The 116448-nt window shown below is 42.8% G+C and overlaps 1 protein-coding gene across 1 annotated transcript; it reads right to left on the bottom strand.

Moving 5' to 3' along the window:
* Positions 1-30154: 30154 nt before the first annotated feature.
* On the bottom strand, positions 30155-108396 carry PLAC1 (placenta enriched 1). The gene is made up of 3 exons (XM_065916863.1): positions 108334-108396; positions 99797-99821; positions 30155-30764 (listed from the first exon to the last, which is right to left on the bottom strand). Exon 3 carries the CDS (start codon positions 30704-30706, stop codon positions 30155-30157), a length of 552 nt encoding a protein of 183 aa, XP_065772935.1. The 5' UTR covers positions 30707-30764; positions 99797-99821; positions 108334-108396.
* Between the last annotated feature and the right edge of the window lie 8052 nt (positions 108397-116448).

Genomic DNA, 116448 nt, shown 5'->3' with positions numbered 1-116448 from the left:
AGAGTCATGGGGCAGAGCACATCCCCACCATTATTGGGGGAGGTGGGGACCCCCTGGGCACCTGCAGGATGTCCCAGCAGGGCCAATGCCTTGTGGTTAATTCTGACCTGTCCAGAGTCTGATCTCTTACTGGAGGTCTAGAGACACTGTCCCACGATGTGCTGTGCCAGAGGGACTCCCCTGCTGCTGGGACCCTGGGAATAAAACCGGGAAGACTCTTAACTGTGGGTGACTCTGCTGCTGGACCCTTGAAGAATGTGGCTAGCTGCCAGAATTAATGTCTGTATGAGTTTGATTATTCATAAAAGCATATAACTCATATAAGTAGACTCATACAATATTTGCCCCTTTGTGTCTGGCTTATTTCACTTAGCATAATGGCTTCAAGATTCATCCATGCTGTAGCCTGTGTTAGAATTTCCTTTTTTTTAAAGGCTGAATGGTGGTTTAGTCCCTAAGTCATGTCCGACTCTTTGTGACCCCATGGACTGTAGCCCACCAGGCTCCTCTGTCCATGAGATTTTCCAGGCATGAATACATGAGTGGGTTGCCATTTCCTTCTCCAGGGTATCTTTCTGACCCAGGGATCGAACCTGCATCTCCTGCATTGCAGGCAGATTCTTTGCCAACTGAGCTACCAGAGAAGCCCAAGTAATATTCCATTAAAGGCTGAATAATATTATATTATATGGAATATATATTTCATATATACGGACTATATATTTATTATATATATTATATAATATTAATTATATAATTAAATTAATATATAATAATAAAGTTAATATAATATTAATTTAATGTATATTAAATATATGTAATATATATTATATATATGGAATATATATTCTATTATATATCACATTTTATCTATGCATCTGTAGATGGATATTTGTATATGTACACATTTTGGCTATTGTGAATAATGCTTCTATGAACACAGACTGGTGTACACATATCTATTTGAGTCTCTGCTTTCTTCTGTGTATCTATGCAGAGGTGGATTGCTGGATAACATGGTAATTCTATGTTTAATTTTGAGAAACTGCCAGGTGGTTGTTCACAGCAGCTGTACCATTTTATAAGAAATGCACAAGTGTTCCAATTTCTCCATATCCTTGCCAACACTTATTATTTTGTTTTCTTTCCATAGTAGCCATCCTAATGTGTGTGACATACATTTATTTTTTAAGTATAATTTGATTTCACTATGGTAAACGCATGAAATTAAAAGACATTAGATCCTTGGAAGAAAAGCTATGACAAACCAAGACAACATATTAAAAAGCAGAGACATCACTTTATTGACAAAGGTCCATATAGTCAAAGCTATTGTTTTTACAGTAGTCATGTATGGATGTGAGAGTTGGACTGCAAAGAAGGGTGAGCACTGAAGAATTGATGCCTTCGAATTGTGGTACTAGAGAAGACTCTTGAGAGTCCCTTGGACAACAAGGAGATCAAACTACTCAATCTTAAAGGGAATCAACCCTGAATATTCATTGGAAGGACTGATGCTGAAACTGAAGCTCCAATATTTTGGCTACCTGATCCAAAGAGCCGACTCATTGGAAAAGACCCTGATGCTGGGAAAGATTGAAAGCAAAAGGAGAAGGGGGCAGCAGAGGATGAGATGGTCAGATAACATCACTGACTCAATGGACTTGAGTTTGAGCAAACTCTGGGAGATAGTGAAGGACACGGAAACCTGGCGTGCAGCAGTCCAGGGGGGTCACAAAAAACTGGACATGACTTAACGACTGAACAGCAACAACAACAATAGCAACATGGTAAACACAAAACCATTTCTGCTTGCCATAAAAAAAGAAGCTAAAAACAATCACAGTACTAAATTAAAAAAAAAATCCCCTTTACTGTCTAACCATTCTGTGCTCTCAGGTTACTGAACCAGGAATGCAGCAGTGTGGGGTTCCCTCTTCCTCTCACCCCTGGGTCCTTCCCCATCCTCACATCTGGTCCTAGAGCTGAACAGTGCACCAGACTTATGCTACAAGAATTGATAAATCAATATTGCCAAGCGGGAGTACCCTGCTTATGGGTTGCTAGAGAACAAACCAGCCCAAAACTTAGTCTCTTAAGACAATGAAAATCATTGATTTTGCTCAGGAATCTGCAGTTTGGCAGAGATGACTTGTGATATCCAGGGACTCGGCTAGGGTGACCTAAACTGCTGGAACAATTAGGGGCAGCCTGGGCATCTCTTTGTCTCCTTATTGGAGTCTCGGGGCCTCTGCATGGCATCTCTTCACATGGTTTCTCCAGAGCAACCGGAGCATGCTCTTTAGAGCAACTGGACTCATACGTGGAAGCACAAGGCTCCAAGAGGCCCAGGTGGAAGCTGCAAGGCCACTTCTGCCACCCGGGGCAGCAAGGCACTGAGGGCAGCCCAGATTTGAGGGGAGAGGACGTACACCTCACATCCCAGTGAGAGCCATGTGTCAAAGAATTTGTGGCCCTCTTTAATCCATCCAAGGGAGAAATGTTTGTCTCACAGCACCTCTACACGGAAGTCAGTGAGTATGAAGCAGTGGAAAAATGATGCTGTAACCCTGGGGAGACAGAGGTAGAGAGGGAGATGGGAGGGTGATGGGGTGAGGCTGCTTTTTTCTTTTTTGGTTGCCCCTGGGAGGCAGATTCTCACAAGCTAAGAGCTGAAAAGAATAATCAAGCAGCAGTTTGCCCCATCTGCTGGATTTCTGGTGTGTTCATGTTTGCCTTTGAACTCTTTCTGCTTCTGGACTGAGTTCCAGTGCCTTTTCAGTCTTTGTGGGGTGTAACAGCACTATTTTATATACCCATGGCATGAAATAAATGGAGGCAATACCAGGATGTTGTGACAGGCTGGACTGTGGCTTTAATGCTTCATGTGCTTGAGCAAGTGTGGGAACCAGATGCAGCCTAGCAGGCAAGTCTCTCCAGAGCTCTATAAGGAGCATGTTCAGTTCCAAGTAACCAGAGCACAGAATTGCAATATAAGGCTGCTTTGATTTTATAAGTATTTTGTCTTATATCAGGAGCCCTTTCAACTTGGCTGTGAAAACAGCTCCTTTGATGCCCTCCAGACAAGTAGGTAATAATGTATTTTATCACAAGATACTTTTGAAAGTGGGATGCTGCTGCTGCTGATTATGGCAATAACATAGGCTGAAACCAGGGCTGTCCCAGGAAAAGGATTTCAGATCATTACCCCTCAGTCATCTCCACAATCAGTCTCATCAACTAACTGGGGTGGAGCACCCTCTCTGCAGTGTCAGGCACAGGGCTAGGCTCTGTGGGGAGAAGTAGCATAGGGGAGCCTGGCTCTGACCTTCAGACAGCTTCCTACTGAATTGTAGGAGGATCACCTGAAGAAAAAAAAAGCCACCTCTGCTATGAGCAAGTGCCCGGATATGAGAGTGGCAGGAGCCCAAAGGAGGTTCTACCTGGGTGGGGCAGTCAAAGGAGTCTTCTAGAGAATGAAGCACTTGGGATGGGTCTTAGGTGGGTGGCTTGGGGCAGGGAGAGTCAGCCTAGATGGCAGCTCCTGTGGGCCTTCCCTTCAGCTACTACGTTCTGGTCAGTGGCATCTGCACTTCACATGCAGACAGCTGTCAATGTACTGCACATGGACAAAGGGCAGGAAAATGGAACAGCCCAGGGAAGCCAGAGCCACACAACCAGAGGAAGTGGGGGTGGTGGGAGGGCCAGAAGAACTGGGCCTGGAACACTTCCTGGATGCATTTTATTTTCCTTTGAAGTTGACTTTCATTGCAGGAACCATGACATTCTCTTCATGCGAGTATCTCAAAAATGGAGCAAATTGGAGCCCCAGCCATTCCAGTCTTTTCATAGTCACCGCTTCCAGCCAGGCCTGCTGTGAAAGATCACATGAGTCCCCTGCTCAAGAAATTTCAGCCTCCTTTGTTTATAGTATAGACTCTCTCTCTCTGGTCCTTATCCTTAGCATGTACATTCTTCTGCAATCTGTTGCAAGTGATAGAAGCACAACTCAATCTAGAATGTAGATTCCATGAGAACATTGTTTACTGCTCTATGTTCAGGCCCTAGGTTGGTGCCTGGCACCTAGAAGGTGCTCAGGAAGGACTTTTCTAACAAATCAAATGAAACCAGCTTAAACAAAAAAGGAACAGACCAAAAGTGCTCCCAACCTGGGCTCGGACTAAAGTTAGGTCATTTGCCTCCCTCCCCTTCCCCCACTGCTCCTCCCCTTCCTGCCGTGTCTCTAAGTGTTTCTAGGTGCATGATGCTCATTCTGTCCTGCTGAAGATGGACTTCCTCCCAGTGATGGACATGGAAGAGCAAGGTGGGTGAGGGCATAGCCACATACAGCCCCAAGCTTAGAAACTGCAAGAAAGACTCCCCATTTCAGGATTAACCCACCCTTACCCCCACCAATCAGAGAAGTATTCTCATTGATGAGGCTGGGGTCACATGAGATTTTTAGAGTGTAATTGATGTGTATGTAAAGGGACATGGGGTACTATGGGACTGGCCTGACCTGGGTCCTGTGCCTGACATGGGGCTCTAGCAGTTTCCTGGGGTGAGCAGCAGTCACCTTAAAGGGCAGAGCAGGGCAGCTGTTAGCAGAAGTCAAGGATCCTGGAACTGGCAGGAAAAACAAGCAGAAAGTCAAATGTCTAGCGACAAATGCATAAATCCTCCCTCAGGATAAGACTGGGATGGCAGATGTGGGGCAGCCCACGGGGGCCTGCAACTAACTTGAAATGATTTTGAGATCTCAGTTTTATCTTCCTGAATCTGTGCTTAACAGAAAAACAGTGCTTTAAATGACCCACTGTTGAATCAAGTCTTTCTCTTGGAAGTTGTGTCATCTGTATTCTGTGGCTTTTTGCACCCCCTGGGACAATGTCTTTATCCCCTCTAGGGTCTGCATAGCCCACGTTGAGAATCTGGACTTGACCTTAGCGATTTCCTCCAGACCTGCCTCCTGACTGCCCTAGTGCTGCAGCACGCCCACCCTGCCTGTGCCTGCGCCGGGTCATTGTCCCCACCTAGAGTGTCCTCACGTGCCTCTCTGCCTCTTCTGGCTCCATCTTCCTTTGCAGATGTTCATCAAGCCCCACATCCTATCTAGCATCTTCCTGAGTCGCTCTCTGTCCTTTAGACGCAATAAATTACAGTGGAAAGAGCCTGGAAGATCAAGGTTCAAGTTCTAACGTCACTACCAATTCTTTGCAAGTTGCAACCTCTCTGCAAGTTATTTCCTCTCTCTCAGCAACTCAGTTTCCTCTTCTGTAAAATGAGGGATTGCACTGACCCTGCTAGCAAAGGGCAGCTCCCAGCTCCTGTGCCGGCCCCCTGTCCCCCACCGCCCTGCCCCTCTTGGCACATTCCCAACTAGGAGTACTCTCTTTAGTGGTCAAATTCTAGGACATTTTATTGGTTCAGAAAATCAGGAGTTGGGGTTTTTTCCTCTGGTAATGAAGAGTTTATGGTCAGGGCTTATGTTAAGAGTTTTCTCTCTCTCTCCTTCTCCCCCTCCCCACCTCTCTCTCTCTCTCTCTCTCTCTCAGCTGTAAAGGAAAGCTTCCACTGAGGAAGAGAGCCCTCCCACACCCTTCTCCCATTCCATGCTCTGGATCTAGGCGAAAAGGAAGATGCTGGATAATTCAGCTGAGCAAAGCAGATTCTCCATATGGTCTGCCCTGTCTCAGAAGGTCAGAGCCACAGCTCTGTACCCAGTGGCAGACAGAGGACAAGATTGGTGTGTTCAAGGGCACTCTGGCTTAGTATCACATTCACCCGCTTCTCTTCTGTCCTCTCCTCCCTGCAAAAGTAAGTAGCACAGAGCTAGGTATCCTGAAAATGTGCTCAGATTGCTAGAACGCGGCAGAGAAAAGTGCATATGAAAGATTAAAGAGAAGCACGACCATTTACGCAAAAGGACATGTTTGGTTATTTGACAGTTGTCCTTAAGCAGAAAAAGGGCATGGCACCAGGAAATTGGAAGGCTGTTCTCAAAGTCTTATTTCGAAAGTAATGTCTAATAATATGGACTTGCTACAGGGTGTGAATGATTCTTTGAGGGGAAACAATTTCCCCAGAGTGCTTCTTAAAGGATGGGGGTGGAGCCTAGTCCTCTTCTGATAAAGTGTCTCTGTTCAGATCAGTGCAACTGAGGAGCGTTCGACTCTTGGTGGCTGTCTTGTCAGGCTGTGAGCCTGATGTATCTCCAAATGCCTCTGTCTGTCTGTTTCTCTTTTTTAAATTCTAGCTGTAGTCCTCATGCTTGACCTTGGGTAGGTTATTTTGATTCCTATTTTTTTAATTATTTATTTTTTACAATGTTATGTTAGTTTCTACTGTACAACAATGTGAATCGGCTATAAGTATATATATCTCCTTCCCTCTAGAGCCTCACTCCCACCACCCCCCATCCTACCCCTGTAGGTCTCTGTCTCTCCTAAAAGGACAGGGAAAGCTTAAATTTCAGGTGGCACATGTGTTTTTCACCACCAGGGTCGCTATGAAGTGCAGCAGAATTATGGGGGGATGCAGGGGGTTTATCTGCATCTGCAAAAAGTTAGCTAAGTGGAATTAGACTTTCTGTAAGGTGTTTTCCTGACTCAGGCCTGTCCCAAGCTGGCCAATGTGTCTTGAGGCCCTGGGCAACAATCCAAGTCCCGCCAGCCTCAATTGCTCATGGGGAAAAGCAGCCTGTTTCAACTTTCTATGCTTCTTAAAGTGTTACTCTGATTAGACAGGAAGATAGCAGTCTGGTTAGCACTATTACTATTATTACTCTGTCATGGTTATATTTTAAAATTATACTTTCTCTTTCCTTTGCCAAGAGTAAATGATAACATACATTTGCACCACATAGCCAACCAAAGCTGTGTAGGTTTTGCTCAGACAGGTTTGAAAATGTATTCTAGGTCCATTGCTGCCCAAATAGGAAGTCTTCCCCCATCCCCGGGTCAAAGGACCACGCTTTTTTTTTTTTAAATAAGTACAAACTCTTTAAAAACATAAAATAAGTTTTATTATCGCTATAAAAGTAATGAATCTTGTTGTTTATACAAGTATTACTTGGAAAATACATAAAACTAGAAAGAGAAAGACAGATATCATCTATAATACTAAAACCCAGAAATAACTACTATTAAATTTGGGTATATTTCTTCCTAGCCTTTTTTCTAAATACTGATACAAAACTATGGATGCAAAATGTTCCCAATATACTTATATTAAATATTCAGGAACATATTGCAAAAATAATTTTGCATCTTACTTTTATCACTTTATGATATCACAACCCACAGATAAACATGAGATAATTTTTGGTTTCTTCCTGCCAGTCTTTATCTGTATATTGATACAAAACCATGCATGCAAAATGCTCCCAATATATTTATACTGCATATTAGGAACACATCGCAAAAATAGTTTAGCATCTTTCTTTGATGGACTTTTGGTATCCGTCCTCCTAGCCTTCTTTCCATATAATAATATGACTATTGATACAAAACTATGAATGCAAAATGTTCCCAATACATTTAGATTACATATTAGGAACACATCGCAAAAATAGTTTAGCATCTTTCTTTGAACACTTTTTATACCACAGTTCATAGATAACCACTTTTAAAGTTTTGATACATTTCCTCCCAGCCTTTAATCTGTATATTGAAACAAAACTACATACAGAATGCCCCCTGTATGCTCAGATTGCATAGATGGGAAAGGTGCAAAAATTTGCTCATTTCTTTTATTGCTAAATACTTCAGCAGGAGCATATTCTCTTGCCACATATTAGAGGCACCATCTTTTATTTACCCAATCCTTTTTCATTGGTCATCAAGATGTTTCTAATTTCAATTCTTAAAAATACTGAAATGAGGGACTTCCCTGGCAGTCGAGTGGTTAAGACTCCATGCTTCCAATGCAGGGGGTGCAGGTTCCATCCCTTGTCAGGGAACTAAGATCTCACATGCAGCATGGCGTGGACAAAGAAAAAAAAAAGTACTGAAATGAGCATCTTTTATGTATTCTTCTTCTGTGAGCTTTTGTTCATGGAGTTTTTATGCCTTTTCTTGACAACTTATATCAACAACATATTAAGGATGATCCTGTGTCTGTAGTGCTTACGGTTCGTGTTTTCTCAGTTGTTTGCTTGAGCATAAATTCTTTAACATTCTAGCATGAATATAAAATCTTATGCCTTAAATGAATGGCAATTCATTACAAGGAACTTAAAACAACAACTAAAGACACGAAGGCTAACTCCCCCCACCTCCCATTAAACTGTAAAGTACAGCTTGTCCCATTCCTTCCACCTCAGCAACCTCTTTCTTCCTCGCTCAAAACCCACTTTTTGATCTTTTCGTCAACGGGTCTTGTAATACTTACCAGTTGTATTGCTGTGAAGATGAGCGGCTCCCAGACCTTTCAGTTATCAATCTGTCACAAGTGCACAGTGGTATCTCGTGACATGATGATCCCCGAGATGTCTGAGGTCTGTGCATCCTTGACTCAAAACTGCTGTATCGTCTGTGACCCCTAAAGACTTTTTAGAGAATTATGTTTGACAATGTAACGAAAAACACAGCATAACAAAAAACACATGGAAAAGCAGAGAAAGAACTTCGGCTGGAATCCCACCATCTTAAGCAACAAGTATGTTTGTTTTGATGTTCTTTCCAGTTTCTGCTCCTACATAGACCCCCCTTGTCAATTGTGGTGTCCACATGATTCTATGTCTGTGATTTCTAAAACTTGATATCATAAGTGTTTCCCAGGTTTCAACGCAGTCTTTAAAATTATTATTTGAAATGGCTCAAAGAGGTTCCACTGAGTGAGTGACTACATTAAGTTAACTCTTATGGTTGGACATTCCATCTCTTTAAGATTAATTTGGTTGAATCTTTAGAAAGTATCCAATAAAGGTCAGAGACTTTAAATGATTTTCAATCACACTTTTTTTTTGGTTTGTGTGTACTTATGTGTATACACCTGGGTTATTTATTGTCACTATTTAGCCATCCAGGGGCCAATCGTGGGCCTCAAGCAGGAATTGTCCAGGGCAGAGGGAAAAGCTCATCAGACAACTGATCAGTTTCACCTCTAATTTTTCTAAACAAACAAATTCAACTCCATTTCCTGCTCTAGTCACTACTGTATAGTTGGTTCTGATTAACAGGTAATGAAACAAGACATACAACATGAGCTCAGAAGGAAGAGGCCCCAGACTAGCCTCAGACCCCCATAAAAGCCTCAACCCCCATAAGCCCCAGACTTTTTGGCAGCAATTGCTTTTCTTGACGTTTTATCCTATCTATTTCTTGGGGCTGTTGCAAGTAGAAAATACGAAAACTTTTAAAAAAGCATGTAAAAGCACATTTTTTTTTAAAAAAACAGGAAAAATGTTAGAATTATTATGTTTCTGATTATTGCAGTTTTTGTGGCCAGGACTTTAAAATGTCTGGCCTTGGGGCAACAGTCTGGTTTGGAGGGCAGGTCAGGGTGGGTTAGGGGACAGGTGAGGGAGCTGCTTTGGGAGAGGCATGCTTCAAAGACTTCGGACCTCATGGACACTGCTCTGTTCTCAGCTCCTTGACTAACAGCAGTGGCCAAACCAGGGCCACTGACCCCCACTGGCTGCTCAGACTCTAGAGCTCACTGGCCTAAGTGGAGCACTCCAAGGCTGAGCAGCTGCCTGGAAATGGAGGTCTTTTCAGGGCTCCTCCCCAATGGTTTAATTTACTATCCCTACAGGGGTCTATGTCTTTTGAAACTTGCCAAAGAGATCACTTTTGGAGCAGGGGAGGGCGGTAAAGGCTGTAGGTAGGTGAGATATTATGAAAGAGCTAGCAGATTTTTGTTCATTTACTGAGCAGTAACTAACGGGAAGGATGACTGGGGTGTAGAATAGCAGGGCAATACACATTTGCTATAATTGGTGCCTAGATCGATTTTCTTTTAGGAGTAATGTAATCATTTTAAACACAAATGCATATCAAGTTTTAGGGTTATGAGGATAAGTTACACTGTAGGCCGATGGGAAAACAGGTCTCTAAAAATTTACTCCAACTTGGAGATAGCCCCCAACTCTAGTCTTCAATTCCTATTTATAAACTTTTATTGATTTTCAAAAAAATGCTTTTTGGACCTATTTTTATTTTCATCTTGTGCAGTTTCTCAGGAAAGCTGCCTAGAAGTTAGCTCACACCTGTGTAGGATGACTTTTTCTCCAAGTGTTGCCCTGAGCCTGTTCCAGGATTGGGTGAACAAACCCAGTCCCTTGCTGCCCCATCTGCCTTGATGATTTGATTGGTATTGTGTTTTTAAAACAATCAGCAAAATAATTTGCACTGCAGAGTCCTTAATAGGTCTTTTTAATTGGACAGTTATTCATATTAATAAAAATCAAAAGCAGCATACAATCATTTAATGTCCCAGCACTGGAGTATATCCAACTGTTTTCCTCTTTGGGGTTCCACTTTAGTTACTGTCTGTATGCATGCATAAATTTTTACATAGTTGCAACCACTGCTTTTTTTTTTTTTTGTAGCTGTGGTTATTGGCATCTAGTTTTCCAAGTAACATTGACACACATCTGTTCAAATCAATTGACGTTCCCATCATGACTGACTCATTTGGCGGGGAAAACAAGTTTACATGCCAATTGGAACAAAGAAGCATGGGTATCAGGGAGCAGCAGGGAGAAAGAAATGGTGGGAGAGGGTTATTTTGACTTACAGATCATAAAACATTTTCCAATAACATTTTTAAAGGATGTATAATATTACACTGAGTGATTGATTATATTTTATCCCATGTTGTGGGACATTTGGGTGGTTTTCAATACCTAGTGAGTTTAGAATGCATATAAATTACAGGATTTGAGAGATGACTGTATTTTCTTGAAACAGAAGTCTTCTGTGTCCAGATCCGGGCCAAGAGTGTTGATGCAGTGTTCCTTTGTTGGGAAAAAAGTCATTACTGCTAACTGGAAATGCTGGATGCCTTCAAAAAATATCCTTGTGATTAAAATAGTTTAAGTTATGTTCAATTCTAGCTTATAAATGTAACCTATATATCTTGTCCCACAACTTACAGAAATGTGGAATTTTAAATTTAGAGCCTGACTAAACTTTTCCTAGTTTATGGGCCACATCTGTCTAATAAACTTAATACAAGGCTGTGTGCACGCAGCTTCCTAACAAATAACATGTGCTGGGAAAAGATGAGAGAACAATGGAAAGGTGCCTCCTTGAAGGTGGTAACATTGAATCAATTGATCTGCTGACTATAAGTGGATTCCTTTCACACTCCCACACATTATGATGCATATTTAGCAACGTAGAAAAACAATTTGAATGAATACCTTAGAGAGTTAAACAGAATTTATAGTCTGGAACGAATTGCCATCTTCTTAATTGACACGAAAATGTTTGGCTAAAATATTGCTTTATTCACATTTTTGTCCTTGGAGGAAAATCTAGGCACACTGCAACTTCGACCGTGCGAATAATGGTGTAAGATGACTGCTTTAAGTCAGAAAAGGGGACTACGCAGTCCGAAGGCTGTGTGGACGCCCTCTAGCTCGATGCCTCGTGGGGGCCTGGGGCCAAGGGCCACAGCGCATCTGGAAGGCAATGCCCCCAATCCGGATCGTGGCTCCCACCCTCCGCCACGTGCAGTCCCCAACCGGCGGGGTCTCTCACCTGGGTCTCGCTGGAGGGAGCCGGAGGGCGCGGGCATGGTCCTCCCGTGGGATGGGCGCTGGCTGCTGCCAGGCCTTCTTCTGGCTCGAGGGGACCCGTCCTGAGCAGGGAGAGAGGGAGAAGATGAGAGGCGCGGGGGCAGTCTCGAGGTGTCTTTCCCACCCTAAGCGCAAAGCCAGGAGGGTGCGGGAACCTGTTCGCCGTTCAGGCCTCGGGATTGCGGGCCTGCGGGGCCCTGGGCCGGCCGCGAGCCAACTCTTAGGGTTCGTGGTCCGGGATCGAGGCCGGGGCGGGGCAGCGGCGGCCGTGGGGAGCCGGGCTGGCCCTAAGCAGCCGGCTGGCGGCGCCCCCGGAGCCCGAGGGTCCGCGGCGGCCGGAAGGGCCCCGACCCGCCCGCGCCGGCCTCAGCGCAAGGGAGTCTGGGAGAGCGCGCGTGGGGGCGGCGGGAGCCTGAGCCCCGGCTGGGGCTGCCTGGAACCCCGGGCTCCCCAAACCCGACCTCCTCCTGCTCCTCCTCCGGGGTCCCACTCCCGCCCCCGGGAAGACAGTTCCAGGCAGCCCGTACAGACCAGAGGGGTTTTCACGTCTTTGGTTTCTTTTAGGATGACAGAGAGCGTGGCAAAGATTCCACACCTCTCTCTGTCTTTGCCAAGAGTCCTTGACCTGCCCATGCGCTGGATCAAACCAAAAACCTAAAGTGATTTTCACAGGCAAAGTGTGACCTCAGCCAGAGAATGAGTCCTCTCTTTTCTAGGCCGGCTCTCAAGTTGCTAGCCTAGACTGGGGGGTGGGGGGCGCAGAGTGAGGGGTGGAGAAGGCTTTCGAGGTCCACTGGCAACAGTGCCCAGAGTTCGGCAGGCACGGAGGGCCCCAGAGTCGACAGCTCACGGGCTGCCATTTTCTCAGGAGCTGTCCAGCCAGTGCCCTGCCGGCGGGCCAATCCCTTGTGGGCGGGCCCCCGGGCGACCGCGGTGGCCTTGGGGCAGCGCCTCTAGAGTGGAATTCTGGTACCCGATTTTGGGAGATAGGGCAAGAAGCAGCTTGAAACGCTGAGCCTCATTCCACAGCCACCCCCTCGGGTAACCTTGCTCCCTGCAGGCCTCAGATCACTCAGGTCAGCGCCTGTCCACGCGGCAGCCTGGGATTCACCGGCGGGCCAGGCCCTGCGCCTCGCCAGATCTCGACAGAAGCTCCCCCCAACAGAGACAGGGAGAAGAGTGGGGAAGGTGTCGAGAAGGGGCCAGAAACATTCTCTTTCCTGGACTCCAGTGTCCCTTCCACATGCAGGACGTGAGTCATTTACCAGGAGCCGCACTGCGGCCTGGCGACTGCTTGCAATGGGTCACCCTAAGGCTTCCCCTTATTTCTTTTCCAACTACTCCCCTCCTCGCCGCCCCACACCATTTAGTTGCTGAGACTTGAAGGTAGTCTTTCTTCGTTTTTTGTCCTGTGAGTGGTACTCTAGGTGATCAGGAGGGTTCTCCGCCTCCCCCCCACACTCGTTTAAATTTTACCCGGACAGGGAAAGGAGTGCTAAAAGGCAGTTTCTTTCACATCTATTCAAAGGCGGGCAAAGGTTGGAGCGAGGACAAACGCGCCTCACCCGGGTCTAGCTGCCGGAGCAGACAAGGCGGGCACTGGACTAGGACTTACCTGGTGGGTGCGCCCGTGCGGGAGTCCCAGCCTTGCCCGGGCAGCAGAAACAATACTCCAGATCACCGATCACCCACTGCAGTACTGTTCCCGCTGCTAGGGCACGGCTGAGTGTTTGCACAGCAACCCCTTTCTCGGCGCGCGTGGCCCCGACCACCCTCCGCCCCCAGGCCCCGGGCGAGCAGCAGCGCTCTCCTCGGATTCTGGCGGAGCCTCGTGGGAGGTGAAAAGGCCGACGGAAGAGGAAGAGAGATGCAAGCCTCCGCTCACCTACCTGGTCCAGAGCTGGCCTGGGGAGCCGGTGCTCCGCGGGAACGCATGCACCTCTAGCAGAACCCCACCTTCCTACTTCCTCTCAAGGGGGTATAGCAGCGCCTCACGTTTTGAACCATTTAAAGCACTTCAAAACATGAATTGCTGCTGCATCCCCTCGGAGTTAACGAAGGAGGATCGCTCTGGGGTACCTGCAGGTGGAGAAAGACAAGGTGACTGGAAGGAACCCCCCCCCACCCCCGTCCCGCCCGACGACGAGGAATAAAGCAAAACGTCAGTCCAAATCGACATACTTTTTAGAAATTTGATTTCCAGGATCAGCAGGTGGAGTGAAGAATGTTACTCGATTTCTTCTTTTTTTTTCCCTCAGAGGATGAATCTTGGAAAAGTGTAGTGGTGAAAGGCAGAGGGCTGAGAGAGAGAGGAATTAGGGTGGGAAAGAATCTTCTGAAGGAAAGAATAGTAAGAAAAGAAATTGAGGCAGTTTGGTAACATCTGGATCACTCTTGCCTGCTTCAAAGTCTTCCTGAAACTTCTTCCTGGTGTATGTTATAAATAAGCCCCAATAAAAAAACAATAACTTTTCGTTTATTGACTTAAAGAAGATCACCAAAATGTCTCTCGTGGCTTCAGCTGATTTTAACATATATGATGGCTGGGAAATACAGATCCATCCCTAGAAGCATGAGATGTCCTCTTGAACTCACCAGTGCTTCCTTATTGCAGCAAACACCCTGCCTTGACTTCTCTTTAAAGGTATTAAAGAATGAGAGATAACTGTTTTGAGATGAAATATCTGGATGTTTACATATGAAACTAACTCAAACTTATTCATAAATAATTTGTACCTTTTAATATCAGCTATCAAAACACAAGTCAAAAAGTTTAAATACTTGATGTCAGATCAATCCTTCTTGTCTCAAGCAGTTCCCCAGAAATGCTTTCCCGTTCTGAAATGGCCGCACTGTGCATACTCCTTAATGATTAACTCATTACATACCGCTTTTTCCTTTTTAAAATGGACACACATTAGCAATAAGTTACACGCATCCTTTCCCACAGTGTTTAAACGGAATAGTCAAGCAGAAGGAAATAAATCTGTAACTCTCAATCACAAACCTGTAAGTTAAAACAACACAACTAGTACAAAATGCTAATGGTTTTGAAAGTTAAAATACGTTTTGATACAAGTAATAGACACGACAAGTATTCACGTCTGTTAAGTGTTTTGGTTCATTTAAAATTTACATCGGTTTTTTAAAACAAGTATAATGGATGCTGTGTCCTGTTTATTAGATGATAAAATGTTCAGAGTATTCAGTGAGACTAATTACAAAATTCATAACACCAGGCTGAGATCCAGTGTTACCAAATGCACTACTTATGGTAAACTAATTTATTAATAACTCGTTCCCTAAATTGGGGCATACATTTAAGTGTCTGTAAATTCCATCTTGTTTTGGCTATGCTATTTACAAACAACTCTCACTTTTGGGATTAATGGAGATAAACGTCCTTGGTTGCCCTTAAAAAGAAAGAAAAAAAAAACATGTTTAGCAAATGTACAGTTTTACTTTAAAACTCCACAACCTTCTCCCAATTAAATATTTATGCCCCACACAAATATGAGAACCCTCACATCAAAGTCATCCCTCATTTAACATTTCCTTAGTCGACTACTTAGAAAAACAAAAGTTCATTCGAAATAGTAATGGTGTCAAAGGCGAAGGTCCCTTCCAGATTGCTCTGCCAACTCACTGGAATCGAATTCATTTGTACCTGTCATTTAACCCATTTTTTCTCTCCCAGTGACAGTACAACGACTTACATTCCTAAAAAGCCACTTCGCTCCCCTAGTTTATGGATTTCCCCTTAGATTAAAGTTTACTTACGAAAAGAGATTACAGAGGCATCTTGTCACTTCAGAAGAGAGTCAGTCGCTGATACAATAGACAAAGAATCGATACTTTTCGAGTTGCCCATAGCCCCACCCACCCCTTCTGAACTGAACAGTTGGGCCAAATCATTTAAGAGCCAAAGAATGCGCCTCTTCCACTGTTCATATTTTACAACGTTTTGTCTTAACTTTGCAGATGCCTTCTTCCCCCCCACCACAAACACGATGTACCTTCCCTTGGCTCATTCATGCCGACTTTCCCAACGTCATGTTTCCTACAGGGAAAACTAAACAACCTTGAAAGTTTTAGTTGGGAAAAGACAGTGCAAAACTAATCACACATTTATTTCCAAGACATATTTTACGGCTTACAAATAAGAGCCACGAAAAATTCATGTACAGTCCGTCAAAACCAGTGGATCCCGACTCTAGCGAGGCTGACAAGCGGTCACAGCCCCTTACTCGATTTTCTCTCCCCACCCCTCCCTCCATCTTAGCTTTTTCCAGCCCGTTTCCTAAGAATTCTCCCAGCCCACTCATGTGTCTGTTTCGCCCGCACCCCGCCCCCCCCCCCAACATGCTTTACAATCCCAAAGCAGCACATAACTTTTTCAGCGTGGTAACTCGCTTTTTTTCCAGTCTGGCGTAACCAACGTGATTAAAGGGAGAAATACCAGCCAACAAGTCCCTTTTAAAAAAATCGCATGTCACCTCTCGATCCACTCGAAAATGGCGCCGAAATCGAAGAATTTCTTAAATTTCATTGTCAGCTTTTTGCAAAGGTTTCTGGGATTTTCCTGCGAAGCTGCTTCGCCGCGTCTGAGAGCTAGCGAACGAGCAAGCAAGCAAAAGAGAGAGGGAGGAATGGAGGGGGTGCGGAGGGGTGAGACAGACAGACAGCGAGAGAGCGGGGCCCGGGAGGGGAGCGGGGTCGGGGCTTGAGGTCGGCGAGGGCGCGGGGGGCGAGGGACCGGGTCCCGAGCCATAGGGACCGGAGCTGGGCGCGGAGAGGCGGGAGCCCGGGGCCGGGGTTCAGGGTGGCGGCGCGGGAGGGCGCGCTCCTGCGTTGACTGCAGCCGAAGCTCGGAGAGCGGCGTGGCGGAGGCGGAGCGGAGTGGAGCGCGGGACCGGAGCCGCGCGCACCCTGGGAGGCAAGCTGGGCGGCCGGCGGAGAGCCTCCAGCAGCGGCTCTAGAAAAAGCCGGCTCCGGGGGCGTGGCCACGCGGCGCCCACGCCCCCCCCTTCGGCGCGCTGCTCCTGGCCCGGGGGCGGAAAGGGGGAGGGGAGGAGGGGAGGAGAGGAGGGGGGGAGGGCTGGGGGGGCGGTGTGTGTGTGTGTGTGTGTGTGTGTGTGTCGGCGCTCCACGCCACAACCTTGGCCCGCAGCCGGGATGGGGCCGAGAAGGGCACGGGGCATCCAGTAGAGCCGGTACAGTCGAAGAGCCGGGGTTCAGGGAGAAAAAAGAATGGGACACGGCGAAGCCTCCGGCACAGGGTAGCGCGGAGCGCACCCAGATGTGTAGGACGGACGCCACCCCGCGCCCACTGGTCCCCTCGCGGTGCCCCCTGAGCTGCCCGTAGGGAGCGAGGTGACTGAGCAACGCCCCTGGCGCTGTGCCGGCTGGGGGTGCCTGACTTGTTGGGAGAGGAAATAGGGCGGGGGTGCTCCGGACCGCGTAAGCGTAGCGCTTTCCCCAAGCGTTTGAGGCCAGCCTAGTGGGGACTCCCCTGCCCACGCCACCCCTCCAAGCCCTCGGGGAGAGCGGCCCCGGGGCGGGCCCCGTACTTGCAGACCGTGCGCTGGGGGCACAGAGCCCGGAGGATGGAACAACTGTCTGCACTCGTCCCGGTCCAAGAAGGGGAAACAGTTTTAAGATTGACCCGGGGCAACAGGAGGGAAATGAGCCCTTATTGTAAATGCTAACGGCTGTTAGGGACGGGGAGTTGATTTTCTTAGGTGAGAATAGTGAGAATAGTATTGAAAGTAAGTAGGAGGATGCCCTTAGAAGATGAAGGCTGGAGTGGAGAGGTGAAATGTCACCGTGTCTGCAGTTTTCAGATGATACAGCCTACACGCGCGCACATTGTGCCAGACAGAGGAAGCGAGTGTTATAGTGTGTTAAGTTGTTACATCCAGGTGGGGGATAAGTGGACGTTTGTTGTACTGTTCTTTCAACTTTCCTGTCTACTTGCAAAATGTCATAATAAAAAATTTGTGAGAACTCGCTCTCCTCGTTAAAAAAAAACAACAAAGAAAACAACGCCTCAATGCTGTCTAGGAAAAGGAGCGCGACTCCTTTCTCCCTCCCTGTCCCGGGTGGGACAAATCTGTCAGCACGCAGGGCTCTGACCAGCGAGTTCTGGACGGGAAGGGCAATGGGTAGCGCTGGCCGGCAGCGGCCACCGCCCCGGACACGGGACGCAGGCCCGGAGGCACCCGGGGGCCTCGGGGCAGGTGGGCGGCCGGGGCACAGCGCGGCGGAGGAGCTGCCGAGCGCGCCGGTCTGGGCAGGGGGCTCCGCGGGCGACTCAGCCAGCCCGGGTGCGACTCCGACTCGCTCGGCTCAGCTCTGCCCAGCCGCCCGCGCGGCGGACGGACTAGAAAACGGATGGGCCGCGGAGAGCTGGAGCCGCGCGCCTGACGCCGCCGCCGCGGCCCGGGTCCCGCACGTTCACCGAGGGTGGCCAGGGCTGTAGCGGCCTGCGCCCTGAGCTCGGGGTGGTGAGGAATCGCGCGCTGCACTGGAAAAAAAAAATCAGGTGCTGAAAGAAAAAGAGCAACACATACAACACACACACACACACACACACACACACACACACACGAAATCAGTATACAAAAATAAAACCACGGATTCTGCCTTACTCGGCGCTTAAGTTTCTTGAGCTACTTAACTCTCGCATGCATTTTCCTGAGGTTTCTGGAGCGCCGATGTCAACTCTTTGCAAGGGCGATCTCGCAGACCCGAGGCGCTGCAAGTGCTGCGCGGCCTGTCCCTTGCCTCTGCGGCTGTTTTCTTTATTTTTTTAGAGGTGGGGGGCGGGAGGGAGAGTAGACTCTTCCAGGGTTTGCAAAACTATTTTCAAAAATTAACCAAAAAGATTTTACAGGCCAAGATTTGACTTTCAGGAAAGGTTTTAAGACTGCAGTGACGTGTAAGGGTTCGGTGGGTGCTAAGAAGTTATTTCTAAATGCTAATTTCCCTCTGAAAGTTTACAGAATGCTTCGTGGACAGGGCTGAAAGTTTGTCGGGCTGTCAGACGTGACTGAACAAGCTTCTAAATCCTCAGATAGATCATTTATAAAGCTCCAGTGTCCTTGGGGTGAAAGACTTTTTCTGGACTTTTAAGGCTCGGCTTCGTGGGTAATTTGCTTGGGTTGATCTAACTGCGCGCAAGCGTGCATTCCCCTCCTTGGATTAGCAGAAGGGCAGACGATTCCAGCACTATAAGATAAAAGTGGAGTTTGTGGCACGTCCTCCAAAGGGAGGAAAAAAAGCAAGTTTCCTTTATTAAACTCTTCTTGCTACATCAGCAAATTAGAAAGCCAGTTGAATATTGATGAATGCTTTGAGGGTGAGTAATATGGCTACAGGCCGCAGAAAGTGAGGGCGGGCAAGCTAAGTATTTACTCAAGTGAACAATCTTCGAGTATTTTTCAAATATGATGTCTTAAGGATTTCCTTAGGTTTTCTTAGGACCTCTGAAACAAACCCTGATTCTGCAAATGGCTTCTCATTTTAGTAGGCCCTTCCCAACCTCACAAAACAGAAGTTGCTCTAAGAGTCGCTTAGAAACTCAGCCTGGCATTAAAACCCAGCCGCAGCCCACCAACCCCCGGTGTCAAGGAGGTAACTTCTCGCTGGGCAACCTGGGACCCCCAAATGAAGTGGACACAATTCATTATTTGTTTTTTTTTTTTTTTTTTTTTGGGTCGTTTCTGAAATTCAGCTTCAAAGCAGGTATTTTCAGGAAAATAGCTCATATTTTTTTTCCTCCCTGAAACGTTCAGAAATTACCTTGATAAGAAATAATTCTAGTCAGCCGTGGGAGGAGAGTTTTAAAAAATCTCTGAAGGCTCTGAAGGTGCAGCTGAGGAAAATAAATTAGCCCTAGACTGGAGAAATTCAGCAAGGAAGTAACCCATAACAAGGTATTTAGAAGAATTTTTGGAAAGTGTTTTCTGAAAAGCAATTGCAAATAAATCTTTGGAATTAGATACTAGGAAAAGGAGTTGAAATGAAAATCTTTTTTACAGTGTAAACAAAATGTCTAGAACTTAGCATTTTCATTTTAACTAGAAGTGTCTTTTGTGATTATGTTTTTCACGAAGGCCTTGAGTTAGGGAAACAATATTTTCCTTATGTTGTAAATATCCAGAAGTCTTCAGAGAGATAAAATCAGGATAGAGTTACAGATTTAACAGAAAGAAAACAACTGGAATTGTGTTATGAAGCTTCTACTGTGTTATTTGTAAAAGCTTTTTTTTTTTCAGGGTTCAAGAAAAGGCTAGTAGTGAGCAGAAATAATAGACTCATGCCTGCCCTACTGTCAGATTTAACAAAAAAGATAGTGCACCTTAGTAATTTTTATTTTATTTTGAGAAATTGGTTATGATAAAAAAATAGCTCTTTGCAAAACTTAGAACTTTGGGGGTGGGTGGGTGGGAAATGTCAAATCTTAACTTCTCCCAACCCCATGATCTCACCAGGAAAAAGTAGAATAAATTAGTAAATTTTTCCTTTCTGCCAAGGAGGAGCTTAGTAAGTCCTTGATGGCTGTTGCTTTTGATTTCGAAGTCTCTTTTCAAAGATGCGAAATCACTGCCTTCAATGCTGCTGGGATTTCTTCTTTAAACAGGGCATGTTTTTCTTGTTGGGTGTGCACTATTATTGTCTTAATTATTCCTGGATTTTGGCCCATGAAATCAAAGACTCTCTCAGATGACAGAAATGATCGGATCTTTGCACAAAGGAAGGCCACAGTGGAGGGGTGGAGGGTGACTTTAGTCTCTACACTGTGCTGGCCTTACAGGGTCCTCATCCTGTAAGCCAGCTGGACTCTCCTTTGCACCAGGGTGAGCTCACAGCACAGTATAATGACAGGGGCATGGAGATGAAAGCCCACCTCCTGGACAAGATTTGGTCACTTACTTTCACCATAAACATTATGATCAATTTCTAATCTTACACTTCTAGCACTTTCCTTGAGCCATATTACCTAATTATACAGAAGAAATAAAAACAAAAACTCAGTATAGAGCAATGTCAACACGTCAAATGCAATCGGATTCAGGGAAGCTGAAGTGCATTTGGACAGTTGGTTACTCCTTTTATATCAAAAAAATTTCTTTTAAAGCTCCAAATTGGCCAGCACCAAGGAGGTGCTGTCAAAAGCACAGAGCTCCCCAAGTCGGAACAACTTCACTTTTAGGATCTTGCTACTCCTGGGGGAAAATAATATCTCGCTGGGCAGAGATAGGAGGAGGGGACAGGGAAGTGAACAGTGCTAAGGGATGCTATCTTTGTTTGAAACCAAGATGTGTTTTCCAAACCATGAAATATTTGTTGAAATAGGAAAGGAAGGAAAGTCAGTGTGTATAACTGAAGCATTAATATTAAAGCTATTAATGCCAAAATATCCAGAACTTCTTCTTGTGTCCATAACATAGCTGTTTACATTAAAAAAAAATTTAAAAGACTTAATATGTAGAGTTTCTAGGACTGGTGGGAAATGTCCTTTCTTTTACCTCCTATCTCTTAAAATAATTCTTGCGTTTAAAATCAGGTGGGATTTCACAGTAGCTAATGATCAGGGTGAGCTGCATCCATTGGCAGGAAATGGAGCTGGAGATCTGGGTCCAGTTTTCCATTTTAGCATGTGCCCTAAACCCAGGGCTTCAGCAGCTTCCTTAGCTCAGCGTCCCCAAGGAATGCTTAGGCCTCAGGCAAGGAAAGAGGAGGGAGGCATAGAATAAGGGCAAGGACAAAAAAGAGAAAGGAGGAAGGTGAAAGAAGAAAAAGAAAATCAAGTCCTTCCCCTCATTCCTTCTCTGTCTTCTAATGCAAACCCTTAACTTGCCACCCCTAGGTCACCAAGGTAACCTTCTCAGCCTCCCTGTTCATCTCCCAGCTTAGTTTGGCCCCTCTCACCCTAGTTCCTTAAGTTCAACTCTAAAAACACAATTCTGATCATATTGATCCTTGGCACTAAAAAATCGCATAACGAAAGTGTAGTCCTTGAATGTGCCCTTCAAGGCCATCTCTAGCCTGGCTTTGATCTGCCCCTCTAGTTGTACCCCTCCACCCTCCAGCCACAGCTTCGTTTTTATCCTTCCATACAGGAGATTTTTACTCTTCTCATTTCCTCATCCCTCAAGGCTCAGCCCAAATGCCATCTCCTCCCTGAAGCCTTCTCAGATGATCTCAGGTTGGAGTTAACTGCCTCTGGCCTGTCCCGTCACAGCACATTAATAAAGCTAGTCATTCTAAGTCTCTTCCTAGCAGATAGGAAGCCCCTAGAAGGTAAGGACAAGCCCATCTATGGATCTCTTCTCAGCACTTTGCACAATTACTTGTGTCAGTTGGTGTCCAATGCAGATTTTCAAATAAATGCTACCTGAGAAGGGAAAAGAGATGGAGGGAGTGAGGGGAATGTCGTGTTGTGTCGGGGGTGAAGCTTGTGGCCAATATCCTCAACAGTTGACTTAGGTGCCCTTTGGTACCCTTGGCGCCAAGGGTTGTCTAACCCAAAGCCAACATGGTTGCTTAACAAGTTGGTCTGATATTGACATTTGAAACTCATCGCCTTTAGTTATATGGAATTAGTTTATTTTAAATTAGCTACTCAGGACTAGAAACCCTCTCCTGAAAAACTACCTCCATCATTTGATTTATTTTTATTTTTTATTTTTTTGTCTGTGAGGCACAGTGTATGGGATCTTAGTTCCCTGACTAGGGATCAAACCCGTGTCCCCTGCATTGGAAACGCGGAGTCTTAACCCCTGGCCCACCAGGGTAGTCCCCTACCATCATTTCATACTTTTAAGTTTCAAGCTGATTTTTGAAGGGAAATTGCAATTTGAACAGAATGGGGAAAACAGTATGTTCAGGGACCTGTAGATAGAGAAGAGTTAAAAGGAGAGAGACTCAGCAAGACAGAGGCTATCTTTTGGGGAATTAGTTGGAGGTTGACCTGGACAAATAATGTCTGCCCCTCCAGGACAAATAGATTAGAGGGGTGTGGAAGTAGGCAGAGGAGTCTTGATTTAATTATGGGACCGTGAGGAGTCTTTGAAGGGCCTTGAGGAGTGTGATGTAATGAAAACTGTTTGCAACAGATTCACTGGGCTTACCTGGTAACTCTACAAACTAAAACTGTGATAAACCTAGGACGATCGGAACCATTGGAATATCCTCATCTTCATGCACACAGGAGTGAGTTTTCTTACTGGAGAAGAGAGCAGATGGAAAAATACTGCTTCATATATGCCTACTGTGTATCAGGTGATGTGCTAGACTTTCTTCCCCAGCAGCTTTTCTCTTTCTTCCTCTCCCTACCCCCCTTTCTTCCCTTTTTTCTATTTCTCAGACAACTGCATAGGCACGCACCAAAATATACCCCCCTGCCCCTGACTAGGACTTGACTGGCCTTTAAGGATAATCAATTTCCTGTGACGTTAGTCATAAAAATATGTTTTAAAATACCAGTAAATATCAGGCAAAAAAAATTCACCAAAAAAATACAGAAATTAAAAAAAAAAAGAATACAGAAATTTAACCTCATGTGCTGATTTGATGGAACAGAGGAATGGAAACACACCTTCTGGACTGAGGCTAATCGTTTTGGAGTGATGGCAGAGCTTCAAACTGAAGAATGTTTTTTTTCATGGGCAGCTAAAAAATTGCCATTAAATATTTTCAAGAAGTTAAAACAACACTGAAAGCAACTTGGGCAACTTAAATATTCATTGTAGTTGCTGTAACCAAATATCCCAACATATTTGAGCTTAGGTGCTTCAATATAATCAGAAAAGTGTGATTTCTCTATAGCTTGGTAGAGCAAAAATTAAGCAGATGAAATATGAAATGAACACGAGAATTAATTTGTAGCTTGGATCATAAAAGCCAGATTTTTGAAGAGATAATTTTATTTTGATGGCAGACTGCAAATTATTATAGGGAGTTAGTGTAGGAATGACATTGAGGCTTGCTTTTGGGTCAATTTGTTCCCAACTTGACCCTCTGTTGGTAGTGGGGAGGGCTGAGGTTTCTCTAACTCCAAAGAAACCAGTCTCACTATGGCTTTAGGACTTGGCTTTAGGACTTATTTCTCCTCTCCTCACACTGACTTTCTTTCAGTATGTTGTCATGTAAATGCAGTTTAGAAAACAGAATAAATATTCTATGGGCATTACTTGAAAAATAAACTTTTAAAGATGTGTATGTATTTAAGTTGTAGAGTTACAACTCAAAAGAATTCTTGCTAGAAAGAAATACGTATTTGGCTAAAAGTCAAAAATTTTGAAGTAACTTTAAAAGGTGAATAATTTACATTAGCCTGGTGTTTATATAATAGGGTGTGTGTGACAAAGTTAAAATAACATTGAAAATAACTTGAGTCATTTAAATATTCCTCCTGGTAACTGTAGAATATAAGTGCTTTTGAAGGGGGGAGTGGTAAGTTTTTAGACAGCTGGCAGGGATTTTTTTGTGTGTTCCTTTACATTTGAAAACTGGTATTAGCATTTAATTCTCTGACTCAGAGCAATTCCCCCTTGCTTGTCAGAGAACATCTACAAATGAAGGCTGACAGAGCTAGGCAGGGAAGGGCAAGCCTGTCATTTCACTTCCGGGAACTTGTTTACGCAGCCTCCTGCAATCCCCCACCTGCTCAGACCCTGTTAGCCCCTCTCAGTTCCTGCTGTTTAATAATTCTGGGAGCTACTCTGATTTCATTGCATTACCCTTCAGATAAGTTACAGGAACTTCATCATTGGCCAAGCCAGATGGTTGTGGATTGGATAGGAACAAAGCAAAAAAAAAAAAAAAAAAAAAGAAAGAAAGAAAGTAGTAATGGGAAGAGTGATGGTGGGAAGCATTGTGTTAGTGTATATATATATATATATATATATATAAATCAATGAGCAAAGTCCCCTGCCACTCAATTTTGAAGCTGACTAATGCCATATATATATATATGGTGTGTGTGTGTGTGTGTGTGTGTGTGTGGCTCAGTCGCTCATTGTGTCCCACGTTTTGCGACCCCATGGACTGTAGCTTTCCAGGTTCCACTGTCCGTGGACTTTTCCAGGCAAGAATACTGGAGTGGGTTGACATTTCCTTCTCAAGGGATATATAAAAAATATGTGCATACACATATATATGACTCAGATTCCCCCATCTCCCCACTCCCACTGAGTTGCATTAGGACATCGTTGGTCTGATCTGAACTAGCATTATCATTTATGTTATTTGATTTACCTTTTACACTTTTCCCCTTTCGCTTTAAATGTCTTCAGCAATGTCGTCTTAGAAAAATAAATAGAAGCTTCCTCTGGAATACTTTTCACCAGTCAGAAGGGCTTGTAATTTGCAGCGGGTAGGACTTATTTTCCCCAGAGAAGGAAAATAGAACTGACAGAGGCAAGGGTACAGCAGTGACTTATCATGTATTTTTCCACCCAGGCTGTGTCCTGCCATTGATTGTAAATTGATTGTATATACACAGATAAATTGAAGAATGTCTCATTTGTGGAGTTAAGGTCATCACTAGGATGGTCCCCAGTGATCCTGCCTCCTGGTGCTCCCACCTTTGTATAATCCCCTCCCCTCATGTAGGGGCTGGACCTCCAGAGTCACTTCCCTAACAAATAGAACATGGCAGAAGTGGCGAGATGTCACTTCTGAGACTGGGTTACAAAAAGCCTGTGGCTTCCAACTTGGACTCTGTCCCTCCTCTCCTTCCCTCCCCCTTCTCCCACTTCCTATCTTTGTTGTCATTATCATCTTCAGTACCATGAGAACACTCAGGCAGCCTATGGAGAGGCTCACAGAGAGGAAGTGAGATCTCCTGCCATCAGCCCCTTGAGTGAGCTTGGAAGTGGAATCTCCAACCCCAGTTGCATCTTGAAATGACAATTTGATGGCATCTCTTCAGAGATCTTGAGTCAGAGGCACTTGGCTACATTGTGCCCAGGTTCTTGATCCACATAAACCATGAGAGGATAACTAGTTGTTGTTCCGGGGTAATTTTTTTTGTTTTTTGGCTGCACCAAATGGCCTGTGGGATCTTAGTTCCCCGACCAGGGATTGAGCCCCCTGGGTCACCAGGAAAGTCCTGTTTTGGGGTAATTTGTTATTCAGCAAGGGCTTCCCAAGTGGCGCTAGTGGTAAAGAACCCATCTACCAATGCAGGAGACATAGGAGACACGACTTTGATCCCTGGGTCAGGAAGATCCCCTGGAGGAGGAAATGGCAACTCACTCCAGTATTCTTGTCTGAAGAATCCCATGGGCAGAGGAGTCTGGTGGTCTTCAGTCTGTAGAGTCGAAAAGAGTCGGACACGACTGAAGCAACTTGGCATGCACGCACGTTGTTCAGCAATAGGTAACTAATACAGAAAGTTTTATAATTGTATAATCAGTGTATAAGTTTGTAAGCTGAAATCTGATCATGATTTGATCAGATTTGTTTTCTGAAAAAGTTGTAGAAAGTCACAAGACTGAAAGCCCTCTCCTTATGTCTCTCTCTGTCTCTGTCTCTCTCCCTGTCCTCTCTTTCTCTCTTTTATGGGAATAAACAACTATAATTACACTTTAAGCAATATATCATAAAGATCAACCATAGGGATTGCAATGCTAATTCGATTTAAAGAAAACAGAGAGAAAGAATTAAAAGATGTTACTTCATAAATTAGCCTTTCTTTAAACATTTGATCTTTGATGATGTATTTCTTTTTTTTTGGACAGTGTATTTCTTATAAACATGGTGTGTGCGCGCCTCTGTGTGTGTGTGTGTGAACATGCTGTGTTTAGTTTAATGCTTGGTCAGTCTTTCATTCTTGATGGAGGAATGGAGGGATGGGAGTATTGATATGCAGCTCCAAAATGGCCTATTAGTTAAAATTAGGGATAAAAGACTCTTTGCCCTTGACATTTATATATACTTTATACTGTTTTTTAAAAGTCTGGTTTGCTGTTTTATAATTAGTATTATAACACCCTGTTTTCAGGGTATAGGGATTAAAATTTAAGTGTTACTTTGACTCTCCTTCTATCAGTGAAATATTTTAAAATATTTGACAAGCAATTATCATAACACATGGTTTCAAACATTTTTGGCTTCCCCAGAGAGTGAACAGAATGTGAAAATGCTCATTTCTTTTGAGGGCAATAAAGCATTTCTTATTATTATTATAAATATGATTAAAACTATGTGGTAGATTTTTATAAAATCATGTCACTTTAAAAGTGAAATGGACATTACCACAATAAAGGAAGAAAATACCCTTTTAGAGTGGCATGTCAAAAGGTAAATAAATTAGCCAACTCAAAATGTGGTTTTTTCTTAAAGCATTTTTGTCTTCCCATCTTTTGAATGGTTTCTATGCTTATGAACTTCCAGGCCCTTTCTCGGTAACAGTCACCAAACAGCTTTGAGCACCTACTGAATACCTTCACCAAGTACTACATAAGAGAAAAGCAACACAAACAAGCAAATAAATAGGACAGGGTCTCCCATGCTCAAGAAGCCCATGATCAAGCAGAAAAGATCAAACATGGAACTGAAATGGTTGAAGTTTGCTTTTACTGAGTAATGACATGTGTGAGTCAACAAGTGCAGATTACTCTTGAATTCTGAAAAAAATTACACCTAATTATACAGAGATTTTTACCCAGGTAAAATATGATTCTTGATACAATATTGCTTTGCATCTTTGTTCTTGCTATTTCCTTTGCCTAGAATACCTTTGCCCTCCATCTTCACCTGATGAAATCCTCTCTCTCACTTAAGGCCTAGTTCAAATGCCCCCGATTCCATGAGGCCTAGGCTTATTCCATCTTGACTTATCTGTTGCACTGGAAAAACTAACTCACCCAGGTCTCTGGTCTAGAATCCCATGAGTCACACTTCTTTCATCTCTTGATCACTTCTCTTTGGTATCCTTTGTTGTCTCTATCTCTTTTTTGCAACTGTGCCTTGAAGATTGAATGTTAGGGAGTTTTCATTCTCTGATCCTAATCGCCTAGATTCATGTCATCTTCCCAAGGCTTTATCTCCCAGTAATTACCTCTTATACCCTTTTCTTGAGCTCTAGTTCAAGGAAGCTCAATTTCTTGAACTAATTCCTGAACATGTTCCCTTGGATATCACTATCACATCCAACTCAACTTGTCCAACCTGGACTCATCTTCACCCCTATCCTCTACCCTCATTCCAGTTTTCTTACTTAAAGCCAGAACTGACCATGTCTTCTGAGCTTCCAGGGCTCTAAGTGATGACATCTTCTTTGATTCAGTCTCTTCTTTTTCACCTATATCCTGTTAGACCTTAGCTCCAATCTCATGGCCTCCATGAAGCCTGTCTTTTCTGCTCCAGGGTCTGGAGTCTGTCACACTCCAAATTTGCCTGCCCAGCTCAATTTCTCTCTTGATCAGGAATGGGGCTTCTATAGACATTTAACTGTTTCATAGGCTAAAATGAATGAAGTCTTATTGTTCTTCACTTGAAATCATTCTCATTTTCATCTCTTCCTACACTTCTACATCTTCTCCTGTTTGTTCTTCTCATGTCCTGTCACCTAACTTACAGCCCTAACCCACTACGTGTCTTCCCATTAACAGTGCACTTAATTGCCCTGTGCCAGTTCTTAGGCTCATAAAGGATGCCCCTTGTCCTACTTTCTGCTTAGCCAACTCCTCCTTATCTTCTAAGAGTGAGATCACTGCCGGTCTCAACCAGGAAATCTTCCTGGATCTTTCAACCCAACTGGAAGCTTCTCCTCTCTGGGAGGGAGTGTTAAGTGTAGGGGAGGAAAATGCATTTCGGAGCTAGTCCAACCTGGGTTTGAATCCCAGTGATATTACATATTAACTGTCTAGCCTCAATTTCTCTGAGACTCAGGTTCCTCATCTAGAAAACAGAGAAAATAATTTTTATCTTGCAGAGCAGTTGGGAGGATTAGATAAGGTCATGTGTATAATGTATCAGGCATATGGTAACAACTGTTATTAGCGAGTAGGTCTTGAGTGTCCTCCAAGGCTGATACGTTGCACAGCCCCAGGGGGTGTCTCCACGAATATTGCCCCTTGAGGTTGTCAAGTGCACAACTTGCACATGTAGTCCAGGTGTACTATATCTAGTACTGACAGTTTGCTATGTTATTTATAGGTGTTTTAGTGTTTAATAATCCATAAGCTTCTGAAGAAAGGTTGGGGAAGGGCAGTCCTCTTTCTCTTGTACACAGCCTTGTTTATTGCTACTTTTCTACCCCATTTCTCACCGCTGTCAACTGCCCTCCACTCCAATTGCATTGGATTAAACTAATTGTAGTTTCTCTGATGGCCACATCCCTGATCCTCAGGCCTCTGAACAGGCCCATTCTCTGGGCTAGAATAGTTTCTAGCTCCTTAGGCTTGTTTACTTGTCTTCTCCTGATTTGACTGTGTTAGTCTTGTTCACCAATGCATGCTCATCATCTAACATAATACCCAGAACATAGGATGAGGGTGCTGTTCGTTGAATGAACACTTTGTTTTCAGGGATTGTTGCCTAGTTTTTCTCAAGAAGGGGCAGGAGATTTTTAAGTGAACAGCTGTGTTTCTTCAATGGCCATGATTGCAATATACTGGGTATTTGTCCCCCCTCCCTAATTTGTATGTTGAAATCCTAACCCCCAATGTAATAGTACTAGGAGGTGGGGCCCTTGGAAGGTAATTAGGTCATGAGAATTGAGTCTTCATGAATGGGATTAGTGCACTTATAAAAGAGACCCAGAGAACTCACTGTTGAATAAACTGATGTACCTTCCCTTTGCAAGTCTTTGAGAACAGTAATGGATAGCCAGGCTTGGCTGAAAAATTTCTGATCACATAAGTTGGGCAACTTTTCAGAGTACTATTGGTCTGTGACTGAGTATAAGATCTACCCCTTGGCCTCAGGAATTTACCTTCTAGTTGGTGGGATGTGAGTTGAGTGATTCCTAGAACCACTGGTAGTTTATAAATCACTAGTGTGAATTCTGCCTTTCATGGACAAAAAGTGATACAGAAAAGTGATAGATCAAACTAAGAAGGTATGTGGCTAAGTGCTAAGTTGGGTGGTGTAGAGTTTCAGGGACATTCGTAGACAGATGGAGGGATTCATTGGGGGCCCTTAAAGGAGAGAGAAGTCATCTTAGAGAAAGGACCAGGCACTCATATTTGTAAAGCACTTAGATGAGTGTCTGGTGCATAGTAAAAGCTTTGTATGTGTTTATGAAATAAAAATGCCCAACTGATATTTCTATGCCAGCAGGATTTTATTTTTTCCCTAAGAATACACAAAAAACTTAAAAAGCTCATTCATGAAATCACCATGAGTTGTTCTTTCTCAAAAGCACACATGGGAGGGTCATAAGAGCTTCTATTTGTCTGCTTGGTGACGTGGGCCTCGGCTCTGCCCTCTTTCATTGTAGACACAACGCAGACAATAGCAGTTGGGCCTTTGGCTGGACTGTGACAAGGTGAACACTTCATAGCATGTCTCACCATTTCGGGTCGTGATCCCTCCATTGGGGGCCAAGTTCCTGGAACAGGCCATTGTGAGCCATGGGGAACATATTGGGGCAGTGCATGACACTGGAATCACATACTTAGATGAGGTACGCTTGGAAGTGTAGTATATCTCGGTGCTGTAGAGAACCGTGTCCTGGGAGATAGCCTTGGCCCTGATACCACATTCTGTCACACGGTAGGTGAATTGGTAGGCATATGGCTGAACATGGTTGGCAGGGCAACCCAGGCCCAAGTGTAGCTCATGGAAGTGCACATATACGTCGTTGTTCAACATGAAGGGGTGTACCGTGACCATGAACCAGTCTGTGGAGCACAGTACAGTCATTGGATTTTGTCCGGAACAGGCTGAAAACACAGAGGTGAGGATGATCAGCCCTCTTATCAGCTCGAAAACTTTCATTCTGGTAGCTTATCAGGTAACGACTCTCAGGAAACAGGAAGCTATCCCGTGAGGAGTTCTAGAGCACACAAAAACACAAAAGGTAAATCATTTTATTTCTTATGGTAAGTTCAAACATGACCATTTAGCTTCTCTTTGTACAGTTATAAAGGCTTGACCATCAGTGGGCTGAAATCATGGATGATGTATTTCTAAAGTGTATTCCACTGCCCATCCTAGGCATTTAGACTGTTCTCTCTCAGCATTTAAGTTCAAAAGCAGAGTGTAGTATCTGCCTCTCTAAAAATGCCCTAATATAAAATTATTTAAACCTTTTTCACATACACCCAAGAAAAATTGTTTAAATAATATAATAAATCATGGCTTTGTGAAAAAAAATAAATAAAATAAACAAAAGGCCAGGGACTTCCTTGGTGGTCCAGTGGTTAAGATTCCTTGCATCCACTGCAGGGGACATGGGTTCGATTCCTGGTCCAGGAACTAAGATTCTGTATGCCATGCAGTGCAGCCAAAAAAAAAAAAAAGAGGCCATTCTTAAAGCATTGGAAAAAAAATTGAAGAGAGTAGAACTTAAATGTTCTCACTGAAAAGAAAAAAAGCTAAACATGTGAGGTGAGGGATGTGTTTAATTAACTCAATAGGGGAAATTCTTTCACAATGTAAATGTATGTCAGATCAACATGTTGTACACTTTAAATCTCTTCCAATTTTATTTGTCTATTATACCTCAATAAAACTTAAAAAAAATAAGAAACAAAGGAAAATATCGTTGTGAGAGGGAACTGAATTTTTATTTCATTGTTGGAACTCATGGGTTTCTAGATAACTATAATAATTTCTTTAAATGACTTTACCATGTTGTTTTGGTATAAAACACAACTCCCTCACATATACAATGAAAGTCTACACTGATTAGGAGTAGCATTCCTTTGTGTGCAACCCCAACAAAAAAGAAAACAAAACTGTTTTCATGCCAAACATTAAATAAGGTGACAGAAAATAACAGTTTAATTCAAGCTGACAGCACTTTCCTCCTGAAGGCCCCAATGTCCTCCCCTATACCATACTAATGAACTCTTCTCTATTGCCGTCTTTTGGTTAGCAACAAATTTAATGAAATGAAAACCCAGCAAGAAATTGTGGTTTATTTCCAACAAACAAGTGGCTCACTTAAAGTGATCAAATGAATGCTTTAAAAGTGCCAGTAGTAGCATCATAGGCCATTAAAACCAACAGATTCCCTAATATATTCCTCAGGGCACCTTGTAAAATAGTGAAATTGCAGAAATAAAAACATAATGGTTTTATTTTGACATTTCCCCATCCATATTACACATGAAAACTACACAAAAGTCCCATTTTGAAGAAAGCAAGTCATGGGTTTTCACTTTACACATTGATTGTCAAGGCATCTCTTAAGGTGTTCTTTGTGGCCATGGCTTGCACCTCATGGAGTCATATGCTTTGCTTGACATTCTTTTATTTTCACTGGTCTTTTAAATTTATTTTCTTTTTCAATAGGAAGCTTTCTAGCCATTTCCCAGTCCTATTGCTTTTACCTCCTAAAGAGTGACAGGCAGAGTAATAAAAAGGAGTCATGCTAAGAACAAGTGTCTAAAGCCCTGCTTTAGAAGGGGTACACATGAAGAAAGAAGGAAGGAACAGGAATATCATCACATATTGTTCAACTCAGCTTTCATTTTAAAAGTGAAAATAGAATAAATTAAATAGAAAAGTGCCTAAAATTTCAAAGGAAATGTCTATGCAGGGTTTTACTTTTGTTCCTTGATGAGTTAAGTAATCCTTGAGTAAATGAACTCATTTGATCTCTTGAGTGTCTACTATGTGCCCAGCACTGTGCTAAATAAAAAGCATCCTAAGACAGTTCTTTCTTCCCCTCTTTCTCAGTTGCAAAAATGCAGCTCTTTATCTTCCTTTGATACTGATGAATTTGCTGTTTTCTTTAATGGCAGAGGAGCCCACTAGCCAGCTGCTGTGGCCTGGATGAAAAATTTTGTTTTCATGTCAGCACTTGATCTGGTTGGTGCCGCTGTCTTTCCCTCCCTTGTTACTGACTCCTTATTCTCTTGAGGATATTGAGGTGTAAAGAGAAGCCTGAGAGATTTCCCTGGCTCCTTCCTTTCCTCTTTGTTCTGAAATGTCTCTCTTAAGACTATTTTTTGGTTTGTTTTTCACAAAGCAAAAAAAGAAAGAAAAAAAGAAAAAACCAACTAAAAACAACAGCAGCAACAAACCGAACACTCAACCTTCTTACCCCTCCAACAAACCAACCAAACAAAATAAAGTGATGATGACCACAGCAACAACAAAACCAAGTCAATTCTGATGCCAGCTGCTCCTGGATAATGACTCAACAGCTAAATAAACAAGCTACTTGCTCCAGAATGATGTGTATTTGCTGAGGTTGCTTCTGGAAGCTGAGGTCATCACTCCATCACTGCTGCACTATTGTCTGGGTCTCAGGAAGATCACCTTGTCCTGAGCTCGCTTTAGGAGTGTCCTTCTCTCTTTCTCTCTCCCCCTCTTTCCTCCTTCCTTCACGTCGTCTCACAGTCTGGACCTATTTGCCCTGAGCAAAAACCTCCCTTTTAAGCACTTCCTGGAATAGGTCAGGGAAACAATCCTTCCACTCTAGTTTTGTTGCTCAAACCCCAAAACTGAGACCAAGTTTAAGGCTGTGTTCTCATCCAGGGAGTTAACCATCCACTTCTTCTCCTTCCCTTGAACATCTTTTCTATCTTCCCTTCTCCTCCTTCTAAAGCCCTTCTAAAGCCCTCCTTCTAAAAAGCCCAGATTGTCTGAGAAACATTACAGTTGCCCCCAAACCAATCATTTTAGACTACCTCACTCTCACCCCCAATATTAACTTTTTGAATTACGTTCACTGAATCAGTCTTGAAGGAAGGGGTTTAGTAAACATCACTGAGTTTGGGAGTTTATTTAGCATAGGACAGAATTTGTTTCCTCTGATTTTCTTGTAATCACAAGATTGCCACAAGATTGGAGCAATAAATGTGTGTGACAACATAGCTTGGGCTCAGATAAAACTGAAAAATGAAGTTAGTGGGACCTATGTTTAAGACTGCATCTCTAGGGACTTCCCTGGTGGTCCAGAGGTTAAGACTCTGTGCCTCCAATGCAGCGGGTGCTGGACCGATCCCTAGTTGGGGAACTAAGATCCCATAAGCTGTGTGTGACCAAAGGAAAAAAAATGGCTGCATCCCTAAGGTGAGAGAGAGGAGTTGGGACATCACGAGAGAGCAGAAGACACTTGCTAATGAACTTGCTAAGGCTTAGCTTAATGCCGCTCTTGGGGAGTTGCTCTGTTTTGCTGAGCACAGGTCATCAGAAGTGGGCAGCCTCCCTTCCCTAATGCCTGCAATTCCCAGGGAGTTAGAGGGTGTGTGTGTGGGAGTGTGGGTGTGAGTTAAAGGATGGTTATAACTCATTCACAACACAGTGTGAATTCATCAAGTCAGCAGCCCTTTCTAACATCCAGCTGAGATGTGCTGGTAGAATGGGATCTTGGACTTGACTGGGGAGGGAGAGGGTGGGCTTTGATTACAGGGTGAGGGGGAGCAGAGGAAAAAGAGGGTTGAAGGGCTAACGATGGGAAGGGGGTGAGAGAAGAGAGGGCTGTGCGGGATGCCAAATGAGAGCTATTTTTAGCCATAGTTGGGTCTGTGCACAGCATCGCAGGAGCTGAGGGAGTTGAGATTTGGGGAAGAAATAACTGCAGAGAGGGGAACGCTCACCCTGGCTTCTTAGAGGAGGTTGGACTGTTAGAAAAACTGCAAATTATCCCTGTGACATCCCAGAATCTATGAGTTTCAATGCATTTGTATAACCAAACAGGGCTCAGCTATTGGTACCTACAGTCCTGAACTGAACTATAGAGAGGCCAGCAAATCCAGAGCTGCTAATGACACGTGGATGCAAAATGTTTGCTTTCCTTGCAGCTATAGAGTACAGTAGCTTTCTGTTTTTCTAAATGTGGTTTATGCATACACAGTTTCCATCAGTCCTTTCAAAAGAGTTTTCCTCCTTTCCCCTTTTAAAAAAATTCCCTAATAAGCCTAAATCTTAATACATCTTTTACATTAAAAAAAAAAAAATGAAGCGTTTCATTCTGGGAATATGAACTCTATTTCTTAATGTCTTACAAGAAAGAGATTGAATACTGGTCTAAACACAGAGCATTTTTAATCTCAGGGAAAAAAAGATACTTTTTAAGAGAGACAAAAGCTGAAGTCCAACTTAGTCTTGTGATGTTGGTGAGCGAATGGAGATGTATAACACAAATCTCCTTGAAAGCAGACAGGACTTTTGCCTCCCCATCGCCTCTGATGTCGTTAAAGACACATATGAACTCTTTGCATGGGGAATGGGGAGGGGAATTAGCTAAACATTTCCACATCTGGTTTGAGAACAGTTTGGAAAAAGAATTCACTCCATAGGCTCCTGGAAGCTTTTGGGGTCGACAGTTATTTATTTTTAAAATTCAGTATACTCATGACAGCAGAGTTATCACTTGTATATTGTTTTCCCAGAATCTTGTTGTCAAAACAAAAGGAAACAGAGGGGAAAAGGAAACTCCAAGGCAGTATGCAATTATCTCAGGGAAATATAACTGTCAGGGCATTGATTTGCAGCAAAGTTTGTTCACGCTCTTGCAGCTGATTTGAAGAAAAATGAATCTGAGTTGGAATAAAAATCCTTCTAAAAAATAAAAACAGAAGAATCCTAACACTCTGTGGACCCTTTAGTTTAGAAATTCAAATAGTCACATGTTGACTTTGCCCAGCCAACTATCTCAAAGCTTGGGAGCCTTTTAAAATTGAGGCCTAGTTTTAAAAAATTACTTGGTTTGCTGCTCGCAAAGAAAGTGAGCATTGTGATTATATTAATGATGCTGAAGGTACATTAAGGTGAGTTAGAAAATTAAATTATTGCTTTGGTAGAATTAACATTCATTCTAAAGAAATCTGGGCCCAGTTTCGTTTTCTAGCCTCACGAAGCAAGCTGTTAAAGTAACCACACATTATTCATTGTTTGGTGAGGAAGAAGAATTATGAACTGCTAATGCTTAACAATGTCCATTCTCTCAACCGAGGAAAACACCTTGACTCAACCCTAGGAAAGATTTCATTCAAATTAAACTAATCATTAAAAGTGTTTTTTTCTCTGATTCTAAAGGTGGAAACAGTGGAGGGAAAAAACTGTAGAAAAATTGGGAGATATAGAAAAAAAAGAAAGCATTCTTTGATCTCAAAATAATCATTGTTAAATTTTTAGTTTCTATACTTTTAGTTTTGGGGGGAGCAGAAAAGTCTATATAAATATATATGATCCAAAGTTGTTTCTGGAAAAAAAAAAGGGCAAGGCTTTTTGAAAGCTGTTTTTAATTTTTGACATTGAATTTGAAGGCAATCAAAGCATTATTTTTGTTTGGGCCATCTGGTTTTGTTCTTATAATCTGTTAAGCTATCAAGCATAGTTTAAATGTCATGGTTCATCTCATGCACAAATAAAGGTTGCGAAATAAGTAAGAATCCAAGCTCCTTGTAAGAGAGAGAAGTTTTCGCTGGGTCATAAATTTGGTTACTAAAAGGTGAGGAGTCTGATGTGAAATCAAGTCATAATAAACCTATGAAACAAGGGTAAACCATACCCTGACTGAACATAAGCATTTCCAATAAATATAGAAAGCTGCATTTTGGTGGAAATGGCAAATATCAGGTTATGGGAACTCGCTCCCTTTCGTGAAGAGATGCTGATTTAGTTCAGTTTTTAAAGTTGAACGAAGGGATGTATTTCACAATTTCCATAAAATGTAAGGAAAATCCCAAATGTGTGCCCCTAATCCAGTTTATGTGTTAATTTAATAATTTCTTTGAGTTTGATTTTTCAGAAAATGACACCCTTTGCCACAAAGCCCCAGAGTCCCTTCTCATTTCAAAAGACAAGGTAAGTTTGTGTTTGGGCAGAGGTTGCAAGTCCGCAGCAGCATAGCCGCCTTTTTAACCCATTAGTCATCTCTGGAAGGCTGCCCAAACCAGAGAAAGGCTCCTTCGCCCAAGATGACTTCCGGGAGTTACCATCAGAAGGCCGGGGACTGAATCAGACGCTCCTTCAAGGGCTTCACCACCTCTTTGATACACCTGTGTCAATAAACAAGGGCTCTAGATGGCTTTCAAAAATGGTCAGGCACATTCCTCTCTCCCTTTCAAAATTGGGATTTTTGGGTACAGGTTTTCTTAAAGTGAGGTGCACGTCTACGGCCTCAGCTGAAGGATGGCTTAAGTCCAAATCAAACCACAGTTGACTACAGACTGTTTGGCTGAATTTTACCTGACTTGACTAATATGTGGCTCTCCCAAACCCAAAGCTACCTTGTGCGTGCCCCCACCCAGAATGTGGCCACTTGGTCCACGTGTGTACACCCTGACTGAGGCCATTCACCATCCCTTGGCTCCCGAGAGGGAGAAAGGGTTTAGAAATGGTTTCTTTGGTAGGAAGGCTGTTGCCCATTGTTAGGGAGCCTATAGCTTGGGAGGCTTGCCTGCATATTGGAATAGGTAAAGAGGCATTGCCCTGAGGCCAGGACATTGTAGGAAAAACAAATCCTTCTCTCCCTCTCTCTTTCTCTCACACACATATACAGGCACACACAGATGGACAAATGGACGAATACACAGACACATACATTAAGAAGAAAGGAAAACCCAAATCTATTTCCTGCTGTTGCCATGATCCTTACTATTTTTTCCCACCCCTTAATCCTTGGGCTGTAAATTCCTTAGGGAGCTGAGTCTTGATCTACTATAGTGTCTGGTACATGGTAAATACTCAGTACATAGTTATTGGATAAAAGAATGAAGGAACCACCAGAAATTACCATCTTCCCCTGTGCCTCCTTATCCAACCCCTAAAGGCCTGAACCTTGTTACTGGCTAAATCTCTCCTCCACTCATTCCCCAAACTCCTCCTTGAAGTCCTGGGGCAACAGTGAAAATTTTCTTGGTAGAAAGTGTGGGGCCCACATCAAGAGTCCTGCCCACTTACCCACCTGCCTATCTACTGAGCTTACTGATGCCAAGGGCTGTATGTCGGTCCAGGCCAACTGTACCCACTGCCCTCTCGATTAGCTCCTAGCTAGCCACTCCAAACGGAGCCAGCACTCCATGCACTAACTCCCCAACCCAGGTCACTGTCCTCCTTCCTGCTATTAAGCAACCAAGCAACAAGTATCAGCATGCCTAGATGTAATGGGAGATTCACAGGCTACCCCCACTCTGATGGTATCAGATAAGTGAATGAAGTCAACCTCTACACAGAAGATAGGTGCAACTTTATCTGGTCTGGCTTTACATGAGAGGAGAGAAGAAATTCTTAAGACCATCCAGACCAAGTCAGGCAACTGAGAGACACAGTATCATCAGAACCGAAAGTCTCAGTTCCACAAGGTACTGAAGAGTGCTGGGTGCCTAGAAGGGGCTTCCTGGAACCACTGGGTTGACTGAAGCCAGTGGACACAGATCTCCTAAGTCGCCCATGGATGGATTCCCTTAGCTACAAGGAGGAACCAAAACATGGCCTGGATGTCTGTTCCTCCTTATAGCTCATCTACATGTCCACCGTCAGTTCTGAGCACAGAGGTGGAAATCAAAAAGCACCAGAGGTTTCTGAAAAATCAGAGGCAAGATGGATTAAGTCTCCCCCAGTGCAAGCTGACCCTTGGCTCACTCTGGGCCAGACACGCTCAATCCACTCCACCAACTCTAGACTGAGAGAGATCCAGGCCAACACCAGGTTTTGTTTCAGTGCCCCCAGCCTGAGTGCTCCCCTAGAATGCTTTGAAGTTGACCCCATCTCCACATGTGCTATTGTATTTCACTGGTAGATATCACTCTCCACCTCTGCCATCTGTAACTTTTATATAACAAAAATTTGACTTTTGGTATGATAGGTCCTTATCCCAGAAATGTTGAAAAACTTAAGGCAGAGTGTTGGCTTGGTACTTTCTCTATGCAATTAGTCTTTCATTAAAATAGATACATGATATGTTGAACCTATGTTCATCATCTGTCTATTATAATGTATATATATTTAAAAGTAAATATATAACATATAAATAATGTTAGGCTAACCTGTTACATTATTATATCTGATAATATATACATATGTGGTATATAATACTATTAAAATATATATTAACAACAAAAAGAGGAGGGTCTCTACTCCTGAAAATCTATCTTCCCCTTAACTAAGAACAAAGGCCTCTTTTCTGAAAGATTTCTCAAGGGCCAAGCTGTTGAACTTACATTATTTACCTATAAATGTATATGTGTGTATATATATACACATATACATGTGGAATTATATCCCCTCATATTCATTTGTTGAAGTCCTCACCCCCAGTACCCCAGAATGTAACCTTATTTGGAAATAGGGTCTTTATAGAGATAATGAAATTAAAATGAGATCATTAGGGTGGGCTCTAATCCAATATGACTGATGCTCTTACTAAAAGGGGAAATTTGGACACAGAGGGAAGATGATGTGAAGTCACAGGGAGAAGACAGCCACATGACTGGATGCATTTACAAGCCAAAGAAGGCCCAGGATTTTCATCAAACATCAGAAACTAGAAGAGGCAATGAAGGATCCTCTCCTAGAGCCATCAGAGAGAGAGCATGGCCCTGATGACATTTTGATCTTGGACTTCTAGCTTCCAGAACTGTGAGAGAATATATTTTTGTTGTTTTAAGCCTCCCAGTTTGGGCTACTTTGTACAGCAGCCTTAGGAAACTAATAAATATATTTTTCCAACAAATTGAACAGACACACATGCCTCCTTCCTGAGATAAGAGTTTGAAAGGATGAACGTTCTGACTCTTTGTCTTGTTACAACGTTGAATTCCCCCTTGGGATTAGGAAGATGATAACTAACCAGGATTGGAGACAGGAAGTTGTAAAGAAAGGAGCCTGTCTAAAGGTACTGTCTAAAGCTGCTGGTGGTACTGGATGCTGCAAGAGAGTGGAAGGAGGGAGGGAGAGAGATTTTAGTGTAACATCAGGAAGGCTTTTTCTAACTTTAAAAGTTGTCCAAAAATGCACAGAGAAGTCTGTTGTAGAACTAACTTCCTTGGTTCTCTGCAGGCCTTCTGGTAGAGTCTGGGTGGTCACTTGTCAGGATGGCTGGAGAGGGAATTCCTGTCCTATGTGGGAGGTTAGATTACAGTGTCTTGAAGGCTCTATCACCAAATGCCACATGTGTGTTCCCATGTGTGTGTTCGTAATATATGATCATAATTCATAATGTGTTCATAATCATGTACTATAATGTGGTCATAATTAGTGCATATATTATGAATACAAGCAGGAGAGAATATACACACACACACACACACACACACACACACACACAGAGTATGCAGTTATTTACATACATCTTCCTGATATATACAGGACTACACAATACAGCCTCACAGGGACCTGAGTCTCCAGCCAGGTTTTTGTTGTGACTGGCCCTTGCTGATATTGGTGGCAGTGACAAGGATAAGGTGCCAGGGGAGAAGGGAGGGTGAGTCACAATGTAGCCATCAGAATGGGGCTTACTGTCTAGCTCTAAATGATGGGGGGCTGACTTGACCTTTTCAAGCAGCACAACTTCTGAAAGTCTCACACTGGGGTTCTCTTTACAAACTTCCTGCACTGAATGGAACGGTTAGGGCTCTGCTCCTTGGAACTAGCGTCATAGCTACAGGGCAAGTGCTCAAAAGTCTAAATATTCTCTATTCAACCTAGAAAGGAGTGGGGGGAACAACAACCCCCCCCCCGACTCTTTTTGTGCTTCTTTGCAATGTTCTAAGCAATTACAGAATCCTAGGATTTTTGGAAGTTTGTTTCAATATATATGAGTCACATATGGCAATAAATCTCTGCTTTTTTCTTTAGTTTGGCTATCTTTCCTGTGTATAGAGACACCCCTCCCGTAGAGTGTGTTCTCTCGTTATCTCCGTTGATCCTTGCAGCAATCCTGTAAGGTCCTCAAAAGCAAACATCACATGTTAAAACTGTGGAAATAGGGGCCCAGAAGGGTGGAGACTCTAGGCCTTGCGCCTTCCCAGGAGCCTGCCTGGTTTCTCTTCGCCTTTACGCCAGATACAAAATTGGAAGATACTATAGTGAGCAAATCATTGTGGCAAGGAAGGGAAAGTCCTGCAGTGACTTGACCTATGGACCACTGCTTCAAGATACGTGGCGAACTCTGCGTCAGTGCTGGCGGCTGGGTTGTTTAGGAGAGGGAGAAGAATTGACCCTCAAACTCAGCCAAGGGAGCAGAGCAAACAAAAGGAACAGAGGGCCTCTGGGAGCAACTTCCCACAGCTGTGAAAAGCTGAGAGAAGCTCTAAGAGGGCAAATGGCAGTGAGGGACAGAGACCGAACTTTCCAGGATAGCCCCAGGTTTGAAAATGACAAGAGGAAGAACAGAGTATTCACAGGCTGAAGATGGCAGACATGTTAGACAGAGGTTGAACGTGTCATTTGTGTTTCCACTGTCACTTTAAAAAGTTTTCTTTGTATTCCTAAGTTATGGGAACAAGGAAACTGGGTCCACCCAAGGCTGTTCATCTGGTGGAGAAACTGAAATTCCTCTGAAGAAGGAAGGAAGGAAACAAACATTTACTGAGACACCATGTTAAGAGGCTTTACTTGCCGTATCTCACTGAATCCTCACAGCAACCCCGTGTGGGAGGTACTCTTAGTAATGGCCCCATTTTACAGAAGAAGAAGTTGAGGCTCAGATACATTAGGGAACTCACTAAAGAAACAAAGCTAGTAAGTGGCAAAAACAGGATTGGAAGCATCTGCCATAAGCATGGAGCTTCCAGAGTTTTCTCTCTAGTATTTGCCAGTGCTAGGAAAATAATACAGGGCAGGTGTCTGACAAAGAGGACATTACAAAAAGAGGCATAGATTATTTATGGGGTGATGACAGATGGGAAGGTGAGGAAATTAATAGCTTTTCAAACAGAGGGAATTGAGAAAAAAAAGCAATAAATGAGAGACAGAAATTCAGAAGTGCTCAGAGAAGATAATTTGAGGTCACTGATCACTCCTTGTAGTTTTGACTTCTTAAGACCAAGCTGTCATTCCTGATTTCAATGGAACACATTTATTCCATGAGCTGCATGGTGACCCAGAGTATAATGCACCTTAGGACATGCTGTATATTCAGGCCTTCCCCATCTATTTTTGACAAGGGAAATGGGCATAACTTCTGTACAAAGCCACCAAATATGGCAACTGCAACTCTGAAGAATGGCCTGCAAGCTCAAGCCTCAAGATCCCTATGACTGGATAAAAGGTACCGCACTTTCTCAAACTCTTGCATTTGTTACAGAAGTGGGGAATCACATGGTCCTGCTTCCACCCTGAGGACAGAGATTGTGTCTCTTTCTGATTTCATCATGTCTTTAAAAGGAATGCTGGGGTATGTTTACCAGGCCTGGATGTTTGTGAAGCTATGTGCAGGGCTTGGATGGGAGGGGGAAGGGAAGAGACTGCTGAAAGGGACTTCACATTGGCTCCATGTTCTAAATAACTTGCTGGGCAGCCCCAGTGCCCTCATAAAAGTTGAGCTTCCAGAAACATTTTAGTACTCACTTTAAAAAAAGCCCACGTGGTGAGCGTTAAGAAAGTAGTGGGGCTGGGATGTTCTTGGTTCCTGGTCAAAGGCACTAGCTTGAGATGTTGGAGAAAGGAACTGAGCTGGTTTCCCCTAATACTACCATCTGGCATTCTCTCAGACTCCTCATGAAGAATCTTACATTGTTTGAGCCATGCACTAACTCACAATAAGAACTGAACAACTGTGGCCCCCAGCTGTTAGAAATCAAGACAGCGCTATTAAAACTAGCAGGGCCGACCCAGCAGTAAAGCCTGGCCATTTTGCATGGAAGGCGACCCTCTCCTAAACCCGGGGATTAGTGTGTTCACGTTGGGACAGTCACTGAAGCAGGTGCTCATTCTCTTGGTGGTTCAGAGTTATTTTTCTGACTGCCTAGAGGTAGAGGCTGAAATAGAGTAAGTCCTCAAAGGGCACGACCCCATCCAGGGGATTGGGAGATAAGGGAGATATTCCTTGTTCTTTGCTCCCTTGGAAAATGGAAAGACAAACTCTTGGCACAAAATGGTAGCTGCCCTGGTGTTTGTGCTACAAAACCAGGGGGAAGGAGCAGATGAAAGAAATAGGAAAGATTGTCCTTCTCAAGGTATATGGTCATTTAGGACACATCACTAGTAATGTATGTTCAAATTCTGAATCTCAAATTAAGCAACACTTTTGAAAGAGCCACCTTATCATTGTTTATAAAATAAACTGATTTTCAGGAAGGGGGATTTCCCCCTTCATTTGAGAGATTTTGCTGCTGAGGGATCATCAAACTAGGAGGCATTTTTTAAAAAATCAAGTTTTAAGTAGTATTTGTTATTTCTAAATATAAGAATTTATGGTTTTACTTTGTCTTCTGAAGATTCCATGAGCTTATCTATAAAGGTGACTAAAAATTTGGTGCTAGTAATGTCCTGGTTATGATTCCTCCTATATGGATACATGCTTGGGATGTCTAGGCTGCTTGGGCATTGGGAATAATAATAAGTGGTCTTGGGGAGGAGATTATAGAGGAGACAGTGACGTAGCTCACTTACAGGACAGAAATGGGTGAGATTTATATGGACAGGGAAAGGGTGAGAAGAAAGTCTGAGGAAAGACTCTTCAAAATAATATCATAGAGGGCTCAAGGCAAGATGATACTCTAGCAGCTAAGTGGCTTTGTTGTGTCAGAGAAACCTGGTATAAAACTGTGCTCAGTTTTTACATGCTGAGTAACCCTGGGCTTACTAAGTGTTGCTTTCCTCATTTGTAAAATAAGGATAGTAACAACAACAACAACACTTCCTAGGGTTGTTGTGAGGAGTAAATGAAACCAATGAGTGTAAAAGTGCTTAGTATAGTTCCTGACATGTAAGTGCTCAATAAATGGGAGCTATTATTAAAAACCATTCCTTTTTTTTTTTTTTTGGCTGTAGCACAAGGTTTGTAGGATTTTAGTCTCCAACTAGGGATTCAACCCAGGCCCACAGCAGTGAAAGTGCTGAGTCTTAGCCACTGGACCTCCAGGGAGTCCCCTAAAACCATGATTCTTGAATACAAAAACTAAAGTAAACTAGGCAGATAAACAGGGCTCATAGAACCTTTTAGAAGCTCCTAAACTACTTCCCTGGTGGCTCAGATGGTAAAGAATCTGCCTGTAAAGCAGGAGACCTGGGTTCAGTCTCTGGGTCAGGAAGTTCCACTGGCAACCCACTCCAGTATTCTTGCCTGGAGAATTCCATGGATAGAGGAGTCTGGAAAGCTACAGTCCATGGGGTCTCAAAGAGTCAGACACGACTGAGCGACTAATACTATACTTTCAAATTATTTTAATGCTGACATCTAAACCACATTCTGAGTTTTTTAAATGCCTGGGCATTGGAAATAGACCTAAGCTTGAACTGGGGCTATGTTTCTTCCTAGCTGGGTGACCTTGGGCAAGTCACTTCCCCCTCCTGGCCTTAGTTTCCTCATAAAGAAATAGGCCCAGGTATAAAAACTACCTCTTGGGTTGGAGGGTTGAATGAGGTAGGAGAGATGGCACAACCAGAGCCTGGCACAGAGCAAGTGCCTGATAAACGAGACCTATAGCCAGGGTTTGGGCAGACAGCCTGGCTGTGGGTTTCCTTTCACCCCCACTTCCCTCCATCCCCTTGTGAGTCCCAGCTGGACTCTCATCAATCTGCCACTCTCCCTAGGGGGTTGCTGGAAATTCCTGGCAAGGATGTCTCCAACAGGGATGAATTTTGGATATTCCTCCATCCACCCCTGTTACCACTTGAATTATGGGGAGAGAGAGAAGGAGAGAAGACCTATTGAGAGGGAGAGGAGAAAACAAGCGTCTTCTGTACACTCCTGCCCTGGCGAGCCCAGGCTTATGCCTGAAATAGGTGTTCGGTAAATACTTGAGGAATGTATGTACAAATGAATGAAAAAAAAGAGGCGGTGGGCAGGCATCCGGGAAGGCAGAGACAGAAATGAGATTTGTGGCAACCTTTTCCTGATGATGCACCCGCAACATCTCTCAATCGCAGGGGCCTGCCCAGTCAGGGGACCAAGGCCAACCCTAATCTTCTCCTTCCTCAGGCACAGGTTACCAGCAAATACCCATCAAACCCCCTCCAAGACACCAGACAGAAGTGTGGTGGTGGATTGAAGCTCTCCACTTTGGGTTCAGAGCACCCGAATCTCTCAGCTGTGTAAGAAAACAGCTTAATTTCCTTGTTCATACAGGGATGTGCAGATAGAATCTCATCCAGCATTGTGAGATCCCTTCTTGTCCTGAGGATGAGCAGTTGGGGAGCCAGATGACCTATCCGCCAGCCACTTCCATGTCTCATACACAAGCAGCCTGACTACCAGGTTTTGCTGTGAACAATGTGCAAGTGAGTGAGGACACCTGTACACACAGGTGGACCATTCGAGCATCATATGTGCGTGACGACCATGCAAGGCACTGAGGTGGAGGATTATGCTTTTTACCGGTGATGTCCTAAAACCTTCTGTGCCATGGTTTCTCAGTGCCTTTCATAAGCTCAACTTCTGTTCTGACATTTGTTTCAAATAAAGTTTCCTTCCATAAAAATACCACTTAAGGACACACATGCAGGAATGTGCATTTGGCCTTTCCTGGGTGTGAAATATTTTATTTGATGTGCTGATTTTCAAACTACATTGCTGGAAAATTAATATACACTTAATTGCCTGGGTGGCAACCTCTCACTACAGAAGCAACAGTGATTTGATCCTGAATCCTTGATTCTCGACCTCTTGTTGCCTGGGACTCCCAGCCTCAATGTCACACCCAGTCTCCTGTTGCCCACAAATTCTGCTAATGACACATAGAAACAGGCTCAACATCTTGAAAAGAGAAAAAACCCACCACCACCAACAAGGATCTGTAAAAAGAGTGTGAGGATTGCATCCTACGTGATTGAAAATTTTAAAAATATTTTAAAGAGAACCATTAAGCCAGGCCTTTCTAAGCCAGGAAACTTTTGATTGGTTCCACATTCACATCATCTCTGGCTTGATTTGGTTTTTGGGGTTTGACTCAGCAAGCTTTTGTATTATCTCATTCCACATATGCTGAGGGTGAGGGGTATCTCTAAGTTGCCCTTTTATAGTTAAAAAAAATATATATATATATATACATATATATATATATTAGTGAAAATCAGAGCTGACTTCCACTGTGGGCAATTCCAGCTAATGGATCAGCATATGAGCCCTAGGCAGTATGTGGAGAGGACCCCGAGGTAGGGGTAATTTTGGCCTGGTGGCAGCTGGCTGGGCAGCTGGGAGTGAGCAGCTGCAGGAGGGGACTGCTTCCACAGAGGGTAGAATTTAAAGTTGGACTTCTGTGCAGAACTGTTCAAGTTGACCTGACCCTGGGTCGAATTCCATCCCTTGGTGTACGTTACCAGCTTATGCTTTGACGTGAGATGAACAGCGGTGGGGAAGTGAGCCAGGGCCATAACAAGGACCCTTGCCTACTTCTGGAGTCACAGCATTACTGGGGAGATTTCAGGTCCCAAAGGTGGCAATTCTTATGTGATCTCCTTCCTCTCAATGCGATGTTTGGGTGGAGCTTTGCCAACAGGGTTCTCATTTAAAGTTTAGAATGTCCTTTCATAACTGTTGGAAAGGAGGTTTGCATATACAGAGAGTATCTAGGATTTGCCCACTTCTGTTTAAAAAAACAAAGACCCTTTTTGACTGTAAATTCTGTGCTCTGTAAATAAGTTTTGGGTCCAAGAAGACCAGAGACACACATTTTCATAGCCCGCTGCCCACCCTGCTTCTGGAGCCCACAGCCACCGGAGGGGGAGGCATCTGCCTGGGAGGGGGCCACAAATGGATCCAAATAGACATATTTAGTTAGTCAACAAGCTCATCATCTTCTGAATTTTTAAAATTCACCGTGAGCAAATATAAGTGCAGGCTCCCTTTGAAAAAATGTACAGCATTTCCCTCAGAGCAACTCAGTAACTGCAGGAAGGTGAGAACCACATTCCATTCAGGTGTGCAGGACTGAACACCTGTGGGTTTGGGAACAAAGTCTCAGCTGCTCAACCTGAGGGGCCACGGCTAGAAAGGCAGAGTGCCTGGGCAAAGAGACACTGGCTGTCAGACCCCTTCTTTCCAGTAGAATCCAAGGTCATCTGGCCATTGGTTCCATATCACTTCTCCTTCCTCCTCCTCCACACCTCTAACATTGACTGTGTGCTCACAATATGCCCAACACCCCACTAAGGGCCCTCTGAGCCTTCCTAAATTTCCTTTCTCTCTCACTTGATTCGTGTGCTACTTACAATGGCCCCTGTCTGGCACATCAGCTTATTTATGAGACCCGCTAGGTTTCAAGGTAGCAGGTGGGGGTAGGGAAGGGGATAGGTATTAATATCAATGTGGTTGTCCTTTCTGTCCCCCTGCTTAACCTCCAAACTAGAAAAAGGAGCAAGTTTCACGCAGAATAAATCAAATGTCAACACATTTCTTGGTTTTCTGAACTGGTAACATTTCCCCCTGCTTAAGAAATATGGTCAGGCCTAGAAATAAGCCTAATGTATAAAGTTCTGATACTTGTATTCTCAGAGAATGCTGAATAAGGTCCGTATACAAAAAAATATGCTCCTAGGAAAGTGTTGTAAAATGCCCTTGAGTAGATTTTCATGGATTATGATTTGATTAGCCATTGCCAGTTCAAGCTATTTTGCTGAAAACCACTCTCATTGGAAAACTTGGTAATATTTGTATCTTGCCTGATTTTTTCTATAGGCATCTGCCTTGTTCTGTGTGTACTGGAATGAGATCCTCTTGGCAGGGGACACTGAGGTGATTTCAGGAAACTGTGTGTGTTTGGTGATTGCCAGTTGCTGATGGGTAAAGGACCACTCCTGAATCCAAACAAAAGCCTGGGCCAGGTGTGGGGAGGGGCATTATGAGAAAACAGTCAACTTGAGTACAACAGGCAAGGGGAGAATCCTCAAGGATATAGAAAGTTCAAGCTGGAGGAAGGGAGTAGAAACTCGGGATGAAATCAATCAAGAGCAGTAGAAAGCAGAAGGGCACCTTGGGAAATAGTTGACTTAGTCAGGGGCCCAGGGAACCAAGTTAATTCCAGCCCTGCAGGCATGGGAATGAGGGAGGGTTGAGCAACCGCTCTGGTGTCAGGTGGCCATGAGGAGAGCAGTGTTCATTGTAACTTGGGAATTGCATGTGAAATTCAGCCAGCAAGGACCTTGTTTCCTCTAAGGGACTGGGGGTTGGAGGGAGCCTGGGTGGCCTGGGGCTGGATCATGGTATATTGAGAAGAAAAGGCAAGTTTATGAGTTAAAGGCTAAACAGGTTGGACCTGTCCTTGAAATGTACTGACGTGGAACATCTGCACCCCCCTTCCAATTCCTCCCACTGGAAAAATCTGGCTTCCTTGCTGACTGGTGGGGAGGGGGGCTCCTATGTGAGTAACAGGGAATGGAAACTTGGAGAAGCATGGGAAACAGTATTTGGGCTCTATGCTCAAAGTCTAAAGGAGACTCTTCTCAAATCTTTTGTGCTCACTCGATTTAACTCAGTTATTCCCATGGGGGAAATAAATAAAGGTAATGGAAACCATAATTTTTGATCCCTAACAGTCCTTATGTAGCTTGGGCAGGCACTCTAACCTAGCACTGGTTCCTGTTGGGTGATTTGGAGAGATCCTTGGTGGGTGGAAAGAAGCCCCCTAGAGGTGGACACATTTTCATACATAGCATCCGCAGGGCCTGGATTCCATGAAAAGAATGTACAACGGCTCCCCAAACTCAACAGGTAGGAAGCCTGTGCTTTATTATCATTAGCCCATGGACTGGAATAGTGCTTTTTACTCTAGAGTATCTCCATATCTATTCAGTCTATTCAGTGTGACTTCCCAGGTAGCACTAGTGATAAAGAACACACCTGCCAATGCAGGAGACGTAAGAGACATGGGTTAGATCCCTGGGTCAGAAAGATCCCCTGGAGAAGGAAATGGCAACCCGCTCCAGTATTCTTGCTTGGAGAATTCCTGGACAGAGGAGCCTGGCAGGCTACATGGGGTCTATGAGGTCACAAAGTCAGACACGACTGAAGCGACTTAACACAGCATACAATGTGACATGGGGGATACATAGTGTTTTTCCTATTTTCATAATAGAGAAAATAAATAAAAATCAAAGTTTATTTTTCTTAAAATGGTTTTCAGTAACTATGTTTAATTCAATGAAAATCTTGCTACCCTCTCCCTCTTCATTCATCTAACAAATACGTACCGAGCACCTTTTAGTAACACTAGTGTGTTAGATGCTTGCATGCATGCATGATAAGTCACTTCATTTGGGTCCAACTTTTTGCGACTCTATGGACAACAGCCAGCAAGGCCTCTCTGTCCATGGGATTCTGCAAGCAAGAATACTGGAGTAGTTTGCCATGCTCTTCTCCAGGGGATCTTCCTGACCCAGGGATCGAACTCGCATCTCTTATGTCTCCTGCATTTGGAGGCAGGTTCTTTACCACTAGCATCACCTGGGAAGCCCTGTTAGATGCTTGGGAATATACAAAAATGAACTAAGACAAGGTTCCAACATTCATTCCAGTTACAGTCCCAAATAGGAGACATGTGATAAACTCACATGTCATTATCTAACACTTAATAGTTAGCTTCAAAAACTTGTAACTAAAATTATGATAAATGACACCAAGGTCAGATTCAAGCGCTGTGAGAGTGTGTAACACAAGGATCTAACCTAGTCTTGGGGTCTGGCTTAAGGCCTCCCTGAAGAAGGGCCATATCCACACCAGTTCTCAGACTCTGAACTGGGGCTGCAGATGGGGAGATAGAGAGCACATGTCAACAGAATGACCAAGACCAAAGCTACAGAGTTGCAGCACAGGTCAGCACAAGCCACCCTCTGCAACTCTTATCAGGTTTCTCTTCCTGTCTTCCCTGCTACTCTTTCCCCTAAGCTACCACCAGCCATTACTTTCTCCCCTCATCTGAATTCAGCTTAGGTGGGTCTCTATCTTTCATCTTAGAAAATGAGGCAACAGAGATAAGAATCCAATATCGGATTAGTTGGATATCGATATCCAACTAATAAAAATAAATGAAAAAAAAAAAAAAGAATCCGATAGCATGAAAAGCCCAACATCTAGCTTATGTATATGCGTGCATGAGTGTGTGTCATGTACATGTGAAAAGATAGTGATAATATTTAAGAAACACTGCTTTAGGGATCTCCCTGGCTGCCCGGTGATTAAGAATCTGCTTTCGAATGCAGGGGACATGGGTTCTACCCCTGATTCTGAAAGATTCCACATACTGTGGGGCAACTAAACCTGTACACCACAACTACTGAGCCTGTGATCTAGAAAACTGGAGCTGCAGCTACTGAAGCCTGCATGCCCTAAAGCCCATGCTCTGCAACAAGAGAAGCCATCACAATGAGAAGCCCGTGCACTGCAACTAGAGAGTAGTCCCTGCTCACCAAAACTAGAGAAAGCTCATTGATGTATAGCAGAAACCATCACAATATTGTAAAATAATCATCCTCCAATTAAAATAAATTAATTGAAAAAAAGAAAGCACATTCACAGCAACAAAGACCCAGTGCAGCCATAAATAAAGAAATAAAATATATTACTTTAGAAACTACTATCCTCATACACTGACACAAAATTGAAATCATCAGGGTGCTTCTTTTTATCAAGTTATCTTTTGAATCTTAGGGAACTGAATCTAGAATGTTTGCAATTGGGGTGGTGGGGTACGGGGACTACAGAGTGAGGGGTGGAGATCTTGATGCAAACAGTTTTGCCACTCAGGATAATACCCTTGAGGTCCATCCAAGTTGTTGTCCATTCCTTTTCATCACACCCAGAGTTTGCCTAACTGTTCATCTCTCAAAGGACATTTTGGTTGTTTTCAGTTTGGGGACATTACAGGGAAAACTATAAGCTGTGAACATTAATGTACAAGACTTTGTAGGGGGCATTAGTTTTCACTTCTCTGGGATAAATATCCAGGAGTGTGATTTCTGGGTCCTATGATAATTGCATGCTTAGTTTCATGGGAAACTGCCAAACTATTTTCCAGCGTGGCTGCAGCATTTCACTTTCCCACCCACAATATCAGAGAGTTCTGGTTTTTCCACATTCTCGCCAGCATTTGGAATTGTCACTGCTTTTTATTCAATTGTTCTAATAGGTGTGTAGTATTAATAACATCTCATTGTCTAAGTTTGCATTTCCCTAATGGTTAATGATGGTGAACATCTTGTGTATTTATCATCTGTATTTCCTCTTTGGTGAAATGTGTCTTTATGTCCTTTACCCATTTTCTGGTTGAATTGTCTGTTTTCTTCACTGTTGAGTTTTTAAAAAGTTCTTCATATAGTCTAGATATGAGTCATTTGTCAGATGCATGGTTTACACATATTTTCTCCCATTTTATAGATTGTCTTTTCATCCTCTTTAACAGGACCTTTCATGGAGCAAAAGTTTTAAATTTTGATCAGGTTCAATTTATTGGTTTTTTGTTTTTTGTATGGTGCTTTTGATGTCAAGTCTATGCACTTTTTCACTAGTCTTAGGTCCTGAAGATTTGCTGTTTGTTTTTAAAAATTTTAGTTTTACATGTAAGTCTGTGATACTTTTTGACTGAATTTTTGTATGTTATGAGACTTAGGATGAGGTTTTTGATGAATAATTTTATGTGTCAACTTGGCTAGGCCATGGTGCCCAGATATTTGGTAAAACAGCTGAATGTTTCTGTGAAGGTATTTTTTATTTTTAGAAAAGATTAACATTCAATTCAGTAGACTATAAGGCAGATTACCCTCCAAAATATAGGTGGGCTTGATCCAATCAGTCAAAGGCCTTAAGAAAAAGATGGACCTCCCCCAAGGAAGAGGCAGCTTTTTAGAAGACTACCTTCAGATTAGAGCTGCAATATCAACTTTTCCCTGGGTCTCCAGCCTGCTGGTCTGACTTGCAGATTTGGACTTGCCAGTATCCACAATTGCATGAGCCAATTTCTTAAAATAAACATCTCTCTCTTTCTTTCTGTATATATTTAAAGTACAAATAGAATTCAAAGAAGGAAAGGTGGATAGTCCTTTCAATAAATGGTGCTGGAGAAATTGGATGTATGTATATACACATACATACATACATACATGTATATATATACACACATTCTCACATTTTTTCTATACACACAGAGTCTCTACACGAACACACACAGTTTATTGGCTATGTTTTGCTAAAGAACTCTAATACAAGGTTCTTTTATTTTGCCCATAGGTATCCAATTTCTCCAGCACCATTTATTGAAAATGCCATCTTTCCTTCATTGAATTGCATTTATAGTTAAAAAAATCAGTTGAGCATAATTATGTGGGTGTATTCTGGATTTTATTCAGATCTGTTAGTCTATATATCCTCCTGCCAATACCACAGGCTTAAAAAATATTTATTTGGTTGTTCTGGGCCTTAGTTGTGGCATATGGGAGCTAGTTCCCTGACCAGGAATCGAACCCAGGCCCCCTGCATTGGGAGCTCAGAGTCTTAGCCACTGGACCACCAGGGAAGTCCCCACCATAGTCTTGATTACTATAGATACATAGTAGGGCAACTGATTCTTTCCTTTTCGTTTCTTTTTTCATAATTGTTTTAGCTATTCTAGTTCCTTTGACTTTTTGTATAAATTTTTAGACAAAATTCTATAAAAGTCTTGCTGAGATTTTTATTAGGAACTACCAATTTGTATATTAAGAGCTACCAACTTGATTAGGAACTACCAACTGAAGAACTATGGCTGAATTTTCAGGACATTGTACAGGAGGCAGTGATCAAGACCATCCCCAAGAAAACGAAATGCAAAAGGGCAAAATGGCTGTCTGAGAAGGCCTTACAAATAGCTGAGAAAAGAAGAGAAGTGAAAAGCAAAGGAAAAAGGGGAAGATATACCCATTTGAATGTAGAGTTCCAATGAATAGCAAAGAGAGATAAGAAAGCCTTTCTCAGTGATTAGTGCAAAGAAATAGAGGAAAACAATAGAATGGGAAAGACTAGAGATCTCTTCAAGAAAATTAGAGACACCAAGGGAATGTTTCATGCAAAGATGGGCACAATAAAGGACAGAAACTGTATGGACCTAACAGAAGCAGAAGATATTAAGAAGAGGTGGCAAGAATACACAGAAGAACTATACAAAAAAGATCTTAATGACGCAGATAATCATGATGGTGTGATCACTCCCCTAGAACCAGACATCCTGGAATGCAAAGTCAAGTGGGACTTAGGAAGCATCACTATGAACAAAGCTAGTGGAGGTGATAGAATTCCAGTTGAGCTATTTCAAATCCTAAAAGATGATGCTGTGAAAGTGCTGCACTCAATATGGCAGCAAATTTGGAAAACTCAGCAATGGTCACAGGGCTGGAAAAGGTCAGTTTTCATTCCAATCCCAAAGAAAGGCAGCCAAAGACTGTTCAAAGTATCACACAACTGCACTCATCTCACACACTAACAAAGTAATGCTCAAAATTCTCCAAGCCAGTCTTCAACAGTGCGTGAACCGTGAACTTCCAGATGTTCAAGCTGGAAGAGGAAGAGGAACCAGAGATCAAATTGCCAATGTCTGTTGGATCATCTTAAAAGCAAGAGAGTTCCAGAAAAACATGTATTTCTGCTTTGCTGACTATGCCAAAGCCTTTGACTGTGTGGATCACAACAAACTGGAAAATTCTTCAAGAGATGGGACTACCAGACCACCTTACCTACCTGCCATGAAATCTGTATACAGGTCAAGAAGCAACAGTTAAAACCACACATGGAACAATGGACTGGTTCAAAATTGGGAAAGGAGAATGTCAAGGTCGTATATTGTCATCCTGCTTATTTAACTTATATGCAGAGTACATCATGCGAAATGTTGGACTGAATGAAGCACAAGCTAGAATCAAGACTGCTGGGAGAAATATCAATAACCTTAGACATGCAGATGACACCACCCTTATGGCAGAAAACAAAGAAGAACTAAAGAGCCTCTTGATGAAAGTGAAAGAGGAGAGTGAAAAAACTGGCTTAAAACTCAACATTCAAAAAACTAAGACCACGGCATCAGGTCTCATCACTTCATGGCAAATAGATGGGGAAACAATGGAAACAGTGAGAGACTATTTTGGGGGGCTCCAAAATCACTGCAGATGGTGACTGCAGCCATGAAATTAAAAGACGCTTGCTCCTTGGAAGAAAAGCTATGACAAACCTAGACAGCATATTAAAAAGCAGAGACATTACTTTGCCGACAAAGTTCCATCTAGTCAAAGCTCTGGTTATTCCAGTAGTCATGTATGGATGTGAGGGTTGCACTATAAAGATAGCTGAGTGCTGAAGAATCGATACTTTTGAACTGTGGTGTTGGAGAAAACTCTTGAGAGTCCCTTAGACTGCAAGAAGATCCAACCAGTCCATCCTAAAGGAAGTCAGTCCTGAATATTCATTGGAAGGACTGATGCTGAATCTGAAACTCCAATCCTTTGGTCATCTGATGTGAAGAACTGACTCATTTGAAAAGACCTTGATGCTGGGAAAGATTGAAGGCAGGAGAAGAAGGGGATGACAGAGGATGAGATGGTTGGATGGCATCACTGACTCGATGGACATGAGTTTGGGTAAACTCCAGGAGTTGGTGATGGATAGGGAGGCCTGGTGTGCTGCGGTTCATGGGGTCACAAAGAGTTGGACATGACTGAGTAACTAAACTGAACTGAACTGAACCAACTTGTATATCATTTTGATGAGAACTGACATCTTTATTATGTTGAGTCTTCATATCCAGGATCATGGCATGTCTTTCCATTTATTTAGATCTTCTTTAATTTCTTTTTTCTTTTTGGCCATGCCATGAGCAGCTTGTGGGATCTTAGTTCCCCTGCCAGTGATTGAACCTAGGCCCCTGGCTGTGAAAGCATGGCATCCTAACCACTGAACTGCAAGGGAATTCCCCTCTTCTTTGTTTTCTTTCATTAGCATTTTGTAGTTTTCAGCATACAATCTTACGCATATTTGTTAGGTATATGTCGAAGTTTTTTTTTGAGCAATTTTAAATGGTATTATATTTTTTATTTTGGTGCCCATGTTTCATTATCAGTATATAGAAACATAATAGATTTTTAATGTCTTTTCCATAACCTTGTTGAACTCACTTATTAGTTTTAAGAGTTTAAAAAATAGATTCCTGGACTTCCCTGGTGGTCCAGTGGTTAAGAATCTGCCTGCCAATGCAGGGGACACAGGTTCAATCCCTGGTCCAGGAAGATCCCACATGTCTTGGGACAACTAAGTCCATACCTTACAACTACTGAGCCCATATGGCACAACTACTAAGTCTGAACGCCCTAGAGCCCGTACTCCACAACAAGAGAAGCCATCACAATGAGAAGCCTATGTACCACAACTAGAGTAGCCTCTGCTCACCACAATTAGAGTAAGCCTGTGCACAGCAGTGAACATCCAATGAAGCCAAAAAATAAACAAGATTCCTAAAATATGACACAATTGAACTTATCTATAAAACAGACTCACAGATATAGAGAACAGGCTTGTGGTTGCCAAGGGGGAGTTAGGTGGGGGAGGAAAGGATTGGGAGTTTAGGATTAGATGCAAACTATTATATAGAAAATGAATAAACTATAAGGTCTTACTGTATAGCACAGGAAACTATATTCAATATCCTGTGATAAATGGAAAAGAATATATATATATATATCGGACTCACTTTTTTGTATAGCAGAAATTAACACTGTAAATCAACTATACTTGAATAAAATGAATTAAAAAATAGATTCCTTTAGATTATCTATGTAGATTATCATGCCACCTGCAAATAGAAAGTTTCATTTCTTCCTTTCAAATCTGTATGTCTTTTCTTTTCTGTCATTATTGTACTAACTAGAATTTCTAGCACTATGACAAAAAAGAATAGTAGAAATGGATCTGATCTTAGGGTGAAAGCATTCAGTTTTCCACCCTTAAATATAATATTAATTGTAGGGCTTTTTTTTTTGTGGTAGGTTCCCTTTAGCAAGTTAAGGAAGTTTCCTTCTATTCCTTGCTTGCTGAGAGATTTTGTCATGATTGGATGTTGAATTCTGTCAAATGTCTTTTCTGCATCAGTTGATATGCTCATGTGATTTTTCTTCTGTTGGCCTGTTAATATGATGGTTTACATTCATTGGTTTTTAATGTTGAACCAGACTTGGATACTTATCACTGTCCCACAAGATGGTGGAGTAGAAGGACGTGTGCTCATCTTCTCCTGTGAGAACTCCAAAATTGCAACTAACTACTGAACAGCCATTGACATGAGAATGATCCCAGCAGAAAAAGATACCACACATCCAAGGGCAAATGAGAAGCGCCAACAAAATGGTGAAAGGAAGAGTGAAAGTTGCTCAGTCATAGCCAACTCTCTGCAACCCCACGAACTATACAGTCCATGGAATTCTCCAGGCCAGAATACTGGAGTGGATAGCCTTTCTCTTTTCCAGGGGATCTTCCCAACCCAGGTATCGAACCCAGGTCTTCTGCATTGCAGACAATCAGATTCTTTACCATCGGAGCCACAAGGGAGCCACAAGGGAAGCCCAAGAATACTGGAGTGGGTAGCCTATCCCTTATCAAGCAGATCTTCCCAAGCCAGGAATCAAACCGGGGTCTCCCATATTGCAGGCAGATTCTTTGCCAACTGAGCTATCAGGGAAGCCAATGATAGGAGGGGCAAAATTCTGCTTAGAATCAAACCCTTTACCCACCAGAGATGCTCAGAGGGCTCAAACAAAACCTTGTGCACACCAGGACCCAGGGAAAGGAGCAGTGACCCCCACAAGAGACTGAGTCAGACCTGCCTTTGAGTGTTTAAGTGTCTCCTGCAGGGGCACGGGTCATCAGTGGCCTGCCACAGAGACAGCGGCTCTGGCTGCAGCAGACCTGGGAGGCACAGCATGTGAGCCCCACCATAGAGCCACTGAGCAGACAACCCACAAACAGGAGAACAATTATGCCAAAGAAGTTCTTGCACTGTTGTGAAAGTTCTAGGGCCCACAACAGATTTCCCAACCTGGGGATCCAGCAAAGGGACTGAGAGCCCCCAGGGAATTAGACCTTGAAAGTCAGTGGAATTTGATTACAGAACTTCCACAGGACTGTGTAAACAGACTCTTGGAGGGCACAAACAAAACCTTGCGCACAACAGGACCCAGGAGAAAGGAGCAGTGACCCCATAAAAGATTGAGCCAGACTTACTGTGAGTATCCAGGAGTACAGCCATGAAATTAAAAGATGCTTGCTCCTTGGAAGAAAAGCTATGACCAACCTAGACAGCATATTAAAAAGCAGAGACATTACTTTGCCAACAAAGGTCCATCTAGTCAAAGCTATGGTTTTTCCAGTAGTCATGTATGGATGTGAGAGTTGGACCATAAAGAAAGCTGAGCGCTGAAGAAGTGATACTTTTGAGCTGTGGTGTTGGAGAAGACTCTTGAGAGTCCCTTGGACTGCAAGATCAAACGAGTCAATCCTGAAGGAAATCAGTCCTTAATATTCATTGGAAGGACTGATGCTGAAGCTCCAATACTTTGGCCACCGATGCGAGGAACTGACTTATTGGAAAGGACCCTGATGCTGGGAAAGATTGAAGGCAGGAGGAGAAGGGGTCCACAGAGGATGAGATGGTTGGATGGCACCACCAACTCGATGAACATGGGTTTGGGCAAGCTCTGGGTGTCCATGTGCTGCAGCCCATGGGGTCACAAAGAGTCAGACACGACTGAGTGACTGAACTGAACTGAACTGAACTGAATACTTGTAATAGACCCTACTTGGTCATGGCATATAATTCCTTTATATTGCTGAATTCTACTTGCTAATATTTTGCTAAAGGTTTTTGCATCTATATTCATGAGGGATATTGGTCTGTAGTTTTCTTGTACTGTCTCTAGGTGGTTTTGGTATCAAGGTAATGCTAACTTCATAAAATTAATAGGGAAATGTTCCCACTATTTCTATTTTCTGGAAGAGATAATGTAGAATTGCTGATACTTTAAATATTTGGTAAAATTATCTGGTGAAATCATCTGGAACTAGAGAGTTCTTTGTTGGGAGTTTTAAAATTATGCAGCTAATTTCCTTAATAGTTACAGGGCTATGAACTCTATATTGGGTGACTTGTGGTAGTTTGCGTTTTTCAAGGAATTGGTCCATTGCATTTAAGTTTTTAAATACAAGTGTGTAGAGTTGTTCATGGTATTACCTTATTGTACCCCACCCTTATCTGCAGGATCTGTAGTGATATCTCCTGTTTTGCTCCTGATATTGGTAATTTGCTTCTTCTCTTTTACCTTTGTCTCTCTTACTAGAGATTGTCAAGTCTATTGATCTTTACAAAGGAACAGCTTTTGTTTCATTTATTTTCTTTATTGGTTTCCTTTATTCAATTTCATTGATTTCTGCTCCTTATGATTTCCTTCCTTCTGCTTGCTTTGTGCTTATTTTGCTCTTCTTTGATAGATGCATACTTTCTTTTTATTAATGCTTGCATGATATATCTCTTTACATCCTTTTGCTTTCAGCTTCTCTATATCATTACATTTGAAGTAAGTTTCTAGTAGAATGCATATAATTGGGTCATATATTTCTTATCCACTCCACCAATCTTTGTCTTCTAATTGATATACTTAGGCCATTTATACTTATTGCAATTTTTTTATAAATTAGAATCTAAATCTGCCATTTTATATTTTGTTTTCTGCCTTTTATTCCTCAGATTTCTTTTTCTGCCTTCCTGTGGGTTACTTGAATATTTTTTGGACTATCGTTTTGGTTTATCTGTCATAGTTTTGAGTGTATATCTTTGTATAGATTTTTAGTGGTTCCTTTAGGTATTATATATATACATATATATATATATATATATATATATATATATATATATATATATATATATATCTTATCACACTCTAGTGATGGTGTCATTTTACCATTTCTGGTGAAGTGGAAACCTTACCTCCCTTTATGTTCATTTACTTTCCTCATCAACTCAAGAGGGGAAGGAAAGTCTACTGGATTTCTTCATGTTTTTGCTTATTGTGTTCTTTCTTCCTTATATTCCAAGAGTCCTTCTTTTATTATTTTCTTTCTGTTTGGAGAAGTTCTTCTAGCTATTCTTTTAGGGTAGGTGTGATGGTGACAAATTCTCTTAAGTTTTCTTCATCTGAGAATGTCTCCATTTCCCTTTCATTCCTGATGGACATTTTTGAGAGATGTAGGATTCTGGGTTAGCAGTCCTTTTCTTTTAGTGCTTGAAAAATGTGCCAATTCCTTATTAGAACATTGTCTCCTTGTACTCTTTTCTTTTGGTCTTCAAGACTTTCTTTGTTTTTAGTTTTCAGAAGTTTGACTATGATGGGTCTTAGTGTGGATATCTTTGCATCTATCCTACTTAGGGTTCTTTCAGCTCTTTGAATATGTAGGTTTATATTTTTTCCCAAACTTGGAAACTTTGAGATTTTATTTTTTCAAATGGTCTTCAGCCCCTTTATCTTTCTTCCCTCTTCCTGAGACTCCAGTGATATGAATGTTATATCTTTTGTTATAGTCCCATAAGTTCCTGAGGCTCTTTTCATTTTTTTCCCGTTCTCACTGTGTAATTTCTATTGTTATACCTTCAAGTTCATTAATTCTTTCATTTGTCTGCTCTATTCTGTTGAGCTCATCCACTGAGTTTTTCATTTCTAAATTTTTCATTTAGTTCTTATTTGTATCTTCGTATTTGTTTGCTGAGATGTTATATTTCTTTGCTGAGACTTTCTAGTCTTTTCATTTGTTTCAAGCGTGTTTATAATTGTTCATTGAAGCATTTTTATGGTAGCTGCTTCAAAATCTTTGTCAGATAACTGTAACATCTCTTATCTTGATTTGGGCATCTGTTGATTCTTTTTTTCATTCAATTTGAGATCTTCCTTGGTCTTGTATAATGAATGATTTTCAGTTGAATACTGTTCATTTTGGGTATCATGTAATGAGGCTCTTATTTAAGCCTTTTGTTTTTCCTGTTTGAAGAAGTTTCCCCTTCTCTGGCAGGGAAAAGAGAGTTGCCACCTTGTTACTGCCACATTGGGATAGAAGTTCAGGCTCTCCACTCATCATTCATTGGCATGGCTGTGTGTGGAAGTCATAGTTTTTCCTGTGGTGTTTGGCTACAGTTGAGTAGTACTTGTCTAAAAGTTGCCTACTTTGCTAGGCTGCCCCTTTCTTGGTCCTTTGGCTAAAGAGAGCAGGCCTTTCTTGTTTGTTTGCTCCCACTTGGTTTTTTCTTAACTGCTGGTGTCTCCAGCATCCAGTCTGGAATCAATGAGGCAAAAAGAAAATACAGGGAACTCACCATCACATCATTCATTGGTTACTGAGGTCCTTAGCCACTCTGTCTTCTTCTTTCCACCTTTCTTGGTTCTCTTATATTTGTTTTATATATAACACCCAGGGTTTTTAGCTGTATTTAGTGACAAAAATAGGGACAAGTACATCTATTCCAGCTTCTTTTCTTGGAGGCAGAAATCCCCATTTGATGCTTTGAACCCCACACCTCTGATTAGCTAAACCTCTTCACTTATCCCTGAAGGTGTGGTGTTAAAAAGTCAGTTTGATATGCGTCCTTCATTGAGTGAGTGGATCATGCTCGTGTAGCCTGTGAGATATTGAGGCAGATCCATAGATTAAGGCATCCCCAGAGTTCTCCAGCTGCTAAGCTGGTGACAGATTCCTTAAATCTGTTCTGCTCTTGAATAAACAAGTCTTCAGTATGTGCCCAGAGCTGCAACGGGTGTTTAAGAGGTTACGGAGAAAGCTGTAGCCTTCACTCTCAGGATGTTTAATGTCTAGTTGAGGAGAAAAGACAAATGAATTATCCATCTCAGGACTTGGCATATAGTAGACACTCAATACTTGCTTGATGCTAGGATGAGTGCTGCTGAACAAATGTTAACTGTCCCTGAATGACAGGTGCTAAAATAATTGTGTGATGCAGACTAGAATTGTTGTCTGAGCCAGAAGACAGGCAGTGGTGTGGTTTGGGAGTAGTCAAGAAGGAGGTAGAGGTTGGGTTGTTTTGTAGGTTGGGTTGGATATAGAAGCATTTTTTTACTGAGGCATAATTGACATATAACATTATATTAGTTTCAGGTATACTGCATAGTGGTTCAATATTTGCATACATTGTGGAGTGATCATCGCAATAAGTCTAGTTAACATCTGTCACCATACAAAGTTACAAATGTTTCTTTCTTGTGATGAGAATTTTTAAGATCTACTTTTTAGCAACTTGCAAATATAATAATAAGGCTTTATTAATTATAGTGCCCATGCTGTACATCACATTCTCATGATTTATTTATTTTGTAAATGGAAGTTTGTGCCTTTTTGAAGGTATTTTTTGAAGGAAAAATGGACAGGACTTGTGACTGTTTATGTGGGGGGTGGGGCATGAAAGAGAGTAAAAAGCCAGACTTTGGTTCAGATCCTGGGTCACTGGGAGCCAAGCAGAAGACTATATGTTTGATTTTAGACCTGATTAGCTTAAGTTGTTAGCAAAAGATCCAAGCACAACTGCACAGTATTTGGATTATCTGGAACTGAGGGACAAGACTATATTAGAAAAACTCATCTTTCTACCTGAGAGTCTCCAGAAGATGTAGGCCCTAGCTCCAGCTTTGCAGACAAAAAAACCTATGTAATCCAAGGCAATTTACAACGCCTCCCTGGGCTTAGATTTCCTCATCTGTAAAGTGGAGAGCATTACTAGGTGGTTTTAATGAGATAACATTTGATCAGCAACCAGCACAGTATCTGGGATTTGGAAAGAACTCTGTACTTGTTGGAATATTTTCCTTCTAGCTGTAAAGTTCTAGGATTCTGAGATTTCTTTGAAATGTGGAGAGTACTTACTGTATCTGCCTTCTACAACTGAGTTTTCACTTAGTAGCTTTTTTCCCAGCAGAGCCCACCAGTTTCTATTATGTAAAGGTCAGAATGTGAGGGAGGGAAGGTTGTACATGTAGTGTCTCAATCTTCTCAGACTTGCTAAATTTTGAGCATTTGCAGTTTTCATGCTTGAATCAAAAAACCCTCCATTTTGGCTGACTCCAGCCCTCCACTCTGGGGAGTACAATGGGCAGGTAGCCATTAGTACACAGGAAGGGAGGGCTTTGTGATATCTTAAAGCTATTGGATTTTATTTATTTCCAGTTTGCTCAACATTTGTTCCACAGATCTGGACAGTTTTAAAATGGGTGGGGATGGGAAGAGAGAAGATGAAACCTAACTAGGCTGAGAGAAAAGGATGAACAGTTTTGCCTTTCCATATCAAACTGAGGCTGTTAATAAAACTCAAAAAGACTTGTAGGCATAATTTTGTTTTTATGAAAACATGACTTTCTACATGGCATCTGAAGGGTAGACTCTGGTTTGAGAAATCGTTTCACATTTTGTGACTAGGATAGCATTTTTTCTTTACAATTAAAAAGATATTTTTCAGGTTGTAAAGTAATACAAGCTGATTGTAGAGAATTTGGAAGTTAGAAATATTAGAATATGAAAATAATTCATAATTCTACTACTAGAATCATTGTTAATATTTTATTTATTTCCTTTCTGTCTTCTTTCTTTTTGCATGTGTGCACAGACACACACATGCAGGAGATCATACTGTATGTTCATCTGTATCCTCCCTTTCTCCACTTAATTTAGGTTGTGAGCATTTTCTAATGTTGTTATAGACTCTCTTAAACATGATTTTAAATAACTACATAGCATTTATAGTATAAATGTTACTACATAAGATTTTATAATATAGACATTGAAGTTGATTTTACTTTTTCTATCTTTTTTCACTTTTTCTCTATTTTAAATGATACTACAATGAGTTTCTTAGTATTTATATCTTTTGTGCATTTCTGTTTTTTTTTTTTTTTTTTTTTTTTTAGGGTAAGTCCTTAGAAAGAGAGTTACTGGGTGAAAGGACAAGAATACCGTTAAGGCTTTGGCATATTTTGGCAAATGACCCTGTGAGAAAGTTGCACCAATTTGCATGCCCAGTAGTGTTTGAGAATGCCTGACTCACTACACTGATACAGAATATTTCACCATATGTGTGAATGACAATATTTTGGATCATTTCCATTCAAAAGGCATTTACTTAGCACCTACTATGTGTAGCATACCAGGCTAGGTATGAGACTCACCCCCCATTACGGAGTGTAAGTGCTATGCAGATAACACACATACAAAGATGGTTAAAAATACAAGTAAGTGTAATCACATATAAATCTCTGTGGCCAGGGTTGATATCATTCAGCCTTCAAATAGCTACTTTTTGAGGAAAGACACTGTGCTAGCAAATTTTCAAACAGAATTGCAATCTCATACATGCTTTAAAAAAAAAAAAAGAAATGCACTAATGTGAACCTTGCAAACAACAGGGGTTGAGTTGTAATCATTTACACTGTATTTCCTGATGTAAATTAAGGTCAGAATGGAGAGGAATATGACAAATCCACAAAAAAGCAAAAAACCTATTTGGGTGAAAGGACAATTTCTGCTTTTGTCAATTCCCTTTAGAAAGTTAACCTGTTAGTTATCAGAGAAGGGGGACACAGAACACACAGAAACACACTCCTTCTGGCAGCTGGGGATAATTTGTCAGTCTCCTTTGAAATGTGGCTTTGTGCTCACTGGTGAAGGCAGCTGGAACAGCAAAAGAATGACAGACAAAAGCTGAAATCCACATGAAGAAAGGTCTTTTTCCCCAAAATTACTGCCTGAGTTAGCAACGGTCAGAACAGAAAGTACATGTATATGTTCACAGCAACAAGCATGTCCAGAGCTAGAGAAAGCCCTGATGCTACAGGAGCCACTGAGAACAGTACTAACCCTGAATGGGGCTGCTGGATAGCCTTTAAACAAGCCCTCTCAGCCACATGAAAAATTATACCCTCAAATGTAATCCATTTAAAACAGAGATGAAATGAATGAAAGTATCATGTTTTAAAACCTAGTCAAAAGCATTTACTATTCTGAAAAGGAAGACCCACTTAATATATAGTGGATACTGTCTAGAGATATAGAAATAGAGGTTTTAGTATATGATTTCAAGTTAAAAGGTAACCAATGGAATTCACTAAAAATAATACTATCCAACTGGAAACAATGCATATGTCTTTCAACTGGTGAATGAGTACACTGGTACATTCAAGTGATGGAATACTACTCAGCAATAAAAACAATGAACTACTGAGACATAAATCTCAAAATAATTAAAATGAGTGAAAGAAGCAGTGTAAAAAGAGCACATATTTCTATGACATTCTGGAAAAGGCAAAAGTATAGGAACATAAAACAGATCAGTGGTTACCAGGGGTTGGGAGTGAAGGATGGGGTTGATTATAAAGGGCAGCATAAGGAAGTTTTGGGGGGTGATATATATTGATTGTGATGGTAGTTATATGACTTTTTGTATTTGTCTAAACTCATAGAACTGTATAACCCAAATAGGAAATTTTAGTGAATACTATTTTAAAAGGTGAATTTAAAAACCTCATAAAGATAATACTATCAAACATGGGGAGGTGGAGAAAGAAAGGAGGTTGAGAGTAATGCTAAGTGAGCTAAATTCATAGCTTTTACAGCAAGGAGTCAATAGATAAGGCTCCAACTGGATAAATTAAGAAGTAGGAGTAGAGACATATTTAGAAATATTGAAATAACCACCAGATGAATTGAAAATAGAATCTCTTAAAAGTGGTTGCTTCTGAGGAGTGATACTAGGGGTAGGGCAGAAAACTCTTTTTTTTTTTTTTTTTTAAATTACAAGCATTCTTATATTACTTGATTTTTAAAAATCATTCTCATGTATTACTTTGATTTAGAAATAAAGACAGTGGAAAATGCACTGGACTGGGAATCATGAAACCTAAATTCTAACCTTCAGTCTGCACTAATTGAGCAACTCCCTTCTCTCTGAGTCTTGGTTTCTACTGATATATCCATAATATAAAGGGGTTGAACTAGATGACCTTTAAGATCCCTTTTGGACCTAAAAGAATTTATAACATCAGATGACTGGCATACCTACAACAATTCTTTATTGAACCCAAAGCTAAGAAACAGACATTCTTATTTTTAAACCTGGAAGGGACTCAGTCATCAAATTAAAGACTCTTTTTAACCACTGAAGAAACCAAGACACAGATTTGTTAAAAGACCCACTTGGAATGACAGTTAATTGGCACAGAGCTAGGACTGGAGCTTAGGTCTCCACCCGAACTCTTGCCATTGCACCACCCAGCTTCTACTGGGTCTAATGGAATTATTCCCAGGCACCAAGGCTGGGAGAAATTCCCGGAGATGACACCAGACATGAAACTCATATGCTTACATGGTTCCGCTGGCCTGGGAAATGAGTCAGAATTTTGGAAGTGGTCCCTGACATAAGCATGAATGATGCAGTACCATAGGCATCCCCAAGTTGATTAAGGCTATGTTAGAGCCCAATCTGAGGACTCTACTTACTAATAACTAGAGAATCAACCACCTTAGACAGCTCCTGCCAGCCCACTCACTTTCTTTTTTGTGCGATAGGAATCCCACCACTCAGAAATACCACCCTTTTCATTCTGATTTAAAACAATATTTTTCTCATCGGTCTTTTATCTCTACAGCCTCTAAGCGCATAACATATTTCACCGAAATCTATGAAGTTTGATAGATACGTCCACTTGGAAACATATATCAGCCATCATCAAATTAAAACGATACCTGGGTATGGTTTAGCAATCCTCCTAGAAAGCGAGTTGAAACAGATCCCAGACTTTGACCACACCACCTCCTTAGGAAAGACCTTCCACGTTGGCTAGCAAGCTAGCTGTGAGCATGTGTGTTGTGCCAAGTGCCTTGCCCACCTCCCCCCTTCGCCTGAGCCTGAAGGCTCACTGGCCCCTCATCGCACAAGGTCTGAGATTTAGAGAATAAGGACACCATTATGTGGGGCTATCATTCTTCTCCGGTGGAAACAACGCTGCCCTTTGTAAGCTCCCAGCAAACTTCAAAGGGTGTGGCTATCTCTCTGTGCTCCCAGGGAAGCCTCCTTGGGAAACATCGCTCACAGTGTCCTTCTAGTACTAGAATCTTCTTCAGCTGATAAGTGAGTTACAGAAGGAATTTTTAGACTACTCCCCCAGAGCCCGTTGGTGCTCTGTCTACCTTAGAAACAAGATTGTATTTTTTTCAGTCTTCCTCCCTTGGAAAACACTTGTTTGCCAACTTTTGTGCCCCCCTCCACTCCTGAATCAGGGCTCCCACTCAAGCCTGGCTGTCTGCCCAGTTCTGAATCTTGCCTTACCTACTGCCTGGCGTTTACTTCACAACAGCTGGCCCAGGGATCTCGAGTACTTAGCCTCAGCTGCCAGCTTAGGGAAGGAGAGGCCCCTGGAGTTGAGCCTGTGACAAAGACAGCACTTGTTCCCACACCAGTATTCTCAATGTCAACAGCAGTGACAGGCTTGGTGAGAACTCCACAAGCCCAGGGATGTTTAGACATCCAGCTTTCAGACTGGCTTCGACTCTCCCCACAATGCTCTGAGGTGACTAGAAACCAGTAAAAAGATTCTCATTTTACAGTGTGGAAAGGCAAACACCTGGACACTAGGGATTTACCTAAGGGAACGACGATCATAGTGTTCAAAACAAAAACCAGGATATCTGGTAATGACAAACACTGGTTTCTGTGATTTGCCAATTTGTTGACGTGAAAACTGCTATAACCTGGCTTGCTTGTCACTAAGTGAAATTGTGGTGGTGCCACGCAAAGTGATGGATGATGGAAAGGAGGTTGATGTGAGAGTTCATGCCCTGTGGCAGGATGGCAAAGAGAGGCTCTATCCAAGACCATCTCTCCCGGGGCGCTGCATGGCATTCCTGCCTTCTTTCCACCAACAAATGTTGACTATAGTGGAAACATGGAATCTTAACCACCTGAGCACCAGGGAAGTCCCAATGTGTGTGTGTGTGTGTGTGTGTGTGTGTGTGTGTGTGTGTGTATATATATATATATATATATATATATATATATTTATATACATATACATACATACATACATACATATACATATATCTTCTGGTGGCACAACCAGTAAAGAATTTGCCTGCAGTGCAGGAGACCTAGGTTCAATCCTGGGGTCGGGAAGATCCCCTGGAAAAGGAAATGGCAACCCATTCTGGTATTCTTGCCTGGAGAAATCCCATGGACAGAGGAGCCTGTTGAGTTACAGTCCATGGAGTCTCAAAGAGTTGGACATGACTGAGCAACTAACTTTTTTCTTTCTTTCTCTATTTTTGTAATGATATCCTTGCATATCTAGAAAAACTGGGATGTGAGTGAATTATAATTTTACATCAAAAGTTAATGAGAGTTCAGTAGGGTAGTTAAATGTACAGTGAACATGCAGAAATAAAAAACTTCCTTATATACCAGCAACAACCAGTTAGAAAATATGCAAAAAAGACACAAGTCATAACAAGAGGTGTGCATGGGAATATTACCCAGTACAAAGAGCTGGGCGTCTCCTCTAAACAATTCTAGGACACCCGGGCCTAGAAGCAGTGCCATGGTGCCAGTTTCCCAGGCCTATTGGCCTCTGGCCTTGGCCTTGGCCTTCTCCCTCTCAAGGCTCAAGTCCAGTTCAGGGACTGCCTGTCCAGCTCCAGGTGGTCCTATCAACTTCCTTGTTCTCTCCCCAGTCAAGATACAATTGCTCCCATAGCAGACTAGTTTGCACAAATGGTTCCCGGCCTCTCTCATAGACAACTTTATGTATCTTTCTCCTCCCAAAGCCATTTTTGCTTCTTGAAGTGAAGTGAAGTGAAGTCCCTCAGTCGTGTCCGACTCTTTGGAACCCCAGGGACTGTAGCCTATTGTGCTCCTCCATCCATGGGATTTTCCAGGCAAGAGTACTGGAGTGGGTTGCCATTTCCTTCTCCATTGCTTCTTGAACCACATATTAATTCTCTTAAAGAGTACCTGCTTGAAATTTGCAGGGAGGAGAATTCTGAGCAATTTTCCCAGGTAAGATTTGTTTGGTCATTAAGATTGTGGGTTCAAGTATGGAGATTCCTTTAAAAAAAACTAGGAATAAAAGTACCATATGATTCAACAATCTCACTACTAGGCAAATACCCCAAGGAAACCATAATTGAAAAGGACACACGTACCCCAATATTCATCGAAGCACTACTTACAAAAGCTAGGACATGAAAACAACCTAGACGTCCATGGACAGATGAATGGATAAACAAATTGTGCTACATATACATGATGGAATATTACTCAGCCATGAAAAGGAACATACTTGAGTCAGTTGTAGTGAGTTAGATGAACTTGATGCTGCTGCTGCTGCTAAGTCGCTTCAGTCATGTCCAACTCTGTGTGACCCCATAGACGGCAGCCCATCAGGCTCCCCTGTCCCGGGATTCTCCAGGCAAGAACACTGGAGTGGGTTGCCATTTCCTTCTCCAATGCATGAAAGTGAAAAGTGAAAGTAAAGTCGCTCAGTTGTGTCCTACTCTTAGCGACCCCATGGACTGCAGCCCACCAGGCTCCTCCGTCCATGGGATTTCCAGGCAAGAGTACTGGAGTGGGGTGCCATTGCCTTCTCTGTAGATGAACTTAGAGCCTATTATAGAGTGAAGTAAGTCAGAAAGAGAAAAACAAATATCATATATTAACACATATAAATGGAATCTAGAAAGACGGTACTGAGGATCCTATTTGCAAGGCAGCAAAGGAGATGACATAAATAACAGACCTTTGGACACAGTGGGGGAAGGAGAGGGTGGGATGAATTGAGACACTAGCATTGAAACATATATATTACCATATGTAAAATAGATAGTGGGAATTTGCTATACAACACAGGGAACCCAAATCTGGTGCTCTGGGGCAACTTAGAGGGGTGGGATGGGATGGGAGGTGGAAGGGAGTTTCATGAGGGAGGGGACATATGTACACATATGGCTGATTCATATTAATGTATGGCAGAAACCAGCACAATATTGTAAAGCTATTACTCTTCAATTAAAAATAAAATAAATAAAGCCAATTAGATCTTCAAAAATAAAAAAAAAGATTACAGGTTCAAATCCCACCTCTCCACTTACTAGGAGTCTTTAGTCAAATCCCTTCAGCTCTCTATCACTTTCTTCATCTACAAAATGGAGGATAAGTGATCCTAAAAGTGATCTTCACTTTTAGGGATATGGTGAAGCTTAAATGAGTTTATGTATGTGAAGGGTTTAGTAGAGTCAGGCACATGGGAAGATCACAATATATGGGAGCTGCTCTCACCACTAAAACAAGAATAGTTTGTCAACAACGAAAATCAAAGGTTTCATCTCTTGTAAGCTACAGACTGCTAGCAGCAATTAAATAGGGTTTCCAGACCCCTAGAGAAGAAAATGGCAACCCACACCAATATTCTTACCTGGGAAATCCCATGGACAGAGAAGTGTGGTGGGCTACAGTCCAAGAGGTCGCAAAAAGAGTCAGACGCAAATTATCGACTAACCAACAACAAACAAGACTCCTATCTTCCATCCAAGAAAGTTTCAAAAATATCAGTCTTAGTTTCAGCCTGGGACCCCCAAACATAACTGCCTAGGACCACTCAGAGTACACAGGCTCAGATATTAAACTAAGGACTTACCACCTAAATGGACAGACAGAAATCACCCACAGGAAACAACCAGTTTCAGTGAGAACCAGTGACAAATTCTCAGGCGCATGCATATAAGGAAACATATCTATATACAAACATGCATAAGAAAATACATGATCTCCCCACAATGCTCCCTAAGCCCTCGGGCCACAGGGCTCTATTTATCCAGCAAAGGTAATTCAGACACCGCAAAGTCATTTTTATATTCCTTTAAAGTTTGTAAAAACAAGATTCTCTTCTTCCCTTAATCATGAATGTAATGGCACCATCACCTACCCCGCTGAGGAGCTGAACCCGGAATGAATCCAGTCACTGTCGGCAGCCTTGATCAAGTGCACGGTTCCTGCCCTCTGGGGGTTTCTGGAGCTGATCCAGGCTTGGCCTCTCAGGCACGCAAGGCAGGTAGAAGCAGTGCTTCAGAGCTCCAGCCAACGTGATGCTTGGAGAGGTCAACACTCACCACTCCTCACCCAGTGTCCAGAGCAGGAGTGAAGAACTGCTTCACAGCCCTGGGTTTTCTCAACCGAGGGAAGTGTTCAAATCTGAGGAAGAAAATCTCAGGACAACCCAGGGAACTGAATCCCGAGCCCCCTTTGCAGACCTTGCTTCTGTACCTTTCACACTGAAATGTCAACAAAACTGTTTCACCGCTGGACTAGGGCCTTGACCAATCTCTGCAGGCTGACAGAGGTGTCTTTCCATCAGAGAAGTTTCACAAGACCTGTTACATTAAGTATTAATAGAAACCTGGGCAAAGGCTGAAGAGGGGGACTGCCTAGGGGTTTTGTCACTCTACCCTCCAAAGCCTCTCAGGACACAGGGTGCTACCCTGCACATAACCTAAGGGAGTTACATTCCTTCCCTTTGCTTTTCTTTACCCCTTCCTTCCTTCCTCCTTCCCTCCTCCCTCTCTTTCTTTCTTTTGATAGAGTGTAATTTAGCTAACTCCTCTAAAATTTCATTTCCCTCATATCTGAAATGCAGAGAATACCTCAAAAGACTGTTGTGAAGATAAAACAGGATAATGACTTTAAATTGTTTAGTAATATGTTGTACTTAGCAAGCCTTCAATACACATTGACTACTATTATTATTACTGGTTAATCCTCATATATTTCATCTCAGTAAATTACCATAGCTTAGTATTAATTTCAGAAAGTATAAGTTTTATACAGTTCCCATGTATCACAAGAAAAGACAACTGGAAACATTTGGCTTTTTTTCTCCTCCCCCACATTGTTTTTTTTTTTCTACTTTTTAAAGCTATTTAAACAAACATTTTCGATAGAATTTCTGAATTGGTTCATCCTACATTCAAAAAGGCACTTCAGGGAGGGTCTAAGTCAAGGCGCTCTCTGCATGTCCTTTGGTAAAGAATCATTTCGCAACATGACAAATCACCTCTTGGTTTCTCTCTTTCGCAAGTGATTTTGCTGATTGTCTTAAAGCCAGGCAGCCACGTGCTCCTGCATGAAGGAGGCATGCTGACGAAATATAACTTTCTCATGCCAGAGAAGTATAAAGACCCCAAATCAGTTTGCTCCACACAGAGAGGAAAGTCTTTGTGCTCCTCTAGGTAAAGGCTCCAGAGACCAGCACACTCTCCCTTGCATCGTTCACCTTCCTGGGTTTCTGTGGCTTCATCCCAGCCCAGACTCTAACCATTTAAGTTTGGATTCTCATTCCTGGCTCCCAGCTGGACACTTTGACTCCATTCCCTCATTTTGCCCCTCTGCTGCCACAGTTAGCTGCTCTGGATGCCTTCTGTTTTCATTTGGGCAGCTGGGTGTGGTCTCCAGAACCTCTTTACCCAAAACTCTTTTCAAAGCAGCACCCTGGCTCATCACCGTGTTTGAGCTCCTCCCTTCTTCTGCAGGCTCTTCCCAGTTTCTCAGCTCTTGCTTATCTGCCTCCCAGCCTTTACTTCTTCCCTCTGCCTCTCTGAACAGCCCCAAACCTGCCTCCTTGAGGAAGGCTTTCTGGTGTCCTGCAACTGACTTAGGACTTCCTGTCTTTAAAGACTTACTGCCCTCAATTGGATGAGAGCATCCAGTGTTCAGTTAGACTCCCTTGTGTTTTTTCCTTTTATGGAATTCTAGACACCCCAATGTAGGTAAGCCTTTCCACATGCCCAGCTCTGTGCTATACTCATTTATAGACTCAATACTCACAAACTAATACTCATCACCATTTCTTGCTAATACACTCCGTTTTGTTTGTTTGTTTTGTGCAAAACACTGCATTTTGACCAAGTCCTCAAAACTCCCAGACTTGTTTATATTATTGCTCTAATAAACGGCATCTCCAACATCTGTCCTTCTGACCTCATCCAGATGTCTTGAGGCTCAGATAGGAATAAGGGTGGGAAAACCCTGTGGACACTATGATTGCTGCTGGGCCAAAGCACTGAATGAAGGTTTTGAGCTGATTTGACTGAAACTGAACCAATTGCTCCAGCCTCCTATACTCACTGCCTGAACCTCTACATAGAACTCCATTCAATAATCAAATGTGATATCAGGGCTCCTTAGTAGCTTTTGGCAGAGGACAAGTGCTGAACAGGCCAAACCCTATATTTTGACAAGATGACAATGGTACAATGGGGTTTGTTTCTATGCTCCTGAATGGGTCACTGAGCATGGCCCCAGGCAGTAAGGTGGGCCCTAGAGTGATCCATGTCCTCCAAAAAGAGCTTTGGATCTTCATAAAGACTTGAAGATCCAAACAACAACAACACTCAGTTGCAGATATGACTGGTGATAGAAGTCCAATGCTGTAAAGAGCAATATTGTATAGGAACCTGGAATGTTAGGTCCATGAATCAAGGCAAATTGGAAATGGTCAAATAGGAGATGGCAAGAGTGAACACTGACATTCTAGGAAACATCAAACTAAGATGGACTGGAATGGGTGAATTTAACTCAGATGACCATTATATCTACTACTGTTGGCAAGAATCCCTTAGAAGAAATGGAGTAGCCATCATCTTCAACAAGAGTCCGAAATGCAGTACTTGGAAGCAATCTCAAAAAATGAAAGAATGATCTCTGTTTCCAAGGAAAAACCATTCAATATCACAGTAATCCAAGACTATGCCCCAAACAGAAATGCTGAAGAAGCTGAAGCTGAACAGTTCTATGAAGACCTACAAGACATTCTAGAACTAACACCCCCCAAAAATGTCCTTTTCATTATAGGGGACTGGAATGCAAAAGTAGGAAGTCAAGAAACACCTGGAGTAAAAGGCAAATTTGGCCTTGGAGTACAGAATGAAGCAGGGCAAAGGGTAATAAGAGTTCTGCCAAGAGAACGCACTGGTCATAGCAAACACCTTCTTCCAACAACACAAGAGACGACTCTACACATGGACATCACCAAATGGTCAACACTGAAATTAGATTGATTATATTCTTTGCAGCCAAAAATGGAGAAGCTCTATACAGTCAGCAAAAACAAGGCCGGGAGCTGACTGTGGCTCAGATCATGAACTCCTTATTGCCAAATTCAGACTTAAATTGAAGAAAGTGGGGAAAACCACTAGACCATTCAGGTATGACCTAAATCAAATCCCTTATGACTATACAGTGGAAGTGAGAAGTAGATTTAAGGGACTAGATCTGATAGACAGAGTGCCAGATGAACTATGGACAGAGGTTCATGACATTGTACAGGAGACAGGGAGCAAGATCATCCCCAAGAAAAAGAAATGTAAGAAGGCAAAATGGCTGTCTGAGGAGGCCTTACAAATAGCTGTGAAGAGGAGAGAAGTGAAAGGCAAAGGAAAAAAGGAAAGATATACCCATTTGGATGCAGAGTTCCAAAGAATAGCAAGGAGAGATAAGAAAGCCTTCCTCAGTGATCAGTGCAAAGAAATAGAGAAAAACAATAGAGTGGGAAAGACTAGAGATCTCTTCAAGAAAATTAGACACACCAAGGGAGCATTTCATGCAAAGATGGGCTCAATAAAGGACAGAAATGGTAGGGACCTAACAGAAGTAGAAGATATTAAGAAGAGGTGACAAGAATACACAGAAGAACTATACAAAAAAGATCTTAATGATCCAGATAATCATGATGGTGTGTTCACTCACCTAGAGCCAGACATCCTGGAATTCGAAGTCAAGTGGGCCTTAGGAAGCATCATTATGAACAAAGCTCGTGGACATGACGGAATTCCAGTTCAGCTCTTTCAAATCCTAAGAGGATATGCTGTAAAAGTGCTGCACTCAATATATATTGTCAGCAAATTTGGAAAACTCAGCAGTGGCCACAGGACTGGAAAATGTCAGTTTTCATTCCAATCCCAAAGAAAGGCAATGTCAAAGAATGCTCAAACTACCGCGCAACTGCACTCACTCATCTCACATGCTAGCAAAATAATGCTCAAAATTCTCCAAGCCAGGCTTAAACAGTACATGAACCATGAATTTCCAGATGTTCAAGCTAGATTTAGGAAAGGCAGAGGAACGACAGATCAAATTGCCAACATCTGTTAGATTATCAAAAAAGCAAGAAAGATCCAGAAAAATATCTACTTCTGCTTTAATGACTATGCCAAAGACTTTAACTGTGTGGATCACAACAAACTGTGGAAAATTCTGAAAGAGATGGGAATACCAGACCACCTTACCTGCCTTATGAGAGATCTGTATGCAGATCAGAAATCAATAGTTAGAACTGGACATGGAACAACAGACTGATTCCAAATTGAGAATGTACGTCAAGGCTGTATATTGTCACCCTGCTTATTTAACTTCTATGCAGAGTACATCATGAGAAATGCTGGGCTGGATGAAGCACAAACTGGAATCAAGATTGCTGGGAGAAATATCTATAACCTCAGATATATGCAGATACTCCACCCTTATGGCAGAAAGCAAAGAAGAACTAAAGAGCCTCTTGATGAAAGTGAAAGAGGAGAGTGAGAAAACTGGCTTAAAAGTCAAAATTCATAAAACTAAGATTATGCCATCCAGTCCCATCACTTCATGGGAAATAGATGGGGAAGAAATGGAAACAGTGAGAGACTTTATTTTTTGGGGGCTCCAAAATCACTTCAGATGGTGACTGCAGCCATGAAATTAAAAGACGCTTGCTCCTTGGAAGAAAAGCTGTGACCAACCTAGACAGCATATTAAAAAGCAGAGACATTACTTTGTCAAGAAAGGTCCGTCTAGTCAAAGCTATGGTTTTTCCAGTAGTCATGTATGGATGTGAGAGTTGGACTGTAAAGAAAGCTGAGCACCGAAGAATTGATGCTTTTGAACTGTGGTGTTGGAGAAGACTCTTGAGAGTCCCTTGGACTGCAAGGAGATCCAACCAGTCCATCCTAAAGGAAATCAGTCCTGAATATTTATTGGAAGGACTGATGTTGAAGCTGAAACTCCAATTCTTTGGCCACCTGATGCGAAGAACTGAGTCATTAGGAAAGATCCTGATGCTGGGAAAGATTGAAGGTGGGAGGAGAAGGGGTCAACAGAGGATAAGATGGTTGGATGGCATCACGGACTCAATGCACTTGAGATTGAGTAAACTCCGGGAGTTGGTGATGGTCAGGGAGGCCTGGCGTGCTGCAGCCCATGGGGTCGCAAAGAGTCAGACACGACTGAGCGACTGAACTGAACTTGTCTGCAAGACTTGGTCTTCTGGCATAGATATTGTTGGCATTGTTATTTATTAAGTACTTACTATATGTCAAGCACATTACATCACTTACAGTCTTCAGGCAACCATGATACTACCCCCATCTGTTGGGTGAGGAAACTGAGGCTCAGATAGATTAAGTGACTTGCTCACAATCAGAACTATCAGCCTCCAAAGCTCAAAATGTGAAGCACATATGTCTGGCTTATAGGCTGTACTCTGGGACTGAGAACTGAAGACAAGTACTGGGTGGGCCAAAAAGTTCACTCAGGTCTTTTGTACCATCTTATGGAGAAACTCAAATGAAATTTTTAGCCCACTCAGTGACTGGAAATGTTATCAGATACCTTATTCCAGTCTACAACAAGCACCACTCACATCCTATTAGTGTGGCCATTACCCTGCAAATAGGTCAGGGAGAAGATTAAAGCATGGCAGCATGTCCCATGGGTGCTCATCCTTCAGAGGTCACACAAGGGAAGAGAATCTGACCATGGACACTGACATAGATGAAGTCACTTTCCTAATAAATTGCAGTTGAAGTTGCATGATTCATAACACAATTACGTTTCCACTTTCCTCTAAGCCCATCATTCTTAACCTTTTTGAGGGTAGAGCCCTTTGAGAATCTGAGAAAAACTTCTCTTCTCAGAAATATATATAAACACAAATACACAATTTTGCAGATAGTTTCAGAAAAATCCATGCAACTTTCTCTATCTCCTTCGAGAACTACAGACCCCAAGTTAAAAACTCCTGCTTTAAGCAAACCTAATTCTATATTTTAAAAAGTGATAAATTCAGAAACAGTGATTCTTTTAAATCACAAACCAACCTAGGGCACAATAACCAGGATGTGCTTTGTGAAAATTTTGTTTTCATATAACATTTTAGGAACATGACTGATGGCCTCCATGAGGTGCATTTGCAATCAACATCTCTGTGTTCCCATAGAAATGCAGTTAGAAACGTCAGTGGCACAGACAGCCATCATTAGAACTGGCCAGAACCCAGAGCTAGAAACTACATAGAGTCGTATGGAAGCTGGGCAGCCACTCAGCAGAGAGAAGTGTCTTCATCAGATGGGGATTGGACTCGTAACCTGAATAGCGCCATTCAGGATATGTCAAAGGTTCTAAGACCCACATAAACCTGGAGAAGTTTCAGACCACAAGTCCACTCCCGCTCAGCTGCTAATGGCTTCGTGAGAGGTACCTGATGGGGGTGAACTAAGTATATATTGGCTCGCTCACCTGAAGCCAGAGTCAACCTCCTTACACTGGCCCAAGTTGTTGCAAATAGCAACCGTTAGTTCCCTGTCAACCAGAGGCCCCATTGTTCTTTTACAAAAATATCAGATAATCTCAGCCCAAGTCATTCCAAGGCCATTTCCCCCTGGCTTCTAGTGTTTTGAGTGGACAGGTCTTAACTGTGATCTTGAATATCATTGTTAGTCATGGACTGATATTTCTTCTTCTGCACCCACCTCCAGTGTTTGAGCCCTCATACAAAGTGTGCTTAGTTACAAGGCATTGATCCACTAGCACTTTCTCCTTTAAAAACCCTTTCTTTGAAAATAAGAGGGTGTGTAGTATTGGGCTGGTCAAAAACTTTGTTTGGGTTTTCCATGTGCCTATGAAAAAAAAAATCCAAATGAACTTTTTGGCCAGCCCAATGTTTGAAGGTGCACTAGATCTGGAGCCTAGTTTCTTCATGTATTCCTTCCCACCTCTCTGAGCCTCACCTCCCTCTATCAGATACATAGTCTTTACTCTGCTTCTCTCACAGGCATCTTGTGAGATTCAAATAAGATAGTGGGTGTATACTTATTTCATTAACTGTAAAGTGTTAGACAAGCAGAAGAATTCATAACTATTTCATTTAAGTTTCAAACCAACTCTGTGGGCTGCGCAGATCCTTATTGTCCTGTCTTACATTCTTGACTCTTTTGCCCTCTCCCTCCCTTTCATTCACTGAATATTTAGAGGCTGGATTATTACCAGGCACAATGTGTAGCTCAAGTAAGTGCTTACAGAATCAGAAACAGGCTTAGAAAAGTGAAATTACACTTCCAAGCTCACATTGCTAGGTGTACAAGGAACTGGGACACCCTCCTTCTCCCTCTTCCCCTCCCCCAAGACCACATTGGCTGACCCAGAACGCTCCCCTTCATTGGAATAAGAAATTGTTACTCACTTCTGAAAAATAAATCCTCTGCCCTCTTAGAGACCCGTAAGGCAGTTGGTCCTGTTTTCTCCTTGTGACTAAGTGGGTGGGGATAGGGGGCATGGGGAGAGGGTGAGGCAGGCCCCTTGGACTTGACTCCTCTGTGTGGGAACCTTTGCCGTGGTCGATGGCTTTTGGAAGATGGCTGTGTGTTCCCTCTCCCTCTCTCCCGGCCCCCCTTTTCTAATTTGCAAGTTATAAAAATGTGTCGAACCCAAAAGCACCAGGTGTCTCCAACTTTCTAATTGAGCAAGGCAGACTCCTTTCCAGCCAAGAGCCTTGAAATATTTATCCACATTTTAGTTTCACTGAATTAATGCCTTAAGCTGGTGAGCAATCCAACTGAAGTCAATGTTCGTTTCCTAAAGTTGTCCAATGTATGTGTGGTATTCAGACCTGAAAATGATGACTCGACTCCAGATTGCAAACTCCCCCGAGTGCACCCTGGAGATGGAAGGCAGCCCACATTGTTTTCTGATCAGTCAGCAGAAATGATCCTCTCAAGTTCAAGGTGGGCTCAGGATTGAAGCTGCCTTGAGATAAAGCAGATCAGGCCCATTCACCCCTGGGGGAAGGCCTCCACACAGGGGGATGTGAAAGGGCCCTCCAGTCAGGGAAGACATCTGCTCCCCTTGGCTTTGGGCTGTACCAGTTGGCAGATGAAGCTCTGTGCAAATGCTGGCCAGACCAAAATGGTGCCGAGACAGCCACAGTGTTGTTTAGCAGAAAAGAAAGGAAACATCTGTAAACCCTGCCTTGGTGTTGAGCAGGGACAGCCTGTGGCTTTCCTCATGGGCCCACGGTGGGCCAGCTCCTGACTGATCAGAATGGTTCCCTGAAACAAATGCATTCGAAAGATATTTTCCATCCCCCTTACCCCCCCAACAGGAAATTCTTGTGTTTAGTCATCCTTACTACAAGGGCTGAGTCAGCAAACTCTGCTTTAACCACAGCTGCTTTCAAATAGTAAGCTAAGAAGACCAGTTAGCTGGGTGAGGAGGCTTGGCTGAAACACTTGGACAGCCGGAGCTTCAAAATCAGATGGATACATGGGTGGACTGGCAAGTTGTGCCCTGCTCATTACCTTTGAGTCCTTCTGGGTGGACCTCAATTACTTTTTAGTATGTTGGTACTACAGAACCAGAGAGTCTCTTGGATTGCAAGGAGATCAAACCAGTCAATCCTAAAGGAAATCAATAATGAATATTCATTGGAAGGACTGATGCTGAAGCTGAAGCTCCAATACTTTGGCCACCTGATGCAGAGAGCTGACTCATTAGAAAAGACCCTGATGCTGGGAAAGATTGAAGGCAGGAGGAGAAGGGGATGACAGAGGATGAAATGGCTGGATGGCATCACTGACTCAATGGACATGGGTTTGAGCAAGCTCCAGGAGATGGTGAAGGACAGGGAAGCCTGGTGTGCTGCAGTCCATGGGGTGGCAAAGAGTCAGACACCACTTAGCAATTGAACATGGAGAAGGCAATGGCACCCCACTCCAGTACTCTTGCCCGGAGAATCCCATGGACGGAGGAGCCTGGTAGGCTGCAGACCATGGGGTCGCAAAGAGTCGGACACGACTGAGCGACTTCACTTTCACTTTTCACTTTAATGCTTTGGAGAAGGAAATGGCAACCCACTCCAGTGTTCTTGCCTGGAGAATCCCAGGGACGGTGGAGCCTGGTGGGCTGCTGTTTATGGGGTCGCACAGAGTCGGCCACGACTGAAGCGACTTAGCAGCAGCAGCAATTGAACAACAACAGCATGGTGCAATGGCCTAAGATTTTGGCCTAGGATTTAAATCCTGGGTCTGCTAATAATTAGCTCTCTGACTATAGGGCAATTGTCCCCTCTCTTTGGATCTTAGCATTCTCATTCTTATAATCAAGCCTTGGATAAAATGACCTCTAAGGGCTTTTCCTGCTTGGATGGTCTATAACGCAATCTAGGACAGATGGCCAGCTACTCTTTGCGCAATTTACCAGGGAAAGACACTATATAACCTGTTTTGGGAATCTAGCCCAGTATTTTATCCATCTGTGGTAAAAATCTCTTCCCTGGGTCTAACCACAATCTGTTTTCTCTTGTTTGGACCTCTGTGGACATGGAGTACCCCCAGGGAACATTCTTTTCTAAAGATGCTTTGTCAACTCCAAGAGCCTTCAAGTCAGAGTTCTGTTAAGTCCTCCACAAACTGGGGAGACAATTGCTTAATTTAAATGACCACACTTTCCCTCTCATGGAATAGATTCCCACCCTTTTTTGGGGTCATTATCACTGACTTGTGAATCTAGAGAGACTGAGACTGGGGTACATGAACTATCCAGTGGGCAGTTAGCTCTGCGGATGGAAGAAATTCACCTCATCCAGAGCAGACACCTCACAAAAGGTGACCTAGACCCCAGAGACACATGACACATGAGAAGGGATAGTTCTATGTAATGTGACCCTTGCCACTCCTGGCTCCATACCTGGACATGGACACCCAATGATGAAAATGATTGGCATTTACTGAACTTAATAGTGTTCAATGAACAATGTGTCGTGCACTGTTCTAAGTACTTTAACATGCTCATCTAATCTCATTTAATCCTCTCAACAGTACGATTATTAACCATATTTTACAGACTAGGAAACTGAGCCACAGAGAGGTTCATTAGCTGGCTCAAGGTTAAGTAGCTGCTATTCTAACCCGTGGGGCTTCCTGGGTGGCTCAGTGGTAAAGAACCTGCCTGTGATGCAGAAGATGCAGGAGATGCCATGGGTTTGATCCTTAGGTCGGGAAGATCCCCTGGAGGAGGGCATGGCAACCCACTCCAGTATTCTTGCCTTGGAGAATCCCATGGACAAAGGAGCCTGGCAGGCTACAGTCCATAGGGTCACACAGAGTTGGACATGACTAAAACAACTGAGCACGCAGACACGCATTCTAATCCAGGACTGCTAGCTTTGGGGTCTGCCCTGAGCCATCACACTTCTGAGTGGGACAAGCACCATGAGAGGACTAAGCCGGTAACTATGTTTCTGGCTCTTGTTAGGGCTGCCCACCCCACCTTCCTCATATGTCTGCATCCCTTGTCAGTCACAGGGGCTCGCCCTGGCTTCCATGGCATTCTGTGTCCCTTCTACAGAGAATAAAGCTTTCTCAGGCAGTGATGCCAAATGTTGACTTTATGACACTGGAAATGGGTTGTGTTTCCCTCTTACAAGGGTCACAGAGGGAAAGAACACTATAGAAAGTGGATATCCCCAAACTACAGAAAGTATTGGAAAATGGCCACATTGCTCTGTGCTGGTAAGACCATTAGATTTGTCAAGTGTCAGAGTTTGGGAAGAACTGACAGCTTGTCTGGTCAAAGTCCTTCATGTTATAGGTAAGGAAGCCAAAGCTGAGAGAGTGGGATTAGACTCACAGGGACTGAGGGTTAGAGGGTTCTTCAAAGGTTGGGAAAGTGACAGAAATGACAGAGTTGGCCTAGTTTATAATTCCTCTTTGAATCAACCCTCCAAGGGAATCAGAAGGAGGGATTCACCCACAATAGAGTAACTTCTTCCTGTGTGCTGCCCCAACCCCTTGGCATAATGGGGATTCCATGCAGTGTGGGCTTCAAATGCAGCGAGACATCATGCCACTGCCACATTCAGTTGGCCATGGTCCACAGCTAAATCATAATGTCCCCATTACCTGTCTTAACATCAGACCTGCTAACAAAATGGATCTCATAGTGACAATTACAAACAACTTTGGGGAAAACCACTTCTGTTGAAAAAAACAGGTGATCAAAGAGCTTAGAGTGATGATTGTAATCCAAAGATCCCTCTCAAAGTTTATCATAATGAGAGCTCAAGAGAACTAGCTTACTTTTCCGTATTGAATGTGCAGACATTATTGAAATATTTTTCAGGCCAAAAGGCTTGTAAAGTATTATTTTAAAATGAATTTTATGGCCATATAAAATTTCACTGATCTTAACCGGGAGTCAATGTGGAAAAACAGAAAGGACCTGAGGCTTTGTCTTTGGTTAAGCCGCCCAGGAATTGGCCCAAGGGAATGGTATCTTAATAGCTGTTTTCAAAGAAATAGTAGATCTTCCATTCCCCAGTGTTAACCCACAATGTACTTTCCAGTTTCTTCCTCGTAAACTCAAAAAAGAAAAAAAAAAGTACCAGAGTTTAAAAATAAAAGGTACAGAACTGGAGATTTGGCCTAATTTGCCTGCTACTGAATTTTATGTATGGTAAAACCTTATGAAGTGTCTTGTCTCCTAGGTGCAACTATAGCTACACTGGAACAGATCATCCAAAGACCCACATCATGCTTTGGGCTATAGTCTATTACTGCTTACTGACTTCCCCACGTGGTAAAGTTGGCCACACACCATCTTATAAATAACCAAATGAACTCCCCTTCATTTTATAGGGTAGCTAAAGCCTGATTACCTTTCACAATCAGCCAACTTCTTAATTCATCCCAGGTTGCCGTTGGGCTTTGGAAGCATGGAGGAGCTTTGGTTCAGGAGGGAAGACTGAGGGTGGGAGAGGGACAGGAGCACATGTGGATATGTACATGGCACACAGAGTCACTTTTGAAGATTTCTTATAGGTATTCAGTACTTCTAAGCTAGGGAAAAAAAACCCGGCCTTTGTAGTGTTAGGGGATGACATTTCATTGCAAAAATAAATGATTTGGTCATTACCATTTCATGGTTGCTGGCAACCACCCTCCTCTGCTTTCTAACAATTTCCATTTTAGGCACTGACAGGCCCTTCAAAGTGATTCAGCCAAATATCCACCCAAAGTTGCGTATTTGGCAGTTTCATACTTGAGAAATCTGGGGCCTCTGGGCAAAAATGTCAGAAAGGGCTCCCTCCTTCTTTGTCAGTTGCAAAACAAACAGATCACCATACACAGTCACCGGGGCTCCTTGGGCAGCCATGCCGGAGGGAAGGGAAGGAGCGGAAGTTGTTGGCAGGGGCTGCCTCCTTGGCTCCGGCTCTTGCTCTCACTCCCCATTGCTGCTTGCGCTTTTCCTGAAGGCCAGAGCTGCCTCAATCCATCGTTAACCCTAACCAAGGTGAGGCTCAGTGTTTTGGCAAGCAGGCATTCCCCGCCCATGGCAAGCAATGAGCAGAGATGGAAATCACGGACATGATTCTCTGAGGTCGGGGAGACTAGGAATCCTTTGGAAGCTCACCATATTGAACCGGCTGAACCTCCAAGCAGTCTGTCACCATGGATCCTCACTGGTTAACTTCTAGGTTGGTCTCTGGAACTCACTTGGGTCCTGGAGCCACCACAAGGCCTAGATCACTTTGGTTTGTCCAGAGAGGGAGCAGCTCCCAGGTAGCCTCCTGCCTGCCTAGCAATTCTACGGGTCTGATTGCACAAAGTCTTTTCACATGTTTCCCTCAGCCTTAAAGGTTCTCTGCCTGGCTCTTTAAGCCACTCAGGACTCGGTCTAAACACTAGGCTACCTTGGCGAGACCATCCTGACTCCTCAGTCTGGGCCCCATTTGAATGTTCTCTTTCCAGACACATGTACCCCAATGTTCATCGCAGCACTGTTTATAATAGCCAGGACATGGAAGCAATCTAGATACCCATCAGCAGACGAATGGATAAGAAAGCTGTGGTACATATACACAATGGAATATTACTCAGCCATTAAAAAGAATATATTTGAATCAGTTCTAATGAGATGGATGAAACTGGAGCCCATTATACAGAGTGAAGTAAGCCAGAAAGATAAACACCAGTACAGTGTACTAACGCATATATATGGAATTGATAAAGATGGTAACAATAACGCTATATGCAAGACAGAAAAAGAGACACAGATGTATAGAACAGATTTTTGGACTCTATGGGAGAAGGTGAGGGTGGGATGATCTGAGAGAAGAGCATCGAAACATGTATATTATCAAATGTGAAACAGATCACCAGTCCAAGTTGGATGCATGAGACAAATGCTTGGGGCTGGTGCACTGGGATGACCCAGAGGGATGGGATGGGGAGGGAGGTGGGAGGAGGGTTCGGGATGGGGAACACATGTAAATCCATGGCTGATTCATGTCAATGTATGGCAAAAACCACTACAATATTGTAAAGTAATTAGCAAAAAAAAAAAAAAAAAAAATTGAATGTTCTCTTTCCAAGAATCTATTTTTTTCCTGCTCACAGCACTTGTGACTGTTTATAACTATGGATTTATTTGTGTGTTTGCTTGCTTAATGCTTATCTATCCTCTGACACAATAAGCTCCATGAAGGCAGAGGCCACCTTCATTTTGTTCAGTGCTGTACTTCCCAAATGCCTGCCACAGTGCCTGGCACATAGCAGATGCTCAGTAAATACTTGTTGCATGAATGAATAGAATGCTGGGATTCTGCTCACTGGTCCATTTGGTAGAAATTTAAAAAAGCACACCTATTGTCTTCATGCACAGGTCTCCTGCTAAAACTTACATTTGACCACTTGTCTCTCTGGGGAGAGACAACTAGCTATCTCTCAGCTACCTCCTTTCCCTGTCCGTGCCTCCATTTTTGTTGGCCCATGATGCCCATGATCAGGTAGCTTTTTGGTCAGAGGCTGGGGATTTGCAGGTGGAACTGACTCTAATAGCTGTGTAACAAAATGTCACCTGGGGACCAGACTATGATGCTTAATAATAATACTAGAGTTTACCCTCCCTTCCCTTTGGGTGCTACTTTTATTTATTTATTTTTTTCCCCCAATTGTTTTTATTAGTTGGAGGCTAATTACTTTACAATATTGTAGTGGTTTTTGCCATACTCATGCATATATATGGAATTTAGAAAGATGGTAATGATAACCCTAGTTTCACACGCTAGTAAAGTAATGCTCAAAATTCTCCAAGCCAGGCTTCAGCAATACATGAACCGAGAACTTCCAGATGTTCAAGCTGGTTTTAGAAAAGGCAGAGGAACCAGAGATCAAATTGCCAATATCTGCTGGATCATCGAAAAAGCAAGAGAGTTCCAGAAAAACATCTATTTCTGCTTTATTGACTACGCCAAAGCCTTCGACTGTGTGGATCACAATAAACTGTGGAAAATTCTGAAAGAGATGGGAATACCAGACCACCTGACCTGCGTCTTGAGAAACCTGTATGCAGGTCAGGAAGCAACAGTTAGAACTGGACATGGAACAACAGACTGGTTCCAAATAGGAAAAGGAGTACATCAAGGCTGTATATTGTCACCCTGCTTATTTAACTTCTATGCAGAGTACATCATGAGAAACGCTGGGCTAGAAGAAGCACAAGCTGGAATTAAGATTGCCGGGAGAAATATCAATAACCTCAGATATGCAGATGACACCACCCTTATGGGAGAAAGTGAAGAGGAACTAAAAAGCCTCTTGATGAAAGTGAAAGAGGAGAGTGATAAAGTTGGCTCAAAGCTCAACATTCAGAAAACTAAGATCACGGCATCTGGTCCCATCACTTCATGGGAAATAGATGGGGAAACAGTGGAAACAGTGTCAGACTCTATTTTTTGGGCTCCAAAATCACTGCAGATGGTGACTGCAGCCATGAAATTAAAAGACGCTTACTCCTTGGAAGGAAAGTTATGACCAACCTAGATAACATATTAAAAAGCAGAGACATTACTTTGCCAACAAAGGTCCATCTGGTCAAGGTTATGGTTTTTCCAGTGGTCATGTATGGATGTGAGAGTTGGACTGTGAAGAAAGCTGAGCGCTGAAAAATGGATACTTTTGAACTGTGGTGTTGGAGAAGACTCTTGAGAGTCCCTTGGACTGCAAGGAGATCCAACCAGTCCATCCTAAAGGAGATCAGTCCTGGGTGTTCATTGGAAGGACTGATGCTGAATCTGAAACTCCAACACTTTGGCCACCTCATGCGAAGAGTTGACTCATTGGAAAAGACCCTGATGCTGGGAGGGATTGGGGGCAGGAGGAGAAGGGGACGACAGAGGATGAGCTGGCTGGATGGCATCACTGACTCGATGGGCATGAGTTTGAGTAAACTCCGGGAGTTTGTGATGGATAGGGAGGCCTGGCGTGTTGTGATTGATGGGGTCGCAAAGAGTCGGACACAAATGAATGACTGAACTGAACTGAAATGAAGTGAACGATAACCCTATAAGCAAGACAGAAAAAGAGACACAGATGTATAGAACAGACTTTTGAGTGCTACTTTTAAGAAGTCTGAAAACAATGGCCAACGTTCTCGAAGCTACAAATAAAGTCAAACTCCTATGATGTCTGAAGACTTCTCTCCTTTCAGTTTGCCAGCCTTCCTTCTGGGAGCCTCTGTATGCTTCATTAAATAATGGCCACAGCCATCCTGTTGTTACACACTCCAGCTTAGTTCCTCTTCCTTTGAAATTAATTAATGAAGAGAGATGAGTTACCAGATTTCCAACATTTGAAAATGATTCCCAAAGGATTGCCTTTGGTTCCTTTTCTACCTGTCACTAGATGTGACAATATGGAGGTTCATTTGTTTTAGAAAGGAATGGAAGGCCCTGTGCTTTTTGATTATATGATTGAGTGGTGACCAATCCATTTATTTCTGCTATAATATATCATTCCGTAATGGTACCAAGAAAGGTTTTCCCTTATCCTTAGCTTAAAATATTAATCATCTCAACGCTGAAAATCTTTTCAAAAAAGTCTATCACAATTTCAGATGTGTTTCTTTTAGCCTGGAAATTCTATTGCTTGGAATTGATGTCACATATATACTAGGATGCAAAGATGTATGCACATCCAGAGGGTTCACTGAAACTGTTTGTAATAGTGGCGCTCCCATAGAATGGAACCGTGAGCAATCACCAAAAGGGTAAGACAGACCTACATGTATGGTCACGGAGAGATCTCCAGGATGTCTTAAAGGAAACCAGCAAAGTTCGGTGCAGTAGGATCCCATATGTCTTTGGAGTCTGTCAGTTCCTCCTCCCTGTCATTTCAACAAGTCCTTGCTTTTCATCTCCTCTTATTGGTTTAGGCTCCTAATTCCAGGGTTTCCCTTTCCAATTCATCTTTCCCACCAACTGGAATGAGTGTTCTAGAACATCACTTTTGTCAGCTTTCTACTGCCAGAGGGAGAGTCCCAAGAAACCAAGCCCTTATGATGACAGAGGCAGGATGGTGGAGTGTTTCCATGCTCTGGAATGAACGGAGACCTGGATTTGCGGGTAGGTTCCGTCACTGACTAGCTGTGTGATTTAGGGCAAATGAATCAACCTCTCTGAGCCTTGGTTTTCTCATCCAAAAAGTAGTGACAGGGTGCTTGTGAGGATGAAATGAGAAAATCATGTGAAGAGCTCAGCATGGTGCCTGGCACATAGTCAGCACTCAATAGATGGTAGCTGTTATTATTATTACAGCAAAAATTGGTTTATTTGAAGTTTTCTGAGAAATGCTTTGTAACTTTGTAACACCTTTCAGGTGGAAAAGGTTTGTGCATTTCCTTCATGTTTACTGGGCATCTAGTACTCAAGGAGCCTGGTGGGTTACAGTCCATGAGGTCACAAGGAGTTGGACACAACTAACACGAATACTCATTGTGTATAGTAAGGCTGCCTTTTGTCCATTTTTCCTGATATGCACTACAAAGGCTGCCCTTCTCGTACTCTAGAATCTGGAGGACATGTTTTAAGTCCTTCGGATCCATGGCCTTCTGGAGTTTCTCTATAAACTTTGATCATATGACACCCCTTCTATGCCTTCATTTTCCCTGGCTATTTTGCTCTAATATCTCCTGCCTGGCCTCGTAGGGCAGCCTCTCAGTGCTTTTGGCCCTTCCTTGGCTTCTTTAAGACTTTCTTTATGGTCGCCTGTTTTGTTTCTCTTCCTTGGGATCAGGTGACTGTTTTACACCACACAAAACCAAAAGGGCTGTTAGCTGTTGCTATGGAATGAAAGGGCATGTCAATTCTGTTTTTTTTTTTTTTTCTCCCTTGTAGAATGCTAATTTTATGCTGTTATTATGAAAGGGCAGTCATGCTTTTATATTCCATTTTGACTTCTGCCTCTTTCAGTTGGGCTCCCAGAGCGGAGTCATGTCTCAGCTCTGCCTGGGTTTTATTTCACTGTTGACCTTGGGCACATCAAAGACACTCCTGTACCTGTGTCCTCGTCAGTGAGCTGAGAGTGTTGGATCATGGTTCCTAGTGTGTCTGCCAGCTCAGATATGAAGTTCTTCTACAGTGTGGATGGGGTCCTGAAGGCAGTGAACAAGGCTGAAGTTCTTTCATTAATCCCCATATCAGTGACTGGGCTGAGACGGTTCAAGTTGAAGTTGGCTCTTCTAAGAACCCAGCTTTTGAAAATTTTTCTATTGTATATTAAATGTCAAAAGAATTGGGTTTTCCTTTCCTCCAGGCCTCACCTTAGAGCAGCAAGCTCTAAGCCACACTTATGCTGAGAAGAACTGAACACACTGACCTCTGGTTAGATCTGATTGCAAAGGACATTTCACTCATCAACACCTCTGTTCCCAGGATTGCCATCCTTCTATGCTTACATCCCTTGATATTTTCCAGGCGAATGCTGAATGGTTGATTATTTGCCCAGATGATTTTAGCATGCCCTCACTTGGATTTTGCCTCCAAAGTCTTTTTATTGAGAATTTTTATATTAAACATACACTAAGTCTCAAGCTTGATTTTAACTGATCCCACATGAAGGAATGATTTTCAACTCATAACACATGAGGAACATCTGTTCTGCTTATTTGCATTCAGGCGGTACCGTTATTATTATTATAGAAGCCGACTGTCGAGTATCAATATTTGTCTCTTTCAGTTCCATTGAACTTTTCAGAGTGCCACTCCCATTGGTGGAGCTTTGAAACATACATCTTGGAGTCTAGAAAACAGTGGGACAACACCCATTTTCCTTTCCCTTTTCCCCAACTTTGGCTAGTGAACTTGAGTCAGGCCCTAACTGTCTCTTACATACGTGATTCGGCATGGGAGTCTGTGTCAAATGCAGCCAGAGTCCTGTTCAAAAGTCCAGACATCAGGTGCACTGCCTCATGAAGGCCACCCAAGACCTTTGTTTACAGTAACCTGATCTTCAGCCCCAGGGGAAGCTTGATTGAGCTGAGTTATACCTCTCTGAAGCCTCCAGATGGGTCATGAAGGAGAAAGTCTTTGGACCAGAGGTTCTCGTCTTTGATGTCAGGGCACTCTGGTGTCTGACAATCAATTAGTATTTGTTTCTAATAATCAAATACCAAAGCTTGCATCTGATTTACTTAAGAAAATAAACTCAAGCAGATTCAAGAGTTTCTTTATAAATAACTGTCACTAACATTCCCATATGCTATCATGAGTAGGAGAGAAAGGGGTGGGGTCACATTCTGAGAAAACTCTGGATATACCCAAGGGCATGTGAACATAAGGGGCGCTAGTGCCAGGCTCCTATCCCTGGCAGCACAAGGATATTTTAACAAGGGCCTCATGAGATTATTCCCTTGCCTATGGGGTCTTAAAGGCAAGCAAGATGGGGCAGGCAGCACATACCACAAAGGCAGTAGGCTGGCTCTAACTAAGTAGATTGGCTCAAAGTCGAGCTAAATTCATGATGAATAATGGGAGGACTTAAGTTGGAATCTTAACTTTAATCTACTAGTATGACCTTGCCTAAGTCATTTAATTTCTCTGTGCCCCAGATTACTCACCTTTAAAATGGGACATTACTATTACCTACTTCAGGAAGTTGTGAGGATTACACAGGATGGTGCAAATAAATCACCCAGCATGTGACTTGAGTGAGCTAAGTACTGTATTCCAAAAAACATAGCAGCTGCTGCTACCTGGCATGCATCTGAGTTTGGAGTCTCATGCCTGTTATAGCAACTAGCACATGGAGGTACTAAAAAAATGATGGCTTGACACAAAGGGCCACATATTCTATGAGTCCACTTATATGAAATATCCAGAATAGGTAAATCCATAGAGACAGAAAGCAGATTAGTCGTTTCCAGGAGCTGGGGGTGGGGGGATGGGGAGTGACTACTTACTTAGTGGGTATGGGGTCTCCTTTGGGGGTCATGAAAATGTTCCAGAACTAGACAGAGATGATGATTGCACAACATCATGAATGCACTCAGTGCCACTGAATCGTGCACTTTAAAATGGTTACATTTTCTGTTATTTGTATTCTACCACAAAAAATTCACTGGCTTGGATTTAGCACTTTCCTCTCTTTTGTGGGTCTCTGATTCCCAGACAGCTCTGAGCCAGCACACACACGGAGGATGATCATCAGTACCTGCTTCTACTCCACGGCAGGCTGGAGGCATGGCTCTGATGTGAACACACTCTAGGCAGACACCCTGCAAGGTGCTGGGCCCTTGCACTCATCTCATGCCAGCTGGTGGGTCTGGTAGCTCTGTTGGCCTTGCCTGCCCCTGACCTGAGCCCATGTAAGAGAAGTAAGAACAGTAGGAAAGGTGCCAGCAAGAACCAGAGGATTAGGCTGAGGCCCAGCAGAAACAGTGGTGTCCAATTCGAAGCCAACTGTTTCTCAGTCAGGCCACTCAAAACTGAGCAACCCCGGTGGGAGCCATTGGCAACTCTGCTTTCGGAAAAGGCCACTGTCCACACGGCTGTGGCGAGCCCAAGGGGGTCATGGGATTATTAAGCCTGCGCTGTACCGTCCTTGAGCAGTCATCCAATGCTCTGAATGCCAAGATCCTTGAGCTACTACCAGGAATGTCCCTGGAGTGAGTTCATCTGGGGGGGACTGAGGGACCAGTTCCAATTCGGGGTCTAGAGGGTGACCGGTTGCATTTGAGATTTGTTACCCAATAAAAATCTCTGCTAAGGCCCAGGACTGAAATAACTCAGCTGGGCTCTGGACTCAGCAGGGACCATTCATTAGCTAACACTTCTCATCTGTGATAGTTACAGACAGGTTTTTTCATGCCCCCCAAAATGGGCTTCAACGTTGCAGCTGGCAGACAGCTGTGGCCTCACAGTGTTTACATTACCCAGACGAATGCAGTCTGTGTAGGAGACACAGAATGAATCTGATTTAGCTTTTGGAAAATGGGATTTTAAAAAGTTCCGTGGTTTTCTCTTGCCCCTCCCTTCCTGGACTGCAGAAAGACTGAGGTGGAACGAAACAGGCACAGCTAGGAAAAGAGGACTCTTGTTTCTCAGGCTGACACTTTTCTTTGTTTGGGACTTCTTTGTTTGACACCTCCAGGTGGTGGGGGCTGAGTTGAGACCATAGGATTAAGATGACCTAAAGTCAGGCCATTACTCTGCAGCATAGTCTTATTGGGTCAGCACGAGCTCCTTAGGGACTCAGCACAGCCGGCATGGAGACAGCTGGGCAAAGTCCCCTCAGCAATGGTCTAGTCCCCTTCATTCTAACTGTGAAAAGAACAGAAGACCAGGGTCTCTATAAACAGCTGGATCCATGACCAATTGCCCACAGAATGGGAGTAGGGGCTGGTTAATACTACGGGGGTCTGTAAGACCTACCACACCACCTCATGAGGAAACTACTCCAGTTCAACTCGACAGCCATTTTGTTTTATTTCCTCCGTCATTGTTAAGATTTCCTAGTCCTGTGCATTCTTCCTTTGAAATGCATCTGACATCCTCCCTTCTCAGTCACCATTGTTACTGCTTGGGGTCAGGGCCATATTTCCTCATGTCTACACTAAACAAATCTCCTCTCCCCAGCATTCTCCTGATGGCTCTTCCAAATATCTAGTCTTGTGTCCCAGCCTATCTTGTCCAGTTCCCATCTCATTCCATCAAGAAACATTTCCTGAGTGCTAACCATGGGTTAAACTCTTTGCTGGGCCTTAGGGAAAAACACATCAACCAGACATAAGCTCTTCCCACAAGAAAATCAGTTTAAAGGGGAGAACTCTAAGGAAGCAGGGAATCACAGGAAAGTGTGAAAGTCTTAGGATAGGGCCCAGGGGATTATGGGAACCCAGAGGAGCACACTTCAACCAGTGTTGAGGGGAGGGTGAAGCGAAGACATCCCTGACCTGGTTTTCATTTGGCCACTCACCTCCTCAAAACCCTACATTGCTGTCATAATCTGTCTCCAACTTTCTTTGTCAATCAAATATGCCATGACGCCCTTAAAAGAAATCTCTATTACAGAAAGGCTGGTCCCCTGACTGTTATTCAACATATATAAACTCTGCTACCTCCACAGCTTTGCCCCTGCCCTTGGCTATGATTTGTCTTATTTGAGGCTGATGGCTTCTGTTGGACTGTTGTGTCTTTCCCTTCCCCCCAGCAAAAGCACAGTGCCTGGCACACAGTGTCTGATGACTGGTGACTTACTAAGCACACTTTCTTTTCACTAGGGTACTAATCTGACTCTCACAAGCAGGATACATGATTTGACCTCTATTAAACAGGGCTATCAGAAAAAATCTGTGAATGCAGATGAAGGGGTTTAGAAAACTGCTGATAAGTTTTGGTCACACTGTCCCCAACTTTGTCCTGACCTCCTAGAAAAGAGAATGTTATCGATAATCAAGTGGAGATTAGCAGTTTGAAGAGCTTCAGTAGGCGTAGAGTTGGATATATTTTCTATTCTGATTTAAATATTTAGCCTGATTTGTTTTGGGCTTCATTTTTTTTTTTTTGTTTTGGTCCCAGGCCTGTTGGTCAGGGCTAATTTGTACAGCTGCTTTTTCGTTTGGTTTCTTCCAAGAAAGCGAGAGGAAATAAGGTTGCCAGAAAATTTGCAGTTACCAAGGTTTTCCTAAGATGAATATTATTTTTCTCTTCTAATACTGCCAAATACAGTATAAAGAGAAGCATGTGATCATTCCACAAATTTAGCTGCACCAGGGGTCAAATCCTGTACTCTATCCACATCCTGATGTTGGGAGACCTATACTGCACATTTCCTGACCCGCTCTTTAGTCAACCACATTTCCAGACTTGAACTATATTTCCAAAATTGTAAATTCACCCTGATTTTGAGCTTGGATTCTCAGACTTGACTCCTCCTGGATTTCAGCAGGAAGGGTCTGAGGGGCTGCTTTGGGTAGGACAGGGACAAATGAGGCAGTGGAGAAGCTAGGCAGGAGAAAGAGCACTGGAGAAGGAGTCTGGAGTGTCCGGTTCTGGTTCCTGCTCTGCCACTGACTAAATGTGTGGCCTGGGCAAATCACTTCCCCCTTTTGAGTGTCTCCATGGGGAGGGTTGGAGTGGATAAGCTCCAGAGTTCTTTCCTGTCCAATATTATTGGATCCTGTGACTTTGTGATAGATGCTACTGTAAAGGCTAAGAAGAAAATGCCAAGGCCTTGTGGGTATTAACAAGGCTTCTCTCCCCCTATCCCCAACCAGGTCTGCCCTTAGGAGGCTTTTGCCAAAGCTGGTGCTTGGGCAACCTGAGAAGACTGAGAAGAATGGTCTGGAAGAAGGCACCCAAGTTCTTACTAAAGGAATGCCAAGTCTAGCCTGGATAGCTCGTATTGAGTCCTGCCTAGGCTTGGTGGCTACTTTTAAAAACAGCTTTATTGAGATATGATTCACATACCATACTATTCATCCATGTACAATGTATCGTTAACTGATTTTTTATATAGTCACAGAATTATACAAACATCACCACAATCAGTTTTAGAACATTTTCAACAGCACCTGATGCAAGAAGCCCTGTAACCTTTAGTTGTCACTCCCCATCTCAAATGCCCTACCCTGTCCAGTCCTAGGCAACCACTAATATTTATGTTTCTATGGATTAACCTGTTCTGGATATTTTAGAGACATGAAATCATATGATGTAGTCTTTTGTGTCTGGCTTCTTTCACTTAGCAAAATGTTTTCAAGGTTCATCTGTGTTGTAGCATGTGTCCGTCCTTCACTAGTTCTATGGCTGAATAATATTCCATTGTAAGGATATACCACATTTTGTTTATCTATTCATCAGTTGATGGACATTTGAATGGTTTCCACTTCTTGGTTATTATGCAAAGTCCAATATTATTGGACTGCTCTGAACTTTCATGTACAAGTTTTTGTGTGGACATTTGTTATCAATTCTCTTGGGTATATAATATACTTAGGAGTAGAACTGTTGGGTCATATGGTGACTCTGTGTTTAATTGCTTGAGAATTCCCAGACTGTTCTGCAAAGTGGCTGTACCATTTTACAATCCTACCAGCTGTGTATGAGGGCTCCAATTTCTGGAGGCTACTTTTTAATCTTGACCTATTGGTAGAGAATACGTTCTAACACAGATGACCCTGGGATAGTTAGACCATGTAATGTTAAGCTTTCAAAGGGATAATTCTGATAAGCAAGTCACCTCCACTTTGTTATATGGTAGTTGGATCCTAGGAGAAGATGACTTGGGGGAAGCCATTGTTGGCCTTTGAAATCTATAGGAATTCAGTGGGAACACTTCCAGGATATCTGATAGAATGACTTGTAATAAGACACCATGGGTTTGCAGTGGGCTTATATCAGTTTTAACCCTCTAAAGGATACTTTCTGTGTTAGATCATTTTGGGGGTAGAGGGAGTTTAGGGACTTCTGGTCTATCTGCCTACTCAGTTTCAGTGTCAACCTGTCCTACCTGGGAGTTGGGGCAGGAACAAAATAAGTCAAACAGGAGCCCAGTGCTTTAGGTGGGATGAAGATATGCACTGGTTTGCCCGGGATAGTCCCAGTTTACACCTGGTTATCCCAGTATTATGAATAGCACTGTGCTTCACCCTCAAAAGTGTGACAATAAGCTGTATGTCACCTCAGGTTTAGACCACAAACATGTAATGCCCAGAATCACATTGAGAGCTATAAAGGCTAGAATTTCACATCTTGATGAGCTTCTATCTCACAGCGATGAAGAAAGGGTCTCTCAATAGGCTGAAGGTAGGCTCCAAAGTGACAGAGTGAGCCAGGACTGTACACAATAAAAAACAAATGCTGATGAGATTCAAAGTGTAGAAAAGTGCATTTTGGAGGAGGGGTGGGATGTTTGGTGGGAATGGAAGTTAATACAGTGGAGGTGTCCATGGATGAGGTGAAGCTTAAAGAGAACCTTGAATGAGGTATAGGATGTGGGTGCTCCAAGTTCCCTGACAGACCAAGGTCCCGAAGAGCCTTCATCCTTGTTCTAATTAAAAGGCGCTGTGTTCTCTTGTGCTTGGGCAGACAATTCACATGACCTCCCAGCTCATTTGGCAGCACTTGGGAGAAATCTGGCCTTGCAATCAGACTAAATGATGTGTTACCCTACACTTAATCTCCACCATCCATCAAAATCCAGAGGCCTTGGCCTCAGCCCTCGACAAGAGGCCCACAGTACCTGGGTAGGATTTCATCCAGGGAATGAATGCAAAGCCCCTAATTCTCCATCCATCTCAGCCCTCTGTAAACAGTTAAAGACTGCAGCCAACAGCAAAAGAACTGCCAACCCAAATGAAAGCAGTGAGTCAGCAAAATAAAGACAGATGGCAATGGATTAACTGTAGCATAGGCGGCAAGAAGCAGACCCTTCTTCATTCTGATCAGATTGCCTCCCCTCAATTCTGGGCGACCTAGTGCTCACACACAGCCCCTCGTGAGTTATGCTGGGGGTGAGAGAAAAAGTTTGCTGCACACAGGGTGAGAACACTGCTTCAATCCACTGTCCCCAGGTGGTCCAGGCAGGGGGCAGGGGATAGAGAGGACAGGACACACGGGAAGAGAACCTCTTCTACTTCCTTTGTCACAGGGCCATTTCCTGAGCTGGCCTCATGTTCAAGTATTCTGCCCCTTAACCGTGCTTCTTGCACCAAATAGTCCAGTTGTGGGAACACCATGACTATCACCATAACTTGTCCTGCTCTTGCCAATTTGTTTAATCAAGCTCAAAGTTTGGAGAAGTAAAAGGTTGAAACTTGGTTTAAAAATAATGTTTGCAATTGTGTATGAATTTTTCTTATCCATGTGTATGATTATGAATCCCTAGCACTGTGCTTCCTAGAACACAGGAAGTGCTCAATAAATGTTTGTTGAGCGAAAGAATAGAGGAATGAGAGCATTGACACAAAATGTGGCCTGGAGACAAAAAACAAGACAGGGCATCCCTGAAGTGAGATCCTTTGTGTAAATATCTTTTTTTATGTAATTAAGAAATCAGTCAATAGGCATTTCCTAGCACTGCCCCAACCAGGTACCCAATACTTTGTGCTCCCCCATCCCCTTAGCTACACCAACATTTTCTCAAGACTTTCTGCAAAGGCCGTCTTCTTAAACTGACCTATGTCTTCTTTCACCTAGCATAATGTTTTCAAGATTCATCCAAGTTGTAGCATGTATCAACACCTCATTCCTTTTTATGGCTGAATGACATTCTATTGTATGGATACATCACACTTTTCGAATTCATTCATCTATCGATGGACTTTGGGTTGTTTTCACCTTTTAGTGATCATGAGCAGTGAGGCCAAAGCCTCTGAATATGTGTGTACAAGTACTAGTTTGAATCTTTGTTTCCAGCTCTTTTCAGTGTATACCTAGGAGTGGAGTTGTGGGGTCATGTGGTAACTTTGTTACTAAAAAGGTAATGTTTAACTTTTTGAGGAGCCACCAAGCTGTTTTTCTGCTCTATTATTTTAATACCTTCAAGGATGAGTAAACACAACAATAAAAGTGACCAATTCAAAGTCACCAGCATCTGTGAAGCCGACCTAAGGATCTCTGGGTTTTTGGCCCATGATTCTGGGGGCTGCCTCAGGATTCTAAACTATTGGCACTAATGTTGACACCTAATCCTCTTTCCTTTCATCATTCCTCCTCTCCTTCTTTCATTCCTTCATTCATTCATTTAACAAATATTAGTTGAATGCCTATCATCTTTGAAGCAGTGTTCTAGATATTGGGGGTACAGAGATAAAAGACATGCAGTTCCTATCTTTGAGGCCAATGAAAATGCTGAGGAGATGGGGCATGTTCAAGTCAAGGTGCCATGTCTCATAGTCAGGAGAGTTCCAAATGCGGACACAGTGTCCCATATAGACACCAGCCTAGAAGCTCCTCAAGGGTAGAATTGTGTCCTGTTCTTTGCTACATTCCTAGAGCCTAACAATGGTGCCTGGAACACACATGCTGTCAACAAAGCAACCTCAGAAAGGTCTGAAGTAGCCTGCCTGGCAACATCAGCCCATCACCTTTTCTCAGCACCCCAGGCCCCACATTGTGCCCTGTGGGCCATCTCTGTTCATTGAGCTCTATCTTTGAAAGGTGGCACAGAGTGGGTGTACTTTGAGTCCTGCTTCCTCTGACTTCCCTTCAATTTCAGAATGAGTTCTCTTTCAAAAATGTCTGTATATTTTTAGTTTCATGATCCCTTCTTCGAAGAGGAACCCAGATTATGCAAGGAAGTGAGACCATCTTTCTCAGGGAGTAAATTCACGGTGAGCAGGAACACGCTCTATCACCACTTTGATTTTTGTTTCTAGAAATCGTCTTCTATCAGACTTACGGTGGAAGTGGGGGCTGAGAGGTGGGCAAGAGCTGGCTCTCATGCTCATTATATTCCATGATTTTGGTATGCATCTCTTTCAGTTCGGCCTATGTTCTGCTTTCTTTGGACCTGACTGTTAACCACAGAAGTTTCCAGAAGAAAACCTAGGGCAGCATGCACAGATGTTGCCAATTTTATAAACTACTATTTCAGTGCATATTCTAGAAACATCTCCTGGACACAAATAATTAAGAAACTGCAAGGAGGGAATTGAGGGGAAAGAAGAAAAAGAGGGAAAGGTATTTCAAATTAGATTGGAAACAAGAAAATGGAAGTGTGGGATGACTCCGTCCCCCCCGCCCCATACTCACTGCAGAGAAGGAAAGGGTCCCTGTGCAGGAAAGCTGCTTTTAAATGGAAAAGCCCTGGGGCAGCCTGTAGACCTTTAACTTCAGTTAGCCTCAACTCCTTTAATGGGTAACTCTTGGCCTTGTCTCCTTTGGGGTTAACCTTCTATATCCATGCTGGAATGCAGGGCTGAAAGGGGAGGGTGGGGGGTGGGAGGGAAGACTCCTTCCTAGGTGATGAACATTGGAATTACACATTTCAAGGTTTCTGATTCTTCAAAAATCAAGAAAGGAAGTTCTATCAAAATTAATTGTTTTTCCTTTTTTTTTAGTACCTAAAAGGGTAGGTTAAGTATGTGCAGGGAATGAAGATGTACAAACCTCTAATTATAAAATAAATAAGCCATGGGGAGGTAACATATATCATCAGTGTAAGGAATATAGTCAATAACATTCTAATAACTTGGTATCGGGCTGAGAGTAGACTTATTGTGGTGATCATTTAATAATGCATGCAAATGCCAAATCACTATGCAGTACATCTGAAACTAACAGACATTGTACATCAATTATATTTCAATCAAAACAAACAAAGATCCCAGACCTCATGTACCAGACTGGTGGGAACCTCTCTGTTAGATCTGCCTGCAGACTCATGGAGTGCTACCTCCAATAAAACTTCCGTTTGAATTCCTACCAGGGAAGCCAAGTACTGTGTTAGGCACTTCGAGGTACAATTATGAACCAGACACGGTCCCTGCCCTCAAGGAATTTACAATCTAATAGGGGAGAGACATAAGCAGACAGCTAATTATAATGTAGAATGATGAGTGCTGGAAGTTTCTGGGGGAGGACAGAGGATGAGCATTTAAATCATGCTGGAGGGTCAGGGAAGGTTTCTTGAAAGAAATGATGCATAAACTGAAGAATGAGTAGGAGTTAGCCAAGTGAAAGGGAAGGAGGAAAGATAGTCCAGACAGATGGGTTTTATAGGAATAAGGCTTGCTAATAGAGATTAAAGCAAAAATTTACAAAATACACAATCACAAAAAATGGAAAGTTGATCTATACAAACAAAAGCTGGCTCTTTGAAAACACCATTAAAATAGGCAACGCTAGCAAGTTTGTTAAAAAAAAAACACTCAGGAGTAAAAAAGAGACAGAGGGAGAGGGAAAGAAAAAAAGTGGGGGAAAGAAAAAAGAGAACTACATTTCAAATGCATTAAAAACTGTAGGAAAATTTAAATATTCTTAGTAATTGTGTCAGTCTTGGTATATGTATAAAGTTATAAATAATTGGCATTTCATATTAATATTTATGCCAATAAATTTGGAACCTAGATGAAATGGATTGTTTTCTAGGGGAATATAAATGACAAAACTTGGTTTGAGAAGAAGGTGAAAATCGGACTATGCCAATAAACTAGAGAAGAAATTGAAATAGAATAAAAAATGCAAAAAAAAAAAAAAAGCATACACCTCAACCTTCTTGACACACAAAGATTTTAAAGGTAAATTGTACCAAACCTTGATGGGACAACCTCTTATTAATCGAACAAACTGCTTCAGAACATTGAAAAAGATGAAAAGCTTCCAATTTATTTCCCCAAACTATCATTATAGTAAGTCGCTTGCTCAGTTGTGTCTGACTCTTTGTGACCCCATGGACTATATGGTGCATGGAATTCTCCAGGCCAGGATACCGGAGCGAGTAACCTTTCCCTTCTCCAGGGGATCTCCCCAAGCTAGGGATCGAACCCAGGTCTCCTGCATTGCAGGTGGATTCTTTACCAGCTGAGCCACAAGGGAAGCTCAAGAATCTGGAGTGGGTAGCCTGTCCCTTCTCCAGTGGATCTTCCCGACCCAGGAATTGAACCGGGGTCTCCTGCGTTGCAGGTGGATTCTTTACCAACTGAGCTATCAGAAAAGCCCAACTATTATATGAATACCAAATTGTACAAAGACAGAAAAATGACACTATACAAAAGCCCTAAATAAATTATTAGCAAATAAAATCCTGCACTTTTGAAAAAGAAGAATGTAATAGAATCAATTAGGGTTTAATCCCAGAAATGCAAGGTTGGTTCACATTAGAAATAATATCAATTAATTCATTATATTTGCATATTAAAGGAAAAAAAAGATATGATCATTTCAATAGATACAGCAAGAATATTTGACAAACACAGCACTCATTTGCTCTTAGAAAGCTCTAAGAAAACTAGAAATAAAAGGAAACTTTAATTTGATAAAGACTATCTATGGGAAACCTACAGAAAATTCCTTTCTTAAAGAGGTAACTAACATAGCAGAGTTATTCAAAACAGTCTCTGAAGCTAGAGTGGAGGTTTGACTCTCTGTTCTACCACTTACTAACTGTGTGACCTGGGGTAAGCTACTTACCTTCTCTGTGCTTCAGTTTCCTCATCTATAAAATGGAAATAATAATAATACTATTATTATATACTAATATATACTAATACTAATATATATATACTAATATATAATAACTAATATATACTAATATAAATATTAGTATATAAATATAAACTAATATAAATACTAATATATAATAACTATATATATACTAATACTATATACTAATACTAATACTAATTATATACTATTATATACTACTAATAATAATGGAAATAATAATATCTCATAACTTTGTTCAGTTCAGTTCAATCACTCAGTCATGTCCGACTATTTGAAACCCCATGGACAGCATGCCAGGATTCCCTGTCCTTCACTATCTGCCGGAGTTTATGCAAACTCATGTCAACTGAGTTGGTGATGCCATCCAACCATCTCATCCTTTGTCATCCCCCCCTCCTCCTGCGTTCAATCTTTCTCAGCATCAGGGGCTTTTCTAATGAGTTGGCTGTTTGCATCAGTCACTATTTTATGCTAGACATTTCTATTTGCAAGTGTCACCATCATCTCAAATTGAACATTGAACATTGAATCCATTTCCTTTCCTCCATGCCTGCTTTTCCTTTTGACTCCCATTTTCCTGTTAGTGGCGCCACCACTTTCCAAGTCATCTAGACTCAAAACTTTGGAACTCTTTTGGTCTCTTCCTTCTCCTTAATTTCCCATATTCAGTTACCAACTCTATCCTGTTAACCCCCTCCCAATATTTTCAAATGTTTTGTAGTCTCACTCTCATGACTCTAGTCCAAGTCCACATGAACACAACCTGATATAGTAAATATCCCTCAGTCCCTGCCTAAGTCACCAAGCATACCTCCAGGCCGATCTTACTCTAAGACCACTGTCCTCAAATCATCCTCTAGCTTCAGCGTCTCTGCTGGCTTCTCACATCCTGTTATATCCAGTCTATCTCCTCTGCTTGGTTGTCAAGACTTGTCACCATCTAGCTGCACCTAACTTAACAAAGTTTATTTTTCCCTAGTCCTTTAACGTGTATCCTCTGCTTTGGTAAGACCATTATCCTCACACACCTCCTTTATTTTTAAATTCAGTGACTTTGTTTAATTCCATGCCTTGTATTGTTCTGACTCTCTTCTCTGAGTGTCTCCAAACTACCCATTCTTCAACGATCAGCTTAAATAGTGCCTGAATGATGCCATTTGTTAAACACTTAACTATGTGCTGGGTACTGAGTTCATTTAATCTCAGTAGCTTAATGTGATAGCTGTTTATTAATTTTCATCCCATTTTACAGATAGGGTATAGTGATTTGTTCAAAGTTTCCATTGCTAGTAATGGTGGATCTGGAATGCAAAGCCCCGTTGATTGCACAACCCCAGAGCTCATGCTTTTAACCACCTCCTCTGTTCTGACTCTTTGAGATGCCTCCCCTGGCTGCATCAACTCTCCCTGACATTCACTGTTTTGTCTGATATACACTGTTGTCTAATATGTACAAGTTCAACTCCCAGCAAACTGTAAGTTCCTGGAAGTCAGGGTCCACATCTCATACTTCTCTGTGCCTCCACAATCGGCACTTGATCAATTGGTAAAGTTTGATCAAATATACCTAGCATCCAGTCTTCAAGAAAGAAGGTTTGAGTAGCTTGAGGATAACACAAGCCCTCCCCATTCAAAAGCCTGGGCTCTAGAAAGGGAGGGAGGGATAGAATTACTAAATTTTTTGAGATTACCCCCCTGCCCCATCATGTCACCCCTGATGATCAGGAATCTCTCTGCCTAGTTTAGTTTAATTTTGCAGGAAAAATCTCCCCTTTACATAAGGATTAGGCTGAGCCAGGTTTTGTTAGCATGTGAAAATGGAGCCAAATCTGTCAAGTTACAATTGTGCAAAATGTGAGTCCTGGGCATCTTCCAAAAGTGAGCCCAGGGAAAACTAATAGTTGTCCTACCTACCTCACAGGGTCCTGGCAAGAATCAAGTGAGATAATGGATATGAGCACAGTTTGGAAAGTAGCAATGAAAACAGCTTGCTGCTTGAGCCTGGAGCAGAGCAAGCAGAACTCTTTAGTGATATCAAGGCCATGGCCAGGTGAAGGGTGGGGGCGCTTCAGAAATTCTTGGACTCACCATTTCCCAAAGGCTGAACAGCCTTGCTTTCCGGCAATTCTTGGGAAAATCCACTTTATCATGAGGCTCCTTCAGCTCCATGTGAATTTATCCTTGACTTCCCTTTTCCTTTTTCTAATTACACTTACTCAGCTAGTCCACAATACTCTGGGGGCTTCTGAAAGATAAGCTAACTTTCCCTCCTTTTGGTACATTGAAAAGACAGCATTTTGCTAGTGGTTTACATTTAGCTTTCAAACCTCTCTCCAAGGTCAAGAGCAAGTGATGAGGGGAAAACACACTCAGGTTGCTATCTCCTGTGGATCATCTATATATGATAGCAGCCATTGAATGTTACTAAATAAATAAGGAACGCTTCTCTGTTTCCCCTGGAGAGACCAAATTCCCCCAAATTCAAGTGTTGGAAGCCTCAGGAAAATTTAGGAGTCTAGGTTGGAATAAAGTTGGAGGTAAAAGAAGAGACTTTTGTAAGAGACAAAGTTTGGGTTCAAAGGATTCTGATTCTGAAAGTGAGGGACTTTTGGGGGGAGCCAGGGGAGAGTGAGCTCAGCTTGGCCAGAGAAGAGGAGAAAGCGCCGACTGTGCAGGGACTGTAGCCAAAGGGCTCTGGATGGAGAATAGACCTGGCTTGCAGAGGTAGCCAAAGGTATTCTGACCAGGGAATTGAGCAAGATTTATCACCTAAGTTGGCCTAGACTGAACAGAGCTTGGCTTTGAGTCTGTTTTATGTGTTGGGCATGCATTCATCCCTCCCTCCTGTAAGAGCCTTCAGATATAGAGCAATCACTCTCAGGAAAATGGGGACAAGGGGAGTTTGTCAGGAGTGGGGACAGAACCTGAGAAACCAAGCTGCGGAAGTACCCCGAAGCCTCTGAAGGCAGCCTTACAGGCAGGAAATAGCAGCCTCCACTCCCTCCCTAGCTCCTGGGCCACTGGCTACCCTATCGGATTTGAACAGCGCACACCCGGCAGACTTGGCAGCTGACCAGGAAGCTCAGTGCTGTATCCCATCCTGTGAACTCCTAGGTCCCAGCTTCCATGTACCATATACCATTTCTCCACGTTTAGGTTCTAGAACACTGATCCCTATGAGCTGAGCTGTGGCATTGATCTATGGGAACACTGTGTGTGTGTGTGTGTGTGTGTGTGTGTGCGTGTGCGTGTGTGTTGGGGGGGTTTCTGAGTGGCCCCAGCCTCAGCCTCTCTGACTGCAGGCTTCAGAGGGTGCCTGTGCCTGTGAACTTTGCTCGACTGTGATTGCTGGAGGGAGAGAGATGAGAGTAGGCTCCCGCTGTTTCTGTCCCACACTCCCCGTTATGATAGGCAGTGAAGCAAATCATTTGGGCAATTGCCTGACCTTAATGGGATAGAAAGGGCTCCTCTCTTGCCTGCAAGGAACATCCAAGTATGTGCTTACTGTTTAGTTTTCCTGGAAAAATAATTTCTCTGGCAAGCTCAGGAGGGTGAATTTGCCTTCAGAAAAGAATTGTGTCACATCCATAACCCCTGCGGCCCCCTCATGCATTTCCACGGCTGAAAAAATTGCATTCAGTGGGAGAGCAACCCAAACATCTGCTAAGAACAGTTTTTAGCTTTTGCATAAAGAAAACTGTGCTGTGTAAAGAAAAAATAAGAGATCCATGATCGGGCAGCAATTGGTAACCCAGTAGTTCACTGACACGTAGAGCTTTTGGAAGGAGAATGAAAGATATAAAATAGGTCGATTATAGGAGTACCCCTCCTTCTTGGAATTCTTCCCTTTGTACATCCATCCCTTTGTATCTGAAAGACCTTTAGAAGAAGCTTCTGGAGTCACATGCTGAAGAGTAGAGTATGCCCAGAAGGGATCCCAGTCGAAACCAGATCCAAAGCTAATAGTTGTCTCTTCAGTGGAGTTGGGGATCCTTGGGATGGGACAGGATTGCTGGGAATAGCAGGAGGAGGAAGCCTGAGTGACAAAAAAGGGACCAGGAGAGGAAAGGGGAGATGGGGCACGGCTCACTCTGGATATCGCAGATGGAAAGGGCCTCATAGCCCATCTACACCAGTGTGTTCAAAAAAAGTTTTTTTAAACATTGGAATCCTTTGTTCAAACACAGAACCAAAAAATGAATAGAAGTGGGGCTGCTGTGGTTAAAGTGGGGTGAGGGCCCTGGGGCTCCGTTTCCTTAGCTTCTCTTTCTCTTGCTGAAGCTAAGAGAAAAGGGAGGTAGAACCACACCCTGTTGGATAGTGAGAACTGATTGTTCAACAAAAACTGTTGATTCAAAAAAAGTTGATTTGTTGAATACAGTCATTGCTAAAAATTAAATTAGGTCTATTGGCAATTACGTTATATTCAAGATAAGGCTGATAAATACTGAATACTCATCACTTCCAAATTATCTTGCTACACTTCACTATTATCTATGCTTTTGATTTACATCTGTTGTGTCTATGTGGTAGAAACACCCTATGATAGTGCACAGGTGGACATCTCATCCAAACTCTTTTTTAAAAATTAAAAAAGTAATTGGGGCCACATTGCACCTCATGTAGGATCTTAGTTTCCTGACCAGGGGTCAAACCCATGATCCCTGCAGTGGAAGCTCAGAGTCTAACCACTGGGCTGCTAGGGAAGTCCCTCTTTAAGACTGTGTTCCATGACAACATACTGAGAGCTTGAAATTTGCCTTGGTGGGGGTGTTTACACCATGTGAAAGTGTAGAAATCAGCAAATGCTATAAATCAACATCCTTCTCTTCTTTTTCTCCTAACTGAGAGGGCCAATTGTTAAACTTTTCACCAGTGGGCCACTGACTACACTGTCAGACCTCACTTCTCCAGAAGTTATCCTTACAGCAACCTCAGTCATGAAGAGTGTGTTTTAGTACTCAGGAGGGGAAGAGGAAAGGCAGCTGAGTGATGGTATCATAAACATAGACCTTTACTCTGTGGAAGAGACAAGCCACTATATGGCCCCAGTCCATGCGGATATGTGTTAAATAATGTGGCAGATGTGAAGCAGCCTGGGGATAACAGCATGGACTGACACCTGACCTTGGGAAGTCCCAGGGTCACAATCTTGAGTCTTCTACTTTAAGGGCAAATGCAACCCAGCTTATTCCTAAGACCTTCAAAGATCCTCTTAAGACCATCAAAGACCCTTATTCCAAAAACCCTCCCTGCCTCACAGCCCAGCACAGTTCAGCAAGTGGCCCTGTTGATCCTTATGACTCTCTCTAAAGGGGCTAAATTACAGGCAGAACAAGCCCACAAAGAAGCTCCAGGTCTGTGGTGTCTCCCAGTGTCCAGAACATCTAGCACAGTATTTGGCACATAGAAGGCCCTTAATAATGATTTATTGAAAGAAGGAACCGATTTTTCAAAGCCAATCCCTCGCCTCTTTCCCACGATTTCTCCTTTACTGCCCCCCACCTCCCAATCCTCTCTGTCCTTCCTCTTCTCTCTCTCCTGGGCCTGATCCCTTTACTTCCAGTTTCTCATACCCTCTTCTCTGTCCCCTCTTTTCCTCTGTCCTCTTCATTACCTCAGACTGCTGGTTGTCACCCACTTTCCCCTCCTCACCCACCCAAACACCCATCCTGCAAAGTCCTGCTTGAGGCCCTGCAGACTGGAGGCAGTCTCCCCCAAACCCAGAGTGTCGCTTAGTGGAAAAGTCCCTTTGTCCGCAGTCTTTACAAAAGGAAACTCAGTCATCTAGAGCCAAACACTTCCTTTTTCTCATTTCTCAATTTATACTGGCACATAGGTGTGTATTCTCCAAGTGCCTCTGCTGTTCCCAAAGCACCTTGTATGCCTTTAATATCCTCACAACCTCATTTGCCACATCTAGAGTTTATAGCATTGCTGAAGACGCGGCCGAATGTATTTCCTGGTTTTAGTTAAGCCTTTTTGGATTACAGTGACCCAGATGCAACCATCTAGCCAGCTTAGGCAGACTCCAAAAGAAGCCTAGGCTGGAACTTCTGGGTGAAACTCACTCTGCAGACAAGTTGAATCGATCTGGAGAGACAAGTTAAAAGTAAGTTTGATTTAAGAAAAGTAATCTGATGGATTCTAGCACAGTAGCTGACTTCTAGAAGCTCTGCTACTGAATAGATGGGCAGTGCTGGCCACATGACTTGACCTCTCTGGGCTTCAGTTTCCATATCTGTAAAATGGGGGCAATGAGAATACCCACCTCACAGGGTTTTGGTGAGGATGAATAAATGATACATCTAATATGCTTACTCTAGCACTTGGCACAGAGTATGTGCCTTTAAAAGTGTGTTGGGGGGTATTTCTCTGGTGGTCCAGTGCTTAAGAATCCACCTGCCAATGGAGGAGACACAAGTTTGATTCCTGGTCTGGAAAGATCTCACATGTTGCAGGCCAACTAAGCCCACACGCCACAACTACTGGGTCCACGTGCTGCAACTACTGAAGCCTGTGCACCCTAGAACCCGTGCTCCCCAACAAGAGAGGTCACCCCAATGGGAAGCCTGTGCACCACAGCTAGAGAGTAGCTCCTGCTTGCTGCAACTAGAGAAAAAAGCCTGGATGCAGCAACGAAGACCCAGCCCAGACAAATTTTGTTTTTTAAAGTGTGTGTGTGTGGTGGGAGGATAATGAAAAATTTTTTTTAAAAATTCAGAACTGTGGAGTTCTTAAGAGGCATAGCAGAGTTGGAGTAAATTGTTTTGTAAGGTCCTTGAGGCCTGATCCCTCAGCCATGAGGCCCCTGCCACTGCCCCCTTGCCACTGGAGTCTGTGCCATTGAACTATGGGGCACGAGGAAGCATCCGGGGTTAGCAGGCTCACAAAAGATGTGGGAAGCGCACACACTTGGCATGGTCATGGTAACCACACAGCTAGGGAATTGGAGACCGTGTGATGGTTTCCCAGGGTCCCAGTCAACAGGGCCCGTGTGTGCCTGTGGGGCCATATCAGACCGTCTTGGCCCAGGTCCCTCATGCACTTCCTGACTTTGCCTCTCCCTGGGCCCCACCCCTCACTTCCCTCATTCCCAAAGGGTCTACCAGGACCAGGTGGGCTGGCCCTGGGCCCTCTAGGCTTCTTTTCCTACCACCTGCCCACTGTCCAGCCTCACACCCAAAACCAGACCCAGTTCTACCTTCCCTTCCCCATTTTGTTTTTTTACTTTAAGTGAAAAGCTGATCTTAAAAGATTGAGGATCCTGCCTGTACCTCCAAGACACTGGATTTAGAGAAGACAGGGTGACTTCAGTGCTTGACACTGAAATCTGAACCTTTCAGGCAGTGTGACAAATCAAGGGCCCCTCTGGCATTTGGGGTCCCTTACATGATGTGGAGGCCTGGCTGCGCCTTCTATTTAGTCCCACCTTAGGCGGTGATTTAGATAAATGGCTGGGGTTTCCAGGACTCCTGAAGGGACTTATTGGGGGTCAGCACCAGGCTATATGGGTCTCTGGGCCCTCCAGGCCCCACAGAGCTCAGGCTCTTGTCTCAGGATTGTTCTTGAAATACTGTGATTGAGTCTCCTTGGACTGCTTTTAGTAGGGGTTCAATTCCACAGATCTTAAAAAAAAGTCATTTCTTAGAAATTCAAGTCCATATCAGGAATGATAATGGGATGGCTGCCTCCCAAGGTTTGCAAGCTGTTCAGGATTTAGCTGGAAAAAAAAAAAAGAAAGAAAGAAAAGAAAGAAAGAAAAAGAGAAAAAAGAAAGAAATCCAGTCCCTTTTTGTTAATAGTGCCAATGCTTTCATTTTTCAGGCAATTTCAGTTCAATCCCAGATCTGGTTTCTGGAGTCACATTTTTCCAATCAAACCTTCTCATTTGCAGGGAGGACCCTGATGTTGGAGTGGAGGATTTGAATTTGCCCAGGTGCTGGCAGTTAGGGAGGGTTTTCATATGCAAAGCTGCACATGCTTTGGAAATGTGACCCCCCGGATTGCAACAGGAGGCAATCATCTCTGGTGAGCAAGGGCAGAGGGCGGAAGCTCGCATGGGAGTTTGTGGGCTCTGTCCTTGGACCTCCGCGTTTCTCTGGCGCCTTGCCTTCTCTGTCTATTCTGCGTTTAACTAGCACCATTAGTGGAAGTTCCACCCCTCAGAGTAATCTTGTCAGCGGAGGCCCAGCCCTGTTTCTCCAACTGTTTATGGCAGCATTTCCCAAGCTCGGGAGCTTGTTCAAAAAATACCCAAGTATTCTTTAGATCAGGTAGGTTCAGAAAGCCCAGGAAATTTCCACCCAGATGCTCCCCTGCCTTGCATCACCCCAAGTACAATATGATTAAAACTATACTCATCCTAGAAGCGACTCATCCTCAAAACTGGCCTGAAAGAATGAGGCAGGTCTATACATTGTCCTCTGGAACAATCTCTGAGAAGTCTGGAAACTTATACAAAAAGTGAGCTGCCAGCATTGCAGTGGAAGCTTGCTTACCAGGCCTCTGTGGAGCCAACTCTCAGGATAAAGGATGCTCTCCATTTCCTCTGTAAAATGCACCGACACTGGATGCCCAGGAACACCTCTCCCTAGTAGATCCAGGCACTTCTTCTTTAACGGACTTTTAATTAACTGACCAACTACTCCCCCAACTGCATAGATAAAAGAGAGTCTATTGCAGCTAACAAAAAGATTTATAGCATGAACTCTTCTATTTTACAAAAGAATCTACAAACATAAATATAGCCTTGTAAATGCAGATAATATTTCAAGACATGTGAACAGTGGTTTCTTCTGAGAAGGGAGTACTGAGTGTGTAGGGTAGAAATGTTCACTGCATATCTTTTTTTGTATGGGTTAACTTTTTACTATGTTCATGTTTTGGGGAATTATTTTTTCCCAAATCTTATTTTGAAAAATTTCAAACTCACAAAGAGATTTAAAAAAAGAAGTACAATGAATACACATTATACCCATTAAATTCCACAATTAACTTGTTGATGTATTTGCTGTATATTTCTATCGATCAAGCTATTTATATACACACATATTTTTTTTTCTTCATTGAGCTACTTGATTGTAAGTTACAGGCATCATGGCACACTACCCTAAATTCTTCAGAATGACTCTCCTAAGAATAAGGAAATTCTACTTCTTCACCACAATCATTATTACAGCTAAGAAACTAAATAAAATATCATGTAGTTTCCAATTCATATTCAAATTGTCCCAATATCCCATAAATGTCTTATAGAGTCCTTTTAAATAAAAAAAATCTAAAATCAAGGTTTGTGTATTGCACCAACTCATGTCTTTTTAGAGTAATTGACTCTGCGGTGGTGTGTGACCTTAATTTTTGTGACTGTGTGTGTGACATTGACTTTTTGAAGAGTTCAGGTCAGTGGTGTTGTAGAATATCTCATATCCTGAATTTGTTGGTTTCCTCATAGTATACATTCTTTTTTTAGTACCAATATTTAATAGCAATAGTAATAAAGGAAATCAGACCCTGCTTCATAGAAACATCAATCTTCAAATTAGCTCACCTTCCCAGTATCTCCAGTAGCAGCATTATGAGTCTTCTGGTTCTTGGATCTGATACTTTAATCCCCTTCCCCTGTATTCTCTGTATCCAGTCAGTTCCCAAGACTGTCAGTTTGCCCTTTGACATGCCTCAGGTTTTTATGTCTTCTCCAGTCCCACTCTGCCTCTGCCCCCAGGTCAGGCCTTTAATCCTCATCCTTACACTAATGCCACTGCTTCCTAACTGACCCCTCTGGTGCCAGAATCTTCCCCTCAACATCTGTGCCCCAAGAATATAAAACAAACATTGCCTTCATCGTTGTTACTCTCTTTGAAAAAGTCAGTGGCTCCCTAGTTCCTACTTCCCCGAAAGGGCCCATCTTTTTTCATCTTCGAATACCAGCCTCCAACATCAGAGACAGAGCCCCACTTAAATTCCAGTGCTGCCAATTCCTTGCTAAGTGACCCTGCACAAGTCACTAGGTTTCTCTGCCCTTCCATTTTCTTACTTGTAAAATGTAAATAATAACTGTGCCTGATTCTCAAGTTTGTCCAGCATATGTCTGCAGAGCTCCCGCTCCTTGTAAGGGTCTCTTCAAATCTTGCCCTTTCTTGGAGTCCCGCTGAAGCCCTGCTGCTTCCAGGAAGACTTCCTATCCACAGTAGTGCCCCCCCACCCCCACCCGCAGCCACCCTGTGAATTTCCATAACCCTTGTGGTCTATGGGGAATACTTTAGCAGATGCTAGTTGCTATGGACTGAATGTTTGTGTCCCTTCAAAATTCATATGTTGAAACCTAATCCCTGATGTTTACATTTTCCTCTTATCTGCTAGTTTGGACCGCTGGGGCCCCTTGAGGGCAGGAGATCTGTCTGTTGTTTGTCCTAGAGTTTAGAGAGCTAGTGCTGTGCTGAGTGTCAGCAGCTCTGAGCTTATCACGCCCCTGGATGTGGGAAGATGTTTGTGGATCTTTACAGTCCTCCATTTAACCCTGAGAAAATAGGGCTCTGAGAATTTCTGCCCCAGGTGAGAAGAGAAGGGCCAAGGGCTGCGAACATCATCCAAATGATCGTAGTCATTGCTCCTATTTATACAGTGGCTATTATGTGTCCAGTGCTTTGAATATATGCTCTATTTGATTCCAACTAGGTAAAGAAACAGATGCTCAGAGGGAAGAAACTTGCCCAAGGTCACCCAGCTATGAACAGCTAAACTTGGATTTTGAAGCCAAGTTTGCCTAAGTACAGACTCCATATTTTTTCCCTGCTGCCTCTGGAGTAACAGTGAACAAACAGTGTGTTGATGGAAGGAAGGATGACTTATTAGAGATGCTCTGATTAGGACCAAATTTATTCCAGTGCTGTCCTTTATAAATGAGAATGCCCACCCCAAGGGTAGTGTCATATTATCAGTGACGGGGCAGCTTCCCTGAGGAGGCTGCCTGCCTTCAGAACTGAGACCAGAGACAGGCATCTCTGCGACCACGGGAGAAAATGGAGCAAAGCAGCTCACACTGAAGAAGGGTTTAGGATCCCTTTATGTGCCTTAACGGGCCTCAAAAGGGGTTCATGGGAACTCCAAGAGGGTTAAAAGCAATGATAAGGAAATAAGTAGGAGAGCAAAGGAAGAATGATGAGACAAGTAAACAGGGGACAGCACAGGAGATGAGCTTAGGAAATACATGCTTAGGGGAGTCCACCAGGAAATCTAAAAGAACACCCCCTGTAATTGGGGACTGGTGTATTTGTGTGTGTATGCTATTGATTTTATCAATATATGTATGCGTGCATATGTGTGTATGTATTTGTGTGTATTGGTTCAATCTTTGGATTTAAATAAAGAACAGACCAAATTCAGAGTCAAACTGCCTCCTTCTCAGCAGCCACTTCATCACCCTGGCGTCACATTTCCCAGCTGGAGGGCAGTAATTGCATGGCCAGATCTGGACCCATCTGGGAAACACCAGGGTCTTCCTGAATCGTCATCCACCATGCTGACTGCCAAAGGCATAAGGTGACCTAAGTGAAGCCTTCACACAGGCCATATGCACAGAGTCATAAAACCCCAAGGGAATGTGGCAAGAGTCAGAGCTGGTAAGTCTGCCAAATTTCCAAGGGGAAGAAGGAACTTGCTGCGTCTGTATTTGCCCCCAGGATTGGAAAAATATATCTCAGTCACTGGAACTGAAGGGGGTGGCCTTTACCTTCATAGGAGAGTCACTGTTTATACAAATACTGCTGATGGCCTGATATATGTGTGTATCTTAATATAAATAGAGCTATATACTTACTTTGCCAGATTGCATCAGCTACCTGTTCAATGTTTTACTCTGGTGCTTAACAAAAACAGTCTGAAAATCAGAATAATCTGTGGCCTCTGCAGTGCTTCCACTTGGCTATTTTGCTTTGAGAGTAAAAGGAACCCAGATCAGGTGCTTATCCTTGAGCTAGTCACTGATTGAATGCATTACACCTCTTTTTGTTTGTTAGAAACCGTATCTTTTTGACAGAGCTCATTCACAGGAACGAGGAGGGCAGGGGCCCACACCATGGCAGCAGTGGAGGTAAAGCTAAGAGGAACGAGTGAACTGAAGGCTTGTAGCACTTAGAGAAATCAGTGAGCTGAAGGCTTGTTGCCAATGTGGTGTTTCATTTCTTAATTCAGTAAGCGTATGTCAAGTGTACCAGGCCCCATGCTAGGGTTAGGGGATACAAAAGCAAATAAAACATGTCCTTTTGTGTCCTGGGTTCTCTCAAGGATCTCATGGCCAAATTACAGCTAAGCCTCTTTAGAAAGAACATGCAGGGATTTCTGATCATTTTGGTTACCTGAGTTGTAGCAGGAAGCTCCTCCTCCACTCCAAATGCATTGTTTTTAGAAAATTTAAATATGCAGCAGAGATAAAAAACAAAAACCAAGCAAACAAATTCTAGAACCAGAAATGAAGAGGTAGCTCAGAGCCATAACAGCTCCGCAGTCTACAGAGGGATTCAAAGTGGACATGAGTCCCAGGTTCAGGGTTTTAATGGCAGAGTAGAGGGGTGGGAGTGGGATTTGAACTCCTTTAGAAAGCCGGCAGCTAGAAGTGTTGGCCCATAAGTGTGGATAGGTGTAGAAGAATAAAAACAATTCAGAAGTGTCCTGGCTACTTTGAGCTGAAAGTGGGGAGATAGTCACATTAACCTGAGTTATGCAAATAAGCCTTCCAGGTAGAACAATTCTTGCCATGTAACAGTAATAATGCTGATCAAGTGCTTAATTAAGTGTGGGTACTGTACTAAGGGCTTTGCTTATACTAATGAATTTTTAGAATAGCCCTATTTTTAAAGATTCTGAACCTAAAGAACAGAAAGATTGAATAACTGGCCTAAGGTCACACAGCTACTACATGGCAGAGCCAGAACTCAAATCCAGATAGTATAGCACGTGGATCTGTGTCTGTCACTATGATTCTGAAGATGAACTCATAGCCAAAACTTGCTGAGTCCCCAAGGAAATAAGCCACTGTGAGACTAGAATGACAAATGGGAGAATTCACACCTTAAGAATTATAGCAAATAGAGAAATATGAAAGGGACTTTAAAATAAGTATGGTTTGAATGTTCAAAAAATTTTTAAAAAGGAATAAGAATTATAAGAGAAAAGTAGAATAGTTCAAAATATACAGGTAGACTTGAAAAAGAACAAAAATATGAAACCAAAATGGGAAAAATATAGATAAATAGCAAACCAGTTGCAGTTGAAAGGAGGATTAGTGAACTAGAAGCTAGATCTGAGGAAGTCATCAAGGATGCAAGACAGAGGAATAAAGAAATGGAAAGTATTAAAAAGATGTTACACACTACATGGAGGATAGAATGAGAGTTTCTAATAAGTGTCCTGTAAGAGAGAATAGAGTGAATGAGGAAGAGGCAGTATTTGAAAGACACTAGAGGAAAATTTCCAAGTTGTTGAATACCAGGAGTCCTCTAACTTCCTGTCTTAATATCAGGCTCAGTAACCTATAGGTAGGTCATCAGTCCTTATGGGAAGAGGCCAGCATCTTAACTCTACCACTGCTACTATAATAGCTCAAAAGTGCCACATTCTTTATATAGGCCAATATTCTCAACCTTTTTTTCCCCCCATTATCACTTCCCTCCTTTTGGGAGACTTTTTAAATAATTTTTCCTAATCAGATTCCCCTCATGAAAATTTAATGCCAAAGATATATCTCTGTTTGTGTACTGGATGGACATTTGTGCTTTATACAAGCATGATATAGGCTGTTCCCATCACCTGAGATGAAGGCTATTCTATTTTGCACTCCCTCTTCCTTTTCTGGCTTTCTACACATTCATCACATATCAGATTAAATGTCACATCCTCAACCCCTCCACAGTATGTAAGGCTCCTATGTTATATAATCTTATTTAAGGAACTTATGAAAAGTGTAAGTGAACAATGATGTTTGTAGCTATTGATTCAGCAGAGTTAATGCCTATCTTGTATTCTGCTGTGTTTCTAGGGCTCAGCACAGTGGCTGCAACATGGTAGATGCTCAAGTTCAGTACAGTTCAGTCGCTCATTCCTGCCCGACTCTTTGCGACCCCATGAACCGCAGCACGCCAGGCCTCCCTGTCCATCACCAACTCCCAGAGTCCACCCAAACCCATGTCCACTGAGTTGGTGATGCCATCCAGCCATCTCATCCTCTGTCGTCCCCTTCTCCTCCCACCCTCAATCTTTCCCAGCATCAGGGTCTTTTCAAATGAATCAGCTCTTCACATCAGGTGGCCAAACTACTGGAGTTTCAGCTTCAACATCAGTCCTTCCAATGAACACCCAGGAATGATCTCCTTTAGGATGGACTGGTTGGATCTCCTTGCAGTCCAAGGGACTCTCAAGAGTCTTCTCCAACACCACAGTTCAAAAGCATCAATTCTTTGGCACTCAGATTTCTTTGTAGTCCAACTCTCACATCCATACATGACGACTGGAAAAACCATAGCCTTGACTAGACAGACCTTTGTTGACAAAGGAATGTCTCTGCTTTTTAATATGCTGTCTAGGTTGGTCATCACTTTCTTTCCAAGGAGTAAGCGTCTTTTAATTTCATGGCTGCAGTCACCATCTGCAGTAATTTTGGAGCCCAGAAAAATAAAGTCAGCCACTGTTTTCACTGTTTCCCCATCTACTTGCCATGAAGTGATGGGACCAGATGCCATGATCTTAGTTTTCTGAATGTTGAGCCAACATTTCACTCTCTTCTTTCACTTTCATCAAGAGGCTCTTTAGTTTTTCTTTGCTTTCTGCCATAAGGGTGATGTCATCTGCATGTCTGAGGTTATTGATATTTCTCCCAGCAATCTTGATTCCAGCTTGTGCTTCCTCCAGCCCAGCATTTCTCATGATGTACTCTGCATAGAAGTTAAATAAGCAGGGTGACAATATACAGCCTTGATGTACTCCTTTTCCTATTTCGAACCAATCTGTTGTTCCATGTCCAGTTCTAACTGTTGCTTCCTGACCTGCATACAGGTTTCTCAAGAGGCAGGTCAGGTGGTCTGGTATTCCCATCTCTTTCAGAATTTTCCACAGTTTATTGTGATCCACACAGTCAAAGGCTTTGGCATAGTCAGCAAAGCAGAAATAGATGTTTTTCTGGAACTCTCTTGCTTTTTCGATGATCCAGGAGATGGCGGCAGTTTGATCTCTGGTTCCTCTGCCTTTTCTAAAACCAGCTTGAACATCTGGAAGTTCTCGGTTCATGTAGTGCTGAAGCCTGGCTTGGAGAATTTTGAGCATTACTTTACTAGCATGTGAGAGATGAGTGCAATTGTGTGGTAGTTTGAGCACTCTTTGGCATTGCCTTTCTTTGGGATTGGAATGAAAACTGACCTTTTCCAGTCCTGTGGCCACTGCCGAGTTTTCCAAATTTGCTGGCATATTGAGTGCAGCACTTTCACAGCATCATCTTTCAGGATTTGAATTAGCTCAACTGGAATTCCATCACCTCCACTAGCTTTGTTCATAGTGATGCTTCCTAGGGCCCACTTGACTTCACATTCCAGGATGTCTGGTTCTAGATGAGTGATCACACCATTGTGATTATCTGGGTTGTGAAGATCTTTTTGGTACAGTTCTTCTGTGTATTCTTGCCTTCTTAATATCTTCTACTTCTGTTAGGTCCCTACCATTTCTGTCCTTTATTGAGCCCATCTTTGCATGAAATGTTCTCTTGGTATCTCTAATTTTCTAGAAGGCATCTCTGGTCTTTCCCATTCTATTGTTTTCTTATATTTCTTTGCATTGATCACTGAGGCAGGCTTTCTTATCTCCCCTTGCTATTCTTTGGAACTCTGCATTCAAATGGGTATATCTTTCCTTTTCTCCTTTGCTTTTGGCTTCTCTTCTTTTCACAGCTATTTGTAAGGCCTCCTCAGACAGCCATTTTGCTTTTTTGCATCTCTTTTTCTTGGGGTTGGTCTTGATTCCTGTCTCCTGTACAATGTCACAAACCTCCGTCCATAGTTCATCAGGCACTTTGTCCATCAGATCTAGTCCCTTAAATCTATTTCTCACTTCCACTGTATAGTCATAAGGGATTTGATTTAGGTCATACCTGAATGGTCTAGTGGTTTTCCCCACTTTCTTCAATTTAAGTCTGAATTTGGCAATAAGGAGTTCATGATCTGAGCCACAGTCAGCTCCCGGCCTTGTTTTTGCTGACTGTATAGAGCTTCTCCATTTTTGGCTGCAAAGAATATAATCAATCTGATTTCGGTGTTGACCATTTGGTGATGTCCATGTGTAGAGTCGTCTCTTGTGTTGTTGGAAGAAGGTGTTTGCTATGACCAGTGCATTCTCCTGGTAGAACTCTATGAGCCTTTGCCCTGCTTCATTCTGTACTCGAAGACCAAATTTACCTTTTACTCCAGGTGTTTCTTGACTTCCTACTTTTTCATTCCAGTCCCCTATAATGAAAAGGACATCTTTTTTGGGTGTTAGTTCTAGAATGTCTTGTAGGTCTTCATAGAACCGTTCAGCTTCAGCTTCTTCAGCATTACTGGTCAGGGCATAGACTTGGATTACCGTGATATTGAATG

The sequence above is a fragment of the Muntiacus reevesi genome, chromosome X (genome assembly GCF_963930625.1).
Source record: "Muntiacus reevesi chromosome X, mMunRee1.1, whole genome shotgun sequence".
In the NCBI taxonomy this organism is placed as follows: domain Eukaryota; kingdom Metazoa; phylum Chordata; class Mammalia; order Artiodactyla; family Cervidae; genus Muntiacus; species Muntiacus reevesi.
Note: the sequence above shows the minus strand (reverse complement) of the source record. Positions and strands in the feature narration are given on the sequence as shown.

Excerpts from the sequence above, each read along its gene's own strand:
- PLAC1 (XM_065916863.1), bottom strand. The coding sequence starts at position 30,706 with ATGAAAGTTTTCGAGCTGATAAGAGGGCTGATCATCCTCACCTCTGTG.